Consider the following 144,179-nt stretch of genomic DNA (forward strand, 5'->3'; position numbering starts at 1 on the left):
ATATAACGTAATACGTTATAACGTTATACCATATGACGTTATACCATATAACGTAATACGTTATAACGTTATACCATATAAGGTAATACATTATAAAGTTATACCATATGACGTTATAGCATATAACGTAATACGTTATAACGTTATACCATATAACGTAATACGTTATGACGTAATACCATATAACGTAATACGTTATAACGTTATACCATATAACGTTATACCATATAAGGTAATACGTTATAACGTTATACCATATAACGTAATACGTTATAACGTAATACCATATAACGTAATACGTTATAACGTTATACCATATAACGTATTACGTTATGACGTAATACCATATAACGTAATACGTTATAACGTTATACCATATGACGTTATACCATATAACGTATTACGTTATAACGTTATACCATATAACGTAATACATTATAACGTTATACCATATGACGTAATACGTTATAACGTTATACCATATGACGTTATACCATATAACGTATTACGTTATAACGTTAAACAATATGACGTAATACATTATAACGTTATACCATATGACGTTATAGCATATAACGTAATATGTTATAACATTATACCATATAACGTAATACGTTATGACGTAATATCATATAACGTAATACGTCATAACGTTATACCATATGACGTTATACCATATAACGTAATGCGTTATAACGTTATACCATATAACGTAATACGTTATAACGTTATACCATATGACGTTATAACATATAAGGTAATACGTTATAACGTTATACCATATAACGTTATAACATATAAGGTAATACGTTATAACGTTATACCATATAACGTAATACGTTATAACGTTATACCATATGACGTTATACCATATAAGGTAATACGTTATAACGTTATACCATATAACGTAATACGTTATAACGTTATACCATATGACGTTATACCATATAACGTAATACGTTATAACGTTATACCATATAAGGTAATACGTTATAACGTAATACCACATAATGAAATACGTTATAACGTTATGCCATATAACGTAATACGTTATAACGTTATACCATATGACGTTATATCATATAACGTAACACGATATAACGTCATACCACATAACGTAATACGTTATAAGGTAATATCATATAACGTAATACGTTATAACGTTATACCATATGACGTTATAGCATATAACGTAATACGTTATAACGTTATACCATATAACGTAATACGTGTTGACGTTATACCATATAACGTAATACGTTATAACGTTATACCATATAACGTATTACGTTATAACGTTATACAATAAGACGTAATACATTATAACGTTATACCATATGACGTTATACCATATGACGTTATACCATATAACGTAATACGTTATAACGTTATACCCTATAACGTAATACGTTATAATGTAATACCATATAACGTAATACGTCATAACGTTATACCATATGACGTTATACCATATAACGTAATGCGTTATAACGTTATACCATATAACGTAATACGTTATGACGTAATACCATATAACGTAATACGTTATAACGCTATACCATATAACGTAATACGTCATAACGTTATACCATATGACGTTATACCATTTAACGTAATGCGTTATAACGTTATACCATATAACGTAATACGTTATAACGTTATACCATATGACGTTATAGCATATAACGTAATACGTTATAACGTTATACCATATAACGTAATACGTGTTGACGTTATACCATATAACGTAATGCGTTATAACGTTATACCATATGACGTTATACCATATGACGTTATACCATATAAGGTAATACGTTAAAACGTTATACTATATAACGTTCTACCATATAACGTAATACGTTATAACGTTATACCATATAACGTATTACGTTATAACGTTAAACAATATGACGTAATACATTATAACGTTATACCATATGACGTTATAGCATATAACGTAATACGTTATAACGTTATACCATATAACGTATTACGTTATAACGTTATACAATAAGACGTAATACATTATAACGTTATACCATATGACGTTATACCATATAACGTAATGCGTTATCACGTTATACCATATAACGTAATACGTTATAACGTTATACCATATGACGTTATAACATATAAGGTAATACGTTATAACGTTATACCATATAACGTAATACGTTATAACGTTATACCATATGACGTTATACCATATAAGGTAATACGTTGTAACGTTATACCATATAACGTAATACGTTATAACGTTATACCATATGACGTTATACCATATAACGTAATACGTTATAACGTTATACCATATAAGGTAATACATTATAAAGTTATACCATATGACGTTATAGCATATAACGTAATACGTTATAACGTTATACCATATAACGTAATACGTTATGACGTAATACCATATAACGTAATACGTTATAACGTTATACCATATAACGTTATACCATATAAGGTAATACGTTATAACGTTATACCATATAACGTAATACGTTATAACGTAATACCATATAACGTAATACGTTATAACGTTATACCATATAACGTATTACGTTATGACGTAATACCATATAACGTAATACGTTATAACGTTATACCATATGACGTTATACCATATAACGTATTACGTTATAACGTTATACCATATAACGTAATACATTATAACGTTATACCATATGACGTAATACGTTATAACGTTATACCATATGACGTTATACCATATAACGTATTACGTTATAACGTTAAACAATATGACGTAATACATTATAACGTTATACCATATGACGTTATAGCATATAACGTAATATGTTATAACATTATACCATATAACGTAATACGTTATGACGTAATATCATATAACGTAATACGTCATAACGTTATACCATATGACGTTATACCATATAACGTAATGCGTTATAACGTTATACCATATAACGTAATACGTTATAACGTTATACCATATGACGTTATAACATATAAGGTAATACGTTATAACGTTATACCATATAACGTTATAACATATAAGGTAATACGTTATAACGTTATACCATATAACGTAATACGTTATAACGTTATACCATATGACGTTATACCATATAAGGTAATACGTTATAACGTTATACCATATAACGTAATACGTTATAACGTTATACCATATGACGTTATACCATATAACGTAATACGTTATAACGTTATACCATATAAGGTAATACGTTATAACGTAATACCACATAATGAAATACGTTATAACGTTATGCCATATAACGTAATACGTTATAACGTTATACCATATGACGTTATATCATATAACGTAACACGATATAACGTCATACCACATAACGTAATACGTTATAAGGTAATATCATATAACGTAATACGTTATAACGTTATACCATATGACGTTATAGCATATAACGTAATACGTTATAACGTTATACCATATAACGTAATACGTGTTGACGTTATACCATATAACGTAATACGTTATAACGTTATACCATATAACGTATTACGTTATAACGTTATACAATAAGACGTAATACATTATAACGTTATACCATATGACGTTATACCATATGACGTTATACCATATAACGTAATACGTTATAACGTTATACCCTATAACGTAATACGTTATAATGTAATACCATATAACGTAATACGTCATAACGTTATACCATATGACGTTATACCATATAACGTAATGCGTTATAACGTTATACCATATAACGTAATACGTTATGACGTAATACCATATAACGTAATACGTTATAACGCTATACCATATAACGTAATACGTCATAACGTTATACCATATGACGTTATACCATTTAACGTAATGCGTTATAACGTTATACCATATAACGTAATACGTTATAACGTTATACCATATGACGTTATAACATATAAGGTAATACGTTATAACGTTATACCATATAACGTAATACGTTATAACGTTATACCATATGACGTTATACCATATAAGGTAATACGTTATAACGTTATGCCATATAACGTAATACGTTATAGCGTTATACCATATAACGTAATACGTTATAACGTAATACCATATAACGTAATACGTTATAACGTTATACCATATGACGTTATACCATATAAGGTAATACGTTATAACGTTATACCATATAACGCAATACGTTATAACGTAATACCATATAACGTAATACGTTATAACGTTATACCATATAACGTATTACGTTATGACGTAATACCATATAACGTATTACGTTATAACGTAATACCATATAACGTAATACGTTATAACGTTATACCATATGACGTTATACCATATAAGGTAATACGTTATAACGTTATACCATATAACGCAATACGTTATAACGTAATACCATATAACGTAATACGTTATAACGTTATACCATATAACGTATTACGTTATGACGTAATACCATATAACGTAATACGTTATAACGTTATACCATATGACGTTATACCATATAACGTAATACGTTATAACGTGACACCATATAAGGTAATACGTTATAACGTTATACCATATAACGTAATACATTATAACGTAATACCATATAACGTAATACGTTATAACGTTATACCATATGACGTTATAGCATATAAGGTAATACGTTATAACGTTATACCATATAAAGTAATACGTTATAACGTAATACCATATAACGTAATACGTTATAACGTTATACCATATGACGTTATACCATATAAGGTAATACGTTATAACGTTATACCATATAACGCAATCCGTTATAACGTAATACCATATAACGTAATACGTTATAGCGTTATACCATATAACGTATTACGTTATGACGTAATACCATATAACGTAATACGTTATAACGTTATACCATATGACGTTATACCATATAACGTAATACGTTATAACGTAATACCACATAATGAAATACGTTATAACGTTATGCCATATAACGTAATACGTTATAACGTTATACCATATGACGTTATACCATATAACGTAACACGATATAACGTCATACCACATAACGTAATACGCTATAAGGTAATATCATATAACGTAATACGTTATTACGTTATACCATATAACGTAATACGTTATGACGTAATACCATATAACGTAATACGTTATAACGCTATACCATGAGACGTTATACCATATAACGTAATACGTTATAACGTTATACCATATAAGGTAATACGTTATAACGTAATACCACATAATGAAATACGTTATAACGTTATGCCATATAACGTAATACGTTATAACGTTATACCATATGACGTTATATCATATAACGTAACACGATATAACGTCATACCACATAACGTAATACGTTATAAGGTAATATCATATAACGTAATCTGTTATAACGTTATACCATATGACGTTATAGCATATAACGTAATACGTTATAACGTTATACCATATAACGTAATACTTGTTGACGTTATACCATATAACGTAATACGTTATAACGTTATACCATATAACGTATTACGTTATAACGTTATACAATAAGACGTAATACATTATAACGTTATACCATATGACGTTATACCATATGACGTTATACCAAATAACGTAATACGTTATAACGTTATACCGTATAACGTAATACGTTATAACGTAATACCATATAACGTAATACGTCATAACGTTATACCATATGACGTTATACCATATAAAGTAATGCGTTATAACGTTATACTATATAACGTAATACGTTATAACGTTATACCATATGACGTTATAACATATAAGGTAATACGTTATAACGTTATACCATATAACGTAATACGTTATAACGTTATACCATATGACGTTATACCATATAAGGTAATACGTTATAACGTTATACCATATAACGTAATACGTTATAACGTTATACCATATGACGTTATACCATATAACGTAATACGTTATAACGTTATACCATATAAGGTAATACGTTATAACGTTATACCATATAACGTAATACGTTATAACGTAATACCATATAACGTAATACGTTATAACGTTATACCATATAACGTATTACGTTATGACGTAATACCATATAACGTAATACGTTATAACGTTATACCATATGACGTTATACCATATAACGTATTACGTTATAACGTTATACAATATGACGTAATACATTATAACGTTATACCATATGACGTTGTACCATATAACGTAATACGTTATGACGTTATACCATGTAACGTAATACGTTATAACGTAATACCATATAACGTAATACGTTATAACGTTATAAAATATATCGTATTACGTTATGACGTAATACCATATAACGTAATACGTTATAACGTTATACCATATGACGTTATACCATATAACGTAATACGTTATAACGTTATACCATATAACGTAATACGTTATAACGTTATACCATATGACGTTATACCATATAACGTAATACGTTATAACGTTATACCATATAAGGTAATACGTTATAACGTTATACCATATAACGTAATACGTTATAACGTTATACCATATAAGGTAATACGTTATAACGTTATACCATATAACGTAATACGTTATTACGTAATACCATATAACGTAATACGTTATAACGTTATACCATATAACGTAATACGTTATGACGTAATATCATATAACGTAATACGTCATAACGTTATACCATATGACGTTATACCATTTAACGTAATGCGTTATAACGTTATACCATATAACGTAATACGTTATAACGTTATACCATATGACGTTATAACATATAAGGTAATACGTTATAACGTTATACCATATAACGTAATACGTTATAACGTTATACCATATGACGTTATACCATATGAGGTAATACGTTATAACGTAATGCCATATAACGTAATACGTTATAACGTAATACCATATAACGTAATACGTTATAACGTTATACCATATGACGTTATACCATATAAGGTAATACGTTATAACGTTATACCATATAACGCAATACGTTATAACGTAATACCATATAACGTAATACGTTATAGCGTTATACCATATAACGTAATACGTTATAACGTTATACCATATGACGTTATACCATATAACGTAACACGATATAACGTCATACCACATAACGTAGTACGTTATAAGGTAATATCATATAACGTAATACGTTATAACGTTATACCATATGACGTTATAGCATATAACGTAATACGTTATAACGTTATACCATATAACGTAATACGTGTTGACGTTATACCATATAACGTAATACGTTATAACGTTATACCATATGACGTTATACCATATAAGGTAATACGTTAAAACGTTATACTATATAAGGTTCTACCATATAACGTAATACGTTATAACGTTATACCATATAACGTATTACGTTATAACGTTAAACAATATGACGTAATACATTATAACGTTATACCATATGACGTTATAGCATATAACGTAATACGTTATAACGTTATACCATATAACGTATTACGTTATAACGTTATACAATAAGACGTAATACATTATAACGTTATACCATATGACGTTATACCATATAACGTAATGCGTTATCACGTTATACCATATAACGTAATACGTTATAACGTTATACCATATGACGTTATAACATATAAGGTAATACGTTATAACGTTATACCATATAACGTAATACGTTATAACGTTATACCATATGACGTTATACCATATAAGGTAATACGTTGTAACGTTATACCATATAACGTAATACGTTATAACGTTATACCATATGACGTTATACCATATAACGTAATACGTTATAACGTTATACCATATAAGGTAATACATTATAACGTTATACCATATGACGTTATAGCATATAACGTAATACGTTATAACGTTATACCATATAACGTAATACGTTATGACGTAATACCATATAACGTAATACGTTATAACGTTATACCATATGACGTTATACCATATAACGTAATGCGTTATAACGTTATACCATATAACGTAATACGTTATAACGTTATACCATATAACGTAATACGTTATAACGTAATACCATATAACGTAATACGTCATAACGTTATACCATATGACGTTATACCATATAACGTAATGCGTTATAACGTTATACCATATAACGTAATACATTATAACGTTATACCATATGACGTTATAACATATAAGGTAATACGTTATAACGTTATACCATATAACGTAATACGTTATAACGTTATACCATATGACGTTATACCATATAAGGTAATACGTTATAACGTTATACCATATAACGTAATACGTTATAACGTTATACCATATGACGTTATACCATATAACGTAATACGTTATAACGTTATACCATATAAGGTAATACGTTATAACGTAATACCACATAATGAAATACGATATAACGTTATGCCATATAACGTAATACGTTATAACGTTATACCATATGACGTTATACCATATAACGTAACACGATATAACGTCATACCACATAACGTAGTACGTTATAAGGTAATATCATATAACGTAATACGTTATAACGTTATACCATATGACGTTATAGCATATAACGTAATACGTTATAACGTTATACCATATAACGTAATACGTGTTGACGTTATACCATATAACGTAATACGTTATAACGTTATACCATATGACGTTATACCATATAAGGTAATACGTTAAAACGTTATACTATATAACGTTCTACCATATAACGTAATACGTTATAACGTTATACCATATAACGTATTACGTTATAACGTTAAACAATATGACGTAATACATTATAACGTTATACCATATGACGTTATAGCATATAACGTAATACGTTATAACGTTATACCATATAACGTAATACGTGTTGACGTTATACCATATAACGTAATACGTTATAACGTTATACCATATGACGTTATACCATATAACGTAACACGATATAACGTCATACCACATAACGTAGTACGTTATAAGGTAATATCATATAACGTAATACGTTATAACGTTATACCATATGACGTTATAGCATATAACGTAATACGTTATAACGTTATACCATATAACGTAATACGTGTTGACGTTATACCATATAACGTAATACGTTATAACGTTATACCATATGACGTTATACCATATAAGGTAATACGTTAAAACGTTATACTATATAAGGTTCTACCATATAACGTAATACGTTATAACGTTATACCATATAACGTATTACGTTATAACGTTATACAATAAGACGTAATACATTATAACGTTATACCATATGACGTTATACCATATAACGTAATGCGTTATCACGTTATACCATATAACGTAATACGTTATAACGTTATACCATATGACGTTATAACATATAAGGTAATACGTTATAATGTTATACCATATAACGTAATACGTTATAACGTTATACCATATGACGTTATACCATATAAGGTAATACGTTGTAACGTTATACCATACAACGTAATACGTTATAACGTTATACCATATGACGTTATACCATATAACGTAATACGTTATAACGTTATACCATATAAGGTAATACATTATAACGTTATACCATATGACGTTATAGCATATAACGTAATACGTTATAACGTTATACCATATAACGTAATACGTTATGACGTAATACCATATAACGTAATACGTTATAACGTTATACCATATGACGTTATACCATATAACGTAATGCGTTATAACGTTATACCATATAACGTAATACGTTATAACGTTATACCATATAACGTAATACGTTATAACGTAATACCATATAACGTAATACGTCATAACGTTATACCATATGACGTTATACCATATAACGTAATGCGTTATAACGTTATACCATATAACGTAATACGTTATAACGTTATACCATATGACGTTATAACATATAAGGTAATACGTTATAACGTTATACCATATAACGTAATACGTTATAACGTTATACCATATGACGTTATACCATATAAGGTAATACGTTATAACGTTATACCATATAACGTAATACGTTATAACGTTATACCATATGACGTTATACCATATAACGTAATACGTTATAACGTTATACCATATAAGGTAATACGTTATAACGTAATACCACATAATGAAATACGATATAACGTTATGCCATATAACGTAATACGTTATAACGTTATACCATATGACGTTATACCATATAACGTAACACGATATAACGTCATACCACATAACGTAGTACGTTATAAGGTAATATCATATAACGTAATACGTTATAACGTTATACCATATGACGTTATAGCATATAACGTAATACGTTATAACGTTATACCATATAACGTAATACGTGTTGACGTTATACCATATAACGTAATACGTTATAACGTTATACCATATGACGTTATACCATATAAGGTAATACGTTAAAACGTTATACTATATAACGTTCTACCATATAACGTAATACGTTATAACGTTATACCATATAACGTATTACGTTATAACGTTAAACAATATGACGTAATACATTATAACGTTATACCATATGACGTTATATCATATAACGTAATACGTTATAACGTTATACCATATAACGTATTACGTTATAACGTTATACAATAAGACGTAATACATTATAACGTTATACCATATGACGTTATACCATATAACGTAATGCGTTATCACGTTATACCATATAACGTAATACGTTATAACGTTATACCATATGACGTTATAACATATAAGGTAATACGTTATAACGTTATACCATATAACGTAATACGTTATAACGTTATACCATATGACGTTATACCATATAAGGTAATACGTTGTAACGTTATACCATATAACGTAATACGTTATAACGTTATACCATATGACGTTATACCATATAACGTAATACGTTATAACGTTATACCATATAAGGTAATACATTATAACGTTATACCATATGACGTTATAGCATATAACGTAATACGTTATAACGTTATACCATATAACGTAATACGTTATGACGTAATACCATATAACGTAATACGTTATAACGTTATACCATATAACGTTATACCATATAAGGTAATACGTTATAACGTTATACCATATAACGTAATACGTTATAACGTAATACCATATAACGTAATACGTTATAACGTTATACCATATAACGTATTACGTTATGACGTAATACCATATAACGTAATACGTTATAACGTTATACCATATGACGTTATACCATATAACGTATTACGTTATAACGTTATACCATATAACGTAATACATTATAACGTTATACCATATGACGTAATACGTTATAACGTTATACCATATGACGTTATACCATATAACGTATTACGTTATAACGTTAAACAATATGACGTAATACATTATAACGTTATACCATATGACGTTATAGCATATAACGTAATATGTTATAACGTTATACCATATAACGTAATACGTTATGACGTAATATCATATAACGTAATACGTCATAACGTTATACCATATGACGTTATACCATATAACGTAATGCGTTATAACGTTATACCATATAACGTAATACGTTATAACGTTATACCATATGACGTTATAACATATAAGGTAATACGTTATAACGTTATACCATATAACGTTATAACATATAAGGTAATACGTTATAACGTTATACCATATAACGTAATACGTTATAACGTTATACCATATGACGTTATACCATATAAGGTAATACGTTATAACGTTATACCATATAACGTAATACGTTATAACGTTATACCATATGACGTTATACCATATAACGTAATACGTTATAACGTTATACCATATAAGGTAATACGTTATAACGTAATACCACATAATGAAATACGTTATAACGTTATGCCATATAACGTAATACGTTATAACGTTATACCATATGACGTTATATCATATAACGTAACACGATATAACGTCATACCACATAACGTAATACGTTATAAGGTAATATCATATAACGTAATACGTTATAACGTTATACCATATGACGTTATAGCATATAACGTAATACGTTATAACGTTATACCATATAACGTAATACGTGTTGACGTTATACCATATAACGTAATACGTTATAACGTTATACCATATAACGTATTACGTTATAACGTTATACAATAAGACGTAATACATTATAACGTTATACCATATGACGTTATACCATATGACGTTATACCATATAACGTAATACGTTATAACGTTATACCCTATAACGTAATACGTTATAATGTAATACCATATAACGTAATACGTCATAACGTTATACCATATGACGTTATACCATATAACGTAATGCGTTATAACGTTATACCATATAACGTAATACGTTATGACGTAATACCATATAACGTAATACGTTATAACGCTATACCATATAACGTAATACGTCATAACGTTATACCATATGACGTTATACCATTTAACGTAATGCGTTATAACGTTATACCATATAACGTAATACGTTATAACGTTATACCATATGACGTTATAACATATAAGGTAATACGTTATAACGTTATACCATATAACGTAATACGTTATAACGTTATACCATATGACGTTATACCATATAAGGTAATACGTTATAACGTTATGCCATATAACGTAATACGTTATAACGTAATACCATATAACGTAATACGTTATAACGTTATACCATATGACGTTATACCATATAAGGTAATACGTTATAACGTTATACCATATAACGCAATACGTTATAACGTAATACCATATAACGTAATACGTTATAGCGTTATACCATATAACGTAATACGTTATAACGTAATACCATATAACGTAATACGTTATAACGTTATACCATATGACGTTATACCATATAAGGTAATACGTTATAACGTTATACCATATAACGCAATACGTTATAACGTAATACCATATAACGTAATACGTTATAACGTTATACCATATAACGTATTACGTTATGACGTAATACCATATAACGTAATACGTTATAACGTTATACCATATGACGTTATACCATATAACGTAATACGTTATAACGTGATACCATATAAGGTAATACGTTATAACGTTATACCATATAACGTAATACATTATAACGTAATACCATATAACGTAATACGTTATAACGTTATACCATATGACGTTATAGCATATAAGGTAATACGTTATAACGTTATACCATATAATGTAATACGTTATAACGTAATACCATATAACGTAATACGTTATAACGTTATACCATATGACGTTATACCATGTAAGGTAATACGTTATAACGTTATACCATATAACGCAATCCGTTATAACGTAATACCATATAACGTAATACGTTATAGCGTTATACCATATAACGTATTACGTTATGACGTAATACCATATAACGTAATACGTTATAACGTTATACCATATGACGTTATACCATATAACGTAATACGTTATAACGTAATACCACATAATGAAATACGTTATAACGTTATGCCATATAACGTAATACGTTATAACGTTATACCATATGACGTTATACCATATAACGTAACACGATATAACGTCATACCACATAACGTAATACGCTATAAGGTAATATCATATAACGTAATACGTTATAACGTTATACCATATGACGTTATAGCATATAACGTAATACGTTATAACGTTATACCATATAACGTAATACGTGTTGACGTTATACCATATAACGTAATACGTTATAACGTTATACCATATGACGTTATACCATATAACGTAATACGTTATAACGTTATACCATATAATGTAATACGTTATAACGTAATACCACATAATCAAATACGTTATAACGTTATGCCATATAACGTAATACGTTATAACGATATACCATATAACGTAATACGTTATAACGTAATACCATATAACGTATTGCGTTATAACGTTATACCTTATGACGTTATAGCATATAACGTAATACGTTATTACGTTATACCATATAACGTAATACGTTATGACGTAATACCATATAACGTAATACGTTATAACGCTATACCATGAGACGTTATACCATATAACGTAATACGTTATAACGTTATACCATATAATGTAATACGTTATAACGTAATACCACATAATGAAATACGTCATAACGTTATACCATATGACGTTATACCATATAACGTAATGCGTTATAACGTTATACCATATAACGTAATACGTTATAACGTTATACCATATGACGTTATAACATATAAGGTAATACGTTATAACGTTATACCATATAACGTAATACGTTATAACGTAATACCATATAACGTAATACGTTATAACGTAATACCACATAATGAAATACGTTATAACGTTATGCCATATAACGTAATACGTTATAACGTTATACCATATGACGTTATAACATATAAGGTAATACGTTATAACGTTATACCATATAACGTAATACGTTATAACGTAATACCATATAACGTAATACGTCATAACGTTATACCATATGACGTTATACCATATAACGTAATGCGTTATAACGTTATACCATATAACGTAATACGTTATAACGTTATACCATATGACGTTATATCATATAACGTAACACGATATAACGTCATACCACATAACGTAATACGTTATAAGGTAATATCATATAACGTAATACGTTATAACGTTATACCATATGACGTTATAGCATATAACGTAATACGTTATAACGTTATACCATATAACGTAATACGTGTTGACGTTATACCATATAACGTAATACGTTATAACGTTATACCATATAACGTATTACGTTATAACGTTATACAATAAGACGTAATACATTATAACGTTATACCATATGACGTTATACCATATGACGTTATACCATATAACTTAATACGTTATAACGTTATACCCTATAACGTAATACGTTATAATGTAATACCATATAACGTAATACGTCATAACGTTATACCATATGACGTTATACCATATAACGTAATGCGTTATAACGTTATACCATATAACGTAATACGTTATGACGTAATACCATATAACGTAATACGTTATAACGCTATACCATATAACGTAATACGTCATAACGTTATACCATATGACGTTATACCATTTAACGTAATGCGTTATAACGTTATACCATATAACGTAATACGTTATAACGTTATACCATATGACGTTATAACATATAAGGTAATACGTTATAACGTTATACCATATAACGTAATACGTTATAACGTTATACCATATGACGTTATACCATATAAGGTAATACGTTATAACGTTATGCCATATAACGTAATACGTTATAACGTAATACCATATAACGTAATACGTTATAACGTTATACCATATGACGTTATACCATATAAGGTAATACGTTATAACGTTATACCATATAACGCAATACGTTATAACGTAATACCATATAACGTAATACGTTATAGCGTTATACCATATAACGTAATACGTTATAACGTAATACCATATAACGTAATACGTTATAACGTTATACCATATGACGTTATATCATATAAGGTAATACGTTATAACGTTATACCATATAACGCAATACGTTATAACGTAATACCATATAACGTAATACGTTATAACGTTATACCATATAACGTATTACGTTATGACGTAATACCATATAACGTAATACGTTATAACGTTATACCATATGACGTTATACCATATAACGTAATACGTTATAACGTGATACCATATAAGGTAATACGTTATAACGTTATACCATATAACGTAATACATTATAACGTAATACCATATAACGTAATACGTTATAACGTTATACCATATGACGTTATAGCATATAAGGTAATACGTTATAACGTTATACCATATAATGTAATACGTTATAACGTAATACCATATAACGTAATACGTTATAACGTTATACCATATGACGTTATACCATATAAGGTAATACGTTATAACGTTATACCATATAACGCAATCCGTTATAACGTAATACCATATAACGTAATACGTTATAGCGTTATACCATATAACGTATTACGTTATGACGTAATACCATATAACGTAATACGTTATAACGTTATACCATATGACGTTATACCATATAACGTAATACGTTATAACGTAATACCACATAATGAAATACGTTATAACGTTATGCCATATAACGTAATACGTTATAACGTTATACCATATGACGTTATACCATATAACGTAACACGATATAACGTCATACCACATAACGTAATACGCTATAAGGTAATATCATATAACGTAATACGTTATAACGTTATACCATATGACGTTATAGCATATAACGTAATACGTTATAACGTTATACCATATAACGTAATACGTGTTGACGTTATACCATATAACGTAATGCGTTATAACGTTATACCATATGACGTTATACCATATAACGTAATACGTTATAACGTTATACCATATAATGTAATACGTTATAACGTAATACCACATAATCAAATACGTTATAACGTTATGCCATATAACGTAATACGTTATAACGATATACCATATAACGTAATACGTTATAACGTAATACTATATAACGTAATACGTTATAACGTTATACCATATGACGTTATACCATATAAGGTAATACGTTATAACGTTATACCATATAACGTAATACCATATAACGTAATACCTTATAACGTTATACCATATATCGTAATACGTTATAACGTTATACCATATAACGCAATACGTTATAACGTTATACCATATAAGGTAAAACGTTATAACGTTATACAATATAACGTAATACGTTATGACGTAATACAATATAACGTAATACGTTATAACGTTATACCATATAACGTGTTACGTTATGACGTAATACCGTATAACGTAATACGTTATAACGTTATACCATATAACGTAATACGTTATAACGTAATACCATATAACGTAATACGTTGTAACGTTATACCATATGACGTTATACCATATAAGGTAATACGTTATAACGTTATACCACATAACGTTATACCATATAACGTAATACGTTATAACGTTATACCATATAACGTAATACGTTATAACGTTGTACCATATAACGTAATACGTTATAACGTAATACCATATAACGTAATACGTTATAACGTTATACCATATAACGTAATACGTTATAACGTAATACCATATAACGTAATACGTTACAACGTTATACCATATGACGTTATACCATATAAGGTAATACGTTATAACGTTATACCATATAACGTAATACGTTATAACGTTATTCCATATAACGTAATACGTTGTGACGTAATACCATATAACGTAATACGTTATAACGTGATACCATATAACGTAATACGTTATGACGTAATACAATATAACGTAATACGTTATAACGTTATACCATATAACGTGTTACGTTATGACGTAATACCATATAACGTAATACGTTATAACGTTATACCATATAACGTAATACGTTATAACGTTATACCATATAACGTAATACGTTATAACGTTATACCATATAACGTAATACGTTATAACGTAATACCATATAACGTAATACGTTATAACGTCATACCATATGACGTTATACGTTATAACGTTATACCATATAACGTAATACGTTATAACGTTATACCATATAAGGTAAAACGTTATAACGTTATACCATATAACGTAATACGTTATGACGTAATACAATATAACATAATACGTTATAACGTTATACCATATAACGTGTTACGTTATGACGTAATACCATATAACGTAATACGTTATAACGTTATACCATATAACGTAATTCATTATAACGTTATACCATATAACGTAATACGTTATAACGTTATACCATATAAGGTAAAACGTTATAACGTTATACCATATAACGTAATACGTTATGACGTAATACAATATAACATAATACGTTATAACGTTATACCATATAACGTGTTACGTTATGACGTAATACCATATAACGCAATACGTTATAACGTAATACCATATAACGTAATACGTTATAACGTTGTACCATATAACGTAATACGTTATAACGTAATACCATATAACGTAATACGTTACAACGTTATACCATATGACGTTATACCATATAAGGTAATACGTTATAACGTTATACCATATAAGGTAAAACGTTATAACGTTATACCATATAACGTAATACGTTATGACGTAATACAATATAACATAATACGTTATAACGTTATACCATATAACGTGTTACGTTATGACGTAATACCATATAACGTAATACGTTATAACGTTATACCATATAACGTGTTACGTTATAACGTAATACCATATAACGTAATACGTTATAACGTTATACCATATGACGTAATACCATATAAGGTAATACGTTATAACGTTATACCACATAACGTTATACCATATAACGTAATACGTTATAACGTTATATCATATAACGTAATACGTTATAACGTTATACCATATATCGTAATTCATTATAACGTTATACCATATAACGTAATACGTTATAACGTTATACCATATAAGGTAAAACGTTATAACGTTATACCATATAACGTAATACGTTATGACGTAATACAATATAACATAATACGTTATAACGTTATACCATATAACGTGTTACGTTATGACGTAATACCATATAACGTAATACGTTATAACGTTATACCATATAACGTAATACGTTATAACGTAATACCATATAACGTAATACGTTATAACGTCATACCATATGACGTTATACCATATAAGGTAATACGTTATAACGTTATACCACATAACGTTATACCATATAACGTAATACGTTATAACGTTATACCATATAACGTAATACGTTATAACGTTATACCATATAACGCAATACGTTATAACGTAATACCATATAACGTAATACGTTATAACGTTGTACCATATAACGTAATACGTTATAACGTTATACCATATAACGTAATACGTTATGACGTAATACAATATAACATAATACGTTATAACGTTATACCATATAACGTGTTACGTTATGACGTAATACCATATAACGCAATACGTTATAACGTAATACCATATAACGTAATACGTTATAACGTAATACCATATAACGTAATACGTTATAACGTCATACCATATGACGTTATACCATATAAGGTAATACGTTATAACGTTATACCACATAACGTTATACCATATAACGTAATACGTTATAACGTTATACCATATAACGTAATACGTTATAACGTTATACCATATAACGCAATACGTTATAACGTAATACCATATAACGTAATACGTTATAACGTTGTACCATATAACGTAATACGTTATAACGTAATACCATATAACGTAATACGTTACAACGTTATACCATATGACGTTATACCATATAAGGTAATACGTTATAACGTTATACCATATAACGTAATACGTTATAACGTTATTCCATATAACGTAATACGTTGTGACGTAATACCATATAACGTAATACGTTATAACGTTATACCATATAACGTAATACGTTATAACGTTATACCATATAACGTAATACGTTGTGACGTAATACCATATAACGTAATACGTTATAACGTGATACCATATAACGTAATACGTTATAACGTTATACCATATGACGTAATAACATATAAGGTAATACGTTATAACGTTATACCACATAACGTTATACCATATAACGTAATACGTTATAACGTTATACCATATAACGTAATACGTTATAACGTAATACCATATAACGTAATACGTTATAACGTTATACCATATAACGTAATACGTTATAACGTTATACCATATAACGTAATACGTTATAACGTAATACCATATAACGTAATACGTTATAACGTTATACCATATGACGTAATACCATATAAGGTAATACGTTATAACGTTATACCACATAACGTTATACCATATAACGTAATACGTTATAACGTTATATCATATAACGTAATACGTTATGACGTTATACCATATATCGTAATACGTTATAACGTTATACCATATAACGTAATACGTTATAACGTTATACCATATAAGGTAAAACGTTATAACGTTATACCATATAACGTAATACGTTATGACGTAATACAATATAACGTAATACGTTATAACGTTATACCATATAACGTGTTACGTTATGACGTAATACCATATAACGTAATACGTTATAACGTTATACCATATAACGTAATACGTTATAACGTAATACCATATAACGTAATACGTTATAACGTTATACCATATAACGTAATACGTTATAACGTAATACTATATAACGTAATACGTTATAACGTTATACCATATGACGTTATACCATATAAGGTAATACGTTATAACGTTATACCATATAACGTAATACCATATAACGTAATACCTTATAACGTTATACCATATATCGTAATACGTTATAACGTTATACCATATAACGCAATACGTTATAACGTTATACCATATAAGGTAAAACGTTATAACGTTATACCATATAACGTAATACGTTATGACGTAATACAATATAACGTAATACGTTATAACGTTATACCATATAACGTGTTACGTTATGACGTAATACCATATAACGTAATACGTTATAACGTTATACCATATAACGTAATACGTTATAACGTTATACCATATAACGTAATACGTTATAACGTTATACCATATAACGTATTACGTTATAACGTAATACCATATAACGTAATACGTTATAACGTTATACCATATAACGTAATACGTTATGACGTAATACAATATAACGTAATACGTTATAACGTTATGCCATATAACGTGTTACGTTATGACGTAATACCATATAACGTAATACGTTATGACGTAATACAATATAACGTAATACGTTATAACGTTATACCATATAACGTGTTACGTTATGACGTAATACCATATAACGTAATACGTTATAACGTTATACCATATAACGTAATACGTTATAACGTTATACCATATAACGTAATACGTTATAACGTTATACCATATAACGTATTACGTTATAACGTAATACCATATAACGTAATACGTTATAACGTTATACCACATGACGTAATACCATATAAGGTAATACGTTATAACGTTATACCACATAACGTTATACCATATAACGTAATACGTTATAACGTTATATCATATAACGTAATACGTTATAACGTTATACCATATATCGTAATTCATTATAACGTTATACCATATAACGTAATACGTTATAACGTTATACCATATAAGGTAAAACGTTATAACGTTATACCATATAACGTAATACGTTATGACGTAATACAATATAACATAATACGTTATAACGTTATACCATATAACGTGTTACGTTATGACGTAATACCATATAACGTAATACGTTATAACGTTATACCATATAACGTAATACGTTATAACGTAATACCATATAACGTAATACGTTATAACGTCATACCATATGACGTTATACCATATAAGGTAATACGTTATAACGTTATACCACATAACGTTATACCATATAACGTAATACGTTATAACGTTATACCATATAACGTAATACGTTATAACGTTATACCATATAACGCAATACGTTATAACGTAATACCATATAACGTAATACGTTATAACGTTGTACCATATAACGTAATACGTTATAACGTTATACCATATAACGTAATACGTTATGACGTAATACAATATAACATAATACGTTATAACGTTATACCATATAACGTGTTACGTTATGACGTAATACCATATAACGCAATACGTTATAACGTAATACCATATAACGTAATACGTTATAACGTAATACCATATAACGTAATACGTTATAACGTCATACCATATGACGTTATACCATATAAGGTAATACGTTATAACGTTATACCACATAACGTTATACCATATAACGTAATACGTTATAACGTTATACCATATAACGTAATACGTTATAACGTTATACCATATAACGCAATACGTTATAACGTAATACCATATAACGTAATACGTTATAACGTTGTACCATATAACGTAATACGTTATAACGTAATACCATATAACGTAATACGTTACAACGTTATACCATATGACGTTATACCATATAAGGTAATACGTTATAACGTTATACCATATAACGTAATACGTTATAACGTTATTCCATATAACGTAATACGTTGTGACGTAATACCATATAACGTAATACGTTATAACGTTATACCATATAACGTAATACGTTATAACGTTATACCATATAACGTAATACGTTGTGACGTAATACCATATAACGTAATACGTTATAACGTGATACCATATAACGTAATACGTTATAACGTTATACCATATGACGTAATAACATATAAGGTAATACGTTATAACGTTATACCACATAACGTTATACCATATAACGTAATACGTTATAACGTTATACCATATAACGTAATACGTTATAACGTAATACCATATAACGTAATACGTTATAACGTTATACCATATAACGTAATACGTTATAACGTTATACCATATAACGTAATACGTTATAACGTAATACCATATAACGTAATACGTTATAACGTTATACCATATGACGTAATACCATATAAGGTAATACGTTATAACGTTATACCACATAACGTTATACCATATAACGTAATACGTTATAACGTTATATCATATAACGTAATACGTTATGACGTTATACCATATATCGTAATACGTTATAACGTTATACCATATAACGTAATACGTTATAACGTTATACCATATAAGGTAAAACGTTATAACGTTATACCATATAACGTAATACGTTATGACGTAATACAATATAACGTAATACGTTATAACGTTATACCATATAACGTGTTACGTTATGACGTAATACCATATAACGTAATACGTTATAACGTTATACCATATAACGTAATACGTTATAACGTAATACCATATAACGTAATACGTTATAACGTTATACCATATAACGTAATACGTTATAACGTAATACTATATAACGTAATACGTTATAACGTTATACCATATGACGTTATACCATATAAGGTAATACGTTATAACGTTATACCATATAACGTAATACCATATAACGTAATACCTTATAACGTTATACCATATATCGTAATACGTTATAACTTTATACCATATAACGCAATACGTTATAACGTTATACCATATAAGGTAAAACGTTATAACGTTATACCATATAACGTAATACGTTATGACGTAATACAATATAACGTAATACGTTATAACGTTATACCATATAACGTGTTACGTTATGACGTAATACCATATAACGTAATACGTTATAACGTTATACCATATAACGTAATACGTTATAACGTTATACCATATAACGTAATACGTTATAACGTTATACCATATAACGTATTACGTTATAACGTAATACCATATAACGTAATACGTTATAACGTTATACCATATAACGTAATACGTTATGACGTAATACAATATAACGTAATACGTTATAACGTTATGCCATATAACGTGTTACGTTATGACGTAATACCATATAACGTAATACGTTATGACGTAATACAATATAACGTAATACGTTATAACGTTATACCATATAACGTGTTACGTTATGACGTAATACCATATAACGTAATACGTTATAACGTTATACCATATAACGTAATACGTTATAACGTTATACCATATAACGTAATACGTTATAACGTTATACCATATAACGTATTACGTTATAACGTAATACCATATAACGTAATACGTTATAACGTTATACCACATGACGTAATACCATATAAGGTAATACGTTATAACGTTATACCACATAACGTTATACCATATAACGTAATACGTTATAACGTTATATCATATAACGTAATACGTTATAACGTTATACCATATATCGTAATTCATTATAACGTTATACCATATAACGTAATACGTTATAACGTTATACCATATAAGGTAAAACGTTATAACGTTATACCATATAACGTAATACGTTATGACGTAATACAATATAACATAATACGTTATAACGTTATACCATATAACGTGTTACGTTATGACGTAATACCATATAACGTATTACGTTATAACGTTATACAATAAGACGTAATACATTATAACGTTATACCATATGACGTTATACCATATAACGTAATGCGTTATCACGTTATACCATATAACGTAATACGTTATAACGTTATACCATATGACGTTATAACATATAAGGTAATACGTTATAACGTTATACCATATAACGTAATACGTTATAACGTTATACCATATGACGTTATACCATATAAGGTAATACGTTGTAACGTTATACCATATAACGTAATACGTTATAACGTTATACCATATGACGTTATACCATATAACGTAATACGTTATAACGTTATACCATATAAGGTAATACATTATAACGTTATACCATATGACGTTATAGCATATAACGTAATACGTTATAACGTTATACCATATAACGTAATACGTTATGACGTAATACCATATAACGTAATACGTTATAACGTTATACCATATGACGTTATACCATATAACGTAATGCGTTATAACGTTATACCATATAACGTAATACGTTATAACGTTATACCATATAACGTAATACGTTATAACGTAATACCATATAACGTAATACGTCATAACGTTATACCATATGACGTTATACCATATAACGTAATGCGTTATAACGTTATACCATATAACGTAATACGTTATAACGTTATACCATATGACGTTATAACATATAAGGTAATACGTTATAACGTTATACCATATAACGTAATACGTTATAACGTTATACCATATGACGTTATACCATATAAGGTAATACGTTATAACGTTATACCATATAACGTAATACGTTATAACGTTATACCATATGACGTTATACCATATAACGTAATACGTTATAACGTTATACCATATAAGGTAATACGTTATAACGTAATACCACATAATGAAATACGATATAACGTTATGCCATATAAAGTAATACGTTATAACGTTATACCATATGACGTTATACCATATAACGTAACACGATATAACGTCATACCACATAACGTAGTACGTTATAAGGTAATATCATATAACGTAATACGTTATAACGTTATACCATATGACGTTATAGCATATAACGTAATACGTTATAACGTTATACCATATAACGTAATACGTGTTGACGTTATACCATATAACGTAATGCGTTATAACGTTATACCATATGACGTTATACCATATAAGGTAATACGTTAAAACGTTATACTATATAACGTTCTACCATATAACGTAATACGTTATAACGTTATACCATATAACGTATTACGTTATAACGTTAAACAATATGACGTAATACATTATAACGTTATACCATATGACGTTATAGCATATAACGTAATACGTTATAACGTTATACCCTATAACGTAATACGTTATAATGTAATACCATATAACGTAATACGTCATAACGTTATACCATATGACGTTATACCATATAACGTAATGCGTTATAACGTTATACCATATAACGTATTACGTTATAACGTTATACAATAAGACGTAATACATTATAACGTTATACCATATGACGTTATACCATATGACGTTATACCATATAACGTAATACGTTATAACGTTATACCCTATAACGTAATACGTTATAATGTAATACCATATAACGTAATACGTCATAACGTTATACCATATGACGTTATACCATATAACGTAATGCGTTATAACGTTATACCATATAACGTAATACGTTATGACGTAATACCATATAACGTAATACGTTATAACGCTATACCATATAACGTAATACGTCATAACGTTATACCATATGACGTTATACCATTTAACGTAATGCGTTATAACGTTATACCATATAACGTAATACGTTATAACGTTATACCATATGACGTTATAACATATAAGGTAATACGTTATAACGTTATACCATATAACGTAATACGTTATAACGTTATACCATATGACGTTATACCATATAAGGTAATTCGTTATAACGTTATGCCATATAACGTAATACGTTATAGCGTTATACCATATAACGTAATACGTTATAACGTAATACCATATAACGTAATACGTTATAACGTTATACCATATGACGTTATACCATATAAGGTAATACGTTATAACGTTATACCATATAACGCAATACGTTATAACGTAATACCATATAACGTAATACGTTATAACGTTATACCATATAACGTATTACGTTATGACGTAATACCATATAACGTATTACGTTATAACGTAATACCATATAACGTAATACGTTATAACGTTATACCATATGACGTTATACCATATAAGGTAATACGTTATAACGTTATACCATATAACGCAATACGTTATAACGTAATACCATATAACGTAATACGTTATAACGTTATACCATATAACGTATTACGTTATGACGTAATACCATATAACGTAATACGTTATAACGTTATACCATATGACGTTATACCATATAACGTAATACGTTATAACGTGATACCATATAAGGTAATACGTTATAACGTTATACCATATAACGTAATACATTATAACGTAATACCATATAACGTAATACGTTATAACGTTATACCATATGACGTTATAGCATATAAGGTAATACGTTATAACGTTATACCATATAAAGTAATACGTTATAACGTAATACCATATAACGTAATACGTTATAACGTTATACCATATGACGTTATACCATATAAGGTAATACGTTATAACGTTATACCATATAACGCAATCCGTTATAACGTAATACCATATAACGTAATACGTTATAGCGTTATACCATATAACGTATTACGTTATGACGTAATACCATATAACGTAATACGTTATAACGTTATACCATATGACGTTATACCATATAACGTAATACGTTATAACGTAATACCACATAATGAAATACGTTATAACGTTATGCCATATAACGTAATACGTTATAACGTTATACCATATGACGTTATACCATATAACGTAACACGATATAACGTCATACCACATAACGTAATACGCTATAAGGTAATATCATATAACGTAATACGTTATTACGTTATACCATATAACGTAATACGTTATGACGTAATACCATATAACGTAATACGTTATAACGCTATACCATGAGACGTTATACCATATAACGTAATACGTTATAACGTTATACCATATAAGGTAATACGTTATAACGTAATACCACATAATGAAATACGTTATAACGTTATGCCATATAACGTAATACGTTATAACGTTATACCATATGACGTTATATCATATAACGTAACACGATATAACGTCATACCACATAACGTAATACGTTATAAGGTAATATCATATAACGTAATCTGTTATAACGTTATACCATATGACGTTATAGCATATAACGTAATACGTTATAACGTTATACCATATAACGTAATACTTGTTGACGTTATACCATATAACGTAATACGTTATAACGTTATACCATATAACGTATTACGTTATAACGTTATACAATAAGACGTAATACATTATAACGTTATACCATATGACGTTATACCATATGACGTTATACCAAATAACGTAATACGTTATAACGTTATACCGTATAACGTAATACGTTATAACGTAATACCATATAACGTAATACGTCATAACGTTATACCATATGACGTTATACCATATAAAGTAATGCGTTATAACGTTATACTATATAACGTAATACGTTATAACGTTATACCATATGACGTTATAACATATAAGGTAATACGTTATAACGTTATACCATATAACGTAATACGTTATAACGTTATACCATATGACGTTATACCATATAAGGTAATACGTTATAACGTTATACCATATAACGTAATACGTTATAACGTTATACCATATGACGTTATACCATATAACGTAATACGTTATAACGTTATACCATATAAGGTAATACGTTATAACGTTATACCATATAACGTAATACGTTATAACGTAATACCATATAACGTAATACGTTATAACGTTATACCATATAACGTATTACGTTATGACGTAATACCATATAACGTAATACGTTATAACGTTATACCATATGACGTTATACCATATAACGTATTACGTTATAACGTTATACAATATGACGTAATACATTATAACGTTATACCATATGACGTTGTACCATATAACGTAATACGTTATGACGTTATACCATGTAACGTAATACGTTATAACGTAATACCATATAACGTAATACGTTATAACGTTATACCATATAACGTATTACGTTATGACGTAATACCATATAACGTAATACGTTATAACGTTATACCATATGACGTTATACCATATAACGTAATACGTTATAACGTTATACCATATAACGTAATACGTTATAACGTTATACCATATGACGTTATACCATATAACGTAATACGTTATAACGTTATACCATATAAGGTAATACGTTATAACGTTATACCATATAACGTAATACGTTATAACGTTATACCATATAAGGTAATACGTTATAACGTTATACCATATAACGTAATACGTTATTACGTAATACCATATAACGTAATACGTTATAACGTTATACCATATAACGTAATACGTTATGACGTAATATCATATAACGTAATACGTCATAACGTTATACCATATGACGTTATACCATTTAACGTAATGCGTTATAACGTTATACCATATAACGTAATACGTTATAACGTTATACCATATGACGTTATAACATATAAGGTAATACGTTATAACGTTATACCATATAACGTAATACGTTATAACGTTATACCATATGACGTTATACCATATGAGGTAATACGTTATAACGTAATGCCATATAACGTAATACGTTATAACGTAATACCATATAACGTAATACGTTATAACGTTATACCATATGACGTTATACCATATAAGGTAATACGTTATAACGTTATACCATATAACGCAATACGTTATAACGTAATACCATATAACGTAATACGTTATAGCGTTATACCATATAACGTAATACGTTATAACGTTATACCATATGACGTTATACCATATAACGTAACACGATATAACGTCATACCACATAACGTAGTACGTTATAAGGTAATATCATATAACGTAATACGTTATAACGTTATACCATATGACGTTATAGCATATAACGTAATACGTTATAACGTTATACCATATAACGTAATACGTGTTGACGTTATACCATATAACGTAATACGTTATAACGTTATACCATATGACGTTATACCATATAAGGTAATACGTTAAAACGTTATACTATATAAGGTTCTACCATATAACGTAATACGTTATAACGTTATACCATATAACGTATTACGTTATAACGTTAAACAATATGACGTAATACATTATAACGTTATACCATATGACGTTATAGCATATAACGTAATACGTTATAACGTTATACCATATAACGTATTACGTTATAACGTTATACAATAAGACGTAATACATTATAACGTTATACCATATGACGTTATACCATATAACGTAATGCGTTATCACGTTATACCATATAACGTAATACGTTATAACGTTATACCATATGACGTTATAACATATAAGGTAATACGTTATAACGTTATACCATATAACGTAATACGTTATAACGTTATACCATATGACGTTATACCATATAAGGTAATACGTTGTAACGTTATACCATATAACGTAATACGTTATAACGTTATACCATATGACGTTATACCATATAACGTAATACGTTATAACGTTATACCATATAAGGTAATACATTATAACGTTATACCATATGACGTTATAGCATATAACGTAATACGTTATAACGTTATACCATATAACGTAATACGTTATGACGTAATACCATATAACGTAATACGTTATAACGTTATACCATATGACGTTATACCATATAACGTAATGCGTTATAACGTTATACCATATAACGTAATACGTTATAACGTTATACCATATAACGTAATACGTTATAACGTAATACCATATAACGTAATACGTCATAACGTTATACCATATGACGTTATACCATATAACGTAATGCGTTATAACGTTATACCATATAACGTAATACGTTATAACGTTATACCATATGACGTTATAACATATAAGGTAATACGTTATAACGTTATACCATATAACGTAATACGTTATAACGTTATACCATATGACGTTATACCATATAAGGTAATACGTTATAACGTTATACCATATAACGTAATACGTTATAACGTTATACCATATGACGTTATACCATATAACGTAATACGTTATAACGTTATACCATATAAGGTAATACGTTATAACGTAATACCACATAATGAAATACGATATAACGTTATGCCATATAACGTAATACGTTATAACGTTATACCATATGACGTTATACCATATAACGTAACACGATATAACGTCATACCACATAACGTAGTACGTTATAAGGTAATATCATATAACGTAATACGTTATAACGTTATACCATATGACGTTATAGCATATAACGTAATACGTTATAACGTTATACCATATAACGTAATACGTGTTGACGTTATACCATATAACGTAATACGTTATAACGTTATACCATATGACGTTATACCATATAAGGTAATACGTTAAAACGTTATACTATATAACGTTCTACCATATAACGTAATACGTTATAACGTTATACCATATAACGTATTACGTTATAACGTTAAACAATATGACGTAATACATTATAACGTTATACCATATGACGTTATAGCATATAACGTAATACGTTATAACGTTATACCATATAACGTAATACGTGTTGACGTTATACCATATAACGTAATACGTTATAACGTTATACCATATGACGTTATACCATATAACGTAACACGATATAACGTCATACCACATAACGTAGTACGTTATAAGGTAATATCATATAACGTAATACGTTATAACGTTATACCATATGACGTTATAGCATATAACGTAATACGTTATAACGTTATACCATATAACGTAATACGTGTTGACGTTATACCATATAACGTAATACGTTATAACGTTATACCATATGACGTTATACCATATAAGGTAATACGTTAAAACGTTATACTATATAAGGTTCTACCATATAACGTAATACGTTATAACGTTATACCATATAACGTATTACGTTATAACGTTAAACAATATGACGTAATACATTATAACGTTATACCATATGACGTTATAGCATATAACGTAATACGTTATAACGTTATACCATATAACGTATTACGTTATAACGTTATACAATAAGACGTAATACATTATAACGTTATACCATATGACGTTATACCATATAACGTAATGCGTTATCACGTTATACCATATAACGTAATACGTTATAACGTTATACCATATGACGTTATAACATATAAGGTAATACGTTATAACGTTATACCATATAACGTAATACGTTATAACGTTATACCATATGACGTTATACCATATAAGGTAATACGTTGTAACGTTATACCATATAACGTAATACGTTATAACGTTATACCATATGACGTTATACCATATAACGTAATACGTTATAACGTTATACCATATAAGGTAATACATTATAACGTTATACCATATGACGTTATAGCATATAACGTAATACGTTATAACGTTATACCATATAACGTAATACGTTATGACGTAATACCATATAACGTAATACGTTATAACGTTATACCATATGACGTTATACCATATAACGTAATGCGTTATAACGTTATACCATATAACGTAATACGTTATAACGTTATACCATATAACGTAATACGTTATAACGTAATACCATATAACGTAATACGTCATAACGTTATACCATATGACGTTATACCATATAACGTAATGCGTTATAACGTTATACCATATAACGTAATACGTTATAACGTTATACCATATGACGTTATAACATATAAGGTAATACGTTATAACGTTATACCATATAACGTAATACGTTATAACGTTATACCATATGACGTTATACCATATAAGGTAATACGTTATAACGTTATACCATATAACGTAATACGTTATAACGTTATACCATATGACGTTATACCATATAACGTAATACGTTATAACGTTATACCATATAAGGTAATACGTTATAACGTAATACCACATAATGAAATACGATATAACGTTATGCCATATAACGTAATACGTTATAACGTTATACCATATGACGTTATACCATATAACGTAACACGATATAACGTCATACCACATAACGTAGTACGTTATAAGGTAATATCATATAACGTAATACGTTATAACGTTATACCATATGACGTTATAGCATATAACGTAATACGTTATAACGTTATACCATATAACGTAATACGTGTTGACGTTATACCATATAACGTAATACGTTATAACGTTATACCATATGACGTTATACCATATAAGGTAATACGTTAAAACGTTATACTATATAACGTTCTACCATATAACGTAATACGTTATAACGTTATACCATATAACGTATTACGTTATAACGTTAAACAATATGACGTAATACATTATAACGTTATACCATATGACGTTATAGCATATAACGTAATACGTTATAACGTTATACCATATAACGTATTACGTTATAACGTTATACAATAAGACGTAATACATTATAACGTTATACCATATGACGTTATACCATATAACGTAATGCGTTATCACGTTATACCATATAACGTAATACGTTATAACGTTATACCATATGACGTTATAACATATAAGGTAATACGTTATAACGTTATACCATATAACGTAATACGTTATAACGTTATACCATATGACGTTATACCATATAAGGTAATACGTTGTAACGTTATACCATATAACGTAATACGTTATAACGTTATACCATATGACGTTATACCATATAACGTAATACGTTATAACGTTATACCATATAAGGTAATACATTATAACGTTATACCATATGACGTTATAGCATATAACGTAATACGTTATAACGTTATACCATATAACGTAATACGTTATGACGTAATACCATATAACGTAATACGTTATAACGTTATACCATATAACGTTATACCATATAAGGTAATACGTTATAACGTTATACCATATAACGTAATACGTTATAACGTAATACCATATAACGTAATACGTTATAACGTTATACCATATAACGTATTACGTTATGACGTAATACCATATAACGTAATACGTTATAACGTTATACCATATGACGTTATACCATATAACGTATTACGTTATAACGTTATACCATATAACGTAATACATTATAACGTTATACCATATGACGTAATACGTTATAACGTTATACCATATGACGTTATACCATATAACGTATTACGTTATAACGTTAAACAATATGACGTAATACATTATAACGTTATACCATATGACGTTATAGCATATAACGTAATATGTTATAACGTTATACCATATAACGTAATACGTTATGACGTAATATCATATAACGTAATACGTCATAACGTTATACCATATGACGTTATACCATATAACGTAATGCGTTATAACGTTATACCATATAACGTAATACGTTATAACGTTATACCATATGACGTTATAACATATAAGGTAATACGTTATAACGTTATACCATATAACGTTATAACATATAAGGTAATACGTTATAACGTTATACCATATAACGTAATACGTTATAACGTTATACCATATGACGTTATACCATATAAGGTAATACGTTATAACGTTATACCATATAACGTAATACGTTATAACGTTATACCATATGACGTTATACCATATAACGTAATACGTTATAACGTTATACCATATAAGGTAATACGTTATAACGTAATACCACATAATGAAATACGTTATAACGTTATGCCATATAACGTAATACGTTATAACGTTATACCATATGACGTTATATCATATAACGTAACACGATATAACGTCATACCACATAACGTAATACGTTATAAGGTAATATCATATAACGTAATACGTTATAACGTTATACCATATGACGTTATAGCATATAACGTAATACGTTATAACGTTATACCATATAACGTAATACGTGTTGACGTTATACCATATAACGTAATACGTTATAACGTTATACCATATAACGTATTACGTTATAACGTTATACAATAAGACGTAATACATTATAACGTTATACCATATGACGTTATACCATATAACGTAATACGTTATAACGTTATACCCTATAACGTAATACGTTATAATGTAATACCATATAACGTAATACGTCATAACGTTATACCATATGACGTTATACCATATAACGTAATGCGTTATAACGTTATACCATATAACGTAATACGTTATGACGTAATACCATATAACGTAATACGTTATAACGCTATACCATATAACGTAATACGTCATAACGTTATACCATATGACGTTATACCATTTAACGTAATGCGTTATAACGTTATACCATATAACGTAATACGTTATAACGTTATACCATATGACGTTATAACATATAAGGTAATACGTTATAACGTTATACCATATAACGTAATACGTTATAACGTTATACCATATGACGTTATACCATATAAGGTAATACGTTATAACGTTATGCCATATAACGTAATACGTTATAACGTAATACCATATAACGTAATACGTTATAACGTTATACCATATGACGTTATACCATATAAGGTAATACGTTATAACGTTATACCATATAACGCAATACGTTATAACGTAATACCATATAACGTAATACGTTATAGCGTTATACCATATAACGTAATACGTTATAACGTAATACCATATAACGTAATACGTTATAACGTTATACCATATGACGTTATACCATATAAGGTAATACGTTATAACGTTATACCATATAACGCAATACGTTATAACGTAATACCATATAACGTAATACGTTATAACGTTATACCATATAACGTATTACGTTATGACGTAATACCATATAACGTAATACGTTATAACGTTATACCATATGACGTTATACCATATAACGTAATACGTTATAACGTGATACCATATAAGGTAATACGTTATAACGTTATACCATATAACGTAATACATTATAACGTAATACCATATAACGTAATACGTTATAACGTTATACCATATGACGTTATAGCATATAAGGTAATACGTTATAACGTTATACCATATAATGTAATACGTTATAACGTAATACCATATAACGTAATACGTTATAACGTTATACCATATGACGTTATACCATGTAAGGTAATACGTTATAACGTTATACCATATAACGCAATCCGTTATAACGTAATACCATATAACGTAATACGTTATAGCGTTATACCATATAACGTATTACGTTATGACGTAATACCATATAACGTAATACGTTATAACGTTATACCATATGACGTTATACCATATAACGTAATACGTTATAACGTAATACCACATAATGAAATACGTTATAACGTTATGCCATATAACGTAATACGTTATAACGTTATACCATATGACGTTATACCATATAACGTAACACGATATAACGTCATACCACATAACGTAATACGCTATAAGGTAATATCATATAACGTAATACGTTATAACGTTATACCATATGACGTTATAGCATATAACGTAATACGTTATAACGTTATACCATATAACGTAATACGTGTTGACGTTATACCATATAACGTAATACGTTATAACGTTATACCATATGACGTTATACCATATAACGTAATACGTTATAACGTTATACCATATAATGTAATACGTTATAACGTAATACCACATAATCAAATACGTTATAACGTTATGCCATATAACGTAATACGTTATAACGATATACCATATAACGTAATACGTTATAACGTAATACCATATAACGTATTGCGTTATAACGTTATACCTTATGACGTTATAGCACATAACGTAATACGTTATTACGTTATACCATATAACGTAATACGTTATGACGTAATACCATATAACGTAATGCGTTATAACGCTATACCATGAGACGTTATACCATATAACGTAATACGTTATAACGTTATACCATATAATGTAATACGTTATAACGTAATACCACATAATGAAATACGTCATAACGTTATACCATATGACGTTATACCATATAACGTAATGCGTTATAACGTTATACCATATAACGTAATACGTTATAACGTTATACCATATGACGTTATAACATATAAGGTAATACGTTATAACGTTATACCATATAACGTAATACGTTATAACGTAATACCATATAACGTAATACGTTATAACGTAATACCACATAATGAAATACGTTATAACGTTATGCCATATAACGTAATACGTTATAACGTTATACCATATGACGTTATAACATATAAGGTAATACGTTATAACGTTATACCATATAACGTAATACGTTATAACGTAATACCATATAACGTAATACGTCATAACGTTATACCATATGACGTTATACCATATAACGTAATGCGTTATAACGTTATACCATATAACGTAATACGTTATAACGTTATACCATATGACGTTATATCATATAACGTAACACGATATAACGTCATACCACATAACGTAATACGTTATAAGGTAATATCATATAACGTAATACGTTATAACGTTATACCATATGACGTTATAGCATATAACGTAATACGTTATAACGTTATACCATATAACGTAATACGTGTTGACGTTATACCATATAACGTAATACGTTATAACGTTATACCATATAACGTATTACGTTATAACGTTATACAATAAGACGTAATACATTATAACGTTATACCATATGACGTTATACCATATGACGTTATACCATATAACTTAATACGTTATAACGTTATACCCTATAACGTAATACGTTATAATGTAATACCATATAACGTAATACGTCATAACGTTATACCATATGACGTTATACCATATAACGTAATGCGTTATAACGTTATACCATATAACGTAATACGTTATGACGTAATACCATATAACGTAATACGTTATAACGCTATACCATATAACGTAATACGTCATAACGTTATACCATATGACGTTATACCATTTAACGTAATGCGTTATAACGTTATACCATATAACGTAATACGTTATAACGTTATACCATATGACGTTATAACATATAAGGTAATACGTTATAACGTTATACCATATAACGTAATACGTTATAACGTTATACCATATGACGTTGTACCATATAAGGTAATACGTTATAACGTTATGCCATATAACGTAATACGTTATAACGTAATACCATATAACGTAATACGTTATAACGTTATACCATATGACGTTATACCATATAAGGTAATACGTTATAACGTTATACCATATAACGCAATACGTTATAACGTAATACCATATAACGTAATACGTTATAGCGTTATACCATATAACGTAATACGTTATAACGTAATACCATATAACGTAATACGTTATAACGTTATACCATATGACGTTATACCATATAAGGTAATACGTTATAACGTTATACCATATAACGCAATACGTTATAACGTAATACCATATAACGTAATACGTTATAACGTTATACCATATAACGTATTACGTTATGACGTAATACCATATAACGTAATACGTTATAACGTTATACCATATGACGTTATACCATATAACGTAATACGTTATAACGTGATACCATATAAGGTAATACGTTATAACGTTATACCATATAACGTAATACATTATAACGTAATACCATATAACGTAATACGTTATAACGTTATACCATATGACGTTATAGCATATAAGGTAATACGTTATAACGTTATACCATATAATGTAATACGTTATAACGTAATACCATATAACGTAATACGTTATAACGTTATACCATATGACGTTATACCATATTAGGTAATACGTTATAACGTTATACCATATAACGCAATCCGTTATAACGTAATACCATATAACGTAATACGTTATAGCGTTATACTATATAACGTATTACGTTATGACGTAATACCATATAACGTAATACGTTATAACGTTATACCATATGACGTTATACCATATAACGTAATACGTTATAACGTTATACCACATAATGAAATACGTTATAACGTTATGCCATATAACGTAATACGTTATAACGTTATACCATATGACGTTATACCATATAACGTAACACGATATAACGTCATACCACATAACGTAATACGCTATAAGGTAATATCATATAACGTAATACGTTATAACGTTATACCATATGACGTTATAGCATATAACGTAATACGTTATAACGTTATACCATATAACGTAATACGTGTTGACGTTATACCATATAACGTAATACGTTATAACGTTATACCATATGACGTTATACCATATAACGTAATACGTTATAACGTTATACCATATAATGTAATACGTTATAACGTAATACCACATAATCAAATACGTTATAACGTTATGCCATATAACGTAATACGTTATAACGATATACCATATAACGTAATACGTTATAACGTAATACCATATAACGTATTGCGTTATAACGTTATACCTTATGACGTTATAGCATATAACGTAATACGTTATTACGTTATACCATATAACGTAATACGTTATGACGTAATACCATATAACGTAATACGTTATAACGCTATACCATGAGACGTTATACCATATAACGTAATACGTTATAACGTTATACCATATAATGTAATACGTTATAACGTAATACCACATAATGAAATACGTCATAACGTTATACCATATGACGTTATACCATATAACGTAATGCGTTATAACGTTATACCATATAACGTAATACGTTATAACGTTATACCATATGACGTTATAACATATAAGGTAATACGTTATAACGTTATACCATATAATGTAATACGTTATAACGTTATACCATATGACGTTATACCATATAAGGTAATACGTTATAACGTTATACCATATAACGTAATACGTTATAACGTTATACCATATGACGTTATACCATATAACGTAATACGTTATAACGTTATACCATATAAGGTAATACGTTATAACGTAATACCACATAATGACATACGTTATAACGTTATGCCATATAACGTAATACGTTATAACGTTATACCATATGACGTTATAACATATAACGTAACACGATATAACGTCATACCACATAACGTAGTACGTTATAAGGTAATATCATATAACGTAATACGTTATAACGTTATACCATATGACGTTATAGCATATAACGTAATACGTTATAACGTTATACCATATAACGTAATACGTGTTGACGTTATACCATATAACGTAATACGTTATAACGTTATACCATATGACGTTATACCATATAAGGTAATACGTTAAAACGTTATACTATATAACGTTCTACCATATAACGTAATACGTTATAACGTTATACCATATAACGTATTACGTTATAACGTTAAACAATATGACGTAATACATTATAACGTTATACCATATGACGTTATAGCATATAACGTAATACGTTATAACGTTATACCATATAACGTATTACGTTATAACGTTATACAATAAGACGTAATACATTATAACGTTATACCATATGACGTTATACCATATAACGTAATGCGTTATCACGTTATACCATATAACGTAATACGTTATAACGTTATACCATATGACGTTATAACATATAAGGTAATACGTTATAACGTTATACCATATAACGTAATACGTTATAACGTTATACCATATGACGTTATACCATATAAGGTAATACGTTGTAACGTTATAGCATATAACGTAATACGTTATAACGTTATACCATATGACGTTATACCATATAACGTAATACGTTATAACGTTATACCATATAAGGTAATACATTATAACGTTATACCATATGACGTTATAGCATATAACGTAATACGTTATAACGTTATACCATATAACGTTATACCATATAAGGTAATACGTTATAACGTTATACCATATAACGTAATACGTTATAACGTAATACCATATAACGTAATACGTTATAACGTTATACCATATAACGTATTACGTTATGACGTAATACCATATAACGTAATACGTTATAACGTAATACCATATAACGTAATACGTTATAACGTTATACCATATAACGTTATACCATATAAGGTAATACGTTATAACGTTATACCATATAACGTAATACGTTATAACGTAATACCATATAACGTAATACGTTATAACGTTATACCATATAACGTATTACGTTATGACGTAATACCATATAACGTAATACGTTATAACGTTATACCATATGACGTTATACCATATAACGTATTACGTTATAACGTTATACCATATAACGTAATACATTATAACGTTATACCATATGACGTAATACGTTATAACGTTATACCATATGACGTTATACCATATAACGTATTACGTTATAACGTTAAACAATATGACGTAATACATTATAACGTTATACCATATGACGTTATAGCATATAACGTAATATGTTATAACGTTATACCATATAACGTAATACGTTATGACGTAATATCATATAACGTAATACGTCATAACGTTATACCATATGACGTTATACCATATAACGTAATGCGTTATAACGTTATACCATATAACGTAATACGTTATAACGTTATACCATATGACGTTATAACATATAAGGTAATACGTTATAACGTTATACCATATAACGTTATAACATATAAGGTAATACGTTATAACGTTATACCATATAACGTAATACGTTATAACGTTATACCATATGACGTTATACCATATAAGGTAATACGTTATAACGTTATACCATATAACGTAATACGTTATAACGTTATACCATATGACGTTATACCATATAACGTAATACGTTATAACGTTATACCATATGACGTTATAACATATAAGGTAATACGTTATAACGTTATACCATATAACGTAATACGTTATAACGTTATACCATATGACGTTATACCATATAAGGTAATACGTTATAACGTTATGCCATATAACGTAATACGTTATAACGTAATACCATATAACGTAATACGTTATAACGTAATACCATATAACGTAATACGTTATAACGTTATACCATATGACGTTATACCATATAAGGTAATACGTTATAACGTTTTACCATATAACGCAATACGTTATAACGTAATACCATATAACGTAATACGTTATAGCGTTATACCATATAACGTAATACGTTATAACGTAATACCATATAACGTAATACGTTATAACGTTATACCATATGACGTTATACCATATAACGTAATACGTTATAACGTTATACCATATAACGTAATACGTTATAACGTAATACCATATAACGTAATACGTCATAACGTTATACCATATGACGTAATACCATATAACGCAATACGTTATAACGTAATACCATATAACGTAATACGTTATAACGTTATACCATATAACGTATTACGTTATGACGTAACACCATATAACGTAATACGTTATAACGTTATACCATATGACGTTATACCATATAACGTAATACGTTATAACGTGGTACCATATAAGGTAATACGTTATAACGTTATACCATATAACGTAATACATTATAACGTAATACCATATAACGTAATACGTTATAACGTTATACCATATGACGTTATACCATATAAGGTAATACGTTATAACGTTATACCATATAACGTATTACGTTATAACGTTAAACAATATGACGTAATACATTATAACGGTATACCATATGACGTTATAGCATATAACGTAATACGTTATAACGTTATACCATATAACGTATTACGTTATAACGTTATACAATAAGACGTAATACATTATAACGTTATACCATATGACGTTATACCATATAACGTAATGCGTTATCACGTTATACCATATGACGTTATACCATATAACGTAATACGTTATAACGTTATACCATATAAGGTAATACATTATAACGTTATACCATATGACGTTATAGCATATAACGTAATACGTTATAACGTTATACCATATAACGTAATACGTTATGACGTAATACCATATAACGTAATACGTTATAACGTTATACCATATAACGTTATACCATATAAGGTAATACGTTATAACGTTATACCATATAACGTAATACGTTATAACGTAATACCATATAACGTAATACGTTATAACGTTATACCATATAACGTATTACGTTATGACGTAATACCATATAACGTAATACGTTATAACGTAATACCATATAACGTAATACGTTATAACGTTATACCATATAACGTTATACCATATAAGGTAATACGTTATAACGTTATACCATATAACGTAATACGTTATAACGTAATACCATATAACGTAATACGTTATAACGTTATACCATATAACGTATTACGTTATGACGTAATACCATATAACGTAATACGTTATAACGTTATACCATATGACGTTATACCATATAACGTATTACGTTATAACGTTATACCATATAACGTAATACATTATAACGTTATACCATATGACGTAATACGTTATAACGTTATACCATATGACGTTATACCATATAACGTATTACGTTATAACGTTAAACAATATGACGTAATACATTATAACGTTATACCATATGACGTTATAGCATATAACGTAATATGTTATAACGTTATACCATATAACGTAATACGTTATGACGTAATATCATATAACGTAATTCGTCATAACGTTATACCATATGACGTTATACCATATAACGTAATGCGTTATAACGTTATACCATATAACGTAATACGTTATAACGTTATACCATATGACGTTATACCATATAAGGTAATACGTTATAACGTTATACCATATAACGTAATACGTTATAACGTTATACCATATGACGTTATACCATATAACGTAATACGTTATAACGTTATACCATATGACGTTATAACATATAAGGTAATACGTTATAACGTTATACCATATAACGTAATACGTTATAACGTTATACCATATGACGTTATACCATATAAGGTAATACGTTATAACGTTATGCCATATAACCTAATACGTTATAACGTAATACCATATAACGTAATACGTTATAACGTAATACCATATAACGTAATACGTTATAACGTTATACCATATGACGTTATACCATATAAGGTAATACGTTATAACGTTTTACCATATAACGCAATACGTTATAACGTAATACCATATAACGTAATACGTTATAGCGTTATACCATATAACGTAATACGTTATAACGTAATACCATATAACGTAATACGTTATAACGTTATACCATATGACGTTATACCATATAACGTAATACGTTATAACGTTATACCATATAACGTAATACGTTATAACGTAATACCATATAACGTAATACGTCATAACGTTATACCATATGACGTAATACCATATAACGCAATACGTTATAACGTAATACCATATAACATAATACGTTATAACGTTATACCATATAACGTATTACGTTATGACGTAACACCATATAACGTAATACGTTATAACGTTATACCATATGACGTTATACCATATAACGTAATACGTTATAACGTGGTACCATATAAGGTAATACGTTATAACGTTATACCATATAACGTAATACATTATAACGTAATACCATATAACGTAATACGTTATAACGTTATACCATATGACGTTATACCATATAAGGTAATACGTTATAACGTTATACCATATAACGCAATCCGTTATAACGTAATACCATATAACGTAATACGTTATAGCGTTATACCATATAACGTAATACGTTATAACGTAATACCATATGACGTTATACCATATAACGTAATACGTTATAACGTTATACCATATAACGTAATACGTTATAACGTTATACCATATAAGGTAATACGTTATAACGTAGTACCATATGACGTTATACCATATAACGTAATACGTTATAACGTTATACCATATAACGTAATACGTTATAACGTAATACCATATAACGTAATACGTCATAACGTTATACCATATAACGCAATACGTTATAACGTAATACCATATAACGTAATACGTTATAACGTTATACCATATAACGTATTACGTTATGACGTAATACCATATAACGTAATACGTTATAACGTTATACCATATGACGTTATACCATATAACGTAATACGTTATAACGTGGTACCATATAAGGTAATACGTTATAACGTTATACCATATAACGTAATACATTATAACGTAATACCATATAACGTAATACGTTATAACGTTATACCATATGACGTTATACCATATAACGTAATACGTTATAACGTTATACCATATAACGTAATACGTTATAACGTAATACCATATAACGTAATACGTCATAACGTTATACCATATGACGTAATACCATATAACGCAATACGTTATAACGTAATACCATATAACATAATACGTTATAACGTTATACCATATAACGTATTACGTTATGACGTAACACCATATAACGTAATACGTTATAACGTTATACCATATGACGTTATACCATATAACGTAATACGTTATAACGTGGTACCATATAAGGTAATACGTTATAACGTTATACCATATAACGTAATACATTATAACGTAATACCATATAACGTAATACGTTATAACGTTATACCATATGACGTTATACCATATAAGGTAATACGTTATAACGTTATACCATATAATGTAATACGTTATAACGTAATACCATATAACGTAATACATTATAACGTTATACCATATGACGTTATCCCATATAAGGTAATACGTTATAACGTTATACCATATAACGCAATCCGTTATAACGTAATACGTTATAGCGTTATACCATATAACGTAATACGTTATAACGTAATACCATATGACGTTATACCATATAACGTAATACGTTATAACGTTATACCATATAACGTAATACGTTATAACGTTATACCATATAAGGTAATACGTTATAACGTAGTACCATATGACGTTATACCATATAACGTAATACGTTATAACGTTATACCATATAACGTAATAAGTTATAACGTAATACCATATAACGTAATACGTCATAACGTTATACCATATAACGCAATACGTTATAACGTAATACCATATAACGTAATACGTTATAACGTTATACCATATAACGTATTACGTTATGACGTAATACCATATAACGTAATACGTTATAACGTTATACCATATGACGTTATACCATATAACGTAATACGTTATAACGTGGTACCATATAAGGTAATACGTTATAACGTTATACCATACAACGTAATACATTATAACGTAATACCATATAACGTAATACGTTATAACGTTATACCATATGACGTTATACCATATAAGGTAATACGTTATAACGTTATACCATATAATGTAATACGTTATAACGTAATACCATATAACGTAATACGTTATAACGTTATACCATATGACGTTATACCATATAAGGTAATACGTTATAACTTTATACCATATAACGCAATCCGTTATAACGTAATACCATATAACGTAATACGTTATAGCGTTATACCATATAACGTATTACGTTATGACGTAATACCATATAACGTAATACGTTATAACGTTATACCATATGACGTTATACCATATAACGTAATACGTTATAACGTTATACCATATAACGTATTACGTTATGACGTAATACCATATAACGTAATACGTTAAAAACGTTGTACCACATAACGTCATTCGTTTTGACGTAATACCATATAACGTAATACGTTATAACGTTATACCATATAACGTAATACATTATAACGTTATACCATATGACGTTATACCATCTAAGGTAATACGTTATAACGTTATACCATATAACGTAATACGTTATAACTTAATACCATATAACGTAATACGTTATAACGTTATACCATATAACGTATTACGTTATGACGTAATACCATATAACGTAATACGTTATAACGTTATACCATATAACGTAATACGTTATAACGTAATACCATATAACGTATTGCGTTATAACGTTATACCATATGACGTTATACCATATAACGTAATACGTTATAACGTTATACCATATAACGTAATACGTTATAACGTAATACCATATAACGTAATACGTCATAACGTTATACCATATAACGCAATACGTTATAACGTAATACCATATAACGTAATACGTTATAACGTTATACCATATAACGTATTACGTTATGACGTAATACCATATAACGTAATACGTTATAACGTTATACCATATGACGTTATACCATATAACGTAATACGTTATAACGTGGTACCATATAAGGTAATACGTTATAACGTTATACCATACAACGTAATACATTATAACGTAATACCATATAACGTAATACGTTATAACGTTATACCATATGACGTTATACCATATAAGGTAATACGTTATAACGTTATACCATATAATGTAATACGTTATAACGTAATACCATATAACGTAATACGTTATAACGTTATACCATATGACGTTATACCATATAAGGTAATACGTTATAACTTTATACCATATAACGCAATCCGTTATAACGTAATACCATATAACGTAATACGTTATAGCGTTATACCATATAACGTATTACGTTATGACGTAATACCATATAACGTAATACGTTATAACGTTATACCATATGACGTTATACCATATAACGTAATACGTTATAACGTTATACCATATAACGTATTACGTTATGACGTAATACCATATAACGTAATACGTTAAAAACGTTGTACCACATAACGTCATTCGTTTTGACGTAATACCATATAACGTAATACGTTATAACGTTATACCATATAACGTAATACATTATAACGTTATACCATATGACGTTATACCATCTAAGGTAATACGTTATAACGTTATACCATATAACGTAATACGTTATAACTTAATACCATATAACGTAATACGTTATAACGTTATACCATATAACGTATTACGTTATGACGTAATACCATATAACGTAATACGTTATAACGTTATACCATATAACGTAATACGTTATAACGTAATACCATATAACGTATTGCGTTATAACGTTATACCATATGACGTTATAGCATATAACGTAATACTTTATTACGTTATACCATATAACGTAATACGTTATGACGTAATACCATATAACGTAATACGTTATAACGTTATACCATGAGACGTTATACCATATAACGTAATACGTTATAACGTTATACCATATAACGTAATACGTTATAACGTAATACCACATAATGAAATACGTTATAACGTTATGCCATATAACGTAATACGTTATAACGTTATACCATATGACGTTATACCATATAACGTAATACGTTATAACGTTATACCATATGACGTTATACCATATAAGGTAATACGTTATAACGTTATACCATATAACGCAATCCGTTATAACGTAATACCATATAACGTAATACGTTATAGCGTTATACCATATAACGTAATACGTTATAACGTAATACCATATGACGTTATACCATATAACGTAATACGTTATAACGTTATACCATATAACGTAATACGTTATAACGTTATACCATATAAGGTAATACGTTATAACGTAGTACCATATGACGTTATACCATATAACGTAATACGTTATAACGTTATACCATATAACGTAATACGTTATAACGTAATACCATATAACGTAATACGTCATAACGTTATACCATATAACGCAATACGTTATAACGTAATACCATATAACGTAATACGTTATAACGTTATACCATATAACGTATTACGTTATGACGTAATACCATATAACGTAATACGTTATAACGTTATACCATATGACGTTATACCATATAACGTAATACGTTATAACGTGGTACCATATAAGGTAATACGTTATAACGTTATACCATATGACGTTATACCATATAAGGTAATACGTTATAACGTTATACCATATAACGCAATCCGTTATAACGTAATACCATATAACGTAATACGTTATAGCGTTATACCATATAACGTAATACGTTATAACGTAATACCATATGACGTTATACCATATAACGTAATACGTTATAACGTTATACCATATAACGTAATACGTTATAACGTTATACCATATAAGGTAATACGTTACAACGTTATACCATATGACGTTATACCATATAACGTAATACGTTATAACGTAATACCACATAATGAAATACGTTATAACGTTATGCCATATAACGTAATACGTTACAACGTTATACCATATGACGTTATACCATATAACGTAATGCGTTATAACGTTATACCATATAACGTAATACGTTATAACGTTATACCATATGACGTTATAACATATAAGGTAATACGTTATAACGTTATACCATATGACGTTATACCATATAACGTAATACGTTATAACGTAATACCACATAATGAAATACGTTATAACGTTATGCCATATAACGTAATACGTTACAACGTTATACCATATGACGTTATACCATATAACGTAACACGATATAACGTCATACCACATAAAGTAATACGCTGTAAGGTAATATCATACAACGTAATACGTTATAACGTTATACCATATGACGTTATAGCATATAACGTAATACGTTATAACGTTATACCATATAACGTAATACGTGTTGACGTTATACCATATAACGTAATACGTTATAACGTTATACCATATGACGTTATACCATATAACGTAATACGTTATAACGTTATACCATATGACGTTATACCATATAACGTAATGCGTTATAACGTTATACCATATAACGTAATACGTTATAACGTTATACCATATGACGTTATAACATATAAGGTAATACGTTATAACGTTATACCATATGACGTTATACCATATAACGTAATACGTTATAACGTTATACCATATAACGTAATACGTTATAACGTAATACCATATAACGTAATACGTCATAACGTTATACCATATGACGTTATACCATATAACGTAATGCGTTATAACGTTATACCATATAACGTAATACGTTATAACGTTATACCATATGACGTTATAACATATAAGGTAATACGTTATAACGTTATACCATATAACGTAATACGTTATAACGTTATACCATATGACGTTATACCATATAAGGTAATACGTTATAACGTTATACCATATAACGTAATACGTTATAACGTTATACCATATGACGTTATACCATATAACGTAACACGATATAACGTCATACCACATAACGTAATACGTTATAAGGTAATATCATATAACGTAATACGTTATAACGTTATACCATATGACGTTATAGCATATAACGTAATACGTTATAACGTTATACCATATAACGTAATACGTTTTGACGTTATACCATATAACGTAATACGTTATAACGTTATACCATATGACGTTATACCATATAAGGTAATACGTTATAACGTTATACTATATAACGTTCGACCATATAACGTAATACGTTATAACGTTATACCATATAACGTATTACGTTATAACGTTAAACAATATGACGTAATACATTATAACGTTATACCATATGACGTTATAGCATATAACGTAATACGTTATAACGTTATACCATATAACGTATTACGTTATAACGTTATACAATAAGACGTAATACATTATAACGTTATACCATATGACGTTATACCATATAATGTAATACGTTATAACGTTATACCATATAACGTAATACGTTATAACGTAATACCATATAACGTAATACGTCATAACGTTATACCATATGACGTTGTACCGTATAACGTAATACGTTATAACGTTATACCATATGACGTTATACCATATAACGTAATACGTTATAACGTTATACCATATAATGTAATACGTTATAACGTAATACCACATAATGAAATACGTTATAACGTTATGCCATATAACGTAATACGTTATAACGTTATACCATATAACGTAATACGTTATAACGTAATACCATATAACGTATTGCGTTATAACGTTATACCATATGACGTTATAGCATATAACGTAATACGTTATTACGTTATACCATATAACGTAATACGTTATGACGTAATACCATATAACGTAATACGTTATAACGCTATACCATGAGACGTTATACCATATATCGTAATACGTTATAACGTTATACCATATGACGTTATACCATATAACGTAATACGTTATAACGTTATACCATATGACGTTATACCATATAACGTAATGCGTTATAACGTTATACCATATAACGTAATACGTTATAACGTTATACCATATGACGTTATACCATATAACGTAATGCGTTATAACGTTATACCATATAACGTAATACGTTATAACGTTATACCATATGACGTTATAACATATAAGGTAATACGTTATAACGTTATACCATATGACGTTATACCATATAACGTAATACGTTATAACGTTATACCATATAACGTAATACGTTATAACGTAATACCATATAACGTAATACGTCATAACGTTATACCATATGACGTTATACCATATAACGTAATGTGTTATAACGTTATACCATATAACGTAATACGTTATAACGTTATACCATATGACGTTATAACATATAAGGTAATACGTTATAACGTTATACCATATAACGTAATACGTTATAACGTTATACCATATGACGTTATACCATATAAGGTAATACGTTATAACGTTATACCATATAAAGTAATACGTTATAACGTTATGCCATATGACGTTATACCATATAACGTAATACGTTATAACGTTATACCATATAAGGTAATACGTTATAACGTAATACCACATAATGAAATACGTTATAACGTTATGCCATATAACGTAATACGTTATAACGTTATACCATATGACGTTATACCATATGACGTTATACCATATAACGTAACACGATATAACGTCATACCACATAACGTAATACGTTATAAGGTAATATCATATAACGTAATACGTTATAACGTTATACCATATGACGTTATAGCATATAACGTAATACGTTATAACGTTATACCATATAACGTAATACGTTTTGACGTTATACCATATAACGTAATACGTTATAACGTTATACCATATGACGTTATACCATATAAGGTAATACGTTATAACGTTATACTATATAACGTTCTACCATATAACGTAATACGTTATAACGTTATACCATATAACGTATTACGTTATAACGTTAAACAATATGACGTAATACATTATAACGTTATACCATATGACGTTATAGCATATAACGTAATACGTTATAACGTTATACCATATAACGTATTACGTTATAACGTTATACAATAAGACGTAATACATTATAACGTTATACCATATGACGTTATACCATATAACGTAATACGTTATAACGTTATACCATATAACGTAATACGTTATAACGTAATACCATATAACGTAATACGTCATAACGTTATACCATATGACGTTATACCATATAACGTAATGCGTTATCACGTTACACCATTTAACGTAATACGTTATAACGTTATACCATATGACGTTATAACATATAAGGTAATACGTTATAACGTTATACCATATAACGTAATACGTTATAACGTTATACCATATGACGTTATACCGTATAAGGTAATACGTTATAACGTTATACCATATAACGTAGTACGTTATAACGTTAAACCATATGACGTTATACCATATAACGTAATACGTTATAACGTTATACCATATAAGGTAATACGTTATAACGTTATACCATATAACGTAATACGTTATAACGTAATACCATATAACGTAATACGTTATAACGTTATACCATATAACGTATTACGTTATGACGTAATACCATATAACGTAATACGTTATAACGTTATACCATATGACGTTATACCATATAACGTATTACGTTATAACGTTATACAATATGACGTAATACATTATAACGTTATACCACATGACGTTGTACCATATAACGTAATACGTTATAACGTTATAACATATAACGTAATACGTTATAACGTAATACCATATAACGTATTACGTTATAATGTTATACCATATGACGTTATAGCATATAACGTAATACGTTATAACGTTATACCATATAACGTAATACGTTATGACGTAATGTCATATAACGTAATACGTCATAACGTTATACCATATGACGTTATACCATTTAACGTAATGCGTTATAACGTTATACCATATAACGTAATACGTTATAACGTTATACCATATGACGTTATAACATATAAGGTAATACGTTATAACGTTATACCACATAACGTAATACGTTATAACGTTATACCATATGACGTTATACCATATAAGGTAATACGTTATAACTTTATGCCATATAACGTAATACATTATAACGTTATACCATATGACGTTATACCATATAAGGTAATACGTTATAACGTTATACCATATGACGTTATAGCATATAACGTAATACGTTAAAACGTTATACCATATAACGTAATACGTGTTGACGTTATACCATATAACGTAATACGTTATAACGTTATACCATATAACGTATTACGTTATAACGTTATACAATAAGACGTAATACATTATAACGTTATACCATATGACGTTATACCATATAACGTAATACGTTATAACGTTATACCATATAACGTAATACGTTATAACGTTATTCCATATAACCTAATACGTTATAACGTTATACCATATGACGTTATACCATATAACGTAATACGTTATAACGTTATACCATATAAGGTAATACGTTATAACGTAATACCACATAATGAAACACGTTATAACGTTATGCCATATGACGTTATAGCATATAACGTAATACGTTATAACGTTATACCATATAACGTAATACGTGTTGACGTTATACCATATAACGTAATACGTTATAACGTTATACCATATGACGTTATACCATATAACGTAATACGTTATAACGTTATACCATATAACGTAATACGTTATAACGTAATACCATATAACGTAATACGTCATAACGTTATACCATATGACGTTATACCATATAACGTAATGCGTTATCACGTTATACCATTTAACGTAATACGTTATAACGTTATACCATATGACGTTATAACATATAAGGTAATACGTTATAACGTTATACCATATAACGTAATACGTTATAACGTTATACCATATGACGTTATACCGTATAAGGTAATACGTTATAACGTTATACCATATAACGTAGTACGTTATAACGTTATACCATATGACGTTATACCATATAACGTAATACGTTATAACGTTATACCATATAAGGTAATACGTTATAATGTTATACCATATAACGTAATACGTTATAACGTAATACCATATAACGTAATACGTTATAAGGTTATACCATATAACGTATTACGTTATGACGTAATACCATATAACGTAATACGTTATAACGTTATACCATATGACGTTATACCATATAACGTATTACGTTATAACGTTATACAATATGACGTAATACATTATAACGTTATACCACATGACGTTGTACCATATAACGTAATAAGTTATAACGTTATAACATATAACGTAATACGTTATAACGTAATACCATATAACGTATTACGTTATAATGTTATACCATATGACGTTATAGCATATAACGTAATACGTTATAACGTTATACCATATAACGTAATACGTTATGACGTAATGTCATATAACGTAATACGTCATAACGTTATACCATATGACGTTATACCATTTAACGTAATGCGTTATAACGTTATACCATATAACGTAATACGTTATAACGTTATACCATATGACGTTATAAGATATAAGGTAATACGTTATAACGTTATACCATATAACGTAATACGTTATAACGTTATACCATATGACGTTATACCATATAAGGTAATACGTTATAACGTTATGCCATATAACGTTATACGTTATAACGTAATACGTTATAACGTAATACCGTATAACGTAATACGTTATAACGTTATACCATATAACGTATTACGTTATGACGTAATACCATATAACGTAATACGTTATAACGTTATACCATATGACGTTATACCATATAAGGTAATACGTTATAACTTTATGCCATATAACGTAATACATTATAACGTTATACCATATGACGTTATACCATATAAGGTAATACGTTATAACGTTATACCATATGACGTTATAGCATATAACGTAATACGTTATAACGTTATACCATATAACGTAATACGTGTTGACGTTATACCATATAACGTAATACGTTATAACGTTATACCATATAACGTATTACGTTATAACGTTATACAATAAGACGTAATACATTATAACGTTATACCATATGACGTTATACCATATAACGTAATACGTTATAACGTTATACCATATAACGTAATACGTTATAACGTAATACCATATAACGTAATACGTCATAACGTTATACCATATGACGTTATACCATATAACGTAATGCGTTATCACGTTATACCATATAACGTAACACGTTATAACGTTATACCATATGACGTTATAACATACAAGGTAATACGTTATAACGTTATACCATATAACGTAATACGTTATAACGTTATACCATATGACGTTATACCATATAAGGTAATACGTTATAACGTTATACCATATAACGTAATACGTTATAACGTTATACCATATGACGTTATACCATATAACGTAATACGTTATAACGTTATACCATATAAGGTAATACGTTATAACGTTATACCATATAACGTAATACGTTATAACGTAATACCATATAACGTAATACGTTATAACGTTATACCATATAACGTATTACGTTATGACGTAATACCATATAACGTAATACGTTATAACGTTATACCATATGACGTTATACCATTTAACGTAATGCGTTATAACGTTATACCATATAACGTAATACGTTATAACGTTATACCATATGACGTTATAACATATAAGGTAATACGTTATAACGTTATACCATATAACGTAATACGTTATAACGTTATACCATATGACGTTATACCATATAAGGTAATACGTTATAACGTTATGGTATATAACGTAATACGTTATAACGTAATACCATATAACGTAATACGTTATAACGTTATACCATATGACGTTATACCATATAAGGTAATACGTTATAACGTTATACCATATAACGCAATACGTTATAACGTAATACCATATAACGTAATACGTTATAACGTTATACCATATAACGTATTACGTTATGACGTAATACCATATAACGTAATACGTTATAACGTTATTCCATATGACGTTATACCATATAAGGTAATACGTTATAACTTTATGCCATATAACGTAATACATTATAACGTTATACCATATGACGTTATACCATATAAGGTAATACGTTATAACGTTATACCATATGACGTTATAGCATATAACGTAATACGTTATAACGTTATACCATATAACGTAATACGTTATCACGTTATACCATATAACGTAATACGTTATAACGTTATACCATATGACGTTATACCATATAACGTAATACGTTATAACGTTATACCATATAAGGTAATACGGTATAACGTAATACCACATAATGAAACACGTTATAACGTTATGCCATATGACGTTATAGCATATAACGTAATACGTTATAACGTTATACCATATAACGTAATACGTGTTGACGTTATACCATATAACGTAATACGTTATAACGTTATACCATATGACGTTATACCATATAAGGTAATACGTTATAACGTTATACTATATAACGTTCTACCATATAACGTAATACGTTATAACGTTATACCATATAACGTATTACGTTATAACGTTAATCAATATGACGTAATACGTTATAACGTTATACCATATGACGTTATAACATATAAGGTAATACGTTATAACGTTATACCATTTAACGTAATGCGTTATAACGTTATACCATATAACGTAATACGTTATAACGTTATACCATATGACGTTATAACATATAAGGTAATACGTTATAACGTTATACCATATAACGCAATACGTTATAACGTTATACCATATGACGTTATACCATATAAGGTAATACGTTATAACGTTATGCCATATAACGTAATACGTTATAACGTTATACCATATGACGTTATAACATATAAGGTAATACGTGTTGACGTTATACCATATAACGTAATACGTTATAACGTTATACCATATGACGTTATACCATATAAGGTAATACGTTATAACGTTATGCCATATAACGTAATACGTTATAACGTAATACGTTATAACGTAATACCATATAACGTAATACGTTATAACGTTATACCATATGACGTTATACCATATAAGGTAATACGTTATAACGTTATACCATATAACGCAATACGTTATAACGTAATACCATATAACGTAATACGTTATAACGTTATACCATATAACGTATTACGTTATGACGTAATACCATATAACGTAATACGTTATAACGTTATACCATATGACGTTATACCATATAAGGTAATACGTTATAACTTTATGCCATATAACGTAATACATTATAACGTTATACCATATGACGTTATACCATATAAGGTAATACGTTATAACGTTATACCATATGACGTTATAGCATATAACGTAATACGTTATAACGTTATACCATATAACGTAATACGTTATAACGTTATACCATATAACGTAATACGTGTTGACGTTATACCATATAACGTAATACGTTATAACGTTATACCATATGACGTTATACCATATAAGGTAATACGTTATAACGTTATACCATATAACGTAATACGTTATAACGTTATACCATATGACGTTATACCATATAACGTAATACGTTATAACCTTATACCATATAAGGTAATACGTTATAACGTTATACCATATAACGTAATAGGTTATAACGTAATACCATATAACGTAATACGTTATAACGTTATACCATATAACGTATTACGTTATGACGTAATACCATATAACGTAATACGTTATAACGTTATACCATATGACGTTATACCATTTAACGTAATGCGTTATAACGTTATACCATATAACGTAATACGTTATAACGTTATACCATATGACGTTATAACATATAAGGTAATACGTTATAACGTTATACCATATAACGTAATACGTTATAACGTTATACCATATGACGTTATACCATATAAGGTAATACGTTATGACGTAATACCATATAACGTAATACGTTATAACGTTATTCCATATGACGTTATACCATATAAGGTAATACGTTATAACTTTATGCCATATAACGTAATACATTATAACGTTATACCATATGACGTTATACCATATAAGGTAATACGTTATAACGTTATACCATATGACGTTATAGCATATAACGTAATACGTTATAACGTTATACCATACAACGTAATACGTTATAACGTTATACCATATAACGTAATACGTTATAACGTTATACCATATGACGTTATACCATATAACGTAATACGTTATAACGTTATACCATATAAGGTAATACGGTATAACGTAATACCACATAATGAAACACGTTATAACGTTATGCCATATGACGTTATAGCATATAACGTAATACGTTATAACGTTATACCATATAACGTAATACGTGTTGACGTTATACCATATAACGTAATACGTTATAACGTTATACCATATGACGTTATACCATATAAGGTAATACGTTATAACGTTATACTATATAACGTTCTACCATATAACGTAATACGTTATAACGTTATACCATATAACGTATTACGTTATAAAGTTAATCAATATGACGTAATACGTTATAACGTTATACCATATGACGTTATAGCATATAACGTAATACGTTATAACGTTATACCATATAACGTATTACGTTATAACGTTACACAATAAGACGTAGTACATTATAACGTTATACCATATGACGTTATACCATATAACGTAATACGTTATAACGTTATACCATATAACGTAATACGTTATAACGTAATACCATATAACGTAATACGTCATAACGTTATACCATATGACGTTATACCATATAACGTAATGCGTTATCACGTTATACCATATAACGTAACACGTTATAACGTTATACCATATGACGTTATAACATACAAGGTAATACGTTATAACGTTATACCATATAACGTAATACGTTATAACGTTATACCATATGACGTTATACCATATAAGGTAATACGTTATAACGTTATACCATATAACGTAATACGTTATAACGTTATACCATATGACGTTATACCATATAACGTAATACGTTATAACGTTATACCATATAAGGTAATACGTTATAACGTTATACCATATAACGTAATACGTTATAACGTAATACCATATAACGTAATACGTTATAACGTTATACCATATAACGTATTACGTTATGACGTAATACCATATAACGTAATACGTTATAACGTTATATCATATGACGTTATACCATTTAACGTAATGCGTTATAACGTTATACCATATAACGTAATACGTTATAACGTTATACCATATGACGTTATAACATATAAGGTAATACGTTATAACGTTATACCATATAACGTAATACGTTATAACGTTATACCATATGACGTTATACCATATAAGGTAATACGTTATAACGTTATGGTATATAACGTAATACGTTATAACGTAATACCATATAACGTAATACGTTATAACGTTATACCATATGACGTTATACCATATAAGGTAATACGTTATAACGTTATACCATATAACGCAATACGTTATAACGTAATACCATATAACGTAATACGTTATAACGTTATACCATATAACGTATTACGTTATGACGTAATACCATATAACGTAATACGTTATAACGTTATTCCATATGACGTTATACCATATAAGGTAATACGTTATAACTTTATGCCATATAACGTAATACATTATAACGTTATACCATATGACGTTATACCATATAAGGTAATACGTTATAACGTTATACCATATGACGTTATAGCATATAACGTAATACGTTATAACGTTATACCATATAACGTAATACGTTATCACGTTATACCATATAACGTAATACGTTATAACGTTATACCATATGACGTTATACCATATAACGTAATACGTTATAACGTTATACCATATAAGGTAATACGGTATAACGTAATACCACATAATGAAACACGTTATAACGTTATGCCATATGACGTTATAGCATATAACGTAATACGTTATAAGGTTATACCATATAACGTAATACGTGTTGACGTTATACCATATAACGTAATACGTTATAACGTTATACCATATGACGTTATACCATATAAGGTAATACGTTATAACGTTATACTATATAACGTTCTACCATATAACGTAATACGTTATAACGTTATACCATATAACGTATTACGTTATAACGTTAATCAATATGACGTAATACGTTATAACGTTATACCATATGACGTTATAACATATAAGGTAATACGTTATAACGTTATACCATTTAACGTAATGCGTTATAACGTTATACCATATAACGTAATACGTTATAACGTTATACCATATGACGTTATAACATATAAGGTAATACGTTATAACGTTATACCATATAACGTAATACGTTATAACGTTATACCATATGACGTTATACCATATAAGGTAATACGTTATAACGTTATGCCATATAACGTAATACGTTATAACGTAATACGTTATAACGTAATACCATATAACGTAATACGTTATAACGTTATACCATATGACGTTATACCATATAAGGTAATACGTTATAACGTTATACCATATAACGCAATACGTTATAACGTAATACCATATAACGTAATACGTTATAACGTTATACCATATAACGTATTACGTTATGACGTAATACCATATAACGTAATACGTTATAACGTTATACCATATGACGTTATACCATATAAGGTAATACGTTATAACTTTATGCCATATAACGTAATACATTATAACGTTATACCATATGACGTTATACCATATAAGGTAATACGTTATAACGTTATACCATATGACGTTATAGCATATAACGTAATAAGTTATAACGTTATACCATATAACGTAATACGTGTTGACGTTATACCATATAACGTAATACGTTATAACGTTATACCATATAACGTATTACGTTATAACGTTATACAATAAGACGTAATACATTATAACGTTATACCATATGACGTTATACCATATAACGTAATACGTTATAACGTTATACCATATAACGTAATACGTTATAACGTAATACCATATAACGTAATACGTTATAACGTTATACCATATGACGTTATACCATATAACGTAATGCGTTATAACGTTATACCATATAACGTAATACGTTATAACGTTATACGATATGACGTTATAACATATAAGGTAATACGTTATAACGTTATACCATATAACGTAATACGTTATAACGTTATACCATATAACCTAATACGTTATAACGTTATACCATATGACGTTATACCATATAACGTAATACGTTATAACGTTATACCATATAAGGTAATACGTTATAACGTAATACCACATAATGAAACACGTTATAACGTTATGCCATATGACGTTATAGCATATAACGTAATACGTTATAACGTTAAACCATATAACGTAATACGTGTTGACGTTATACCATATAACGTAATACGTTATAACGTTATACCATATGACGTTATACCATATAAGGTAATACGTTATAACGTTATACTATATAACGTTCTACCATATAACGTAATACGTTATAACGTTATACCATATAACTTATTACGTTATAACGTTAAACAATATGACGTAATACGTTATAACGTTATACCATATGACGTTATAGCATATAACGTAATACGTTATAACGTAATACCATATAACGTAATACGTCATAACGTTATACCATATGACGTTATACCATATAACGTAATGCGTTATCACGTTATACCATATAACGTAACACGTTATAACGTTATACCATATGACGTTATAACATACAAGGTAATACGTTATAACGTTATACCATATAACGTAATACGTTATAACGTTATACCATATGACGTTATACCATATAAGGTAATACGTTATAACGTTATACCATATAACGTAATACGTTATAACGTTATACCATATGACGTTATACCATATAACGTAATACGTTATAACGTTATACCATATAAGGTAATACGTTATAACGTTATACCATATAACGTAATACGTTATAACGTAATACCATATAACGTAATACGTTATAACGTTATACCATATAACGTATTACGTTATGACGTAATACCATATAACGTAATACGTTATAACGTTGTACCATATGACGTTATACCATTTAACGTAATGCGTTATAACGTTATACCATATAACGTAATACGTTATAACGTTATACCATATGACGTTATAACATATAAGGTAATACGTTATAACGTTATACCATATAACGTAATACGTTATAACGTTATACCATATGACGTTATACCATATAAGGTAATACGTTATGACGTAATACCATATAACGTAATACGTTATAACGTTATTCCATATGACGTTATAACATATAAGGTAATACATTATAACGTTATACCATATGACGTTATACCATATAAGGTAATACGTTATAACGTTATACCATATGACGTTATAGCATATAACGTAATACGTTATAACGTTATACCATACAACGTAATACGTTATAACGTTATACCATATAACGTAATACGTTATAACGTTATACCATATGACGTTATACCATATAACGTAATACGTGTTGACGTTATACCATATAACGTAATACGTTATAACGTTATACCATATGACGTTATACCATATAAGGTAATACGTTATAACGTTATACTATATAACGTTCTACCATATAACGTAATACGTTATAACGTTATACCATATAACGTATTACGTTATAAAGTTAATCAATATGACGTAATACGTTATAACGTTATACCATATGACGTTATAGCATATAACGTAATACGTTATAACGTTATACCATATAACGTATTACGTTATAACGTTACACAATAAGACGTAGTACATTATAACGTTATACCATATGACGTTATACCATATAACGTAATACGTTATAACGTTATACCATATAACGTAATACGTTATAACGTAATACCATATAACGTAATACGTCATAACGTTATACCATATGACGTTATACCATATAACGTAATGCGTTATCACGTTATACCATATAACGTAACACGTTATAACGTTATACCATATGACGTTATAACATACAAGGTAATACGTTATAACGTTATACCATATAACGTAATACGTTATAACGTTATACCATATGACGTTATACCATATAAGGTAATACGTTATAACGTTATACCATATAACGTAATACGTTATAACGTTATACCATATGACGTTATACCATATAACGTAATACGTTATAACGTTATACCATATAAGGTAATACGTTATAACGTTATACCATATAACGTAATACGTTATAACGTAATACCATATAACGTAATACGTTATAACGTTATACCATATAACGTATTACGTTATGACGTAATACCATATAACGTAATACGTTATAACGTTATATCATATGACGTTATACCATTTAACGTAATGCGTTATAACGTTATACCATATAACGTAATACGTTATAACGTTATACCATATGACGTTATAACATATAAGGTAATACGTTATAACGTTATACCATATAACGTAATACGTTATAACGTTATACCATATGACGTTATACCATATAAGGTAATACGTTATAACGTTATGCCATATAACGTAATACGTTATAACGTAACACCATATAACGTAATACGTTATAACGTTATACCATATGACGTTATACCATATAAGGTAATACGTTATAACGTTATACCATATAACGCAATACGTTATAACGTAATACCATATAACGTAATACGTTATAACGTTATACCATATAACGTATTACGTTATGACGTAATACCATATAACGTAATACGTTATAACGTTATTCCATATGACGTTATACCATATAAGGTAATACGTTATAACTTTATGCCATATAACGTAATACATTATAACGTTATACCATATGACGTTATACCATATAAGGTAATACGTTATAACGTTATACCATATGACGTTATAGCATATAACGTAATACGTTATAACGTTATACCATATAACGTAATACGTTAGAACGTTATACCATATAACGTAATACGTTATAACGTTATACCATATGACGTTATACCATATAACGTAATACGTTATAACGTTATACCATATAAGGTAATACGGTATAACGTAATACCACATAATGAAACACGTTATAACGTTATGCCATATGACGTTATAGCATATAACGTAATACGTTATAACGTTATACCATATAACGTAATACGTGTTGACGTTATACCATATAACGTAATACGTTATAACGTTATACCATATGACGTTATACCATATAAGGTAATACGTTATAACGTTATACTATATAACGTTCTACCATATAACGTAATACGTTATAACGTTATACCATATAACGTATTACGTTATAACGTTAAACAATATGACGTAATACGTTATAACGTTATACCATATGACGTTATAGCATATAACGTAATACGTTATAACGTTATACCATATAACGTATTACGTTATAAGGTTATACAATAAGACGTAGTACATTATAACGTTATACCATATGACGTTATACCATATAACGTAATACGTTATAACGTTATACCATATAACGTAATACGTTATAACGTAATACCATATAACGTAATACGTCATAACGTTATACCATATGACGTTATACCATATAACGTAATGCGTTATCACGTTATACCATATAACGTAACACGTTATAACGTTATACCATATGATGTTATAACATATAAGGTAATACGTTATAACGTTATACCATATAACGTAATACGTTATAACGTTATACCATATGACGTTATACCATATAAGGTAATACGTTATAACGTTATGCCATATAACGTAATACGTTATAACGTAATACCATATAACGTAATACGTTATAACGTTATACCATATGACGTTATACCATATAAGGTAATACGTTATAACGTTATACCATATAACGCAATACGTTATAACGTAATACCATATAACGTAATACGTTATAACGTTATACCATATAACGTATTACGTTATGACGTAATACCATATAACGTAATACGTTATAACGTTATACCATATGACGTTATACCATATAAGGTAATACGTTATAACTTTATGCCATATAACGTAATACATTATAACGTTATACCATATGACGTTATACCATATAAGGTGATACGTTATAACGTTATACCATATGACGTTATAGCATATAACGTAATACGTTATAACGTTATACCATATAACGTAATACGTGTTGACGTTATACCATATAACGTAATACGTTATAACGTTATACCATATAACGTACTACGTTATAACGTTATACAATAAGACGTAATACATTATAACGTTATAGCATATGACGTTATACCATATAACGTAATACGTTATAACGTTATACCATATAACGTAATACGTTATAACGTAATACCATATAACGTAATACGTCATAACGTTATACCATATGACGTTATACCATATAACGTAATGCGTTATAACGTTATACCATATAACGTAATACGTTATAACGTTATACCATATGACGTTATAACATATAAGGTAATACGTTATAACGTTATACCATATAACGTAATACGTTATAACGTTATACCATATGACGTTATACCATATAAGGTAATACGTTATAACGTTATACCATATAACCTAATACGTTATAACGTTATACCATATGACGTTATACCATATAACGTAATACGTTATAACGTTATACCATATAAGGTAATACGTTATAACGTAATACCACATAATGAAACACGTTATAACGTTATGCCATATGACGTTATAGCATATAACGTAATACGTTATAACGTTATACCATATAACGTAATACGTGTTGACGTTATACCATATAACGTAATACGTTATAACGTTATACCATATGACGTTATACCATATAAGGTAATACGTTATAACGTTATACTATATAACGTTCTACCATATAACGTAATACGTTATAACGTTATACCATATAACGTATTACGTTATAACGTTAAACAATATGACGTAATACGTTATAACGTTATACCATATGACGTTATAGCATATAACGTAATACGTTATAACGTTATACCATATAACGTATTACGTTATAACGTTATACAGTAAGAGTTAATACATTATAACGTTATACCATATGACGTTATACCATATAACGTAATACGTTGTAACGTTATACCATATAACGTAATACGTTATAACGTAATACCATATAACGTAATACGTCATAACGTTATACCATATGACGTTATACCATATAACGTAATGCGTTATCACGTTATACCATATAACGTAACACGTTATAACGTTATACCATATGATGTTATAACATATAAGGTAATACGTTATAACGTTATACCATATAACGTAATACGTTATAACGTTATACCATATGACGTTATACCATATAAGGTAATACGTTATAACGTTATACCATATAACGTAATACGTTATAACGATATACCATATGACGTTATAACATATAAGGTAATACGTTATAACTTTATACCATATAACGTAATACGTTATAACGTTATACCATATGACGTTATACCATATAAGGTAATACGTTATAACGTTATACCATATAACGTAATACGTTATAACGATATACCATATGACGTTATAACATATAAGGTAATACGTTATAACGTTATACCATATAACGTAATACGTTATAACGTTATACCATATGAAGTTATACCATATAAGGTAATACGTTATAACGTTATGCCATATAACGTAATACGTTATAACGTAATACCATATAACGTAATACGTTATAACGTTATACCATATGACGTTATACCATATAAGGTAATACGTTATAACGTTATACCATATAACGCAATACGTTATAACGTAATACCATATAACGTAATACGTTATAACGTTATACCATATAACGTATTACGTTATGACGTAATACCATATAACGTAATACGTTATAACGTTATACCATATGACGTTATACCATATAAGGTAATACGTTATAACTTTATGCCATATAACGTAATACATTATAACGTTATACCATATGACGTTATACCATATAAGGTAATACGTTATAACGTTATACCATATGACGTTATAGCATATAACGTAATACGTTATAACGTTATACCATATAACGTAATACGTGTTGACGTTATACCATATAACGTAATACGTTATAACGTTATACCATATAACGTACTACGTTATAACGTTATACAATAAGACGTAATACATTATAACGTTATACCATATGACGATATACCATATAACGTAATACGTTATAACGTTATACCATATAACGTAATACGTTATAACGTAATACCATATAACGTAATACGTCATAACGTTATACCATATGACGTTATACCATATAACGTAATGCGTTATAACGTTATACCATATAACGTAATACGTTATAACGTTATACCATATGACGTTATAACATATAAGGTAATACGTTATAACGTTATACCATATAACGTAATACGTTATAACGTTATACCATATGACGTTATACCATATAAGGTAATACGTTATAACGTTATACCATATAACCTAATACGTTATAACGTTATACCATATGACGTTATACCATATAACGTATTACGTTATAACGTTATACCATATAAGGTAATACGTTATAACGTAATACCACATAATGAAACACGTTATAACGTTATGCCATATGACGTTATAGCATATAACGTAATACGTTATAACGTTATACCATATGACGTTATAACATATATGGTAATACGTTATAACGTTATACCATATAACGTAATACGTTATAACGTTATACCATATGACGTTATACCATATAAGGTAATACGTTATAACGTTATACCATATAACCTAATACGTTATAACGTTATACCATATGACGTTATACCATATAACGTAATACGTTATAACGTTATACCATATAAGGTAATACGTTATAACGTAATACCACATAATGAAACACGTTATAACGTTATGCCATATGACGTTATAGCATATAACGTAATACGTTATAACGTTATACCATATAACGTAATACGTGTTGACGTTATACCATATAACGTAATACGTTATAACGTTATACCATATGACGTTATACCATATAAGGTAATACGTTATAACGTTATACTATATAACGTTCTACCATATAACGTAATACGTTATAACGTTATACCATATAACGTATTACGTTATAACGTTAAACAATATGACGTAATACGTTATAACGTTATACCATATGACGTTATAGCATATAACGTAATACGTTATAACGTTATACCATATAACGTATTACGTTATAACGTTATACAATAAGAGTTAATACATTATAACGTTATACCATATGACGTTATACCATATAACGTAATACGTTATAACGTTATACCATATAACGTAATACGTTATAACGTAATACCATATAACGTAATACGTCATAACGTTATACCATATGACGTTATACCATATAACGTAATGCGTTATCACGTTATACCATATAACGTAACACGTTATAACGTTATACCATATGACGTTATAACATATAAGGTAATACGTTATAACGTTATACCATATAACGTAATACGTTATAACGTTATACCATATGACGTTATAGCATATAACGTAATACGTTATAACGTTATACCATATAACGTAATACGTTATGACGTAATGTCATATAACGTAATACGTCATAACGTTATACCATATGACGTTATACCATTTAACGTAATGCGTTATAACGTTATACCATATAACGCAATACGTTATAACGTAATACCATATAACGTAATATGTTATAACGTTATACCATATAACGTATTTCGTTATAACGTTAAACAATATGACGTAATACATTATAACGTTATACCATATGACGTTATAGCATATAACGTAATACGTTATAACGTTATACCATATAACGTAATACGTTATGACGTAATATCATATAACGTAATACGTCATAACGTTATACCATATGACGTTATACCATATAAGGTAATACGTTATAACGTTATACCATATAACGTAATACGTTCTAACGTTATACCATATGACGTTATACCATATAAGGTAATACGTTATAACGTTATACCATATGACGTTATACCATATAAGGTAATACGTTATAACGTTATACCATATAACGCAATACGTTATAACTTAATACCATATAACGTAATACGTCATAACGTTATACCATATAACGTATTACGTTATGACGTAATACCATATAACGTAATACGTTATAACGTTATACCATATGACGTTATACCATATAACGTATTACGTTATAACGTTAAACAATATGACGTAATACATTATAACGTTATTCCATATGACTTTATAGCATATAACGTAATGCGTTATAACGTTATACCATATAACGTAATACGTTATGACGTAATATCATATAACGTAATACGTCATAACGTTATACCATATGACGTTATACCATATAACGTAATACGTTATAACGTTATACCATATGACGTTATACCATATAAGGTAATACGTTATAACGTTATACCATATGACGTTATACCATATAACGTATTACGTTATAACGTTATACCATGAGACGTTATACCATATAACGTAATACGTTATAACGTTATACCATGAGACGTTATACCATATAACGTAATACGTTATAACGTTATACCATATAACGTAATACGTTATAACGTAATACCACATAATGAAATACGTTATAACGTTATGCCATATAACGTAATACGTTATAACGTTATACCATATGACGTTATACCATATAACGTAACACGATATAACGTCATACCACATAACGTAATACGTTATAAGGTAATATCATATAACGTAATACGTTATAACGTTATACCATATGACGTTATAGCATATAACGTAATACGTTATAACGTTATACCATATGACGTTATAGCATATAACGTAATACGTTATAACGTTATACCATATAACGTAATACGTGTTGACGTTATACCATATAACGTAATACGTTATAACGTTATACCATATGACGTTATACCATATAAGGTAATACGTTATAACGTTATACTATGTAACGTTATACTATATAACGTAATACGTTATAACGTTATACCATATAACGTAATACGTTATAACGATATACCATATGACGTTATTCCATATGACGTAACACGATATAACGTCATACCACATAACGTAATACGTTATAACGTAATATCATATAACGTAATACGTTATAACGTAATACCACATAATGAAATACGTTATAACGTTATGCCATATAACGTAATACGTTATAACGTTATACCATATGACGTTATAACATATAACGTAACACGATATAACGCCATACCACATAACGTAATACGTTATAACGTAATATCATATAACGTAATACGTTATAACGTTATACCATATGACGTTATAGCATATAACGTAATACGTTAAAACGTTATACCATATAACGTAATACGTGTTGACGTAATACCATATAACGTAATACGTTATAACGTTATACCAGATGAAGTTATACCATATAAGGTAATACGTTATAACGTTATACCATATAACGTTATACCATATAACGTAATACGTTATAACGTAATACCATATAACGTAATACGTTATAACGTTATACTAAATGACGTTATACCATATAACGTAATACGTTATAACGTTATACCATATAACGTAATACGTTATAACGTAATACCATATAACGTAATACGTCATAACGTTATACCATATGACGTTATACCATATAACGTAATGCGTTATCACGTTATACCATATAACGTAACACGTTATAACGTTATACCATATGACGTTATAACATACAAGGTAATACGTTATAACGTTATACCATATAACGTAATACGTTATAACGTTATACCATATGACGTTATACCATATAAGGTAATACGTTATAACGTTATACCATATAACGTAATACGTTATAACGTTATACCATATGACGTTATACCATATAACGTAATACGTTATAACGTTATACCATATAAGGTAATACGTTATAACGTTATACCATATGACGTTATACCATATAAGGTAATACGTTATAACGTTATACCATATAACGTAATACGTTATAACGTTATACCATATGACGTTATACCATATAACGTAATACGTTATAACGTTATACCATATAAGGTAATACGTTATAACGTTATACCATATAACGTAATACGTTATAACGTAATACCATATAACGTAATACGTTATAACGTTATACCATATAACGTATTACGTTATGACGTAATACCATATAACGTAATACGTTATAACGTTATATCATATGACGTTATACCATTTAACGTAATGCGTTATAACGTTATACCATATAACGTAATACGTTATAACGTTATACCATATGACGTTATAACATATAAGGTAATACGTTATAACGTTATACCATATAACGTAATACGTTATAACGTAATACCATATAACGTAATACGTTATAACGTAATACCATAAAACGTAATACGTTATAACGTTATACCATGTGACGTTATACCATATAACGTATTACGTTATAACGTTATACCATGAGACGTTATACCATATAACGTAATACGTTATAACGTTATACCATGAGACGTTATACCATATAACGTAATACGTTATAACGTTATACCATATAACGTAATACGTTATAACGTAATACCACATAATGAAATACGTTATAACGTTATGCCATATAACGTAATACGTTATAACGTTATACCATATGACGTTATACCATATAACGTAACACGATATAACGTCATACCACATAACGTAATACGTTATAAGGTAATATCATATAACGTAATACGTTATAACGTTATACCATATGACGTTATAGCATATAACGTAATACGTTATAACGTTATACCATATGACGTTATAGCATATAACGTAATACGTTATAACGTTATACCATATAACGTAATACGTGTTGACGTTATACCATATAACGTAATACGTTATAACGTTATACCATATGACGTTATACCATATAAGGTAATACGTTATAACGTTATACTATGTAACGTTATACTATATAACGTAATACGTTATAACGTTATACCATATAACGTAATACGTTATAACGATATACCATATGACGTTATTCCATATGACGTAACACGATATAACGTCATACCACATAACGTAATACGTTATAACGTAATATCATATAACGTAATACGTTATAACGTAATACCACATAATGAAATACGTTATAACGTTATGCCATATAACGTAATACGTTATAACGTTATACCATATGACGTTATAACATATAACGTAACACGATATAACGCCATACCACATAACGTAATACGTTATAACGTAATATCATATAACGTAATACGTTATAACGTTATACCATATGACGTTATAGCATATAACGTAATACGTTAAAACGTTATACCATATAACGTAATACGTGTTGACGTAATACCATATAACGTAATACGTTATAACGTTATACCAGATGAAGTTATACCATATAAGGTAATACGTTATAACGTTATACCATATAACGTTATACCATATAACGTAATACGTTATAACGTAATACCATATAACGTAATACGTTATAACGTTATACTAAATGACGTTATACCATATAACGTAATACGTTATAACGTTATACCATATAACGTAATACGTTATAACGTAATACCATATAACGTAATACGTCATAACGTTATACCATATGACGTTATACCATATAACGTAATGCGTTATCACGTTATACCATATAACGTAACACGTTATAACGTTATACCATATGACGTTATAACATACAAGGTAATACGTTATAACGTTATACCATATAACGTAATACGTTATAACGTTATACCATATGACGTTATACCATATAAGGTAATACGTTATAACGTTATACCATATAACGTAATACGTTATAACGTTATACCATATGACGTTATACCATATAACGTAATACGTTATAACGTTATACCATATAAGGTAATACGTTATAACGTTATACCATATGACGTTATACCATATAAGGTAATACGTTATAACGTTATACCATATAACGTAATACGTTATAACGTTATACCATATGACGTTATACCATATAACGTAATACGTTATAACGTTATACCATATAAGGTAATACGTTATAACGTTATACCATATAACGTAATACGTTATAACGTAATACCATATAACGTAATACGTTATAACGTTATACCATATAACGTATTACGTTATGACGTAATACCATATAACGTAATACGTTATAACGTTATATCATATGACGTTATACCATTTAACGTAATGCGTTATAACGTTATACCATATAACGTAATACGTTATAACGTTATACCATATGACGTTATAACATATAAGGTAATACGTTATAACGTTATACCATATAACGTAATACGTTATAACGTTATACCATATGACGTTATACCATATAAGGTAATACGTTATAACGTTATGCCATATAACGTAATACGTTATAACGTAATACCATATAACGTAATACGTTATAACGTTATACCATATGACGTTATACCATATAAGGTAATACGTTATAACGTTATACCATATAACGCAATACGTTATAACGTAATACCATATAGCGTAATACGTTATAACGTTATACCATATAACGTATTACGTTATGACGTAATACCATATAACGTAATACGTTATAACGTTATTCCATATGACGTTATACCATATAAGGTAATACGTTATAACTTTATGCCATATAACGTAATACATTATAACGTTATACCATATGACGTTATAACATATAAGGTAATACGTTATAACGTTATACCATATAACGTAATACGTTATAACGTTATACCATATGACGTTATACCATATAAGGTAATACGTTATAACGTTATGCCATATAACGTAATACGTTATAACGTAATACCATATAACGTAATACGTTATAACGTTATACCATATAAGGTAATACGTTATAACGTTATACCATATAACGTAATACGTTATAACGTAATACCATATAACGTAATACGTTATAACGTTATACCATATAACGTATTACGTTATGACGTAATACCATATAACGTAATACGTTATAACGTTATATCATATGACGTTATACCATTTAACGTATTACGTTATGACGTAATACCATATAACGTAATACGTTATAACGTTATATCATATGACGTTATACCATTTAACGTAATGCGTTATAACGTTATACCATATAACGTAATACGTTATAACGTTATACCATATGACGTTATAACATATAAGGTAATACGTTATAACGTTATACCATATAACGTAATACGTTATAACTATATACCATATGACGTTATACCATATAAGGTAATACGTTATAACGTTATGCCATATAACGTAATACGTTATAACGTAATACCATATAACGTAATACGTTATAACGTTATACCATATGACGTTATACCATATAAGGTAATACGTTATAACGTTATACCATATAACGCAATACGTTATAACGTAATACCATATAGCGTAATACGTTATAACGTTATACCATATAACGTATTACGTTATGACGTAATACCATATAACGTAATACGTTATAACGTTATTCCATATGACGTTATACCATATAAGGTAATACGTTATAACTTTATGCCATATAACGTAATACATTATAACGTTATACCATATGACGTTATACCATATAAGGTAATACGTTATAACGTTATACCATATGACGTTATAGCATATAACGTAATACGTTATAACGTTATACCATATAACGTAATACGTTATAACGTTATACCATATAACGTAATACGTTATAACGTTATACCATATAACGTATTACGTTATGACGTAATACCATATAACGTAATACGTTATAACGTTATATCATATGACGTTATACCATTTAACGTATTACGTTATGACGTAATACCATATAACGTAATACGTTATAACGTTATATCATATGACGTTATACCATTTAACGTAATGCGTTATAACGTTATACCATATAACGTAATACGTTATAACGTTATACCATATGACGTTATAACATATAAGGTAATACGTTATAACGTTATACCATATAACGTAATACGTTATAACTATATACCATATGACGTTATACCATATAAGGTAATACGTTATAACGTTATGCCATATAACGTAATACGTTATAACGTAATACCATATAACGTAATACGTTATAACGTTATACCATATGACGTTATACCATATAAGGTAATACGTTATAACGTTATACCATATAACGCAATACGTTATAACGTAATACCATATAGCGTAATACGTTATAACGTTATACCATATAACGTATTACGTTATGACGTAATACCATATAACGTAATACGTTATAACGTTATTCCATATGACGTTATACCATATAAGGTAATACGTTATAACTTTATGCCATATAACGTAATACATTATAACGTTATACCATATGACGTTATACCATATAAGGTAATACGTTATAACGTTATACCATATGACGTTATAGCATATAACGTAATACGTTATAACGTTATACCATATAACGTAATACGTTATAACGTTATACCATATAACGTAATACGTTATAACGTTATACCATATGACGTTATACCATATAACGTAATACGTTATAACGTTATACCATATAAGGTAATACGGTATAACGTAATACCACATAATGAAACACGTTATAACGTTATGCCATATGACGTTATAGCATATAACGTAATACGTTATAACGTTATACCATATAACGTAATACGTTATAACGTTATACCATATAACGTAATACGTTATAACGTTATACCATATGACGTTATACCATATAAGGTAATACGTTATAACGTTATACTATATAACGTTCTACCATATAACGTAATACGTTATAACGTTATACCATATAACGTATTACGTTATAACGTTAAACAATATGACGTAATACGTTATAGCGTTATACCATATGACGTTATAGCATATAACGTAATACGTTATAACGTTATACCATATAACGTATTACGTTATAAGGTTATACAATAAGACGTAGTACATTATATCGTTATACCATATGACGTTATACCATATAACGTAATACGTTATAACGTTATACCATATAACGTAATACGTTATAACGTAATACCATATAACGTAATACGTCATAACGTTATACCATATGACGTTATACCATATAACGTAATGCGTTATCACGTTATACCATATAACGTAACACGTTATAACGTTATACCATATGATGTTATAACATATAAGGTAATACGTTATAACGTTATACCATATAACGTAATACGTTATAACGTTATACCATATGACGTTATACCATATAAGGTAATACGTTATAACGTTATACCATATAACGTAATACGTTATAACGATATACCATATGACGTTATAACATATAAGGTAATACGTTATAACGTTATACCATATAACGTAATACGTTATAACGTTATACCATATGACGTTATACCATATAAGGTAATACGTTATAACGTTATGCCATATAACGTAATACGTTATAACGTAATACCATATAACGTAATACGTTATAACGTTATACCATATGACGTTATACCATATAAGGTAATACGTTATAACGTTATACCATATGACGTTATACCATATAAGGTAATACGTTATAACGTTATACCATATAACGTAATACGTTATAACGATATACCATATGACGTTATAACATATAAGGTAATACGTTATAACGTTATACCATATAACGTAATACGTTATAACGTTATACCATATGACGTTATACCATATAAGGTAATACGTTATAACGTTATGCCATATAACGTAATACGTTATAACGTAATACCATATAACGTAATACGTTATAACGTTATACCATATGACGTTATACCATATAAGGTAATACGTTATAACGTTATACCATATGACGTTATAACATATAAGGTAATACGTTATAACGTTATACCATATAACGTATTACGTTATGACGTAATACCATATAACGTAATACGTTATAACGTTATACCATATGACGTTATACCATATAAGGTAATACGTTATAACGTTATACCATATAAGGTAATACGTTATAACGTTATACCATATGACGTTATACCATACAAGGTAATACGTTATAACGTTATACCATATAACGTAATACGTTATAACGTTATACCATATGACGTTATACCATATAACGTAATACGTTATAACGTTATACCATATAAGGTAATACGTTATAACGTTATACCATATAACGTAATACGTTATAACGTAATACCATATAACGTAATACGTTATAACGTTATACCATATAACGTATTACGTTATGACGTAATACCATATAACGTAATACGTTATAACGTTATATCATATGACGTTATACCATTTAACGTAATGCGTTATAACGTTATACCATATAACGTAATACGTTATAACGTTATACCATATGACGTTATAACATATAAGGTAATACGTTATAACGTTATACCATATAACGTAATACGTTATAACGTTATACCATATGACGTTATACCATATAAGGTAATACGTTATAACGTTATGCCATATAACGTAATACGTTATAACGTAATACCATATAACGTAATACGTTATAACGTTATACCATATAAGGTAATACGTTATAACGTTATACCATATAACGTAATACGTTATAACGTAATACCATATAACGTAATACGTTATAACGTTATACCATATAACGCATTACGTTATGACGTAATACCATATAACGTAATACGTTATAACGATATATCATATGACGTTATACCATTTAACGTAATGCGTTATAACGTTATACCATATAACGTAATACGTTATAACGTTATACCATATGACGTTATAACATATAAGGTAATACGTTATAACGTTATACCATATAACGTAATACGTTATAACGTAATACCATATAACGTAATACGTTATAACGTAATACCATAAAACGTAATACGTTATAACGTTATACCATATGACGTTATACCATATAACGTATTACGTTATAACGTTATACCATGAGACGTTATACCATATAACGTAATACGTTATAACGTTATACCATGAGACGTTATACCATATAACGTAATACGTTATAACGTTATACCATATAACGTAATACGTTATAACGTAATACCACATAATGAAATACGTTATAACGTTATGCCATATAACGTAATACGTTATAACGTTATACCATATGACGTTATACCATATAACGTAACACGATATAACGTCATACCACATAACGTAATACGTTATAAGGTAATATCATATAACGTAATACGTTATAACGTTATACCATATGACGTTATAGCATATAACGTAATACGTTATAACGTTATACCATATGACGTTATAGCATATAACGTAATACGTTATAACGTTATACCATATAACGTAATACGTGTTGACGTTATACCATATAACGTAATACGTTATAACGTTATACCATATGACGTTATACCATATAAGGTAATACGTTATAACGTTATACTATGTAACGTTATACTATATAACGTAATACGTTATAACGTTATACCATATAACGTAATACGTTATAACGATATACCATATGACGTTATTCCATATGACGTAACACGATATAACGTCATACCACATAACGTAATACGTTATAACGTAATATCATATAACGTAATACGTTATAACGTAATACCACATAATGAAATACGTTATAACGTTATGCCATATAACGTAATACGTTATAACGTTATACCATATGACGTTATAACATATAACGTAACACGATATAACGCCATACCACATAACGTAATACGTTATAACGTAATATCATATAACGTAATACGTTATAACGTTATACCATATGACGTTATAGCATATAACGTAATACGTTAAAACGTTATACCATATAACGTAATACGTGTTGACGTAATACCATATAACGTAATACGTTATAACGTTATACCAGATGAAGTTATACCATATAAGGTAATACGTTATAACGTTATACCATATAACGTTATACCATATAACGTAATACGTTATAACGTAATACCATATAACGTAATACGTTATAACGTTATACTAAATGACGTTATACCATATAACGTAATACGTTATAACGTTATACCATATAACGTAATACGTTATAACGTAATACCATATAACGTAATACGTCATAACGTTATACCATATGACGTTATACCATATAACGTAATGCGTTATCACGTTATACCATATAACGTAACACGTTATAACGTTATACCATATGACGTTATAACATACAAGGTAATACGTTATAACGTTATACCATATAACGTAATACGTTATAACGTTATACCATATGACGTTATACCATATAAGGTAATACGTTATAACGTTATACCATATAACGTAATACGTTATAACGTTATACCATATGACGTTATACCATATAACGTAATACGTTATAACGTTATACCATATAAGGTAATACGTTATAACGTTATACCATATGACGTTATACCATATAAGGTAATACGTTATAACGTTATACCATATAACGTAATACGTTATAACGTTATACCATATGACGTTATACCATATAACGTAATACGTTATAACGTTATACCATATAAGGTAATACGTTATAACGTTATACCATATAACGTAATACGTTATAACGTAATACCATATAACGTAATACGTTATAACGTTATACCATATAACGTATTACGTTATGACGTAATACCATATAACGTAATACGTTATAACGTTATATCATATGACGTTATACCATTTAACGTAATGCGTTATAACGTTATACCATATAACGTAATACGTTATAACGTTATACCATATGACGTTATAACATATAAGGTAATACGTTATAACGTTATACCATATAACGTAATACGTTATAACGTTATACCATATGACGTTATACCATATAAGGTAATACGTTATAACGTTATGCCATATAACGTAATACGTTATAACGTAATACCATATAACGTAATACGTTATAACGTTATACCATATGACGTTATACCATATAAGGTAATACGTTATAACGTTATACCATATAACGCAATACGTTATAACGTAATACCATATAGCGTAATACGTTATAACGTTATACCATATAACGTATTACGTTATGACGTAATACCATATAACGTAATACGTTATAACGTTATTCCATATGACGTTATACCATATAAGGTAATACGTTATAACTTTATGCCATATAACGTAATACATTATAACGTTATACCATATGACGTTATAACATATAAGGTAATACGTTATAACGTTATACCATATAACGTAATACGTTATAACGTTATACCATATGACGTTATACCATATAAGGTAATACGTTATAACGTTATGCCATATAACGTAATACGTTATAACGTAATACCATATAACGTAATACGTTATAACGTTATACCATATAAGGTAATACGTTATAACGTTATACCATATAACGTAATACGTTATAACGTAATACCATATAACGTAATACGTTATAACGTTATACCATATAACGTATTACGTTATGACGTAATACCATATAACGTAATACGTTATAACGTTATATCATATGACGTTATACCATTTAACGTATTACGTTATGACGTAATACCATATAACGTAATACGTTATAACGTTATATCATATGACGTTATACCATTTAACGTAATGCGTTATAACGTTATACCATATAACGTAATACGTTATAACGTTATACCATATGACGTTATAACATATAAGGTAATACGTTATAACGTTATACCATATAACGTAATACGTTATAACTATATACCATATGACGTTATACCATATAAGGTAATACGTTATAACGTTATGCCATATAACGTAATACGTTATAACGTAATACCATATAACGTAATACGTTATAACGTTATACCATATGACGTTATACCATATAAGGTAATACGTTATAACGTTATACCATATAACGCAATACGTTATAACGTAATACCATATAGCGTAATACGTTATAACGTTATACCATATAACGTATTACGTTATGACGTAATACCATATAACGTAATACGTTATAACGTTATTCCATATGACGTTATACCATATAAGGTAATACGTTATAACTTTATGCCATATAACGTAATACATTATAACGTTATACCATATGACGTTATACCATATAAGGTAATACGTTATAACGTTATACCATATGACGTTATAGCATATAACGTAATACGTTATAACGTTATACCATATAACGTAATACGTTATAACGTTATACCATATAACGTAATACGTTATAACGTTATACCATATAACGTATTACGTTATGACGTAATACCATATAACGTAATACGTTATAACGTTATATCATATGACGTTATACCATTTAACGTATTACGTTATGACGTAATACCATATAACGTAATACGTTATAACGTTATATCATATGACGTTATACCATTTAACGTAATGCGTTATAACGTTATACCATATAACGTAATACGTTATAACGTTATACCATATGACGTTATAACATATAAGGTAATACGTTATAACGTTATACCATATAACGTAATACGTTATAACTATATACCATATGACGTTATACCATATAAGGTAATACGTTATAACGTTATGCCATATAACGTAATACGTTATAACGTAATACCATATAACGTAATACGTTATAACGTTATACCATATGACGTTATACCATATAAGGTAATACGTTATAACGTTATACCATATAACGCAATACGTTATAACGTAATACCATATAGCGTAATACGTTATAACGTTATACCATATAACGTATTACGTTATGACGTAATACCATATAACGTAATACGTTATAACGTTATTCCATATGACGTTATACCATATAAGGTAATACGTTATAACTTTATGCCATATAACGTAATACATTATAACGTTATACCATATGACGTTATACCATATAAGGTAATACGTTATAACGTTATACCATATGACGTTATAGCATATAACGTAATACGTTATAACGTTATACCATATAACGTAATACGTTATAACGTTATACCATATAACGTAATACGTTATAACGTTATACCATATGACGTTATACCATATAACGTAATACGTTATAACGTTATACCATATAAGGTAATACGGTATAACGTAATACCACATAATGAAACACGTTATAACGTTATGCCATATGACGTTATAGCATATAACGTAATACGTTATAACGTTATACCATATAACGTAATACGTTATAACGTTATACCATATAACGTAATACGTTATAACGTTATACCATATGACGTTATACCATATAAGGTAATACGTTATAACGTTATACTATATAACGTTCTACCATATAACGTAATACGTTATAACGTTATACCATATAACGTATTACGTTATAACGTTAAACAATATGACGTAATACGTTATAGCGTTATACCATATGACGTTATAGCATATAACGTAATACGTTATAACGTTATACCATATAACGTATTACGTTATAAGGTTATACAATAAGACGTAGTACATTATATCGTTATACCATATGACGTTATACCATATAACGTAATACGTTATAACGTTATACCATATAACGTAATACGTTATAACGTAATACCATATAACGTAATACGTCATAACGTTATACCATATGACGTTATACCATATAACGTAATGCGTTATCACGTTATACCATATAACGTAACACGTTATAACGTTATACCATATGATGTTATAACATATAAGGTAATACGTTATAACGTTATACCATATAACGTAATACGTTATAACGTTATACCATATGACGTTATACCATATAAGGTAATACGTTATAACGTTATACCATATAACGTAATACGTTATAACGATATACCATATGACGTTATAACATATAAGGTAATACGTTATAACGTTATACCATATAACGTAATACGTTATAACGTTATACCATATGACGTTATACCATATAAGGTAATACGTTATAACGTTATGCCATATAACGTAATACGTTATAACGTAATACCATATAACGTAATACGTTATAACGTTATACCATATGACGTTATACCATATAAGGTAATACGTTATAACGTTATACCATATGACGTTATACCATATAAGGTAATACGTTATAACGTTATACCATATAACGTAATACGTTATAACGATATACCATATGACGTTATAACATATAAGGTAATACGTTATAACGTTATACCATATAACGTAATACGTTATAACGTTATACCATATGACGTTATACCATATAAGGTAATACGTTATAACGTTATGCCATATAACGTAATACGTTATAACGTAATACCATATAACGTAATACGTTATAACGTTATACCATATGACGTTATACCATATAAGGTAATACGTTATAACGTTATACCATATGACGTTATAACATATAAGGTAATACGTTATAACGTTATACCATATAACGTATTACGTTATGACGTAATACCATATAACGTAATACGTTATAACGTTATACCATATGACGTTATACCATATAAGGTAATACGTTATAACGTTATACCATATAAGGTAATACGTTATAACGTTATACCATATGACGTTATACCATACAAGGTAATACGTTATAACGTTATACCATATAACGTAATACGTTATAACGTTATACCATATGACGTTATACCATATAACGTAATACGTTATAACGTTATACCATATAAGGTAATACGTTATAACGTTATACCATATAACGTAATACGTTATAACGTAATACCATATAACGTAATACGTTATAACGTTATACCATATAACGTATTACGTTATGACGTAATACCATATAACGTAATACGTTATAACGTTATATCATATGACGTTATACCATTTAACGTAATGCGTTATAACGTTATACCATATAACGTAATACGTTATAACGTTATACCATATGACGTTATAACATATAAGGTAATACGTTATAACGTTATACCATATAACGTAATACGTTATAACGTTATACCATATGACGTTATACCATATAAGGTAATACGTTATAACGTTATGCCATATAACGTAATACGTTATAACGTAATACCATATAACGTAATACGTTATAACGTTATACCATATAAGGTAATACGTTATAACGTTATACCATATAACGTAATACGTTATAACGTAATACCATATAACGTAATACGTTATAACGTTATACCATATAACGCATTACGTTATGACGTAATACCATATAACGTAATACGTTATAACGATATATCATATGACGTTATACCATTTAACGTATTACGTTATGACGTAATACCATATAACGTAATACGTTATAACGTTATATCATATGACGTTATACCATTTAACGTAATGCGTTATAACGTTATACCATATAACGTAATACGTTATAACGTTATACCATATGACGTTATAACATATAAGGTAATACGTTATAACGTTATACCATATAACGTAATACGTTATAACGTTATACCATATGACGTTATACCATATAAGGTAATACGTTATAACGTTATGCCATATAACGTAATACGTTATAACGTAATACCATATAACGTAATACGTTATAACGTTATACCATATGACGTTATACCATATAAGGTAATACGTTATAACGTTATACCATATAACGCAATACGTTATAACGTAATACCATATAGCGTAATACGTTATAACGTTATACCATATAACGTATTACGTTATGACGTAATACCATATAACGTAATACGTTATAACGTTATTCCATATGACGTTATACCATATAAGGTAATACGTTATAACTATATGCCATATAACGTAATACATTATAACGTTATACCATATGACGTTATACCATATAAGGTAATACGTTATAACGTTATACCATATGACGTTATAGCATATAACGTAACACGTTATAACGTTATACCATATGATGTTATAACATATAAGGTAATACGTTATAACGTTATACCATATAACGTAATACGTTATAACGTTATACCATATGACGTTATACCATATAAGGTAATACGTTATAACGTTATACCATATAACGTAATACGTTATAACGATATACCATATGACGTTATAACATATAAGGTAATACGTTATAACGTTATACCATATAACGTAATACGTTATAACGTTATACCATATGACGTTATACCATATAAGGTAATACGTTATAACGTTATGCCATATAACGAAATACGTTATAACGTAATACCATATAACGTAATACGTTATAACGTTATACCATATGACGTTATACCATATAAGGTAATACGTTATAACGTTATACCATATGACGTTATACCATATAAGGTAATACGTTATAACGTTATACCATATAACGTAATACGTTATAACGATATACCATATGACGTTATAACATATAAGGTAATACGTTATAACGTTATACCATATAACGTAATACGTTATAACGTTATACCATATGACGTTATACCATATAAGGTAATACGTTATAACGTTATGCCATATAACGTAATACGTTATAACGTAATACCATATAACGTAATACGTTATAACGTTATACCATATGACGTTATACCATATAAGGTAATACGTTATAACGTTATACCATATGACGTTATAGCATATAACGTAATACGTTATAACGTTATACCATATAACGTAATACGTGTTGACGTTATACCATATAACGTAATACGTTATAACGTTATACCATATAACGTACTACGTTATAACGTTATACAATAAGACGTAATACATTATAACGTTATACCATATGACGTTATACCATATAACGTAATACGTTATAACGTTATACCATATAACGTAATACGTTATAACGTAATACCATATAACGTAATACGTCATAACGTTATACCATATGACGTTATACCATATAACGTAATGCGTTATAACGTTATACCATATAACGTAATACGTTATAACGTTATACCATATAAGGTAATACGTTATAACGTAATACCACATAATGAAACACGTTATAACGTTATGCCATATGACGTTATAGCATATAACGTAATACGTTATAACGTTATACCATATAACGTAATACGTGTTGACGTTATACCATATAACGTAATACGTTATAACGTTATACCATATGACGTTATACCATATAAGGTAATACGTTATAACGTTATACTATATAACGTTCTACCATATAACGTAATACGTTATAACGTTATACCATATAACGTATTACGTTATAACGTTAAACAATATGACGTAATACGTTATAACGTTATACCATATGACGTTATAGCATATAACGTAATACGTTATAACGTTATACCATATAACGTATTACGTTATAACGTTATACAATAAGAGTTAATACATTATAACGTTATACCATATGACGTTATACCATATAACGTAATACGTTATAACGTTATACCATATAACGTAATACGTTATAACGTAATACCATATAACGTAATACGTCATAACGTTATACCATATGACGTTATACCATATAACGTAATGCGTTATCACGTTATACCATATAACGTAACACGTTATAACGTTATACCATATGACGTTATAACATATAAGGTAATAGTTATAACGTTATACCATATAACGTAATACGTTATAACGTTATACCATATGACGTTATACCATATAACGTAATACGTTATAACGTTATACCATATAAGGTAATACGTTATAACGTTATACCATATAACGTAATACGTTATAACGTTATACCATATAACGTAATACGTTATGACGTAATGTCATATAACGTAATACGTCATAACGTTATACCATATGACGTTATACCATTTAACGTAATGCGTTATAACGTTATACCATATAACGCAATACGTTATAACGTAATACCATATAACGTAATATGTTATAACGTTATACCATATAACGTATTTCGTTATAACGTTAAACAATATGACGTAATACATTATAACGTTATACCATATGACGTTATAGCATATAACGTAATACGTTATAACGTTATACCATATAACGTAATACGTTATGACGTAATATCATATAACGTAATACGTCATAACGTTATACCATATGACGTTATACCATATAACGTAATGCGTTATAACGTTATACCATATAACGTAATACGTTATAACGTTATACCATATGACGTTATAACATATAAGGTAATACCTTATAACGTTATACCATATAACGTAATACGTTATAACGTTATACCATATGACGTTATACCATATAAGGTAATACGTTATAACGTTATACCATATAACGTAATACGTTCTAACGTTATACCATATGACGTTATACCATATAAGGTAATACGTTATAACGTTATACCATATGACGTTATACCATATAAGGTAATACGTTATAACGTTATACCATATAACGCAATACGTTATAACTTAATACCATATAACGTAATACGTCATAACGTTATACCATATAACGTATTACGTTATGACGTAATACCATATAACGTAATACGTTATAACGTTATACCATATGGCGTTATACCATATAACGTATTACGTTATAACGTTAAACAATATGACGTAATACATTATAACGTTATTCCATATGACTTTATAGCATATAACGTAATACGTTATAACGTTATACCATATAACGTAATACGTTATGACGTAATATCATATAACGTAATACGTCATAACGTTATACCATTTGACGTTATACCATATAACGTAATACGTTATAACGTTATACCATATGACGTTATACCATATAAGGTAATACGTTATAACGTTATACCATATAACGTAATACGTTATAACGTAATACCATATAACGTAATACGTTATAACGTTATACCATATGACGTTATACCATATAAGGTAATACGTTATAACGTTATACCATATAACGCAATACGTTATAACGTAATACCATATAACGTAATACGTTATAACGTTATACCATATAACGTATTTCGTTATGACGTAATACCATATAACGTAATACGTTATAACGTAATACCATATGACGTTATACCATATAACTTAATACGATATAACGTTATACCATATAAGGTAATACGTTATAACGTTATACCATATAAGGTAATACGTTATAACGTTATACCATATAACGTAATACGTTATAACGTAATACCATATAACGTAATACGTTATAACGTAATACCATAAAACGTAATACGTTATAACGTTATACCATATGACGTTATACCATATAACGTATTACGTTATAACGTTATACCATGAGACGTTATACCATATAACGTAATACGTTATAACGTTATACCATGAGACGTTATACCATATAACGTAATACGTTATAACGTTATACCATATAACGTAATACGTTATAACGTAATACCACATAATGAAATACGTTATAACGTTATGCCATATATCGTAATACGTTATAACGTTATACCATATGACGTTATACCATATAACGTAACACGATATAACGTCATACCACATAACGTAATACGTTATAAGGTAATATCATATAACGTAATACGTTATAACGTTATACCATATGACGTTATAGCATATAACGTAATACGTTATAACGTTATACCATATGACGTTATAGCATATAACGTAATACGTTATAACGTTATACCATATAACGTAATACGTGTTGACGTTATACCATATAACGTAATACGTTATAACGTTATACCATATAACGTAATACGTGTTGACGTAATACCATATAACGTAATACGTTATAACGTTATACCATATGAAGTTATACCATATAAGGTAATACGTTATAACGTTATACCATATAACGTTATACCATATAACGTAATACGTTATAACGTAATACCATATAACGTAATACGTTATAACGTTATACTAAATGACGTTATACCATATAACGTAATACGTTATAACGATATACCATATAACGTAATACGTTATGACGTAATACCACATAACGTAATACGTTATAACGTAATATCATATAACGTAATACGTTATAACGTAATACCACATAATGAAATACGTTATAACGTTATGCCATATAACGTAATACGTTATAACGTTATACCATATTACGTTATAACATATAACGTAACACGATATAACGCCATACCACATAACGTAATACGTTATAACGTAATATCATATAACGTAATACGTTATAACGTTATACCATATAACGTAATACGTGTTGACGTAATACCATATAACGTAATACGTTATAACGTTATACCATATGAAGTTATACCATATAAGGTAATACGTTATAACGTTATACCATATAACGTTATACCATATAACGTAATACGTTATAACGTTATACTAAATGACGTTATACCATATAACGTAATACGTTATAACGATATACCATATAACGTAATACGTTATAACGTTATACCATATGACGTTATACCATATAAGGTAATACGTTATAACGTTATACCATATAACGTTATACCATATAACGTAATACGTTATAACGTTATACCATATAACGTAATACGTTATAACGTAATACCATATAACGTAATACGTTATAACGTCATACTAAATGACGTTATACCATATAACGTAATACGTTATAACGATATACCATATAACGTAATACGTTATGACGTAATACCATATAACGTAATACGTTATAACGTTATACCATATAACGTAATACGTTATAACGTAATACCACATAATGTAATACGTTATAACGTTATGCCATATAACGTAATACGTTATAACGTTATACCATATGACGTTATACGTTATAACGTTATACCATATGACGTTACACCATATAACGTAATACGTTATAACGTTATACCATATGAGGTTATACCATATAACGTATTACGTTATAACGTTATACAATATGACGTAATACATTATAACGTTATACCATATGACCTTATACCATATAACGTAATACGTTATAACGTTATACCATATAACGTAATACGTTATAACGTAATACCATATAACGTATTATGTTATAACGTTATACCATATGACGTTATAGCATATAACGTAATACGTTATTACGTTATACCATATAACGTAATACGTTATGACGTAATACCATATAACGTAATACGTTATAACGTAATACCATATGACGTTATAGCATATAACGTAATACGTTATAACGTTATACCATATGACGTTATACCATATAACGTAACACGATATAACGTCATACCACATAACGTAATACGTTATAACGTAATATCATATAACGTAATACGTTATGACGTTATACCATATAACGTAACACGATATAACGTCATACAACATAACGTAATACGTTATAACGTAATATCATATAACGTAATACGTTATAACGTTATACATTATGACGTTATAGCATATAACGTAATACGTTATAACGTTATACCATATGACGTTATAGCATATAACGTAATACGTTATAACGTTATACCATATAACGTAATACGTGTTGACGTAATACCATATAACGTAATACGTTATAACGTTATACCATATGACGTTATACCATATAACGTAACACGATATAACGTTATACCATATAACGTATTACGTTATGACGTAATATCATATAACGTAATACGTTATAACGTTATACCATATGACGTTATACCATATAACGTATTACGTTATAACGTTAAACAATATGACGTAATACATTATAACGTTATACCATATGACGTTATAGCATATAACGTAATACGTTATAACGTTATACCATATAACGTAATACGTTATAACGTAATACCATATAACGTATTGCGTTATAACGTTATACCATATGACGTTATAGCATATAACGTAATACGTTATTACGTTATACCATATAACGTAATACGTTATGACGTAATACCATATAACGTAATACGTTATGACGTTATAGCATGAGACGTTATACCATATAACGTAATACGTTATAACGTTATACCATATAACGTAATACGTTATAACGTAATACCACATAATGAAATACGTTATAACGTTATGCCATATAACGTAATACGTTATAACGTTATACCATATGACGTTATACCATATAAGGTAATACGTTATAACGTTATACTATATATAACGTTATACCATATAACGTAATACGTTATAACGTTATACCATATAACGTAATACGTTATAACGTTATACCATATAACGTAATACGTTATAACGTAATACCATATAACGTATTGCGTTATAACGTTATACCATATGACGTTATAGCATATAACGTAATACGTTATTACGTTATACCATATAACGTAATACGTTATGACGTAATACCATATAACGTAATACGTTATGACGTTATAGCATGAGACGTTATACCATATAAGGTAATACGTTATAACGTTATACCATATAACGCAATACGTTATAACGTAATACCATATAACGTAATACGTTATAACGTTATACCATATAACGTATTTCGTTATGACGTAATACCATATAACGTAATACGTTATAACGTTATACCATATGACGTTATACCATATAACGTAATACGTAATAACGTTATACCATATAAGGTAATACGTTATAACGTTATACCATATAACGTAATACGTTATAACGTAATACCATATAACGTAATACGTTATAACGTTATACCATATAACGTATTACGTTATGACGTAATACCATAAAACGTAATACGCTATAACGTTATACCATATGACGTTATACCATATAACGTATTACGTTATAACGTTATACAATATGACGTAATACATTATAACGTTATACCATATGACGTTATACCATATAACGTAATACGTTATAACGTTATACCATATAACGTAATACGTTATAACGTAATACCATATAACGTATTGCGTTATAACGTTATACCATATGACGTTATACCATATAACGTAATACGTTATAACGTTATACCATATGACGTTATACCACATAAGGTAATACGTTATAACGTTATACCATATAACGCAATACGTTATAACGTAATACCATATAACGTAATACGTTATAACGTTATACCAGATAACGTATTACGTTATGACGTAATACCATATAACGTAATACGTTATAACGTTATACCATATGACGTTATACCATATAACGTAATACGTTATAACGTTATACCATATAAGGTAATACGTTATAACGTTATACCATATAACGTAATACGTTATAACGTAATACCATATAACGTAATACGTTATAACGTTACACCATATAACGTATTACGTTATGACGTAATACCATAAAACGTAATACGTTATAACGTTATACCATATGACGTTATACCATATAACGTATTACGTTATAACGTTATACCATGAGACGTTATACCATATAACGTAATACGTTATAACGTAATACCACATAATGAAATACGTTATAACGTTATGCCATATAACGTAATACGTTATAACGTTATACCATATGACGTTATACCATATAACGTAACACGATATAACGTCATACCACATAACGTAATACGTTATAAGGTAATATCATATAACGTAATACGTTATAACGTTATACCATATGACGTTATAGCATATAACGTAATACGTTATAACGTTATACCATATGACGTTATAGCATATAACGTAATACGTTATAACGTTATACCATATAACGTAATACGTGTTGACGTTATACCATATAACGTAATACGTTATAACGATATACCATATAACGTAATACGTTATGACGTAATACCACATAACGTAATACGTTATAACGTAATATCATATAACGTAATACGTTATAACGTAATACCACATAATGAAATACGTTATAACGTTATGCCATATAACGTAATACGTTATAACGTTATACCATATTACGTTATAACATATAACGTAACACGATATAACGCCATACCACATAACGTAATACGTTATAACGTAATATCATATAACGTAATACGTTATAACGTTATACCATATAACGTAATACGTGTTGACGTAATACCATATAACGTAATACGTTATAACGTTATACCATATGAAGTTATACCATATAAGGTAATACGTTATAACGTTATACCATATAACGTTATACCATATAACGTAATACGTTATAACGTTATACTAAATGACGTTATACCATATAACGTAATACGTTATAACGATATACCATATAACGTAATACGTTATAACGTTATACCATATGACGTTATACCATATAAGGTAATACGTTATAACGTTATACCATATAACGTTATACCATATAACGTAATACGTTATAACGTTATACCATATAACGTAATACGTTATAACGTAATACCATATAACGTAATACGTTATAACGTCATACTAAATGACGTTATACCATATAACGTAATACGTTATAACGATATACCATATAACGTAATACGTTATGACGTAATACCATATAACGTAATACGTTATAACGTTATACCATATAACGTAATACGTTATAACGTAATACCACATAATGTAATACGTTATAACGTTATGCCATATAACGTAATACGTTATAACGTTATACCATATGACGTTATACGTTATAACGTTATACCATATGACGTTACACCATATAACGTAATACGTTATAACGTTATACCATATGAGGTTATACCATATAACGTATTACGTTATAACGTTATACAATATGACGTAATACATTATAACGTTATACCATATGACCTTATACCATATAACGTAATACGTTATAACGTTATACCATATAACGTAATACGTTATAACGTAATACCATATAACGTATTATGTTATAACGTTATACCATATGACGTTATAGCATATAACGTAATACGTTATTACGTTATACCATATAACGTAATACGTTATGACGTAATACCATATAACGTAATACGTTATAACGTAATACCATATGACGTTATAGCATATAACGTAATACGTTATAACGTTATACCATATGACGTTATACCATATAACGTAACACGATATAACGTCATACCACATAACGTAATACGTTATAACGTAATATCATATAACGTAATACGTTATGACGTTATACCATATAACGTAACACGATATAACGTCATACAACATAACGTAATACGTTATAACGTAATATCATATAACGTAATACGTTATAACGTTATACATTATGACGTTATAGCATATAACGTAATACGTTATAACGTTATACCATATGACGTTATAGCATATAACGTAATACGTTATAACGTTATACCATATAACGTAATACGTGTTGACGTAATACCATATAACGTAATACGTTATAACGTTATACCATATGACGTTATACCATATAACGTAACACGATATAACGTTATACCATATAACGTATTACGTTATGACGTAATATCATATAACGTAATACGTTATAACGTTATACCATATGACGTTATACCATATAACGTATTACGTTATAACGTTAAACAATATGACGTAATACATTATAACGTTATACCATATGACGTTATAGCATATAACGTAATACGTTATAACGTTATACCATATAACGTAATACGTTATAACGTAATACCATATAACGTATTGCGTTATAACGTTATACCATATGACGTTATAGCATATAACGTAATACGTTATTACGTTATACCATATAACGTAATACGTTATGACGTAATACCATATAACGTAATACGTTATGACGTTATAGCATGAGACGTTATACCATATAACGTAATACGTTATAACGTTATACCATATAACGTAATACGTTATAACGTAATACCACATAATGAAATACGTTATAACGTTATGCCATATAACGTAATACGTTATAACGTTATACCATATGACGTTATACCATATAAGGTAATACGTTATAACGTTATACTATATATAACGTTATACCATATAACGTAATACGTTATAACGTTATACCATATAACGTAATACGTTATAACGTTATACCATATAACGTAATACGTTATAACGTAATACCATATAACGTATTGCGTTATAACGTTATACCATATGACGTTATAGCATATAACGTAATACGTTATTACGTTATACCATATAACGTAATACGTTATGACGTAATACCATATAACGTAATACGTTATGACGTTATAGCATGAGACGTTATACCATATAAGGTAATACGTTATAACGTTATACCATATAACGCAATACGTTATAACGTAATACCATATAACGTAATACGTTATAACGATATACCATATAACGTAATACGTTATGACGTAATACCACATAACGTAATACGTTATAACGTAATATCATATAACGTAATACGTTATAACGTAATACCACATAATGAAATACGTTATAACGTTATGCCATATAACGTAATACGTTATAACGTTATACCATATTACGTTATAACATATAACGTAACACGATATAACGCCATACCACATAACGTAATACGTTATAACGTAATATCATATAACGTAATACGTTATAACGTTATACCATATAACGTAATACGTGTTGACGTAATACCATATAACGTAATACGTTATAACGTTATACCATATGAAGTTATACCATATAAGGTAATACGTTATAACGTTATACCATATAACGTTATACCATATAACGTAATACGTTATAACGTTATACTAAATGACGTTATACCATATAACGTAATACGTTATAACGATATACCATATAACGTAATACGTTATAACGTTATACCATATGACGTTATACCATATAAGGTAATACGTTATAACGTTATACCATATAACGTTATACCATATAACGTAATACGTTATAACGTTATACCATATAACGTAATACGTTATAACGTAATACCATATAACGTAATACGTTATAACGTCATACTAAATGACGTTATACCATATAACGTAATACGTTATAACGATATACCATATAACGTAATACGTTATGACGTAATACCATATAACGTAATACGTTATAACGTTATACCATATAACGTAATACGTTATAACGTAATACCACATAATGTAATACGTTATAACGTTATGCCATATAACGTAATACGTTATAACGTTATACCATATGACGTTATACGTTATAACGTTATACCATATGACGTTACACCATATAACGTAATACGTTATAACGTTATACCATATGAGGTTATACCATATAACGTATTACGTTATAACGTTATACAATATGACGTAATACATTATAACGTTATACCATATGACCTTATACCATATAACGTAATACGTTATAACGTTATACCATATAACGTAATACGTTATAACGTAATACCATATAACGTATTATGTTATAACGTTATACCATATGACGTTATAGCATATAACGTAATACGTTATTACGTTATACCATATAACGTAATACGTTATGACGTAATACCATATAACGTAATACGTTATAACGTAATACCATATGACGTTATAGCATATAACGTAATACGTTATAACGTTATACCATATGACGTTATACCATATAACGTAACACGATATAACGTCATACCACATAACGTAATACGTTATAACGTAATATCATATAACGTAATACGTTATGACGTTATACCATATAACGTAACACGATATAACGTCATACAACATAACGTAATACGTTATAACGTAATATCATATAACGTAATACGTTATAACGTTATACATTATGACGTTATAGCATATAACGTAATACGTTATAACGTTATACCATATGACGTTATAGCATATAACGTAATACGTTATAACGTTATACCATATAACGTAATACGTGTTGACGTAATACCATATAACGTAATACGTTATAACGTTATACCATATGACGTTATACCATATAACGTAACACGATATAACGTTATACCATATAACGTATTACGTTATGACGTAATATCATATAACGTAATACGTTATAACGTTATACCATATGACGTTATACCATATAACGTATTACGTTATAACGTTAAACAATATGACGTAATACATTATAACGTTATACCATATGACGTTATAGCATATAACGTAATACGTTATAACGTTATACCATATAACGTAATACGTTATAACGTAATACCATATAACGTATTGCGTTATAACGTTATACCATATGACGTTATAGCATATAACGTAATACGTTATTACGTTATACCATATAACGTAATACGTTATGACGTAATACCATATAACGTAATACGTTATGACGTTATAGCATGAGACGTTATACCATATAACGTAATACGTTATAACGTTATACCATATAACGTAATACGTTATAACGTAATACCACATAATGAAATACGTTATAACGTTATGCCATATAACGTAATACGTTATAACGTTATACCATATGACGTTATACCATATAAGGTAATACGTTATAACGTTATACTATATATAACGTTATACCATATAACGTAATACGTTATAACGTTATACCATATAACGTAATACGTTATAACGTTATACCATATAACGTAATACGTTATAACGTAATACCATATAACGTATTGCGTTATAACGTTATACCATATGACGTTATAGCATATAACGTAATACGTTATTACGTTATACCATATAACGTAATACGTTATGACGTAATACCATATAACGTAATACGTTATGACGTTATAGCATGAGACGTTATACCATATAAGGTAATACGTTATAACGTTATACCATATAACGCAATACGTTATAACGTAATACCATATAACGTAATACGTTATAACGTTATACCATATAACGTATTTCGTTATGACGTAATACCATATAACGTAATACGTTATAACGTTATACCATATGACGTTATACCATATAACGTAATACGTAATAACGTTATACCATATAAGGTAATACGTTATAACGTTATACCATATAACGTAATACGTTATAACGTAATACCATATAACGTAATACGTTATAACGTTATACCATATAACGTATTACGTTATGACGTAATACCATAAAACGTAATACGCTATAACGTTATACCATATGACGTTATACCATATAACGTATTACGTTATAACGTTATACAATATGACGTAATACATTATAACGTTATACCATATGACGTTATACCATATAACGTAATACGTTATAACGTTATACCATATAACGTAATACGTTATAACGTAATACCATATAACCTATTGCGTTATAACGTTATACCATATGACGTTATACCATATAACGTAATACGTTATAACGTTATACCATATGACGTTATACCACATAAGGTAATACGTTATAACGTTATACCATATAACGCAATACGTTATAACGTAATACCATATAACGTAATACGTTATAACGTTATACCAGATAACGTATTACGTTATGACGTAATACCATATAACGTAATACGTTATAACGTTATACCATATGACGTTATACCATATAACGTAATACGTTATAACGTTATACCATATAAGGTAATACGTTATAACGTTATACCATATAACGTAATACGTTATAACGTAATACCATATAACGTAATACGTTATAACGTTACACCATATAACGTATTACGTTATGACGTAATACCATAAAACGTAATACGTTATAACGTTATACCATATGACGTTATACCATATAACGTATTACGTTATAACGTTATACCATGAGACGTTATACCATATAACGTAATACGTTATAACGTAATACCACATAATGAAATACGTTATAACGTTATGCCATATAACGTAATACGTTATAACGTTATACCATATGACGTTATACCATATAACGTAACACGATATAACGTCATACCACATAACGTAATACGTTATAAGGTAATATCATATAACGTAATACGTTATAACGTTATACCATATGACGTTATAGCATATAACGTAATACGTTATAACGTTATACCATATGACGTTATAGCATATAACGTAATACGTTATAACGTTATACCATATAACGTAATACGTGTTGACGTTATACCATATAACGTAATACGTTATAACGATATACCATATAACGTAATACGTTATGACGTAATACCACATAACGTAATACGTTATAACGTAATATCATATAACGTAATACGTTATAACGTAATACCACATAATGAAATACGTTATAACGTTATGCCATATAACGTAATACGTTATAACGTTATACCATATTACGTTATAACATATAACGTAACACGATATAACGCCATACCACATAACGTAATACGTTATAACGTAATATCATATAACGTAATACGTTATAACGTTATACCATATAACGTAATACGTGTTGACGTAATACCATATAACGTAATACGTTATAACGTTATACCATATGAAGTTATACCATATAAGGTAATACGTTATAACGTTATACCATATAACGTTATACCATATAACGTAATACGTTATAACGTTATACTAAATGACGTTATACCATATAACGTAATACGTTATAACGATATACCATATAACGTAATACGTTATAACGTTATACCATATGACGTTATACCATATAAGGTAATACGTTATAACGTTATACCATATAACGTTATACCATATAACGTAATACGTTATAACGTTATACCATATAACGTAATACGTTATAACGTAATACCATATAACGTAATACGTTATAACGTCATACTAAATGACGTTATACCATATAACGTAATACGTTATAACGATATACCATATAACGTAATACGTTATGACGTAATACCATATAACGTAATACGTTATAACGTTATACCATATAACGTAATACGTTATAACGTAATACCACATAATGTAATACGTTATAACGTTATGCCATATAACGTAATACGTTATAACGTTATACCATATGACGTTATACGTTATAACGTTATACCATATGACGTTACACCATATAACGTAATACGTTATAACGTTATACCATATGAGGTTATACCATATAACGTATTACGTTATAACGTTATACAATATGACGTAATACATTATAACGTTATACCATATGACCTTATACCATATAACGTAATACGTTATAACGTTATACCATATAACGTAATACGTTATAACGTAATACCATATAACGTATTATGTTATAACGTTATACCATATGACGTTATAGCATATAACGTAATACGTTATTACGTTATACCATATAACGTAATACGTTATGACGTAATACCATATAACGTAATACGTTATAACGTAATACCATATGACGTTATAGCATATAACGTAATACGTTATAACGTTATACCATATGACGTTATACCATATAACGTAACACGATATAACGTCATACCACATAACGTAATACGTTATAACGTAATATCATATAACGTAATACGTTATGACGTTATACCATATAACGTAACACGATATAACGTCATACAACATAACGTAATACGTTATAACGTAATATCATATAACGTAATACGTTATAACGTTATACATTATGACGTTATAGCATATAACGTAATACGTTATAACGTTATACCATATGACGTTATAGCATATAACGTAATACGTTATAACGTTATACCATATAACGTAATACGTGTTGACGTAATACCATATAACGTAATACGTTATAACGTTATACCATATGACGTTATACCATATAACGTAACACGATATAACGTTATACCATATAACGTATTACGTTATGACGTAATATCATATAACGTAATACGTTATAACGTTATACCATATGACGTTATACCATATAACGTATTACGTTATAACGTTAAACAATATGACGTAATACATTATAACGTTATACCATATGACGTTATAGCATATAACGTAATACGTTATAACGTTATACCATATAACGTAATACGTTATAACGTAATACCATATAACGTATTGCGTTATAACGTTATACCATATGACGTTATAGCATATAACGTAATACGTTATTACGTTATACCATATAACGTAATACGTTATGACGTAATACCATATAACGTAATACGTTATGACGTTATAGCATGAGACGTTATACCATATAACGTAATACGTTATAACGTTATACCATATAACGTAATACGTTATAACGTAATACCACATAATGAAATACGTTATAACGTTATGCCATATAACGTAATACGTTATAACGTTATACCATATGACGTTATACCATATAAGGTAATACGTTATAACGTTATACTATATATAACGTTATACCATATAACGTAATACGTTATAACGTTATACCATATAACGTAATACGTTATAACGTTATACCATATAACGTAATACGTTATAACGTAATACCATATAACGTATTGCGTTATAACGTTATACCATATGACGTTATAGCATATAACGTAATACGTTATTACGTTATACCATATAACGTAATACGTTATGACGTAATACCATATAACGTAATACGTTATGACGTTATAGCATGAGACGTTATACCATATAAGGTAATACGTTATAACGTTATACCATATAACGCAATACGTTATAACGTAATACCATATAACGTAATACGTTATAACGTTATACCATATAACGTATTTCGTTATGACGTAATACCATATAACGTAATACGTTATAACGTTATACCATATGACGTTATACCATATAACGTAATACGTAATAACGTTATACCATATAAGGTAATACGTTATAACGTTATACCATATAACGTAATACGTTATAACGTAATACCATATAACGTAATACGTTATAACGTTATACCATATAACGTATTACGTTATGACGTAATACCATAAAACGTAATACGCTATAACGTTATACCATATGACGTTATACCATATAACGTATTACGTTATAACGTTATACAATATGACGTAATACATTATAACGTTATACCATATGACGTTATACCATATAACGTAATACGTTATAACGTTATACCATATAACGTAATACGTTATAACGTAATACCATATAACGTATTGCGTTATAACGTTATACCATATGACGTTATACCATATAACGTAATACGTTATAACGTTATACCATATGACGTTATACCACATAAGGTAATACGTTATAACGTTATACCATATAACGCAATACGTTATAACGTAATACCATATAACGTAATACGTTATAACGTTATACCAGATAACGTATTACGTTATGACGTAATACCATATAACGTAATACGTTATAACGTTATACCATATGACGTTATACCATATAACGTAATACGTTATAACGTTATACCATATAAGGTAATACGTTATAACGTTATACCATATAACGTAATACGTTATAACGTAATACCATATAACGTAATACGTTATAACGTTACACCATATAACGTATTACGTTATGACGTAATACCATAAAACGTAATACGTTATAACGTTATACCATATGACGTTATACCATATAACGTATTACGTTATAACGTTATACCATGGGACGTTATACCATATAACGTAATACGTTATAACGTAATACCACATAATGAAATACGTTATAACGTTATGCCATATAACGTAATACGTTATAACGTTATACCATATGACGTTATACCATATAACGTAACACGATATAACGTCATACCACATAACGTAATACGTTATAAGGTAATATCATATAACGTAATACGTTATAACGTTATACCATATGACGTTATAGCATATAACGTAATACGTTATAACGTTATACCATATGACGTTATAGCATATAACGTAATACGTTATAACGTTATACCATATAACGTAATACGTGTTGACGTTATACCATATAACGTAATACGTTATAACGATATACCATATAACGTAATACGTTATGACGTAATACCACATAACGTAATACGTTATAACGTAATATCATATAACGTAATACGTTATAACGTAATACCACATAATGAAATACGTTATAACGTTATGCCATATAACGTAATACGTTATAACGTTATACCATATGACGTTATAACATATAACGTAACACGATATAACGCCATACCACATAACGTAATACGTTATAACGTAATATCATATAACGTAATACGTTATAACGTTATACCATATGACGTTATAGCATATAACGTAATACGTTAAAACGTTATACCATATAACGTAATACGTGTTGACGTAATACCATATAACGTAATACGTTATAACGTTATACCATATGAAGTTTTACCATATAAGGTAATACGTTATAACGTTATACCATATAACGTTATACCATATAACGTAATACGTTATAACGTAATACCATATAACGTAATACGTTTTAACGTAATACCATATAACGTAATACGTTATAACGTTATACTAAATGACGTTATACCATATAACGTAATACGTTACAACGATATACCATATAACGTAATACGTTATAACGATATACCATATAACGTAATACGTTATGACGTAATACCATATATCGTAATACGTTATAACGTTATACCATATAACGTAATACGTTATAACGTAATACCACATAATGTAATACGTTATAACGTTATGCCATATAACGTAATACGTTATAACGTTATACCATATGACGTTATACGTTATAACGTTATACCATATGACGTTACACCATATAACGTAATACGTTATAACGTTATACCATATGAGGTTAGACCATATAACGTATTACGTTATAACGTTATACAATATGACGTAATACATTATAACGTTATACCATATGACCTTATACCATATAACGTAATACGTTATAACGTTATACCATATAACGTAATACGTTATAACGTAATACCATATAACGTAATACGTTATAACGTCATACCATATAACGTAATACGTTATAACGTCATACTAAATGACGTTATACCATATAACGTAATACGTTATAACGATATACCATATAACGTAATACGTTATAGCGTAATACCACATAATGAAATACGTTATGACGTTATGCCATACAACGTAATACGTTATAACGTTATACCATATGACGTTATAGCATATAACGTAATAAGTTATAACGTTATACCATATAACGTAATACGTGTTGACGTAATACCATATAACGTAGTACGTGTTGACGTAATAACATATAACGTAATACGTTATAACGTTATACCATATGACGTTATAGCATATAACGTAATACGTTATAACGTTATACCATATAACGTAATACGTTATGACGTCATACCACATAACGTAATACGATATGAGGTAATATCATATAACGTAATACGTTATAACGTTATACCATATAACGTAATACGTTATAACGTAATACCATATAACGTATTGCGTTATAACGTTATACCATATGACGTTATAGCATATAACGTAATACGTTATTACGTTATACCATATAACGTAATACGTTATGACGTAATACCATATAACGTAATACGTTATGACGTTATAGCATGAGACGTTATACCATATAACGTAATACGTTATAACGTTATACCATATAACGTAATACGTTATAACGTAATACCACATAATGAAATACGTTATAACGTTATGCCATATAACGTAATACGTTATAACGTTATACCATATGACGTTATACCATATGACGTTATACCATATAAGGTAATACGTTATAACGTTATACTATATATAACGTTATACCATATAACGTAATACGTTATAACGTTATACCATATAACGTAATACGTTATAACGTTATACCATATAACGTAATACGTTATAACGTTATACCATATGACGTTATACCATATGACGTAACACGATATAACGTCATACCACATAACGTAATACGTTATAACGTAATATCATATAACGTAATACGTTATAACGTAATACCATATAATGAAATACGTTATAACGTTATGCCATATAACGTAATACGTTATAACGTTATACCGTATGACGTTATACCATATAACGTATTACGTTATACAATATGACGTAATACATTATAACGTTATACCATATGACGTTATACCATATAACGTATTACGTTATAACGTTATACAATATGACGTAATACATTATAACGTTATACCATATGACGTTATACCATATAACGTAATACGTTATAACGTTATACCATATAACGTAATACGTTATAACGTAATACCATATAACGTATTACGTTATAACGTTATACCATATGACGTTATAGCATATAACGTAATACGTTATGACGTTATACCATATAACGTAATACGTTATGACGTAATATCATATAACGTAATACGTCATAACGTTATACCATATGACGTTATACCATATAACGTAATGCGTTATAACGTTATACCATATAACGTAATACGTTATAACGTTATACCATATGACGTTATAACATATAAGGTAATACGTTATAACGTTATACCATATAACGTAATACGTTATAACGTTATACCATATGACGTTATACCATATAAGGTAATACGTTATAACGTTATACCATATAACGAAATACGTTATAACGTAATACCATATAACGTAATACGTTATAACGTTATACCATATGACGTTATACCATATAAGGTAATACGTTATAACGTTATACCATATAACGCAATACGTTATAACGTAATACCATATAACGTAATACGTTATAACGTTATACCATATAACGTATTACGTTATGACGTAATACCATATAACGTAATACGTTATAACGTTATACCATATGACGTTATACCATATAACGTAATACGTTATAACGTTATACCATATAAGGTAATACGTTATAACGTTATACCATATAACGTAATACGTTATAACGTAATACCATATAACGTAATACGTTATAACGTTATACCATATGACGTTATAACATATAAGGTAATACGTTATAACGTTATACCATATAACGTATTACGTTATGACGTAATACCATATAACGTAATGCGTTATAACGTTATACCATATGACGTTATACCATATAACGTATTACGTTATAACGTTAAACAATATGACGTAATACATTATAACGTTATACCATATGACGTTATAGCATATAACGTAATACGTTATAACGTTATACCATATAACGTAATACGTTATGACGTAATATCATATAACGTAATACGTCATAAAGTTATACCATATGACGTTATACCATATAACGTAATGCATTATAACGTTATACCATATAACGTAATACGTTATAACGTTATACCATATGACGTTATATCATATAAGGTAATACGTTATAACGTTATTCCATATAACGTAATACGTTATAACGTTATACCATATGACGTTATACCATATAAGGTAGTACGTTATAACGTTATACCATATAACGCAATACGTTATAACGTAATACCATATAACGTATTACGTTATAACGTTAAACAATATGACGTAATACATTATAACGTTATACCATATGACGTTATAGCATATAACGTAATACGTTATAACGTTATACCATATAACGTAATACGTTATGACGTAATATCATATAACGTAATACGTCATAAAGTTATACCATATGACGTTATACCATATAACGTAATGCATTATAACGTTATACCATATAACGTAATACGTTATAACGTTATACCATATGACGTTATAACATATAAGGTAATACGTTATAACGTTATTCCATATAACGTAATACGTTATAACGTTATACCATATGACGTTATACCATATAAGGTAGTACGTTATAACGTTATACCATATAACGCAATACGTTATAACGTAATACCATATAACGTAATACGTTATAACGTTATACCATATAACGTTATACCATATAACGTAATACGTTATAACGTTATACCATATAACGTAATACGTTATAACGTTATACCATATAACGTAATACGTTATAACGTTATACCATATAACGTAATACGTTATAACGTTATACCATATGACGTTATACCATATGACGTAACACGATATAACGTCATACCACATAACGTAATACGTTATAACGTAATATCATATAACGTAATACGTTATAACGTAATACCACATAATGAAATACGTTATAACGTTATGCCATATAACGTAATACGTTATAACGTTATACCATATGACGTTATACCATATAACGTATTACGTTATAACGTTATACCATATGACGTTATACCATATAACGTATTACGTTATACAATATGACGTAATACATTATAACGTTATACCATATGACGTTATACCATATAACGTATTACGTTATAACGTTATACAATATGACGTAATACATTATAACGTTATACCATATGACGTTATACCATATAACGTAATACGTTATAACGTTATACCATATAACGTAATACGTTATGACGTAATATCATATAACGTAATACGTCATAACGTTATACCATATGACGTTATACCATATAACGTAATGCGTTATAACGTTATACCATATGACGTTATACCATATAAGGTAATACGTTATAACGTTATACCATATAACACAATACGTTATAACGTAATACCATATAACGTAATACGTTATAACGTTATACCATATGACGTTATAGCATATAACGTAATACGTTATAACGTTATACCATATAACGTAATACGTTATGACGTAATATCATATTACGTAATACGTCATAACGTTATACCATATGACGTTATACCATATAACGTAATGCGTTATAACTTTCTACCATATAACGTAATACGTTATAACGTTATACCATATGACGTTATAACATATAAGGTAATACGTTATAACGTTATACCATATAACGTAATACGTTATAACGTAATACCATATAACGTATTACGTTATAACGTTATACCATATGACGTTATACCATATAACGTATTACGTTATACAATATGACGTAATACATTATAACGTTATACCATATGACGTTATACCATATAACGTAATGCGTTATAACGTTATACCATATAACGTTATACCATATGACGTTATAACATATAAGGTAATACGTTATAACGTTATACCATATAACGTAATACGTTATAACGTTATACCATATGACGTTATACCATATAAGGTAATACGTTATAACGTTATACCATATAACGAAATACGTTATAACGTAATACCATATAACGTAATACGTTATAACGTTATACCATATGACGTTATACCATATAAGGTAATACGTTAAAACGTTATACCATATAACGCAATACGTTATAACGTAATACCATATAAAGTAATACGTTATAACGTTATACCATATAACGTATTACGTTATGACGTAATACCATATAACGTAATACGTTATAACGTTATACCATATGACGTTATACCATATAACGTAATACGTTATAACGTTATACCATATAAGGTAATACGTTATAACGTTATACCATATAACGTAATACGTTATAACGTAATACCATATAACGTAATACGTTATAACGTTATACCATATAACGTATTACGTTATGACGTAATACCATATAACGTAATACGTTATAACGTTATACCATATGACGTTATACCATATAACGTATTACGTTATAACGTTAAACAATATGACGTAATACATTATAACGTTATACCATATGACGTTATAGCATTTAACGTAATACGTTATAACGTTATACCATATAACGTAATACGTTATGACGTAATATCATATAACGTAATACGTCACAAAGTTATACCATATGACGTTATACCATATAACGTAATGCATTATAACGTTATACCATATAACGTAATACGTTATAACGTTATACCATATGACGTTATAACATATAAGGTAATACGTTATAACGTTATACCATATAACGTAATACGTTATAACGTTATACCATATGACGTTATACCATATAAGGTAGTACGTTATAACGTTATACCATATAACGTAATACGTTATAACGTAATACCATATAACGTAATACGTTATAACGTTATACCATATGACGTTATACCATATAAGGTAATACGTTATAACGTTATACCATATAACGAAATACGTTATAACGTAATACCATATAACGTAATACGTTATAACGTTATACCATATGACGTTATACCATATAAGGTAATACGTTATAACGTTATACCATATAACGCAATACGTTATAACGTAATACCATATAACGTAATACGTTATAACGTTATACCATATAACGTATTACGTTATGACGTAATACCATATAACGTAATACGTTATAACGTTATACCATATAACGTAATACGTTATAACGTAATACCATATAACGTATTGCGTTATAACGTTATACCATATGACGTTATAGCATATAACGTAATACGTTATTACGTTATACCATATAACGTAATACGTTATGACGTAATACCATATAACGTAATACGTTATGACGTTATAGCATGATACGTTATACCATATAACGTAATACGTTATAACGTTATACCATATAACGTAATACGTTATAACGTAATACCACATAATGAAATACGTTATAACGTTATGCCATATAACGTAATACGTTATGACGTTATAGCATGAGACGTTATACCATATAACGTAATACGTTATAACGTTATACCATATAACGAAATACGTTATAACGTAATACCATATAACGTAATACGTTATAACGTTATACCATATGACGTTATACCATATAACGTAATACGTTATAACGTTATACCATATGACGTTATACCATATGACGTAACACGATATAACGTCATACCACATAACGTAATACGTTATAACGTAATATCATATAACGTAATACGTTATAACGTAATACCATATAATGAAATACGTTATAACGTTATGCCATATAACGTAATACGTTATAACGTTATACCGTATGACGTTATACCATATAACGTATTACGTTATACAATATGACGTAATACATTATAACGTTATACCATATGACGTTATACCATATAACGTATTACGTTATAACGTTATACAATATGACATAATACATTATAACGTTATACCATATGACGTTATACCATATAACGTAATACGTTATAACGTTATACCATATAACGTAATACGTTATAACGTAATACCATATAACGTATTACGTTATAACGTTATACCATATGACGTTATAGCATATAACGTAATACGTTATGACTTTATACCATATAACGTAATACGTTATGACGTAATATCATATAACGTAATACGTCATAACGTTATACCATATGACGTTATACCATATAACGTAATGCGTTATAACGTTATACCATATAACGTAATACGTTATAACGTTATACCATATGACGTTATAACATATAAGGTAATACGTTATAACGTTATACCATATAACGTAATACGTTATAACGTTATACCATATGACGTTATACCATATAAGGTAATACGTTATAACGTTATACCATATAACGAAATACGTTATAACGTAATACCATATAACGTAATACGTTATAACGTTATACCATATGACGTTATACCATATAAGGTAATACGTTATAACGTTATACCATATAACGCAATACGTTATAACGTAATACCATATAACGTAATACGTTATAACGTTATACCATATAACGTATTACGTTATGACGTAATACCATATAACGTAATACGTTATAACGTTATACCATATGACGTTATACCATATAACGTAATACGTTATAACGTTATACCATATAAGGTAATACGTTATAACGTTATACCATATAACGTAATACGTTATAACGTAATACCATATAACGTAATACGTTAAAACGTTATACCATATGACGTTATAACATATAAGGTAATACGTTATAACGTTATGCCATATAACGTATTACGTTATGACGTAATACCATATAACGTAATACGTTATAACGTTATACCATATGACGTTATACCATATAACGTATTACGTTATAACGTTAAACAATATGACGTAATACATTATAACGTTATACCATATGACGTTATAGCATATAACGTAATACGTTATAACGTTATACCATATAACGTAATACGTTATGACGTAATATCATATAACGTAATACGTCATAAAGTTATACCATATGACGTAATACGTTATAACGTTATACCATATGACGTTATAACATATAAGGTAATACGTTATAACGTTATACCATATAACGTAATACGTTATAACGTTATACCATATAACGTAATACGTTATAACGTTATACCATATGACGTTATACCATATGACGTAACACGATATAACGTCATACCACATAACGTAATACGTTATAACGTAATATCATATAACGTAATACGTTATAACGTAATACCATATAATGAAATACGTTATAACGTTATGCCATATAACGTAATACGTTATAACGTTATACCGTATGACGTTATACCATATAACGTATTACGTTATACAATATGACGTAATACATTATAACGTTATACCATATGACGTTATACCATATAACGTATTACGTTATAACGTTATACAATATGACGTAATACATTATAACGTTATACCATATGACGTTATACCATATAACGTAATACGTTATAACGTTATACCATATAACGTAATACGTTATAACGTAATACCATATAACGTATTACGTTATAACGTTATACCATATGACGTTATAGCATATAACGTAATACGTTATGACGTTATACCATATAACGTAATACGTTATGACGTAATATCATATAACGTAATACGTCATAACGTTATACCATATGACGTTATACCATATAACGTAATGCGTTATAACGTTATACCATATAACGTAATACGTTATAACGTTATACCATATGACGTTATAACATATAAGGTAATACGTTATAACGTTATACCATATAACGTAATACGTTATAACGTAATACCATATAACGTATTACGTTATAACGTTATACCATATGACGTTATACCATATAACGTATTACGTTATACAATATGACGTAATACATTATAACGTTATACCATATGACGTTATACCATATAACGTAATGCGTTATAACGTTATACCATATAACGTTATACCATATGACGTTATAACATATAAGGTAATACGTTATAACGTTATACCATATAACGTAATACGTTATAACGTTATACCATATGACGTTATACCATATAAGGTAATACGTTATAACGTTATACCATATAACGAAATACGTTATAACGTAATACCATATAACGTAATACGTTATAACGTTATACCATATGACGTTATACCATATAAGGTAATACGTTATAACGTTATACCATATAACGCAATACGTTATAACGTAATACCATATAAAGTAATACGTTATAGCGTTATACCATATAACGTATTACGTTATGACGTAATACCATATAACGTAATACGTTATAACGTTATACCATATGACGTTATACCATATAACGTAATACGTTATAACGTTATACCATATAAGGTAATACGTTATAACGTTATACCATATAACGTAATACGTTATAACGTAATACCATATAACGTAATACGTTATAACGTTATACCATATAACGTATTACGTTATGACGTAATACCATATAACGTAATACGTTATAACGTTATACCATATGACGTTATACCATATAACGTATTACGTTATAACGTTAAACAATATGACGTAATACATTATAACGTTATACCATATGACGTTATAGCATTTAACGTAATACGTTATAACGTTATACCATATAACGTAATACGTTATGACGTAATATCATATAACGTAATACGTCACAAAGTTATACCATATGACGTTATACCATATAACGTAATGCATTATAACGTTATACCATATAACGTAATACGTTATAACGTTATACCATATGACGTTATAACATATAAGGTAATACGTTATAACGTTATACCATATAACGTAATACGTTATAACGTTATACCATATGACGTTATACCATATAAGGTAGTACGTTATAACGTTATACCATATAACGTAATACGTTATAACGTAATACCATATAACGTAATACGTTATAACGTTATACCATATGACGTTATACCATATAAGGTAATACGTTATAACGTTATACCATATAACGAAATACGTTATAACGTAATACCATATAACGTAATACGTTATAACGTTATACCATATGACGTTATACCATATAAGGTAATACGTTATAACGTTATACCATATAACGCAATACGTTATAACGTAATACCATATAACGTAATACGTTATAACGTTATACCATATAACGTATTACGTTATGACGTAATACCATATAACGTAATACGTTATAACGTTATACCATATGACGTTATACCATATAACGTAATACGTTATAACGTTATACCATATAAGGTAATACGTTATAACGTTATACCATATAACGTAATACGTTATAACGTAATACCATATAACGTAATACGTTATAACGTTATACCATATGACGTTATAACATATAAGGTAATACGTTATAACGTTATACCATATAACGTATTACGTTATGACGTAATACCATATAACGTAATACGTTATAACGTTATACCATATAACGTAATACGTTATAACGTAATACCATATAACGTATTGCGTTATAACGTTATACCATATGACGTTATAGCATATAACGTAATACGTTATTACGTTATACCATATAACGTAATACGTTATGACGTAATACCATATAACGTAATACGTTATGACGTTATAGCATGAGACGTTATACCATATAACGTAATACGTTATAACGTTATACCATATAACGTAATACGTTATAACGTAATACCACATAATGAAATACGTTATAACGTTATGCCATATAACGTAATACGTTATAACGTTATACCATATGACGTTATACCATATGACGTTATACCATATGACGTTATACCATATAAGGTAATACGTTATAACGTTATACTATATATAACGTTATACCATATAACGTAATACGTTATAACGTTATACCATATAACGTAATACGTTATAACGTTATACCATATAACGTAATACGTTATAACGTTATACCATATGACGTTATACCATATGACGTAACACGATATAACGTCATACCACATAACGTAATACGTTATAACGTAATATCATATAACGTAATACGTTATAACGTAATACCATATAATGAAATACGTTATAACGTTATGCCATATAACGTAATACGTTATAACGTTATACCGTATGACGTTATACCATATAACGTATTACGTTATACAATATGACGTAATACATTATAACGTTATACCATATGACGTTATACCATATAACGTATTACGTTATAACGTTATACAATATGACGTAATACATTATAACGTTATACCATATGACGTTATACCATATAACGTAATACGTTATAACGTTATACCATATAACGTAATACGTTATAACGTAATACCATATAACGTATTACGTTATAACGTTATACCATATGACGTTATAGCATATAACGTAATACGTTATGACGTTATACCATATAACGTAATACGTTATGACGTAATATCATATAACGTAATACGTCATAACGTTATACCATATGACGTTATACCATATAACGTAATGCGTTATAACGTTATACCATATAACGTAATACGTTATAACGTTATACCATATGACGTTATAACATATAAGGTAATACGTTATAACGTTATACCATATAACGTAATACGTTATAACGTTATACCATATGACGTTATACCATATAAGGTAATACGTTATAACGTTATACCATATAACGAAATACGTTATAACGTAATACCATATAACGTAATACGTTATAACGTTATACCATATGACGTTATACCATATAAGGTAATACGTTATAACGTTATACCATATAACGCAATACGTTATAACGTAATACCATATAACGTAATACGTTATAACGTTATACCATATAACGTATTACGTTATGACGTAATACCATATAACGTAATACGTTATAACGTTATACCATATGACGTTATACCATATAACGTAATACGTTATAACGTTATACCATATAAGGTAATACGTTATAACGTTATACCATATAACGTAATACGTTATAACGTAATACCATATAACGTAATACGTTAAAACGTTATACCATATGACGTTATAACATATAAGGTAATACGTTATAACGTTATACCATATAACGTATTACGTTATGACGTAATACCATATAACGTAATACGTTATAACGTTATACCATATGACGTTATACCATATAACGTATTACGTTATAACGTTAAACAATATGACGTAATACATTATAACGTTATACCATATGACGTTATAGCATATAACGTAATACGTTATAACGTTATACCATATAACGTAATACGTTATGACGTAATATCATATAACGTAATACGTCATAAAGTTATACCATATGACGTAATACGTTATAACGTTATACCATATGACGTTATAACATATAAGGTAATACGTTATAACGTTATACCATATAACGTAATACGTTATAACGTTATACCATATAACGTAATACGTTATAACGTTATACCATATGACGTTATACCATATGACGTAACACGATATAACGTCATACCACATAACGTAATACGTTATAACGTAATATCATATAACGTAATACGTTATAACGTAATACCATATAATGAAATACGTTATAACGTTATGCCATATAACGTAATACGTTATAACGTTATACCGTATGACGTTATACCATATAACGTATTACGTTATACAATATGACGTAATACATTATAACGTTATACCATATGACGTTATACCATATAACGTATTACGTTATAACGTTATACAATATGACGTAATACATTATAACGTTATACCATATGACGTTATACCATATAACGTAATACGTTATAACGTTATACCATATAACGTAATACGTTATAACGTAATACCATATAACGTATTACGTTATAACGTTATACCATATGACGTTATAGCATATAACGTAATACGTTATGACGTTATACCATATAACGTAATACGTTATGACGTAATATCATATAACGTAATACGTCATAACGTTATACCATATGACGTTATACCATATAACGTAATGCGTTATAACGTTATACCATATAACGTAATACGTTATAACGTTATACCATATGACGTTATAACATATAAGGTAATACGTTATAACGTTATACCATATAACGTAATACGTTATAACGTTATACCATATGACGTTATACCATATAAGGTAATACGTTATAACGTTATACCATATAACGAAATACGTTATAACGTAATACCATATAACGTAATACGTTATAACGTTATACCATATGACGTTATACCATATAAGGTAATACGTTATAACGTTATACCATATAACGCAATACGTTATAACGTAATACCATATAACGTAATACGTTATAACGTTATACCATATAACGTATTACGTTATGACGTAATACCATATAACGTAATACGTTATAACGTTATACCATATGACGTTATACCATATAACGTAATACGTTATAACGTTATACCATATAAGGTAATACGTTATAACGTTATACCATATAACGTAATACGTTATAACGTAATACCATATAACGTAATACGTTATAACGTTATACCATATGACGTTATAACATATAAGGTAATACGTTATAACGTTATACCATATAACGTATTACGTTATGACGTAATACCATATAACGTAATACGTTATAACGTTATACCATATGACGTTATACCATATAACGTATTACGTTATAACGTTAAACAATATGACGTAATACATTATAACGTTATACCATATGACGTTATACCATATAAGGTAATACGTTATAACGTTATACCATATAACGCAATACGTTATAACGTAATACCATATAACGTAATACGTTATAACGTTATACCATATAACGTATTACGTTATGACGTAATACCATATAACGTAATACGTTATAACGTTATACCATATGACGTTATACCATATAACGTAATACGTTATAACGTTATACCATATAAGGTAATACGTTATAACGTTATACCATATAACGTAATACGTTATAACGTAATACCATATAACGTAATACGTTATAACGTTATACCATATGACGTTATAACATATAAGGTAATACGTTATAACGTTATACCATATAACGTATTACGTTATGACGTAATACCATATAACGTAATACGTTATAACGTTATACCATATAACGTAATACGTTATAACGTAATACCATATAACGTATTGCGTTATAACGTTATACCATATGACGTTATAGCATATAACGTAATACGTTATTACGTTATACCATATAACGTAATACGTTATGACGTAATACCATATAACGTAATACGTTATGACGTTATAGCATGAGACGTTATACCATATAACGTAATACGTTATAACGTTATACCATATAACGTAATACGTTATAACGTAATACCACATAATGAAATACGTTATAACGTTATGCCATATAACGTAATACGTTATAACGTTATACCATATGACGTTATACCATATGACGTTATACCATATGACGTTATACCATATAAGGTAATACGTTATAACGTTATACTATATATAACGTTATACCATAAAACGTAATACGTTATAACGTTATACCATATAACGTAATACGTTATAACGTTATACCATATAACGTAATACGTTATAACGTTATACCATATGACGTTATACCATATGACGTAACACGATATAACGTCATACCACATAACGTAATACGTTATAACGTAATATCATATAACGTAATACGTTATAACGTAATACCATATAATGAAATACGTTATAACGTTATGCCATATAACGTAATACGTTATAACGTTATACCGTATGACGTTATACCATATAACGTAATACGTTATAACGTTATACCATATAACGTAATACGTTATAACGTAATACCATATAACGTATTACGTTATAACGTTATACCATATGACGTTATAGCATATAACGTAATACGTTATGACGTTATACCATATAACGTAATACGTTATGACGTAATATCATATAACGTAATACGTCATAACGTTATACCATATGACGTTATACCATATAACGTAATGCGTTATAACGTTATACCATATAACGTAATACGTTATAACGTTATACCATATGACGTTATAACATATAAGGTAATACGTTATAACGTTATACCATATAACGTAATACGTTATAACGTTATACCATATGACGTTATACCATATAAGGTAATACGTTATAACGTTATACCATATAACGAAATACGTTATAACGTAATACCATATAACGTAATACGTTATAACGTTGTACCATATGACGTTATACCATATAAGGTAATACGTTATAACGTTATACCATATAACGCAATACGTTATAACGTAATACCATATAACGTAATACGTTATAACGTTATACCATATAACGTATTACGTTATGACGTAATACCATATAACGTAATACGTTATAACGTTATACCATATGACGTTATACCATATAACGTAATACGTTATAACGTTATACCATATAAGGTAATACGTTATAACGTTATACCATATAACGTAATACGTTATAACGTAATACCATATAACGTAATACGTTATAACGTTATACCATATGACGTTATAACATATAAGGTAATACGTTATAACGTTATACCATATAACGTATTACGTTATGACGTAATACCATATAACGTAATACGTTATAACGTTATACCATATGACGTTATACCATATAACGTATTACGTTATAACGTTAAACAATATGACGTAATACATTATAACGTTATACCATATGACGTTATAGCATATAACGTAATACGTTATAACGTTATACCATATAACGTAATACGTTATGACGTAATATCATATAACGTAATACGTCATAAAGTTATACCATATGACGTTATACCATATAACGTAATGCATTATAACGTTATACCATATAACGTAATACGTTATAACGTTATACCATATGACGTTATAACATATAAGGTAATACGTTATAACGTTATTCCATATAACGTAATACGTTATAACGTTATACCATATGACGTTATACCATATAAGGTAGTACGTTATAACGTTATACCATATAACGCAATACGTTATAACGTAATACCATATAACGTATTACGTTATAACGTTAAACAATATGACGTAATACATTATAACGTTATACCATATGACGTTATAGCATATAACGAAATACGTTATAACGTTATACCATATAACGTAATACGTTATGACGTAATATCATATAACGTAATACGTCATAAAGTTATACCATATGACGTTATACCATATAACGTAATGCATTATAACGTTATACCATATAACGTAATACGTTATAACGTTATACCATATGACGTTATAACATATAAGGTAATACGTTATAACGTTATTCCATATAACGTAATACGTTATAACGTTATACCATATGACGTTATACCATATAAGGTAGTACGTTATAACGTTATACCATATAACGCAATACGTTATAACGTAATACCATATAACGTAATACGTTATAACGTTATACCATATAACGTTATACCATATAACGTAATACGTTATAACGTTATACCATATAACGTAATACGTTATAACGTTATACCATATAACGTAATACGTTATAACGTTATACCATATAACGTAATACGTTATAACGTTATACCATATGACGTTATACCATATGACGTAACACGATATAACGTCATACCACATAACGTAATACGTTATAACGTAATATCATATAACGTAATACGTTATAACGTAATACCACATAATGAAATACGTTATAACGTTATGCCATATAACGTAATACGTTATAACGTTATACCATATGACGTTATACCATATAACGTATTACGTTATAACGTTATACCATATGACGTTATACCATATAACGTATTACGTTATACAATATGACGTAATACATTATAACGTTATACCATATGACGTTATACCATATAACGTATTACGTTATAACGTTATACAATATGACGCAATACATTATAACGTTATACCATATGACGTTATACCATATAACGTAATACGTTATAACGTTATACCATATAACGTAATACGTTATGACGTAATATCATATAACGTAATACGTCATAACGTTATACCATATGACGTTATACCATATAACGTAATGCGTTATAACGTTATACCATATAACGTAATACGTTATAACGTTATACCATATGACGTTATAACATATAAGGTAATACGTTATAACGTTATACCATATAACGTAATACGTTATAACGTTATACCATATGACGTTATACCATATAAGGTAATACGTTATAACGTTATACCATATAACACAATACGTTATAACGTAATACCATATAACGTAATACGTTATAACGTTATACCATATGACGTTATAGCATATAACGTAATACGTTATAACGTTATACCATATAACGTAATACGTTATGACGTAATATCATATTACGTAATACGTCATAACGTTATACCATATGACGTTATACCATATAACGTAATGCGTTATAACGTTATACCATATAACGTAATACGTTATAACGTTATACCATATGACGTTATAACATATAAGGTAATACGTTATAACGTTATACCATATAACGTAATACGTTATAACGTAATACCATATAACGTATTACGTTATAACGTTATACCATATGACGTTATACCATATAACGTATTACGTTATACAATATGACGTAATACATTATAACGTTATACCATATGACGTTATACCATATAACGTAATGCGTTATAACGTTATACCATATAACGTTATACCATATGACGTTATAACATATAAGGTAATACGTTATAACGTTATACCATATAACGTAATACGTTATAACGTTATACCATATGACGTTATACCATATAAGGTAATACGTTATAACGTTATACCATATAACGAAATACGTTATAACGTAATACCATATAACGTAATACGTTATAACGTTATACCATATGACGTTATACCATATAAGGTAATACGTTATAACGTTATACCATATAACGCAATACGTTATAACGTAATACCATATAAAGTAATACGTTATAACGTTATACCATATAACGTATTACGTTATGACGTAATACCATATAACGTAATACGTTATAACGTTATACCATATGACGTTATACCATATAACGTAATACGTTATAACGTTATACCATATAAGGTAATACGTTATAACGTTATACCATATAACGTAATACGTTATAACGTAATACCATATAACGTAATACGTTATAACGTTATACCATATAACGTATTACGTTATGACGTAATACCATATAACGTAATACGTTATAACGTTATACATTATGACGTTATACCATATAACGTATTACGTTATAACGTTAAACAATATGACGTAATACATTATAACGTTATACCATATGACGTTATAGCATTTAACGTAATACGTTATAACGTTATACCATATAACGTAATACGTTATGACGTAATATCATATAACGTAATACGTCACAAAGTTATACCATATGACGTTATACCATATAACGTAATGCATTATAACGTTATACCATATAACGTAATACGTTATAACGTTATACCATATGACGTTATAACATATAAGGTAATACGTTATAACGTTATACCATATAACGTAATACGTTATAACGTTATACCATATGACGTTATACCATATAAGGTAGTACGTTATAACGTTATACCATATAACGTAATACGTTATAACGTAATACCATATAACGTAATACGTTATAACGTTATACCATATAACGTTATACCATATAACGTAATACGTTATAACGTTATACCATATAACGTAATACGTTATAACGTTATACCATATAACGTAATACGTTATAACGTTATACCATATGACGTAACACGATATAACGTCATACCACATAACGTAATACGTTATAACGTAATATCATATAACGTAATACGTTATAACGTAATACCACATAATGAAATACGTTATAACGTTATGCCATATAACGTAATACGTTATAACGTTATACCATATGACGTTATACCATATAACGTATTACGTTATAACGTTAAGCAATATGACGTAATACATTATAACGTTATACCATATGACGTTATAGCATATAACGTAATACGTTATAACGTTATACCATATAACGTAATACGTTATGACGTAATATCATATAACGTAATACGTCATAACGATATACCATATGACGTTATACCATATAACGTAATGCGTTATAACGTTATACCATATAACGTAATACGTTATAACGTTATACCATATGACGTTATAACATATAAGGTAATACGTTATAACGTAATACCATATAACGTAATACGTTATAACGTTATACCATATGACGTTATACCATATAAGGTAATACGTTATAACGTTATACCATATAACGCAATACGTTATAACGTAATACCATATAACGTAATACGTTATAACGTTATACCATATAACGTATTACGTTATGACGTAATACCATATAACGTAATACGATATAACGTTATACCATATGTCGTTATACCATATGACGTAATACGTTATAACGTTATACCATATAAGGTAATACGTTATAACGTTATACCATATAACGTAATACGTTATAACGTAATACCATATAACGTAATACGTTATAACGTTATACCATATAACGTATTACGTTATGACGTAATACCATATACCGTAATACGTTATAACGTTATACCATATGACGTTATACCATATAAGGTATTACGTTATAACGTTATACAATACGACGTAATACATTATAACGTTATACCATATGACGTTATACCATATAACGTAATACGTTATAACGTAATACCATATAACGTAATACGTTATAACGTTATACCATATGACGTTATACGTTATAACGTTATACCATATGACGTTATACCATATAAGGTAATACGTTATAACGTTATACCATATAACGCAATACATTATAACGTACTACCATATAACGTAATACGTTATAACGTTATACCATATAACGTATTACGTTATGACGTAATACCATATAACGTAATACGTTATAACGTTATACCATATGACGTTATACCATATAACGTAATACGTTATAACGTTATACCATATAAGGTAATACATTATAACGTTATACCATATAACGTAATACGTTATAACTTAATACCATATAACGTAATACGTTATAACGTTATACCATATAACGTATTACGTTATGACGTAATACCATATAACGTAATACGTTATAACGTTATACCATATGACGTTATACCATATAAGGTAATACGTTATAACGTTATACCATATAACGCAATACGTTATAACGTAATACCATATAACGTAATACGTTATAACGTTATACCATATAATGTAATACGTTATAACGTAATACCATATAACGTAATACGTTATAACGTTATACCATATGACGTTACACCATATAACGTAATACGTTATAACGTTATACCATATAAGGTAATACGTTATAACGTTATACCATATAACGTAATACGTTATAACGTTATACCATATAAAGTAATACGTTATAACGTTATACCATATAACGTAATACGTTATAACGTTATACCATATGACGTTATAGCATATAACGTAATACGTTATTACGTTATACCATATAACGTAATACGTTATAACGTTATACCATATAACGTAATACGTTATAACGTTATACCATATGACGTTATACTATATAAGGTAATACGTTATAACGTTATACCATATAACGTAATACGTTATAACGTAATACCATATATCGTAACACGTTATAACGTTATACCATATAACGTAATACGTTATAACGTTATACCATATAACGTATTACGTTATGACGTAATACAATAAAACGTAATACGTTATAATGTTATACCATATGACGTTATACCATATAACGTATTACGTTATAACGTTATACAATATGACGTAATACAGTATAACGTTATACCATATGACGTTATACCATATAACGTAATACGTTATAACGTTATACCATATAACGTAATACGTTATAACGTAATACCATATAACGTATTGCGTTATAACGTTATACCATATGACGTTATAGCATATAACGTAATACGTTATTACGTTATACCATATAACGTAATACGTTATAACGTAATACCATATAACGTAATACGTTATAACGTTATACCATATGACGTTATACGTTATAACGTTATACCATATGACGTTATACCATATAAGGTAATACGTTATAACGTTATACCATATAACGTATTACGTTATGACGTAATACCATATGACGTTATACCATATAAGGTAACACGTTATAACGTTATACCATATAACGTAATACGTTATAACGTTATACCATATGACGTTATACCATATAACGTAATGCGTTATAACGTTATACCATATAACGTAATACGTTATAACGTTATACCATATGACGTTATACCATATAAGGTAATACGTTATAACGTTATACCATATAACGTATTACGTTATGACGTAATACCATATAGCGTAATACGTTAAAAACGTTATACCACATAACGTAATTCGTTTTGACGTAATATCATATAACGTAATACGCTATAACGTTATACCATATAACGTAATACATTATAACGTTATACCATATGACGTTATACCATATAAGGTAATACGTTATAACGTTATACCATATAACGTAATACGTTATAATTTAATATCATATAACGTAATACGTCATAACGTTATACCATATAACGTATTACGTTATGACGTAATACCATATACCGTAATACGTTATAACGTTATACCATATGACGTTATACCATATAAGGTATTACGTTATAACGTTATACAATACGAAGTAATACATTATAACGTTATACCATATGACGTTATACCATATAACGTAATACGTTATAACGTTATACCATATAACGTAATACGTTATAACGTAATACCATATAACGTATTACGTTATAACGTTATACCATATGACGTTATAGCATATAACGTAATACGTTATAACGTTATACCATATAAGGTAATACGTTATAACGTTATACCATATAACGCAATACGTTATAACGTAATACCATATAACGTAATACGTTATAACGTTATACCATATAATGTAATACGTTATAACGTAATACCATATAACGAAATACGTTATAACGTTATACCATATGACGTTATACCATATAAGGTAATACGTTATAACGTTATACCATATAACGCAATACGTTATAACGTAATACCATATAACGTAATACATTATAACGTTATACCATATGACGTTATACCATATAAGGTAATACGTTATAACGTTATACCATATAACGTAATACGTTATAACTTAATACCATATAACGTAATACGTTATAACGTAATACCATATAACGTAATACGTTATAACGTTATACCATATGACGTTATACCATATAAGGTAATACGTTATAACGTTATACCATATAACGCAATACGTTATAACGTTATACCATATAAGGTAATACGTTATAACGTTATACCATATAACGTAATACGTTATAACGTTATACCATATAAGGTAATACGTTATAACGTTATACCATATAACGTAATACGTTATAACGTTATACCATATGACGTTATAGCATATAACGTAATACGTTATTACGTTATACCATATAACGTAATACGTTATAACGTTATACCATATAACGTAATACGTTATAACGTAATACCATATAACGTATTGCGTTATAACGTTATACCATATGACGCTATAGCATATAACGTAATACGTTATTACGTTATACCATATAACGTAATACGTTATAACGTTATACCATATGACGTTATACCATATAAGGTAATACGTTATAACGTTATACCATATAACGTAATACGTTATAACGTAATACCATATAACGTAATACGTTATAACGTTATACCATATGACGTTATACGTTATAACGTTATACCATATGACGTTATACCATATAAGGTAATACGTTATAACGTTATACCATATAACGTATTGCGTTATAACGTTATACCATATGACGCTATAGCATATAACGTAATACGTTATTACGTTATACCATATAACGTAATACGTTATAACGTTATACCATATGACGTTATACCATATAAGGTAATACGTTATAACGTTATACCATATAACGTATTACGTTATGACGTAATACCATATAGCGTAATACGTTAAAAACGTTATACCACATAACGTAATTCGTTTTGACGTAATATCATATAACGTAATACGCTATAACGTTATACCATATAACGTAATACATTATAACGTTATACCATATGACGTTATACCATATAAGGTAATACGTTATAACGTTATACCATATAACGTAATACGTTATAACTTAATATCATATAACGTAATACGTCATAACGTTATACCATATAACGTATTACGTTATGACGTAATACCATATAACGTAATACGTTATAACGCTATACCATATGACGTTATACCATATAACGTATTACGTTATAACGTTAAGCAATATGACGTAATACATTATAACGTTATACCATATGACGTTATAGCATATAACGTAATACGTTATAACGTTATACCATATAACGTAATACGTTATGACGTAATATCATATAACGTAATACGTCATAACGATATACCATATGACGTTATACCATATAACGTAATGCGTTATAACGTTATACCATATAACGTAATACGTTATAACGTTATACCATATGACGTTATAACATATAAGGTAATACGTTATAACGTAATACCATATAACGTAATACGTTATAACGTTATACCATATGACGTTATACCATATAAGGTAATACGTTATAACGTTATACCATATAACGCAATACGTTATAACGTAATACCATATAACGTAATACGTTATAACGTTATACCATATAACGTATTACGTTATGACGTAATACCATATAACGTAATACGATATAACGTTATACCATATGTCGTTATACCATATGACGTAATACGTTATAACGTTATACCATATAAGGTAATACGTTATAACGTTATACCATATAACGTAATACGTTATAACGTAATACCATATAACGTAATACGTTATAACGTTATACCATATAACGTATTACGTTATGACGTAATACCATATACCGTAATACGTTATAACGTTATACCATATGACGTTATACCATATAAGGTATTACGTTATAACGTTATACAATACGACGTAATACATTATAACGTTATACCATATGACGTTATACCATATAACGTAATACGTTATAACGTAATACCATATAACGTAATACGTTATAACGTTATACCATATGACGTTATACGTTATAACGTTATACCATATGACGTTATACCATATAAGGTAATACGTTATAACGTTATACCATATAACGCAATACATTATAACGTACTACCATATAACGTAATACGTTATAACGTTATACCATATAACGTATTACGTTATGACGTAATACCATATAACGTAATACGTTATAACGTTATACCATATGACGTTATACCATATAACGTAATACGTTATAACGTTATACCATATAAGGTAATACATTATAACGTTATACCATATAACGTAATACGTTATAACTTAATACCATATAACGTAATACGTTATAACGTTATACCATATAACGTATTACGTTATGACGTAATACCATATAACGTAATACGTTATAACGTTATACCATATGACGTTATACCATATAAGGTAATACGTTATAACGTTATACCATATAACGCAATACGTTATAACGTAATACCATATAACGTAATACGTTATAACGTTATACCATATAATGTAATACGTTATAACGTAATACCATATAACGTAATACGTTATAACGTTATACCATATGACGTTACACCATATAACGTAATACGTTATAACGTTATACCATATAAGGTAATACGTTATAACGTTATACCATATAACGTAATACGTTATAACGTTATACCATATAAAGTAATACGTTATAACGTTATACCATATAACGTAATACGTTATAACGTTATACCATATGACGTTATAGCATATAACGTAATACGTTATTACGTTATACCATATAACGTAATACGTTATAACGTTATACCATATAACGTAATACGTTATAACGTTATACCATATGACGTTATACTATATAAGGTAATACGTTATAACGTTATACCATATAACGTAATACGTTATAACGTAATACCATATATCGTAACACGTTATAACGTTATACCATATAACGTAATACGTTATAACGTTATACCATATAACGTATTACGTTATGACGTAATACAATAAAACGTAATACGTTATAATGTTATACCATATGACGTTATACCATATAACGTATTACGTTATAACGTTATACAATATGACGTAATACAGTATAACGTTATACCATATGACGTTATACCATATAACGTAATACGTTATAACGTTATACCATATAACGTAATACGTTATAACGTAATACCATATAACGTATTGCGTTATAACGTTATACCATATGACGTTATAGCATATAACGTAATACGTTATTACGTTATACCATATAACGTAATACGTTATAACGTAATACCATATAACGTAATACGTTATAACGTTATACCATATGACGTTATACGTTATAACGTTATACCATATGACGTTATACCATATAAGGTAATACGTTATAACGTTATACCATATAACGTATTACGTTATGACGTAATACCATATGACGTTATACCATATAAGGTAACACGTTATAACGTTATACCATATAACGTAATACGTTATAACGTTATACCATATGACGTTATACCATATAACGTAATGCGTTATAACGTTATACCATATAACGTAATACGTTATAACGTTATACCATATGACGTTATACCATATAAGGTAATACGTTATAACGTTATACCATATAACGTATTACGTTATGACGTAATACCATATAGCGTAATACGTTAAAAACGTTATACCACATAACGTAATTCGTTTTGACGTAATATCATATAACGTAATACGCTATAACGTTATACCATATAACGTAATACATTATAACGTTATACCATATGACGTTATACCATATAAGGTAATACGTTATAACGTTATACCATATAACGTAATACGTTATAATTTAATATCATATAACGTAATACGTCATAACGTTATACCATATAACGTATTACGTTATGACGTAATACCATATACCGTAATACGTTATAACGTTATACCATATGACGTTATACCATATAAGGTATTACGTTATAACGTTATACAATACGACGTAATACATTATAACGTTATACCATATGACGTTATACCATATAACGTAATACGTTATAACGTTATACCATATAACGTAATACGTTATAACGTAATACCATATAACGTATTACGTTATAACGTTATACCATATGACGTTATAGCATATAACGTAATACGTTATAACGTTATACCATATAACGTAATACGTTATGACGTAATATCATATAACGTAATACGTCATAACGTTATACCATATGACGTTATACCATATAACGTAATGCGTTATAACGTTATACCATATAACGTAATACGTTATAACGTTATACCATATGACGTTATAACATATAAGGTAATACGTTATAACGTTATACCATATAACGTAATACGTTATAACGTTATACCATATGACGTTATACCATATAAGGTAATACGTTATAACGTTATACCATATAACGAAATACGTTATAACGTAATACCATATAACGTAATACGTTATAACGTTATACCATATGACGTTATACCATATAAGGTAATACGTTATAACGTTATTCCATATAACGCAATACGTTATAACGTACTACCATATAACGTAATACGTTATAACGTTATACCATATAACGTATTACGTTATGACGTAATACCATATAACGTAATACGTTATAACGTTATACCATATGACGTTATACCATATAACGTAATACGTTATAACGTTATACCATATAAGGTAATACATTATAGTGTTATACCATATAACGTAATACGTTATAACTTAATACCATATAACGTAATACGTTATAACGTTATACCATATAACGTATTACGTTATGACGTAATACCATATAACGTAATACGTTATAACGTTATACCATATGACGTTATACCATATAAGGTAATACGTTATAACGTTATACCATATAACGCAATACGTTATAACGTAATACCATATAACGTAATACGTTATAACGTTATACCATATAATGTAATACGTTATAACGTAATACCATATAACGAAATACGTTATAACGTTATACCATATGACGTTATACCATATAAGGTAATACGTTATAACGTTATACCATATAACGCAATACGTTATAACGTAATACCATATAACGTAATACATTATAACGTTATACCATATGACGTTATACCATATAAGGTAATACGTTATAACGTTATACCATATAACGTAATACGTTATAACTTAATACCATATAACGTAATACGTTATAACGTAATACCATATAACGTAATACGTTATAACGTTATACCATATGACGTTATACCATATAAGGTAATACGTTATAACGTTATACCATATAACGCAATACGTTATAACGTTATACCATATAAGGTAATACGTTATAACGTTATACCATATAACGTAATACGTTATAACGTTATACCATATAAGGTAATACGTTATAACGTTATACCATATAACGTAATACGTTATAACGTTATACCATATGACGTTATAGCATATAACGTAATACGTTATTACGTTATACCATATAACGTAATACGTTATAACGTTATACCATATAACGTAATACGTTATAACGTAATACCATATAACGTATTGCGTTATAACGTTATACCATATGACGCTATAGCATATAACGTAATACGTTATTACGTTATACCATATAACGTAATACGTTATAACGTTATACCATATGACGTTATACCATATAAGGTAATACGTTATAACGTTATACCATATAACGTAATACGTTATAACGTAATACCATATAACGTAATACGTTATAACGTTATACCATATGACGTTATACGTTATAACGTTATACCATATGACGTTATACCATATAAGGTAATACGTTATAACGTTATACCATATAACGTATTGCGTTATAACGTTATACCATATGACGCTATAGCATATAACGTAATACGTTATTACGTTATACCATATAACGTAATACGTTATAACGTTATACCATATGACGTTATACCATATAAGGTAATACGTTATAACGTTATACCATATAACGTATTACGTTATGACGTAATACCATATAGCGTAATACGTTAAAAACGTTATACCACATAACGTAATTCGTTTTGACGTAATATCATATAACGTAATACGCTATAACGTTATACCATATAACGTAATACATTATAACGTTATACCATATGACGTTATACCATATAAGGTAATACGTTATAACGTTATACCATATAACGTAATACGTTATAACTTAATATCATATAACGTAATACGTCATAACGTTATACCATATAACGTATTACGTTATGACGTAATACCATATAACGTAATACGTTATAACGCTATACCATATGACGTTATACCATATAACGTATTACGTTATAACGTTAAACAATATGACGTAATACATTATAACGTTATACCATATGACGTTATAGCATATAACGTAATACGTTATAACGTTATACCATATAACGTAATACGTTATGACGTAATATCATATAACGTAATACGTCATAACGTTATACCATATGACGTTATACCATATAACGTAATGCGTTATAACGTTATACCATATAACGTAATACGTTATAACGTTATACCATATGACGTTATAACATATAAGGTAATACGTTATAACGTTACACCATATAACGTAATACGTTATAACGTTATACCATATGACGTTATACCATATAAGGTAATACGTTATAACGTTATACCATATAACGTAATACGTTATAACGTAATACCATATAACGTAATACGTTATAACGTTATACCATATGACGTTATACCATATAAGGTAATACGTTATAACGTTTTACCATATAACGCAATACGTTATAACGTAATACCATATAACGTAATACGTTATAACGTTATACCATATAACGTAATACGTTATAACGTAATACCATATAACGTATTACGTTATAACGTTATACCATATGACGTTATAGCATATAACGTAATACGTTATAACGTTATACCATATAACGTAATACGTTATGACGTAATATCATATAACGTAATACGTCATAACGTTATACCATATGACGTTATACCATATAACGTAATGCGTTATAACGTTATACCATATAACGTAATACGTTATAACGTTACACCATATGACGTTATAACATACAAGGTAATACGTTATAACGTTATACCGTATAACGTAATACGTTATAACGTTATACCATATGACGTTATACCATATAAGGTAATACGTTATAACGTTATACCATATAACGTAATACGTTATAACGTAATACCATATAACGTAATACGTTATAACGTTATACCATATGACGTTATACGTTATAACGTTATACCATATGACGTTATACCATATAAGGTAATACGTTATAACGTTATACCATATAACGCAATACATTATAACGTACTACCATATAACGTAATACGTTATAACGTTATACCATATAACGTATTACGTTATGACGTAATACCATATAACGTAATACGTTATAACGTTATACCATATGACGTTATACCATATAACGTAATACGTTATAACGTTATACCATATAAGGTAATACATTATAACGTTATACCATATAACGTAATACGTTATAACTTAATACCATATAACGTAATACGTTATAACGTTATACCATATAACGTATTACGTTATGACGTAATACCATATAACGTAATACGTTATAACGTTATACCATATGACGTTATACCATATAAGGTAATACGTTATAACGTTATACCATATAACGCAATACGTTATAACGTAATACCATATAACGTAATACGTTATAACGTTATACCATATAATGTAATACGTTATAACGTAATACCATATAACGTAATACGTTATAACGTTATACCATATGACGTTACACCATATAACGTAATACGTTATAACGTTATACCATATAAGGTAATACGTTATAACGTTATACCATATAACGTAATACGTTATAACGTTATACCATATAAAGTAATACGTTATAACGTTATACCATATAACGTAATACGTTATAACGTTATACCATATGACGTTATAGCATATAACGTAATACGTTATTACGTTATACCATATAACGTTATACGTTATAACGTTATACCATATAACGTAATACGTTATAACGTTATACCATATGACGTTATACTATATAAGGTAATACGTTATAACGTTATACCATATAACGTAATACGTTATAACGTAATACCATATATCGTAACACGTTATAACGTTATACCATATAACGTAATACGTTATAACGTTATACCATATAACGTATTACGTTATGACGTAATACAATAAAACGTAATACGTTATAATGTTATACCATATGACGTTATACCATATAACGTATTACGTTATAACGTTATACAATATGACGTAATACAGTATAACGTTATACCATATGACGTTATACCATATAACGTAATACGTTATAACGTTATACCATATAACGTAATACGTTATAACGTAATACCATATAACGTATTGCGTTATAACGTTATACCATATGACGTTATAGCATATAACGTAATACGTTATTACGTTATACCATATAACGTAATACGTTATAACGTAATACCATATAACGTAATACGTTATAACGTTATACCATATGACGTTATACGTTATAACGTTATACCATATGACGTTATACCATATAAGGTAATACGTTATAACGTTATACCATATAACGTATTACGTTATGACGTAATACCATATGACGTTATACCATATAAGGTAACACGTTATAACGTTATACCATATAACGTAATACGTTATAACGTTATACCATATGACGTTATACCATATAACGTAATGCGTTATAACGTTATACCATATAACGTAATACGTTATAACGTTATACCATATGACGTTATACCATATAAGGTAATACGTTATAACGTTATACCATATAACGTATTACGTTATGACGTAATACCATATAGCGTAATACGTTAAAAACGTTATACCACATAACGTAATTCGTTTTGACGTAATATCATATAACGTAATACGCTATAACGTTATACCATATAACGTAATACATTATAACGTTATACCATATGACGTTATACCATATAAGGTAATACGTTATAACGTTATACCATATAACGTAATACGTTATAATTTAATATCATATAACGTAATACGTCATAACGTTATACCATATAACGTATTACGTTATGACGTAATACCATATAACGTAATACGTTATAACGCTATACCATATGACGTTATACCATATAACGTATTACGTTATAACGTTAAACAATATGACGTAATACATTATAACGTTATACCATATGACGTTATAGCATATAACGTAATACGTTATAACGTTATACCATATAACGTAATACGTTATGACGTAATATCATATAACGTAATACGTCATAACGTTATACCATATGACGTTATACCATATAACGTAATGCGTTATAACGTTATACCATATAACGTAATACGTTATAACGTTATACCATATGACGTTATAACATATAAGGTAATACGTTATAACGTAATACCATATAACGTAATACGTTATAACGTTATACCATATGACGTTATACCATATAAGGTAATACGTTATAACGTTATACCATATAACGCAATACGTTATAACGTAATACCATATAACGTAATACGTTATAACGTTATACCATATAACGTAATACGTTATAACGTAATACCATATAACGTATTACGTTATAACGTTATACCATATGACGTTATACCATATAACGTAATACGTTATAACGTTATACCATATAACGTAATACGTTATAACGTAATACCATATAACGTATTACGTTATAACGTTATACCATATGACGTTATAGCATATAACGTAATACGTTATAACGTTATACCATATAACGTAATACGTTATGACGTAATATCATATAACGTAATACGTCATAACGTTATAACATATGACGTTATACCATATAACGTAATGCGTTATAACGTTATACCATATAACGTAATACGTTATAACGTTATACCATATGACGTTATAACATATAAGGTAATACGTTATAACGTTATACCGTATAACGTAATACGTTATAACGTTATACCATATGACGTTATACCATATAAGGTAATACGTTATAACGTTATACCATATAACGTAATACGTTATAACGTAATACCATATAACGTAATACGTTATAACGTTATACCATATGACGTTATACGTTATAACGTTATACCATATGACGTTATACCATATAAGGTAATACGTTATAACGTTATACCATATAACGTATTACGTTATGACGTAATACCATATGACGTTATACCATATAAGGTAATACGTTATAACGTTATACCATATAACGTAATACGTTATAACGTTATACCATATGACGTTATACCATATAACGTAATACGTTATAACGTAATACCATATAACGTAATACGTTATAACGTTATACCATATGACGTTATACCATATAAGGTAATACGTTATAACGTTATACCATATAACGTATTACGTTATGACGTAATACCATATAACGTAATACGTTATAACGCTATACCATATGACGTTATACCATATAACGTATTACGTTATAACGTTAAACAATATGACGTAATACATTATAACGTTATACCATATGACGTTATAGCATATAACGTAATACGTTATAACGTTATACCATATAACGTAATACGTTATGACGTAATATCATATAACGTAATACGTCATAACGCAATACGTTATAACGTAATACCATATAACGTAATACATTATAACGTTACACCATATGACGTTATACTATATAAGGTAATACGTTATAACGTAATACCATATATCGTAATACGTTATAACGTTATACCATATAACGTAATACGTTATAACGTTATACCATATAACGTATTACGTTATGACGTAATACCATAAAACGTAATACGTTGTAACGTTATACCATATGACGTTATACCATATAACGTATTACGTTATAACGTTATACAATATGACGTAATACATTATAACGTTATACCATATGACGTTATACCATATAACGTAATACGTTATAACGTTATACCATATAACGTAATACGTTATAACGTAATACCATATAACGTATTGCGTTATAGCGTTATACCGTATGACGTTATAGCATATAACGTAATACGTTATTACCTTATACCATATAACGTAATACGTTATAACGTTATACCATATGACGTTATACCATATAAGGTAATACGTTATAACGTTATACCATATAACGTAATACGTTATAACGTAATACCATATAACGTAATACGTTATAACGTTATACCATATGACGTTATACGTTATAACGTTATACCATATAACGTATTACGTTATAACGTTAAACAATATGACGTAATACATTATAACGTTATACCATATGACGTTATAGCATATAACGTAATACGTTATAACGTTATACCATATAACGTAATACGTTATAACGTTATACCATATAACGTATTACGTTATGACGTAATACCATATAACGTAATACGTTATAACGTTATACCATATGACGTTATACCATATAACGTATTACGTTATAACGTTAAACAATATGACGTAATACATTATAACGTTATACCATATGACGTTATAGCATATAACGTAATATGTTATAACGTTATACCACATAACGTAATACGTTATGACGTAATATCATATAACGTAATACGTCATAACGTTATACCATATGACGTTATACCATATAACGTAATGCGTTATAACGTTATACCATATAACGTAATACGTTATAACGTTATACCATATGACGTTATAACATATAAGGTAATACGTTATAACGTTATACCATATAACGTAATACGTTATAACGTTATACCATATGACGTTATACCATATAAGGTAATACGTTATAACGTTATACCATATAACGCAATGCGTTATAACGTAATACCATGTAACGTAATACGTTACAACGTTACACCATATAACGTATTTCGTTATGACGTAATACCATATAACGTAATACGTTATAACGTTATACCATATGACGTTATACCATATAACGTAATACGTTATAACGTTATACCATATAAGGTAATACGTTATAACGTAATACCATATAACGTATTGCGTTATAACGTTATACCGTATGACGTTATAGCATATAACGTAATACGCTATTACGTTATACCATATAACGTAATACGTTATAACGTTATACCATATGACGTTATACCATATAAGGTAATACGTTATAACGTTATACCATATAACGCAATACGTTATAACGTACTACCATATAACGTAATACGTTATAACGTTATACCATATAACGTATTACGTTATGACGTAATACCATATAACGTAATACGTTATAACGTTATACCATATAACGTATTACGTTATGACGTAATACCATATAACGTAATACGTTATAACGTTATACCATATAACGTATTACGTTATGACGTAATACCATATAACGTAATACGTTATAACGTTATAACATATGACGTTATACCATATAAGGTAATACGTTATAACGATATAGCATTTAACGTAATACGTTATAACGTAATACCATATAACGTAATACGTTATAACGTTATACCATGAGACGTTATACCATATAACGTATTACGTTATAACATTATACAATATGACGTAATACATGATAACGTTATACCTTATGACGTTATACCATATAAGGTAATACGTTATAACGTTATACCATATAACGTAATACGTTATGACGTAATACCATTTAACGTAATACGTTATAACGTTATACCATATGACGTTATACCATATAAGGTAATACGTTATAACGTTATACCATATAACGTATTACGTTATAACGTAATACCATATAACATAATACGGTATAACGTTATACCATATGACGATATACCATATAACGTATTTCGTTATAACGTTATACAATATGACGTAATACATTATAACGTTATACCATATGACGTTATAGCATATAACGTAATACGTTATAACGTTATACCATATAACGTAATACGTCATAACGTTATACCATATGACGTTATACCATATAACGTAATACGTTATAACGTTATACCATATAACGTAATACGTTCTGACGTAATACCATATAACGTAATACGTTAAAACGTGATACCATATAACGTAATACGTTATAACGTAATACCATATAACATAATACGTTATAACGTTATACTATATTACGTTATAGCATATAACGTAATACGTTATAACGATATACCATATAACGTAATACATTATGACGTAATACCATATAACGTAATACCACATAATCTAATACGTTATAACGTTATGCCATATAACGTAATACGTTATAACGTTATACCATATAACGTAATACGTTATGACGTAATACCATATAATGTAATACGTTAAAACGTTATGCCATATAACGTAATACGTTATAACGTAATACCACATAATGTAATACGTTATAACGTTATGCCATTTAACGTATTACGTTATAACGTTATACCATATAACGTAATACGTTATGACGTAATACCATATAATGTAATACGTTATAACGTTATGCCATATAACGTAATACGTTATAACGTGATACCATATAACGTAATACGTTATAACGTTATACCATATGACGCTATACCATATAACGTAATAAGTTATAACGTTATAACATATGACGTTATACCATATAACGTAATACGTTATAACGTTATACCATATGACGTTATACCATATAAGGTAATACGTTATAACGTTATACCATATGACGTTATACCATATAAGGTAATACGTTATAACGATATACCATTTAACGTAATACGTTATAACGTTATACCATGAGACGTTATACCATATAACGTACTACGTTATAACATTATACAATATGACGTAATACATTATAACGTTATACCATATGACGTTATAGCATATAACGTAATACGTTATAACGTTATACCATATAACGTATTACGTTATGACGTAATACCATATAACGTATTACGTTATAACATTATACAATATGAGGTAATACATTATAACGTTATACCATATGACGTTATAGCATATAACGTAATACGTTATAACGATATACCATTTAACGTAATATTATAACGTAATAACATATAACGTAATACGTCATAACGTTATACCATGAGACGTTATACCATATAACGTATTACGTTATAACGTTATACAATATGACGTAATACGTTATAACGTTATACCATATGACGTTATACCATATAACGTAATACGTTATAACGTTATAATATATGACGTTATACCATATAAGGTAATACGTTATAACGTTATGCCATATAACGTAATACGTTATAACGTGATACCATATAACGTAATACGTCATAACGTTATACCATTGACGTTATACCATATAACGCAATACGTTACAACGTTATACCATATGACGTTATACCATATAACGTAATACGTTATAACGTTATACCATATAACGTAATACGTTATGACGTAATACCATATAATGTAATACGTTGTAACGTTATGCCATATAACGTAATACGTTATAACGTGATACCATATAACGTAATACGTTATAACGTTATACCATATAACGTATTACGTTATGACGTAATACCATATAACGTAATACGTTATAACGTTATACCATATGACGTTATACCATATAAGGTAATACGTTATAACGATATACCATTTAACGTAATAGGTTATAACGTAATACCATATAACGTAATACGTTATAACGTTATACCATGAGACGTTATACCATATAACGTATTACGTTATAACGTTATACCATATGACATTATACCATATAAGGTAATACGTTATAACGATATACCATTTAACGTAATACGTTATAACGTAATACCATATAACGTAATACGTTATAACGTTATACCATGAGACGTTATACCATATAACGTATTACGTTATAACGTTATACAATATGACGTAATACATTATAACGTTATACCATATGACGTTATATCATATAACGTAATACGTTATAACGTTATACCATATGACGTTATACCATATAAGGTAATACGTTATAACGATATACCATTTAACGTAATACGTTATAACGTAATACCATATAACGTAATACGTTATAACGTTATACCATGAGACGTTATACCATATAACGTATTACATTATAACGTTATACAATATGACGTAATACATTATAACGTTATACGATATGACGTTATAGCATATAACGTAATACGTTATAACGTTATACCATATGACGTTATACCATATAAGGTAATACATTATAACGATATACCATTTAACGTAATACGTTATAACGTTATACCATATGACGTTATAGCATATAACGTAATACGTTATAACGTTATACCATATAAGGTAATACGTTATAACGATATACCATTTAACGTAATACGTTATAACGTAATACCATATAACGTAATACGTTATAACGTTATACCACGAGACGTTATACCATATAACGTATTACGTTATAACGTTATACAATATGACGTAATACATTATAACGTTATACCATATGACGTTATAGCATATAACGTAATACGTTATAACGTAATACCATATAACATAATACGTTATAACGTTATACCATATAACGTATGACGTTATGACGTAATACCATATAACGTAATACGTTATAACGTTATTCCATATGACGTTATACCATATAAGGTAGTACGTTATAACGTTATACCATATGACGTTTTACCATATAACGTAATACGTTATAACGTTATACCGTATAACGTAATACGTTATAACGTTATACCATATGACGTTATACCATATAAGGTAATACGTTATACCGTTATACCATATAACGTAATACGTTATAACGTTATGCCATATAACGTAATACGTTATAACGTGGTACCATATAACGTAATACGTTATAACGTTATACCATATGACGTTATACCATATAACGTAATACGTTATAACGTTATAACATATGACGTTATACCATATAAGGTAATACGTTATAACGTTATGCCATATAACGTAATACGTTATAACGTGATACCATATAACGTAATACGTTATAACGTTATACCATATGACGTTATACCATATAACGTAATACGTTATAACGTTATAACATATGACGTTATACCATATAAGGTAATACGTTATAACGTTATACCATATAACGTAATACGTTATAACGTTATACCATATGACGTTATACCATATAACGTAATACGTTATAACGTTATACCATATAACGTAATACGTTATAACGTAATACCACATAATGTAATACGTTATAACGATATGCCATATAACGTAATACGTTATAACGTTATACCATATAACGTAATACGTTATGACGTAATACCATATAATGTAATACGTTATAACGTTATGCCATATAACGTAATACGTTATAACGTGATACCATATAACGTAATACGTTATAACGTTATACCATATAACGTATTACGTTATGACGTAATACCATATAACGTAATACGTTATAACGTTATAACATATGACGTTATACCATATAAGGTAATACGTTATAACGATATAGCATTTAACGTAATACGTTATAACGTAATACCATATAACGTAATACGTTATAACGTTATACCATGAGACGTTATACCATATAACGTATTACGTTATAACATTATACAATATGACGTAATACATGATAACGTTATACCTTATGACGTTATACCATATAAGGTAATACGTTATAACGTTATACCATATAACGTAATACGTTATGACGTAATACCATTTAACGTAATACGTTATAACGTTATACCATATGACGTTATACCATATAAGGTAATACGTTATAACGTTATACCATATAACGTATTACGTTATAACGTAATACCATATAACATAATACGGTATAACGTTATACCATATGACGATATACCATATAACGTATTACGTTATAACGTTATACAATATGACGTAATACATTATAACGTTATACCATATGACGTTATAGCATATAACGTAATACGTTATAACGTTATACCATATAACGTAATACGTCATAACGTTATACCATATGACGTTATACCATATAACGTAATACGTTATAACGTTATACCATATAACGTAATACGTTCTGACGTAATACCATATAACGTAATACGTTAAAACGTGATACCATATAACGTAATACGTTATAACGTAATACCATATAACATAATACGTTATAACGTTATACTATATTACGTTATAGCATATAACGTAATACGTTATAACGATATACCATATAACGTAATACATTATGACGTAATACCATATAACGTAATACCACATAATCTAATACGTTATAACGTTATGCCATATAACGTAATACGTTATAACGTTATACCATATAACGTAATACGTTATGACGTAATACCATATAATGTAATACGTTAAAACGTTATGCCATATAACGTAATACGTTATAACGTAATACCACATAATGTAATACGTTATAACGTTATGCCATTTAACGTATTACGTTATAACGTTATACCATATAACGTAATACGTTATGACGTAATACCATATAATGTAATACGTTATAACGTTATGCCATATAACGTAATACGTTATAACGTGATACCATATAACGTAATACGTTATAACGTTATACCATATGACGCTATACCATATAACGTAATAAGTTATAACGTTATAACATATGACGTTATACCATATAACGTAATACGTTATAACGTTATACCATATGACGTTATACCATATAAGGTAATACGTTATAACGTTATACCATATGACGTTATACCATATAAGGTAATACGTTATAACGATATACCATTTAACGTAATACGTTATAACGTTATACCATGAGACGTTATACCATATAACGTACTACGTTATAACATTATACAATATGACGTAATACATTATAACGTTATACCATATGACGTTATAGCATATAACGTAATACGTTATAACGTTATACCATATAACGTATTACGTTATGACGTAATACCATATAACGTATTACGTTATAACATTATACAATATGAGGTAATACATTATAACGTTATACCATATGACGTTATAGCATATAACGTAATACGTTATAACGATATACCATTTAACGTAATATTATAACGTAATAACATATAACGTAATACGTCATAACGTTATACCATGAGACGTTATACCATATAACGTATTACGTTATAACGTTATACAATATGACGTAATACGTTATAACGTTATACCATATGACGTTATACCATATAACGTAATACGTTATAACGTTATAATATATGACGTTATACCATATAAGGTAATACGTTATAACGTTATGCCATATAACGTAATACGTTATAACGTGATACCATATAACGTAATACGTCATAACGTTATACCATTGACGTTATACCATATAACGTAATACGTTATAACGTTATAACATATGACGTTATACCATATAAGGTAATACGTTATAACGTTATACCATATAACGTAATACGTTATAACGTTATACCATATGACGTTATACCATATAACGTAATACGTTATAACGTTATACCATATAACGTAATACGTTATAACGTAATACCACATAATGTAATACATTATAACGATATGCCATATAACGTAATACGTTATAACGTTATACCATATAACGTAATACGTTATGACGTAATACCATATAATGTAATACGTTATAACGTTATGCCATATAACGTAATACGTTATAACGTGATACCATATAACGTAATACGATATAACGTTATACCATATAACGTATTACGTTATGACGTAATACCATATAACGTAATACGTTATAACGTTATAACATATGACGTTATACCATATAAGGTAATACGTTATAACGATATAGCATTTAACGTAATACGTTATAACGTAATACCATATAACGTAATACGTTATAACGTTATACCATGAGACGTTATACCATATAACGTATTACGTTATAACATTATACAATATGACGTAATACATGATAACGTTATACCTTATGACGTTATACCATATAAGGTAATACGTTATAACGTTATACCATATAACGTAATACGTTATGACGTAATACCATTTAACGTAATACGTTATAACGTTATACCATATGACGTTATACCATATAAGGTAATACGTTATAACGTTATACCATATAACGTATTACGTTATAACGTAATACCATATAACATAATACGGTATAACGTTATACCATATGACGATATACCATATAACGTATTACGTTATAACGTTATACAATATGACGTAATACATTATAACGTTATACCATATGACGTTATAGCATATAACGTAATACGTTATAACGTTATACCATATAACGTAATACGTCATAACGTTATACCATATGACGTTATACCATATAACGTAATACGTTATAACGTTATACCATATAACGTAATACGTTCTGACGTAATACCATATAACGTAATACGTTAAAACGTGATACCATATAACGTAATACGTTATAACGTAATACCATATAACATAATACGTTATAACGTTATACTATATTACGTTATAGCATATAAGGTAATACGTTATAACGATATACCATATAACGTAATACATTATGACGTAATACCATATAACGTAATACCACATAATCTAATACGTTATAACGTTATGCCATATAACGTAATACGTTATAACGTTATACCATATAACGTAATACGTTATGACGTAATACCATATAATGTAATACGTTAAAACGTTATGCCATATAACGTAATACGTTATAACGTAATACCACATAATGTAATACGTTATAACGTTATGCCATATAACGTAATACGTTATAACGTTATACCATATAACGTAATACGTTATGACGTAATACCATATAATGTAATACGTTATAACGTTATGCCATATAACGTAATACGTTATAACGTGATACCATATAACGTAATACTTTATAACGTTATACCATATGACGCTATACCATATAACGTAATAAGTTATAACGTTATAACATATGACGTTATACCATATAACGTAATACGTTATAACGTTATACCATATGACGTTATACCATATAAGGTAATACGTTATAACGTTATACCATATGACGTTATACCATATAAGGTAATACGTTATAACGATATACCATTTAACGTAATACGTTATAACGTTATACCATGAGACGTTATACCATATAACGTACTACGTTATAACATTATACAATATG

Source organism: Bombus huntii, chromosome 3 (assembly GCF_024542735.1).
Source record: "Bombus huntii isolate Logan2020A chromosome 3, iyBomHunt1.1, whole genome shotgun sequence".
NCBI lineage: Eukaryota > Metazoa > Arthropoda > Insecta > Hymenoptera > Apidae > Bombus > Bombus huntii.